The sequence below is a fragment of the Apodemus sylvaticus genome, chromosome 1 (genome assembly GCF_947179515.1).
Source record: "Apodemus sylvaticus chromosome 1, mApoSyl1.1, whole genome shotgun sequence".
NCBI classification, from domain to species: Eukaryota; Metazoa; Chordata; class Mammalia; order Rodentia; family Muridae; genus Apodemus; species Apodemus sylvaticus.
This window is the reverse complement of record NC_067472.1, coordinates 188,854,573-188,959,455: the sequence shown is the minus strand read 5'-3', so window position 1 is coordinate 188,959,455 and position 104,883 is coordinate 188,854,573. Positions and strand designations below refer to the sequence as shown.

Here is a 104,883-nt window from a genome sequence, read left to right as displayed (position 1 = left end):
CATTCCTGTGGTGTGGGCCAGAAGCTTCGTTCTGGCCTTTGTTCTGGCCCTCCTCCAATCCCATCTCGAGGAGTCTTTCTAGAATGATCCTGGTTCTTTGGTTCCCAGCTAGAGCAGGCCTGCACTCCTCTCCCTAGCCTCCTGGATGTAGCTCAGGTCACCTCTGAGCCTCCCCGAGCCCCAGTGCCATCACACGCCCTGAGCCTCCCTCCAGGGACCAGGCTGCCTCACTGTCTGTCCCCCTTGCTCTGTGGTGACCTCACCCTGCCTTCGGTGAGCCTTACTTGTGCGACCTCACTGCTGGTCAGGATGCTCTGCTGCTTTCCCTACGTAAGGGTCTTGCCTTCGCGTGTCCCCAAGCCTTCCCTGCCTCCCCACGCCTCGGTGTGCTCTGAAGGGATCCTTGCAGCTCCATTATGACCTAGGCTGCCCTCGAACTCCCCACTCCCACTCCCACGTATGGAGCCTGGGTCACTGCTCACTGTCACGCTTCTCTGCCTAGCAAGTTTAAGCTCATATTTTTAACACTTTTAAAATGACGTGTATGGCTATTTTGTCTGCATACATGTCTACTTACCATGTTTATACCTGGTACCCTTGGAGGCCCTGGGACTGGGGTTACAGTTGTGAACACCCACGTGGGTGCTGGGAATCGAACCTGGGTCCGAAGAGCAATTAGTGCTGTTAACCACTGGGCCATCTCGGCAGCTCTGTGCTCCTCTGTTTAAGGTCAAGGTCATCTCTTCTGTGAAATCATTGCACAGACCTCTTGAACCCTGTCCTGGCAGCCCCAAGGGCAGACTCTGGGTCTAAATTGTTTCGCTACACCCAGGGTCTGCCAGGGGCCAGGCTGCTGGGCTTTAATGGCGACCACAGGCGGTAGAACTGGCATACATATTAGGTGGCTTGGGTTGTGAGCAAAGCTAGTCAGGGTCCACATATCCTAATTCTCCCTTTCGCAGCAACTCGGGCTCAGTGCTGCCATCTGCTGGGAAAACACACTCCCTAGTTTTAAAAGGCCTAACTAATTAAATAACTTTTATTTACAAAAGGCAAAACCGACTAGCCTAGCCGCGGTCGGTCACAGCAGCAGCAGAAGGCAGTGGTGGAGTGCAGGTTCAGCTGTCTCGGTGACAGGTGTGTGTGTGCGCCGCCCTCCCCCAGGTTCAGCTTTTGGCCCCGTCCCTCCCCACTTACTGTCTCAAGTTAAGGCACAGCCCACTCCCGCCCGCCCAGCCCGACCGAGCGGCCTAGAGCCGTCTCGGAGCGCACTCATCACGGAAGCCCGCGCAGATGGGAGCAAGAGGTCTTTTAGTGCCGCCCCCCGCCGTCCCCAGCTCAGATCAGCGGTGCAGCAGGCGGGGTGAGGATCAGCCGGATGCGCTGCACGCACAACTCCGTGGCCTGCCGGGTCTCGCGACACAGGGCCGCCAGGCTCAGGAAGCCATGCGGCAGGTCCTCTACCACTTTCAGCGTCACGGGCTGGCCCAGGTCGCGCAGTCGCCGCGCGAACATAACCGAGTCATCCAGCATCGGGTCCAGAGCGCACGCCTAGAGAGTGTGGGGGTCGGGGTAGGAGGGGGGAAACACGAGGACACAGATGTGCAGGTTGACAGAGCCGGTGTGGGGGTGTGGGTAAGGGGAGTTGGGGAGGGAGTGGACAGAAAGAACGCGGTGGAGGTGATGGGAAGATAGGTGGTTAATTGAATCTCCGACCTTTACCCAATCCCGCCCATCTTTTCCACCTGCTCAACAAATTGGCACATGACCAGACTCCCTGGCCTGACTGGCTGCGTGGTCCTTGGCTAGCTCTTTCCCAGGTCGCCCACGTCCCAATCCCACTGCCCTCCAGCCGCACCCACCCTGCTGGCCTTGTTCTCACCACAATGTGCACAGGCGGCAGGGTCTTCAGCATGCTGTCAGGGGCCAGCAGAGGAGACATGAAGGGGTTCTTGACTATGGGTGACGAGTAGAGGGGCATGTGGAGGACACCTTGGCTTGAGCGCCGGGGGTGGAAACCCTCGGGGAAGGCCGCGCGCACACGGGGCACTCCGTCCATGGGGCTCACTTCATCTTTGGCTTCAGCCTCTTCCTGGGAATTCCCAGGCCGCAGAAAAAAGTTGACATCGGAGGGTGTGGAGGGGCCAAGTGTCTCCATTGACTGCGACATCTCGGGGCTGTCCGACGCCTCTGAGTTGCCCTTAAAGCTCAAGTCCTTTATAGTCAGCTTCTTCAGGGAATCTGTGCCCAGTAAACCCTCAGGCTGGGCCAGAGCTGCCTCAGACACACTCCTGCGCATAGACTCCGCGGGGCGCACAGACTCTATAGGAAGGGTAAAGACAGAGGCTGCCTGAGGCCAGAAGAGAAGCCTGGCTGCGAGTAGGGTGTGTGCATCCAGACCGCGGAGGTCCAGGACCAACGCCCGTCTGTCCAGGAGGGGGCTTTTCTGTATCCAGGGTTGCAATTCTAAGGCTTGGAGGTGGGGCTGTTACAGGGCAGGGTGTGCGGGTATTACGACTGGGAAGTGCAAATCAACTAACTTCTGAAAGCTTCCATTTTTTCCTCTGTATACATGTTATATAGTACTTAGCTTAAAGGTTACAAGAATATAAGAACTCAGGATTAGGGGGCTGCAGAGATGGCTCAGCGGTTAAGAGCACTGACTGCTCTTCTGAAGGCCCTGAGTTCAAATCCCAGCAACCACATGGTAGCTCACAACCATCTTAAAGAGATCTGACTTCCTCTTCTGAGGTGTCTGAAGACAGCCACAGTGTAGCTATGTCCCCAGGCTGGTAGGAAGGCAGCACAAGGGGCTGTAGCTGCCTCTGGGCTCCCCACAGCAGGAAGGTCAGCCAGCCTTTCTGACTACTTGACCAAAGGGTCTGAGGGAACCCACAGCTGAAAGGAGCTTCTGTTTACAGGCAGCTAACAAATCTCCAGGGCATGTTACTGTCATGGACCTGCTCTCCAAAATGACAGTCATGTCCCATTTTTATCTCTTTCCACTGAGAAACCAGGCAAGCAAGTGCCCGGATGATGTGTATGTCTGGATCCCTACGGTTCGCCATTTTAGGGATTATACGGTTTTATTTCTGTTGCCCAAATTGGGATCGTACTGCCTCAGGTGATGCACACACTCATAGCCACAACTTGCCTTTATCAATCTATGAGGGCAAAGTGCAGACCAACACAAGAGTAATCACTCAGGTGCTGCGTGACCCAGAGTCACCGCAACAGAACTGCAGACATAAGACACGGGATTCTAGTATCTTCTTAGAGCACCTGCGTGCCAGGAGTGTGTTGGCATTTGACACGAATGGGTGTAGTACTCCTCACTGTGACCCAGCAAGGTAGATACACACTTGTACCCTTTTTACAGAGGGACAAACTAAGGGTTATAGATGCTAATGTCTGTCCATTGACTGAGAAGCTGGACTGGAGTATGTGCCTTGAGGCCATCTTTCCCATAGAGAACCCCGCCCAAGGCTCAGTGGCCCTGGCCTCAAATCCAATTTCCGTTTAACTTGTGCATGTGTCTGCCTACCTGAAGATTCTAAAATAAAACACATGTTGTTGTCTTTTTGTGTGTATGTGTGAGTGTGTGGTCAGAGATCACCCTTGAGGTATTGTTCTTCACGGCACCGTCCACCTTGTTTTTTTCTTCCGCTTTTATTAATTCTTATTTGGTGTGTGGGTGTACATGTCTGGTGGGCAGAGGACAATTTCTAGGAAGGAGCAGCTTCTTGCCTTCCACCATGTGGGTCCTGGGGACTGAGCCACCTTCCTAGCCCCACCTTAGCTTTTGAGTCTTTCACTGACCTCAGGGCTCCCTGCTTTCGTCTAGACCGGTCCTCCAGCCAGTCCCAGGGACTCTCCTGCCTCTGCCTCCGTCAGAGCTGAGATTTTGATGTGACCACTACACCTGACTTTTATTTGGGCCTTGGGATCCAGACAGGTTCTCACACCTGCACAGCAGGGCTTGTTTCCCAGGCCATCTCCCCAGGCCCCTGAAGGGATGGGCTTATTGTTGAGACAGTGCTTCCCAGGGTGGCTTTGACCTACCTAGAACAGGAATTTGCTTTGCAGATCAAGCTGGCCCTGACCCTCAGAACTCTTTCTTCTGCTTCCCTAGTGATGGCCCTGAGACCTGAGAGGCTTTTTTTTTTTTTTTTTTTTTTTAAAGGCAATGTCCTGGAATTGTGAGATCGCTTGGGGAAGCAGAATTTCCATGATGTAACCTGCTGTGGAAAACTAAGGGATGGTTGTAGGCCCAAGGACAGAACCAGCCGAGTCTACGGTGCCTTGGCCAGGTGCCTGGAGCACGCTCTCACTTACCTGCGGTGGGCAGTGTGCTCTTTTGGGGCTTGCGTCCACTTAGCTCCAGGAAGGAGTTGAGCCATGAGGATGCGCCCAGGCGGAGGTCTCTGAGGAACAGGGAAGTGTCTCTCTGTACCAGCCCCATCACGCCCAGTGCCTTCTGGTCGGAGTCAAAATGGTCCTCTGCTTCTGTGCCTGCGAATGCATGTGGGAGGCCGGGCTGGTCTCTCTTCTAGGTGCAGTCCTGACACACAGACTTGGCGTATCTGGGGCATGCGGGCACTGAGCTGCCACACCGAGGGCATGGGCCTTACCTGAATAGGCACTGACGCACTTGGAGAGGACACTCAGCGGTAGCAGAGGGTCTATGAGGCTCATCAGACGAGAGGGAGAAGCAGCGGACTGCAGGGTGGTCACTGGGTAGGCGGCCATGATGCCATCTGGCACCCTCACGCCATAGGCTGCTGCCCGGAGGGACACAGTGATGCAGAGGTTGCCACCCGCACTGTCCCCCGCAAGGCATATCCGCTCTCCGGTTGAACCTAGTTGTTGGGAGAAGAGCCCAGTCACAGCCTGGCATGAGCGGGAGAACTGGGCCCTCAGGTGAGGTGTGCAATCCCAAGGTCAAGCAGAATGCCACTTCAGTTCCTGCGAGAGGCATGGATTTAGACCTGTGCGGTAGGTGGGCAGTGGTCAGAGGACAGAGACAAAGCGCCGGGGACCTGGGGAGTCTGGCAGGCTGCAGCAAGAGCAGGCGGTGGCAGAGAGGAGCTCAGGGCAGTTTTCCCAAGACAGGGACATCAGAGGTTAGGAAACCAAAGGTCAGAGTTTAGGCGGAATGGCCGCAGTCTGCTCTGTGCCTCGAGGTCCTCCTGGGATGTTGGCATTCCAAGAGGGAGGTAAGGACCTGGCAGATAGGTGGGCATGGGAGCCAGCAGACTGGCAGTGAGGAGAGCAGAAGGTGGGCAGCTCTGGGGTGGGGGGAGCAGGAGGGGAAGGGCTGGGATCAGAGAGCAGGAGGCAGAGATGACGTGGCCAAGATCCAGGCTGAGCAGCATTGGGGCTATTCTCAGCAGGGCCGCAGGGCTGAGCAGCATTGGGGCTATCCTCAGCAGGGCCGCAGAGCTGGGCAGCATTGGGGCTATCCTCAGCAGGGTGGCAGAGCTGAGCAGCATTGGGGCTAGCCTCAGCAGGGCCGCAGAGCTGAGCAGCATTGGGGCTAGCCTCAGCAGGGCGGCAGAGCTGAGCAGCATTGGGGCTAGCCTCAGCAGGGCCGCAGAGCTGAGCAGCATTGGGGCTAGCCTCAGCAGGGCGGCAGAGCTGAGCAGCATTGGGGCTAGCCTCAGCAGGGCGGCAGAGCTGAGCAGCATTGGGGCTATCCTCAGCAGGGCGGCAGAGCTGAGCAGCATTGGGGCTAGCCTCAGCAGGGCGGCAGAGCTGAGCAGCATTGGGGCTAGCCTCAGCAGGGCCGCAGAGCTGAGCAGCATTGGGGCTAGCCTCAGCAGGGCCGCAGAGGCGGCAGGAGGGAGGTGGGCTGGGGCCAGGGGCAGGTAGACATGAAGCTGAGGCTTGAGGACCTAGGGACTTAGTGCCTCTCCAGGACGGGATAGGGGTTGAAGAGGGGTGGCCAGGGTAAGGACGGGGAAAGAATCTGCGAAAGCAGGGACCTGGGTCTCACCAAGCAGATCACAGTGCTTGACAGCCCAGCAGTAGGCGAAAAAACACTCTTCCAGCGCTCGGGGGAAGGGAGCCTCCGGGGCCAGGGAGTAGTCGATGGAGATGATGGGGACTCCTAGCTCCTGGGCCCAGTTCTTGAGGTAGGGCTCATGGGATTTGGAGGTCTGGGCCACAAAGCCGCCACCATGGATGTGGATAACCAGGGCCCGTGAACGGGGTGCTTGGTGAGGCCGTGAGCGCAGCTCCAGGCGTGGGCCCTCAGTTTTTGCCAGGCTGTTGAGCATCTTGCTGTCCTGGTGGCGAGGAGGGATGGCGATCTGTCAGGGCTTTCTTCCTCCCACAAGTGAGCCCGGGGCTTCAGGGTGCTGGGGTGGGGCTTACCTGTCCCTCCCGCAGGTCATAGGAGATGAGCCTGGCTAGCACAGGCCCTGGTCCCGTGTGTGCCAGGGGAGGTGAGATGGTAACTGTGAGCTTGGGGTCGGAGGTCAGTGGCATCTCGAAGGCCTCAGGTGGCAAGCTAAGCAAGCGGCTTACCCTCACAGTGGTCGATGCCATGTTGGCCAGAGACTGGGGAGGAACAGAAAGGATGCTGGGTAGGGCTATGGGGGCACACACATACACTCCCCCCTCAGCCCAGCTTTTGCTTAATGTGCTGTTCCTGGGCCTGGGGCCCTGTAGTGAGCGCTGTGGCTTCACTGGATGTCTGGAAGCCAGTCTCCTTCTGTAACCATGCTGGGAGTTTGTCCTGGCTGTGTGCTCACCGACAGCACCTCGATCTCAGTGATGTTCCAGAAGGCTTTCCAGAAGTGCACATCCAGGTTCTGTATGATGCGTTCAAATTCAGCTCCCCGCAACTCTGGGTCTATGGCGAATCGGCCACCGGTAAAGAGGGAACTGGCAGTCACACCTGGGGGTCAGGGTGCGGGTGTCAAGGAGCCCTGGTGGCAGCCAGATTGCTCAGTTGGGTTAGGAAAGGAGGGGCAGGAGAGGGTGTAGGCAGGGTCCAGCTCCCACTCACTGAGGCCCGTCTCGTTGCGTTTGTAGTGTTCCCCGAAGGACACCAGCCCGATGGAGAGAGTCTGCAGGAACGGCCGGATGGCAGGTGTGAACTGTAAAGATATGCCTGTGTCATCCAACTACCCAGGAGAGGGGTGGGGATGGATGGGGCACGAGGTGGGGCAGAGACAGGAGTGGGCACATACGGTTAGTAAGCTCTGACTGGGCTGCGGTGTGCTGTGGGCCTAGTGTCCTCAAAGGAAGGGGACAATGCACAAATAAGGATGTGTGATATGTAAGGTCGAAATCAACTAATGATCTGAAGCATGGCACTAGGTGCGCGGGCTGCAGTGATGCCCATGGCCTGGGCTACCTGGCCAGGCCTGGGAGTCGGGACCTGAACGAGGAGGGGTATTCCCAGGAGAGGCCAGAGCGAGTGCAGAAGCGGATGCTGCAAGCGGGCAGCCAGGGGAAGTAGCAGGACTGAAGTGAGCACGGACGGGACATGATGTGGGCTACGGCTGAGTGAGCCAGGAACGAGGTGGGGGAGGTCCCCGAGCCAGAGAAGGCCTGGCCAGAGGGATGGATCTCATCTGAGCATTGGAGGGCTGTGAGCTGGGGACTAAGTGCATGCGGGATCTTCCTGAAGTCAGGGAAAACAGGGGTGAGGCAGACAGTCCGGGCTGGGTACAGGGAACTGAAAGCCAGAAATGGGGAAATGATCCAAGACAGGTACAAAGAACTTTGGCAGATTAGCCAAGGCCTAGGCAAGGGGCAGCCGGCTGTCAGGGAAGACTGGAGACATGACACATGACAGGTGGCAGACAGCGAACAGACAGGAGACTCAGCCACGGGAGGCCAAGGTGAGGAGTTAGAGCTCTTGTTCACTCAGTAAACACGGACAAGTCCTGCAGCGCACTAGGCTTTGGGGAGCAGGGACTGAGTAAGAGCTGAGATCTGGAGGCCTCTGCCTTCCTGGAAGTTGACGCTTTAGAGGGTGATGCTATCCTGCATTCTAGCAGATCTGGGTCCTCAGGAGCTGGCAGCTAGCCCAGGTTATGCTCTTGGCCAGGGACCCAGTAGGCCAAAGAGCACAGGAGCCGTGGTGGCTACAATACCGGTGTAGGCAGCCTGGAGTGCCTTTCTTTCCAACGCCGATGCCAGGACACGAAAGTAGGGAGATGGCTGGCTCTGCTGGGCTCATCGTTTCTTGTAGAATTCGTGTGGGAGAGGGAAAGGCCCAGAAAGAACTATGTTGTGTTGCTGAGGACCGGAGTGGTGGGCTCATCTCTCAGTGAAGGGAGAGGGAGGAAGCCGCTGGGATTCTTAGCAGGCTCCTTGGTACAGTTTGACATCGTTCCTCGGGGCTGCCTGGACAAGCGCTGACCCCAGACAGGGCCGGCTCCGGCCTCTGTTCTGATTTTAGTTTTCTATGGTCTGCAATTCCCTAGCCCCAATTTATTTATTTGTGTGTGTCTGTGTGTGTCTGTGTGTGTGTGTGTGTGTGTATGTTTGTTTGTGAAGCAGGGTCTTTCTATAGAGTCTTGGCTTGCCTGGTACATGTGATATAGCTTAGGCTAGCCTCTATCTTTAAATAATCCTTCTGTCTTTAACCTCTTGAGGGTACTGGGCTGTCTCACTTTCTGTGTGGTGACAGGTTCCATCTTTCTGAGGTGGTTTGGGATGGACAAAAGACAGAAGGTTCACAGCTTGGGTCAGAACCCAGGGAAGAGATCAGCCACAACCAGGTCTTCCCCAATGTCACCCTCTACAATGGGTGTGTTAACCCTGTCCTGAGGGCTGCCTGGAAATCATGTGATTTTTATAGCAGCTAAGCCCAGGTGCCAATCTGATATCAGTGAGATGGATGGCACCGTCTTCCTTCCGTTCCAGAGTCTCGGTGAAGATGGCAGGGAGTGCAGTCACACAGAGGAGACCTTTGAGATCAAGAACTGTGAACCCTCCTAGGGGCTCAAACTCAAAGGAACTTAGGGGACTACAAAAGAGTGAGCGGAGCACAGTTCTCGCCTGACATCCGTGAGGCTCTAAGTTCAATCCAAATGCTTGAAAAAGAAAAAGAACAAACCTCCCCACCCCGGGAGAGAAGCTCTGGCCTCGTGCGTGTCTGAGATCCTTTCTGTGGAGTTACCGCTCCGGCTCGCCTGTGACTTCTGAGACAAGGTCTCAGTAAGTCCCCAGGCTTCCCTTCAGCTCACTCGTAAGCTCAGCTGGGCCTTGAACTTGCGATCCTCCAGCCTCCGCTTCCTAAGTAGCTGATGATATGTACCTGCTGGGTTACCAGGCCCAGCTGGTGGGGAGGCTTCTGAGACATGGGAGCTCTAGTTATGAGTCGGGGGTTTGAGCCCCACAGAGTCCAGTTCTGAGTTCCTGCCAACTTTCCTTGCCAGTGTGTGGGCTGAGTCATGAATCTAGTAACGGTGATTACCGTGGACACTAACTACTTCAAGGACAGGTTACTGGCCACCGGTGCCTTCACCGTGAACCAAGGACGTGGGGCAACAACTCACCTGGAAGCCCAGGCAACGGCCGTAGAAGCAGCCTTTATGTAGCGTGACATACTCCTGCAGGAAGTCAGCGGTGAGGCCCTCATCACCCTCAAAGAAGAGGACTCCTGGTCGGTTGATGGTCAGCAGGCGCTGGGCGTAGTAGGCCAGAGCACGGAGCTGGGTGAGGGCGGCCAGGTAGGCCTCCAGCTCTGCTAGGTTGTGGCTGGCACGGAAGAAGATACTTCTGCGGTTAGAGGCCACATAGCGGGATTTGTGTAGTAGGTGTGCCAGGCAGCAGCGGGCTGTGTGCACCAAGCTACGGTATCCGTTGGCTGGTGTCTCTGTGTCCAGGTCAAAATGGTGCGCCACACCCAACAGCTGGCCGAGGGTTGGTTCCAGCCCCAGTGCCTGTTCCCGGACACCTGCAAAGACATTGGACAGCCGCCGTGCTGTCTCTCCTGGGCCCTGGCTTGAGAAGAAGGCCATATTGTCTTCTGCGAGTGTCACCAGCGACTGTGTCATTGTGCGTAAATCCATGCTGTGTGAGAACGCTGAGGCTGTGGGAAGATGGGAAGGTCTGTGGTTACCCTTTGCTGTTAGACCCAGGAGTACAGGTCCTTCCTCTTTCCCTAGGCCCCACCAAGTATCCAAACCTAGGACCATCCTTGCTGAGATCCGGGAGTCCAAAGCCGAGCCCCCTCTTTCCTCAGGTCTGTTCCAAGCCTCCGGGAGACGCAAGGGCCTTCCATAATCTTCTCGCTCTAGGGACTTCTCTCCTTGTCTTCTAGAAGCCTGTGCCTCGCCCTCTTTCTGCCTAGCAGCTGGGAGTCAGAGGCCTCAGGCAGAGCAGTCCCTGCCTACCTCTGCTCAGCAGTACAAACCCGCTGCCCGTGTCTTCTGCCCTCCTTCCTGGATCTGGGAGGCCAATGTCCTGAGCCCAAGAGGATCTGCGTCTCTGTCCCAGAAGCCGGCCCTCCCTCTTCCTTCTTCCTTCCAGGTATTCACGGGTGAACTCCTATCTTTGTTTACTGTCTTTGGACCCGTGCTTTGTGTTCTGGGAAATATGGGTGCTTGTGGCTCCCTTTCTTAAACCCACACATTCAAGTCCCATTCCCAGTCTCCTTCTCAGTCTGCTGGGGCTGCCCACAAGCCCTTCCCTTCTAACAGTGGCTGGGAACCTAAATCCCAAGCCAGCCTTGACTATCACCTAGGACTGCCCTCTACACCTAGCCCTGCTTCTGAGCCCCATCTATACCCGCCTTTCTGCACCAGGGACTCACTCCTGGTTACTTAAGCCTTCCCATAGAATCCCTTCCAAAATCCACCTCCCTCCTTGTTTTTCTGCAGGATTCCCTAAACCCAGCATCCCTTCTTTGGATGGTCTCCTGGCTTTCGGCTTTGTCCATCTGCCTTAGAGTACACGGTCACACTCTCCTGCCCAAAACAATTCAAATAGCTAATAAATATTAATCTCACTAGCCAAACCCATGCTACAGTTTAGTTCGCCCCGAAGACCCTGGATGCACTGGATCAGACATCTATTACAGGAGGGAAACTGGAAACTCCTCACTAGGAGCCAAGCTGTATGCATAATTACAGAGCCCACTTAATCACCCATTTCTAAGTCCAAAGTTCCTACATACGGAGCACTCCTCCTGGGACTCTTGAAGCTCAACTTCTATCTGTCCTTCAAAATCAGGGTCCATGCTTGGCTTCCCACATTCAGGGTCCTTTGTGATCTTCCTCCAGAGTCTCTTTAGGTGTTCCTGTTGTTTAGACTTTCATACCACATCTCGGATAAGTTGCCCTTGACACTTTGGTGGGGACATTACAACCTTCCTGAGTCATTTTTTCCCCTCTGGAAGTCTAGGGCCCTGCCTGGCTCCTGCAACCCTTTGTTTTCCTTAAAGACAGTGTCTCCTCTCCCTTCCAGGCCCTGGGTTCTGGCAGCAGCACCATTTCTGTGTCTTAGCTGGGCCTGCACTCACCCCTCCCTGGCCTCTTCCGACCGCAGAGCTCCCCAGGCTGGCACAGCAAGTCTGTGGCCAGTGCCAGTAGCAGCCTGGGGCGATAAACTGGGGGAGGGACCAGCCGGGTAGGGTGTGGCCACTGCTTCACCTCCCTCCAGAGAGAATAGTGAGGACCACGTGTTGTAAACAGAGCCCAGAATTCAACTCCTTGCCCCTCCCGCCTGCCTGACAGGCAGCTCAGCAGAGTCCTCCTGCTCTGGAGGGTCTTCCTGAGAGCCCTGGAGTCCTGCCCTCTCAGTCCCTCCTTGCTTAGCCCCGGGATCCTGCCCCGATCTTGCTCAGAGTCGGGTCTAGCCCCAGCTTCTCCTTCCTCAGATGCAGGGATCCAGTTCCAGGCTCCTTCCTTAGGACCCAGGAGTCCCAGGCTTTAGTCCTGAACACACTGTCCCCTCTCCCCCAGAAAGCTGTCCTCCCTTCTCCCCAAAGAGGATTCAGGGAGCCAGAGGCTCAGGGATGCCAATTCCCACCACCCCCAGACTGGCCCTGGCACAGATGTCTCCAGCTGTTAGGGAAAAGAAGTGGCAGCCCTCCCCCGGGAGTGCAAAGGCCAATTAAGGGCATTACCAAACTCAGCCGGGGCCTGAGTCACCTAGCCACAGGCCTACTGGGTGCTGTTCTCACATGCACATCCTTGGCTTACCCTAACGTCCGTCCGCAGCCCACCCTGCCCTGCCGACAGTCCAGTCGGCTCCATGTTACACAGGAGGAAAGCAGGGCACAGATACGTTTGCAGGGCCTTCCACAGGCTCCTCACCAGCCGGCTCTTTCTCACCCTCGGGCCTCCGCTCCCCGTGGTCCCTCCCTCACCTCTCCCCACTCTAAGGTCCACTCTCACTTACCCACTAAAGCTTATTTTGACCCTGGCATGTGCATACCTTTGTTTTTCTGTCTGTCTCCTCTAGGACACAGATGGGTTTCTGTGGAGGCATAAACCTCATAAAGTGGAGTAGGACTATTTAGGCAGAACACAACACTACAATAAAGGTCAGGTGTGTGGCCTTTGAAAGAGCCTGTGGTACATGAGGTGTGTGGCCTTTGAAAGAGCCTGTGGTACATGAGAGGCTGCGGGGTTCCAGCAGCACGCGGCTGGCTGTGGGTCAGTCCTCTGTCTCTGTCCCTGGACTGTCATCTTGATGAAGGGAGAGGGTGGCCCCACGGCCTCGCACACTAGCAAACATGTGAAGGGCAGAGGGCACGGAGTGGACTGAAGGCCAAAGGCAGTGGCTGGGAACTGGGGAGAGGGTTGCTCCTTCCCAGGTCCCGCACACAGACCGCGGAGCAGACCCTCGTTATGGTGGGATACCGGTCCAGGTTGGGTGATCCTAGGTTAGGTCTGAATTCCTCATCTGGAAACTGCTGAGCCATTCTGCCCACCCAAGGTGGGTGGGATGCTTCATGAGCCTTCCTCTTCCTCCTGGGAGCGGAGCCCGTGTGATGAGCATGCGCGGCGACTGAGCCGGAGCCCTGAGAGTGGAACCTGTGTGATGAGCATGCGCGGTGACTGAGCCCAAGCCACGAGGCGCTGCATGCGCAAGTCGGTTTGCTCCCTGGCCTCATTCAGCTTGGCCTCGCTGCTGTGGCGGGGTTGGGCTCCTGACCATGTAGCCTGCCACTACCCTAATACACCACATGATTTCCATATCATTACACCAAATGCTCATATTATTTGTTCTGTCTCCCCATGAGATTGCCTGGGCACCCCGAGTTCACAGTCTTCTCTGTTGTGTTCTGCTCTTAGCCCGTACATTTCCCACCTTCTAAGCCTAGCCTCACCCACTTGTCTCTCTGGATACCTTGTGTCTGTCACAGTTCACCCTGCCAGGACTGACTACCTTCCCACCCCTATGTGACATGTGGGGGACACGGGGTTGGCCATTTACTGTGGATGAAGAACGCTTTTGGAAGAACAAGTGGTTGGGATGAAGTGGCAGGGAAGGGTTGGGTCCCCCAAGCCCTTGTGACTTCAAGGCCCTGCTCTTTGCCCCATTCATGGTTCCCTGAAGACCGGGCTGGCTAGAGGCAGAAGGGAGGGGTACTGAGATTGCCAGAATCCCAGGCAGAGGGCACTGGGGTAAGGGCATACCCAGTGGGGCCATGGGCTAGCATGGCAGGAATGGGGCAAAGGTAGGGCAGGGGGGGCTGGCAGGGGGGAGGGGCCCAGCCCTTTGCCCTGGGAGTTCTCCCCACTTGGTGCTGGGAGTCAAATGTGGATAAGCTAGACAAATGCTCTGCCTCTGAACCACACTCCTGCCTTCTCCGGCCCTTTGCCCTGAGAAGCCACTTGTCAGCTATATCAGGCCTGGACTTTGGTTCCTGGGGATGTCCCAGGTCAATGTACCTTTGTGCTTCTTGACATGTCTGAAGATATGTGTGTTTGTATGTGTCATGACCTATGCGTGCTTGTTAGCCTGTGAGTATGTCTTATCTTGGATCTTCAGCTTGTATGAGATGTGTGCATGTTTTTATGACTCCGTATCCTGGGACTGGGGATGTACCTCCGTGGTGGAGTGCTGGCCTCGCTCCACTGGATTTGATCCCCAATACCATACAGACTGAGTGTGGGGTGAATATTTGTAATCCCAGCACTATGGTGGTGGAAACAAGAAGATCTTATGTTCAGAGCCATCTTGAGCTACATGGCGAGTTCGAAGCCAGCCTGGGATGTAAACATGATACCCTGCCTCTAAAACAGCAGCAAAACAATAAAAACAACAAGGATCTATGTACGTGTTCAGGTGTGTCGTGGTCTCCACGCAAGTTCGTGTGTGCTGAGCAGGACTCACTGTTGGCTCAGGCAGAGAGCTCAGCAGTCACACTGCCCACTCCCTCACCTATCCCTCCAGCGACATCCTAGGAGCCTGGAGACTCACAGGACAACCATCTCCACTACCTCCTCCTGGTCGTTCAAAGGCTTCGAGAGCCTCTGACTTAAGCCTGTTTCCTGCAGAGCATCCCGAGGATCTCTTGAAAGCGTGAAGCTGACCATGCCCTCCCAGCCCATCACGGCTTCTGCGCCTTCCTCCCAGATAAAGCTTCAGTCTTGGAAATGGTCTTCCAGCGCAACCTAGAGCCCACCCCGCCTGCCCCAGCTCCTCGCCTGCCCCAGCTCCCCACCTGCCCCAGCTTCCCAAGCGAGCCGCCTTGCTCCTACTGCTCTGCTCCCCCTGCCTCCCTTGCTTGGCAGCTGGTGCCTGCCCATCCGTCCATGTGTCTGATGTCATGTTGGAAAAGCTTCCCACAATCATTTTCTCGTTTTCGAAAGCGGGACACATTTTCTCATGTAACTCAAACTGGCTTCAGACTATATAGTCAAAAATGACTTTAAACTTCTTTCTGATCCTCCTGCCTCCACCTCCCCACTTCTGAATCATAAGCATGTGCCACGATGCCTACTTTGTGTGGTCCTGGAGACAGACCCCTTTGACACGCTGCACAAAGTACTCCAGTAACTGCACAAGGTACTCCAGTAGCTACATTCCTAGCTCCAGGACTTTTCCTTTTATCACATTGGTTTGTTTATGAAGTTTTGTAAATGGGTAAGAGAGGTTGAGACAGCTTCACTCTAGCCCCGACTGACCTGCAACTCACTATGTAGCCCAGGCTTGCTTTGAACTAATAATGGTGATCCTCCTGACTCAGGTTCCCAAGGGCTGGGATCAGAGCTGTGTGCCACACGTCTGGCAACAACTAAGTCTTATTAATGTCTGTGTCCTTAGCTCTACTGAGACTGTCCTGGTAGTTACAGAAAGACTAAGCCCAGCACCTCTACACATTGAATGTATGTCTGGGGATGGACTCTGTGACTGGAGCCTTTTAGACTCAGAATTAAGGTTGGGGCATACAACAACTGACAATTCCACACTCCCTGCTCCGAGAAGGCTGAAGGTGTCCATCTCTCTGCCTTCACGGGACAGGTAAAGGAAACCCAACAGCTCAGTGTCGTCATTTGGGAAATGGAGCGATCATAATAACAGCAGTCTCATCAAGTTCCTGGCAAGGTCAGGTGGATAAAGGACAATGAGCCAGTCAGGATACCCTTGGGGCAGGGGTGGGGTCTGATTCACGGGTCTGAGGCCTGGCACCAGGAAGGGCCGGAGGAAATGACAAACAATTCTCAGAGCTGTGAGCCTTGTGAGTATGCTGGCCTGGACCCTGTGCAAGGCGCCTTACTCAAGCAGATTCTTTCTGACTCCTCATGACACTAAGGGCAGCTTGGCCCCATGCCACACTTCTCGCGTTCCTTTACTTATCAATCTAATAAATACTTGACTGTCCATGTGTCGGGCATTCCCTGTAAACAAGGCAGACACAGCCCCACTCTTCCGGAGCTCAGTGTCTAGTAGAGCCTGACTGTAGACGTACACACCTCTCCTGGCTTACTGTGTGCCAAACAACACACATTTGAATCTGACAACAGCCCTTCAGATGCCTGTTTGGAGCTCAGGGGAAAAAAAAGAGAGAGAAAAGGGCCCTGCTTATTACTTCAAAGGTCATAGCAATTTGGGGAGATGGGTCTCGGTGATAAAGGTTCCAAATTACCTTAAAGCATAGTGTTCTGCTTTTTGTTGTGGGATAGGAGGTTTCAGGCTTCTGCTTGAGCTCCCACACTTGTCTACCAAAGGAGGTACGAGGAATGATGACTTTGGGGTTACTGGGGCTGGGGAGCCAGGCCAGGTTTTTTCTCTTTGCCTGCACAGGAACCTGTCCCTGGGACTGATAAAGGTACAAGGACTGCGGGTGGAGTTGCACGGTGGGGTGGGGTGCTGGCTCAGCTGTCACCAGGCCCCAGGTTTGGCGGTAAGCAGCACCTCAAGACAGACAAAACTCATAACTGAACCAGGACTTAATGCCTGCTCTGACTAAGCCATGCGACCCTCTGGTTCTGACATTGTATCTCTAGCCTTTTGGATCCAGGGAAGCTAGATGGTAATTCTCTCCTTTCTCTAAGGACGGTGTGAGATGCAAAGTCAACTTAAAAGCTCTCGTGTTTGGAAAGTCGCCCCAGTGCTGCTGGGTTGATGAAGGTCGATTGTCAAAGAGCAGATGGATGGACTGACTGAGAGAGTAAGAAGGGGCTCCAAGGGGCTCTTCCAGTTACCGGGTGTCCCTCCCGCCTACCTTTTGCATGCTTATATTTCTTCATTTGGAAGAAGCGGTTAAAAACCCTTCCACGTTATTCTTTTAAGAGGGCAGAAGACATGAAAATCGGGGCTTGAACTGAGGCCGAAAACACTAAGGGCACAGCTGTTGTTCTTGCTCAGAGAATAAGGACCCCTGCGAGAACCCTATTCCCACAGACTAGCATTTCGGACACTTCTCCCAAGACCGCACTGGGAGAGCCGGTAGTCCCTACGTCTCGGTGGGGCATTCTACTCTCACATCACCCCTCACGCAGGACGCAGTGGGTCAGTCCACGGATCTCTCCCCCTCGTGGAAGTGGGTCAGTCCCCCCAGTCCCCAGTCCCCCAGAGGACGTGCGGGATTTCTTCCAAGCTGCTACCGGCTCACCTTTGACCTTGCCTCTTCGCCACCGCCTGCGACTGCGGTTCCTCGATCCTTCTTTAGCCTGCTTGGAGGCCTGGGCCCCCACGGGCGCCGATTCCACGGCCGGCTCCATCAATTCTTTCCAGTCCTGGCGCGGGGCCCAATTCCAGCGATCAATTCCCTCTCTTAGAGTCAATCCTAGTTACACACCACCGCCAGGCCCCCAAACCAACCAATCCTGGACAGGCTCCTCGCTGAGCTCCGCCTTTAGTGGGTGGAGCTGAAGGTCTTGGCCCGCCCATTCGCTCAGGTTAAAGGGACCGCGCAGTGCACAGCAACGGCAAAAAAAGAAAAAAAAAAGCAACCCTGGAGGCGGCGAAAACTGTCCTCGCAGCAGGAATAGTGAGGAGTCGCGCTAGAGTCATCCCAACAGGGAATCCTCAGTCGTCTCGTGCAGGTGCTGACGCTCGCCATCCCATTCACCTTTCCTTCAACTTGTCCCGCCCACTTGCCCCAGGAGCCGGAAGAACGGGCGGGAGGGGGCGGGCAACCCAAGGCGTGGGCGGGGACCGACTTGGGGGCGGGGCCTCGCTTGCGAGCCGTTGGGGGAAGCCCCGCCTTTTCCTCCGCCCCCGTCACGTGTTCCTCCCTGCTGTTTTTTTTTTTTTTTTTTTTTTTTTTCCCAGACAGGATCCTATACTGTAGTTGAGGGTGGCCTTGACTTCTCCCTCGTAGTTCTTATTGCTCTGTTTCATGAGGTTTCTCTCCCTCGGCCCTGTCTTTTTCCCAAGAATCAAAGGGCTGCGGGGCGGGGAAGGGGGGAAGACAGCCACCCTGAGGCCTAGCAGCTTGCAGGAGTTCAAGTCGAGGGAGTCCACGTGCCCCGGAAAAGGCGGGAAACGGGAGGCGCGAGACCCGCGCGTGCGCACAGGGCTCACTGCGCTCCCCGATGCCTCTGGGTAGCCCATGCAGAACCCGGCTGCACTGGAGGATTAAGTTTCTTCTTGACAGAGCGAGCATCACTCTGTCCTCTGAAAAACCTCTCGGGCCTTCGGGGAGGTGAAAGACCATCTCCACCGACCTCCCCTCTGCTCCCTGCAGGACTGGGCTCTATGGCGTCCCCTGGCCTTGCTTCAGAGAGGCGGCAGGGAGAACCACCGCACCCCACCAGCACCTCACTGTTTGCATTCAGCCTTGACCTTGCCGCAGCCCTATCCAGGCCCCTCTCCCACCTTCTATACCCCATGAAACCTAGTCCTTCCATGGCGCCGAGGCCCTGTGTGGAAGCGCCTGGCAGAGGCTGCGGATGTCCCGGATGTTCAGACAGTCTACACCACACTTGCTTTTCCCTCCTCCTCCTCCTCCTCCTCCTGCTCCTCCTCTGCCTTCTCTTCCTCCTCCTCCTCCTTTCTTTTCCTTTTTCCTTTCCTTTTCCTTTCCTTTTTCCTTTCCTTTCCTTTTTCCTTTCCTTTCCTTCCCTTCCCTTCCCTTTCCATTCCTTTCCTTTTTCCTTTCCTTTTTCCTTTCCTTTCCTTTTTCCTTTCCTTTCCTTTTCCTTTCCTTTTACCTTTCCTTTTTCCTTTCCTTTCCTTTTTCCTTTCCTTTTTCCTTTCCTTTCCTTCCCTTCCCTTTCCTTTCCTTCCCCTTCCCTTTCCTTCCCTTTCCTTTCCATTCCATTCCTTTCCTTCACAAATGGATGCTGGGAAGAGGATGGTTTCTTTGACCTGATTCCCGAGTGAGAGCTTTTTCTGACTTCAAGTTGATTTCTTTCACATCTTTTGTAGGGGCCAGCCAGGTGTAAAGGGAGACAAACCTTGTTGTTACTCCCGTGTTTGCTGTTTCTAAGCTGCGGGGCCTTGTGTAAGATCCTTCATTTTTTTATGCTCAGCATCCCTTCTCTACAGACTGGGCGAGGGAGGAGGAGGAGGGGGAGGAGGAGGAGGAGGCCTTTATTTTACAAGACTCTTGAAAGATGACTTGAGTGTTATGATCCCAGAGACAGAAAATACTTAGCACAACTAAATGACTGACCCCGGAAGGCTCTAGGTGTCCAGGTTCAGACTCACCTGTGTCCCAGTAGTGTTTGTGTTTCTGGAGGATGGCTTTCTTCCCATGTGGTAATTTCCCGCCGTATCCTGACATCTTTTCAAAATCAGGTTTCTTTTTGGAGAGCAGTGGCATTTCCGGGATCACTGGCCCACAGCTTGGCTCTGGAGGATTTGACTTTGAGAATGAGCTCAGGTGTTTCTGTGTGTCAGACTCTGTAACACAGTCAAAAAATGTATTCCACTCTTGGGATGTCTGCTGGTTGGATAGCTCATGCAGTCTTGTTAAAAACCCTGACTCGGCCAAAGATCCCCGGTCAGATTTGGCTCCTGGGACAAGAGGTGTTTGCTGGGCTGTAGGGTCTGGCTGATCAGGTCTCTCTTGGGATGCCGAGTTAATTTGGGTAGGGGGTTTCTTGTCCAGCCCAGATACAGCCTGGGCTGTAGAAGCAGTCTCTACTTCTGTAGCCAGAGATGGTTCTCCTGGTCCAGATTTTGTCATCCCTACAAGTTCATCTCTGAGTTGTGGTTCCTTTTGAGTTGTATGCACTTTTCCCGCCCCAGGTCCATTATGGGAGGTGGCTTCCTGTTGATCCAAGTGCACTTCCTGGCTTGGGGATGATTGCTGTGGTGCAGGGAAGGCTGATGGGGTGAGACATTTCTGGAGCAGAGCAGTTTGTCGGGCTCCCTGTTCCTGCTGGAATCCCTCCTCTTGCTGGGCGGTGGGCTCGTTTGGGAGACGTTGTTTCTGTGGGGTACTCAGCTCCTGCAGCATCTTTGATCCTGGGTGGTCTGTGAAGGCTGTTTGTGGCCCAGGATCTGGCTTGATGATAGGTCTCTCCTGTGTGTCAGGTTTGCACTCTGGCCTAGGTACTGAGGTGGAACTTGGCTCCATAGTTGTTATCTCCCTTGTGAAAGAAATGGGTCTCCTAGGCTTCATCCTCCTGCCCCTACCCTCCAGGCTCCCCTCTTCACAGAGCTTTCATGATGGCACCTCCCTTTGGGCTCTGATCTCTTGTCCTGGCATTCCTGGTCTTCCTGTTTAGCTGGTCTGTGGGTTTGTCACTGCTGGTCCCCACTCCTGGCCGAGTGATCACTCCGTGCCTCTTACTTTGGGGAGGGATTAGGACTAGGAAGAGGCTCATGTGCCCAGTGCTGTCTTACAAGAAGGGAGTGGCCTGTCCTCTTGTGTCATAAATAGGGCCCCACCCCACTCACCACTCGGCTAAGAAGACCAGCGACCCTTCTCATAAGGCAAGTTTCTTAGTCTTCTGTTTTATCTGGGATGATTCTAGATGAGCTGGATGAGTGGTCCCTCAGAGATGGGAATCTCGTGTAGCCCAGGCTGGCCTCAAGCTACTAATCTTCCTGTCGTCATTTCCCAAATTCTGTGACCACAGGTGTGTACCACTATAGTTCAGTATTTCCCCCCTTCCTGACACCAGAGAAATACTTGAGGACTCTCTATGCTTTTAATAATAGTTTCCTTTTCATTCATTCTTACAACTTTGTTACCCGTTGAACTGTCTTAGATTGCTGCTCTGATCATTTCATACTCCTGCTAAAAAAGGAAACCAAACTAAACAAGGCAGAATCCATCCTGGTTTTTATAGGCTCAAAACCCCTTTGAATGGCAGCTGATAGCCTCCACACAGCCTTCTAGCCTTGACCTGGGTTTCTGCATTTATATCTCTTGTACTACACGAGAAACCCACAGAATGCAGTGATAATGATGGGGATGACGGTGGTGGTGGTGGTGATGATGATGTGAGGAATCATAAACACTGAAGGCTGTCTAGATGCTAAGAAACCACAATTTCTAAACCTTTATTGCTTCTAACCAGGCAGTATCTGATTCAGTGCTTTGCCTGCCTTTTATACCCCATATAGACCTTACACCTCCAAACAAGTGAAAGAACAGAGAAGGCCAAGGCGGGGGAAGTTCAGGGGAAGGGTTTAAATGAGCGGGGCTAAGGGTGACGTGTGAACTGACTGTGTAGTCAGACCCCACTGGATCGACACAACTGATAGCCGCTTCGTACATCTGTACATGTATGTATATATATATATATGCACTACGTATTTAATTATTTTCTTTGCTAGTTTTCTGATTGTATTTATGGTCAAGTGAGACCAACAGGAGGCAGAGGTTTCCTGCATTCTTGTAGGGTAAACCGAAGGCGTGAGAAAACAGTGGCACGTGCAGCCGCGCTAGAGGGCACAGTCAGGGACACGCTGTTGGGCAGTGTGCCCCGCGAAGTGCTTGGGGAGGATAGGGGTGGGGAGAACAAGAAGGGCTGCCGCCTCCTTCTCGCCAGGAGTCTAACGGGGAGCAGAGTTTCAGCACTATAAGGGCAGCGCAAAGCTTGCTAATTGACAGCGTTTGAGGAATTGCTGGCAGGCTCTGGAGGGTCTTCGTGACTTCCTGTGGTGCTTTTGGTGTCCTAAGGCACAAACAAAAGGGGGAACTAGCATTAAAAACTTAAAAATACTTTGCATTATTTTTATTTGTGTGTGCGACTTGTGTGAGAATGCATGAGGAGGTCAGAATAGAATTTCAGGTCCCCTGGAGCTTGAATTATAGGTGTTAGGGGCCATCTGACATATGTACTGGGAAACCAGCCTGCTCCTCAGATTTTATTTTATTTTATATTTTATTTTATTTTATTTTATTTTGGCTGTCCTGGAACTCATTCTGTAGACCTGTAGACCAGGCTATCCTCAAACTCAGAGATCCGCTTGCCTCTGCCTCCCATTGCAGAGATTAATGCATGGACTAGAGGAGTGTGCTGACTCTGGCTCCTCGGTCCACTGAAAGGGCAGTAACTGCTCTGACCTGTTGAGGTCTTTCTCCAGCTCCTTTAAAAACATTAATTTTTATGTAAACTGTAAAAATTATGAGATGTGACTGGCAGTGATAGCTCTGCCTGTAATCTCAGCACTCAGAAGGCAGAAGATGGTTTTTTTTTTTTTTTTAAGTTTGAGGTCCACGTAGGCTATAAAGTGAATTCCAAGCTACACAGAGAAACCCTGACTCAAAAAAACCAAAAAAAAAAAAAAAAAAAAAAAAAAACCAAAAAAGTGAATTCCAAGTCAGCCCAGGCTAGAATGAAAATCTGTCCAACAAGACAGGAATGGTGGCGCACACCTTTAACTCCAGTGCTCAGGAGGCAGAGGCAGGTGGATCTCTGTGAGTTCCAGGCCAGCCTAGTCTACAAAGTAAGTTCTAGGGCAACCAGGGCTACACAGAAGACCCTGTCTCAAGAAATCAAACCAACAAGAAAAGAAAAGAAAAGGAAAGGAAAGGAAAGGAAAGGAAAGGAAAGGAAAGGAAAGGAAAGGAAAGGAAAGGAAAGGAAAGGAAAGGAAAGGAAAGGAAAGGATCAAAAAACCAAACAAGGGACGAAGAGCTGGCTCATCAAGTAAAACCACTTGCCAACCTTATAACCTGAGTTCAGTCCCAGAGTCTGATATAACCGGAGGAGGAGACCATCCCACTGTGTTCTCTGACCTCCATACATGTGATGCTACATGTAAACACACACACACACATACACACGCACATGCACACGTGCACACACACTAAATGAAATATACTTTAAAAATTCCTGATGGTTTATTTGTGTGTGTGTGTGTGTATGCACATGTGTATGTAGGGTTGTATGCATGTGATAGGAATGTGGAGGTCAGAGGGTAACTTGCAGGAGTCTGTCCTCTTCTTCTGTCACGTGGGTCCCAGGGATTGAACGCAGGCTGTCATATTTGGCTACAAGCACCTTTACCTTCTGAGCCATCTTTCAGGCCTCTGGTTTAATTTTTGCATAAGATTTTAAAACAGACTGTAGAGCTAGAGAGATGGTTAAGAGCAGGAGGTTCCAGATTCAAACCACATGGTGGTTCAGAGCCATCTGTGAGTCCCGATAAGGAAATCTGATGCCCTCTTTGGATCTTTCAAGGTCCTATGTGTGTGTAGTGTACTTAAAATGAAAACAAACAAGTGCACATCTGGGTGACGGGTGAAGGGATCCACACGGATACTGGTGTCACCCCCAACCTTAGTGATCCCGTCACAGATGCCCTGCCTTTTACTTTGGCAAATGTTGCTGTCTGAGAATCTAGGAGTTTGAGTACAGCGTCTTAGTTCCAGAAGAAGTCAGTCCTGATGTTTTTGCCCTTTCAGTTTCCCACATGCTGACACTGAGTAGAGAGGGGCTGCTTGATGCAGCCTCCCTTCCACGCCTACTGACCTCATGGGACTGAGCGTGTTGAAGCAAGGCCATCCTTGAGACTTACTGTTTTTTTTCTCACTGCCCTTGACATGATCACAGGGACACTGCTTCCTTGGTGGCCCCAGCACTGCTGTGGGTTTTCTCTTTGGGACTCGCAGGAACCAATCTGTAACAACAGGCTGCTGCTTAGACAGGAAGGTATGTGTGAGGGGCAGGGCTTCTGAGCCTCTGGCGCCTCTTTCATACAGGCTGAGGAAAAGATCAACGGAACAACGGAGACTTCAAGCTGTGTGAACCCCAGGACTTATTGGTTTTGTGACTTTGGGGGCAGGGATTTGCTGTTCAGAAGGGGGCATTGGGATGTCCCTATGGAGACCAAGAACGGAAAAAATAAGGCCCAGGTGTCTTTAGTGCTGCATTGCTTCTGCTTCTGTCCTTTCTATAAGGAACATCAGGCTAAGATTGGGATCCAAGATGGTTTTGGAGGGCCAGGAAAAAGTAAAAACCCTTTGAGAAGGTAGTGCCCAGCACTACTAGGAATTTGGGGTGGGGGAGGGGCAGGCAGCTTGGGATCGGGTTAGCGCTTACTTAGCTCCTGTCTGACTCTCAGAGAAAGCAGGCACCAGGGCAGCTTCTGGTGAGATGCTGAGGTTAGCTCAGATAACATCTGTCCTGCTCTCAGAAGGGCTCAAGGGAGAAGAAGCTTACGGACGTGATGGCACCAACCCTGAGGGCAAGGCCGGATTACTGACCTTTGCATTCACATTCTTGGCCATCTTCCAAGAGCCACGGCCCAGGAGCCCGGTGTTGGTCCTCTTGGCTTCTGGCGACCCCTGTTGGAGGAAACACGTCTACGGTTACTTCCAGATGCTGTGAAGGGAAGGCTCTCTGCCCCTATCCTCCAGCATTGTCCTGCCCGGGTAGCTAGGTCGCCACACTCTGTGTCTTAGTGTGTCTGTCTGTCTGTCTGTCCTCCCTTTCCATTGCTGGGCTTATGGTACTCCAAAAGAGGAATACTGTAAATGGATAAAGAACGGAGACTTAAAATCTAGCCTAAAAGCTGGAGGGATGGCCCAGTGGTTGAAAGTACTTGCTGGTCTTGCGGAGAGAACCCAGACTGGATTCCCAGCTGTACCTGCGTGGTGGCTTGCATCGTCTCTGAGTCTAGATCCAGGGTACCCAGTGTGCTCTTCTTACCTCCAGAGACACTCACATGCAAAGCAAAAAAATAGATAAATCCTAAAGAAAAAAATCAGGCCAACTGACAGGCTTAACTGAGAGAGTGAAGAAAATGGCGTCTGAATCGAAGAGAAGACGCGATGTGGTCACTGAGACTGCAAACGCTCACTTTAAAACTCTGCTAACTCAGGTGAGATCAAGGAGCAGATGACTGTAAACCAAACTTCCCACCTGACCTCTAAGGTGCTGTGTTTGATTCTGCAATTCCAGCTAACTAGTAACAGGATGGATGGTGTTTGTTTGTGTTTGTTCCTTTGGGACAGACACATTGCATTCCGAGCATACAGTGTTGATCCTGCTGCCTCCGTCTATTTAAGACAAATACTTGCTGAGCAGCTCAGACTTACATTTACCTCCTGGCCTTAAATGAAATGAGCCCCCCGAATCTGCTTCCTGGGTAGCTGGCATTATTGATGATTACCACCAAGTTCACCCGTAAATATTTTTGTGACAACAAAAGATGAAGGTTTAAAGGCTGAGATATGGCTTAGCAGGGAAAGACAGGCGCCCGCTGCCGGGCTTGACAACCTGAGCCCCATCTTGGGGCTCATATGGTGGACACAGAATGTTGACCCCTGATGGTTGTCCACGGACATTCACACATTCCGTGTGAGACATGTGTACCCACCCACCAACCCACAAAAACATACCCAAATTAAATAAAGATACATACTCCACTATGTACATAGCAGCCCTATTTATAATAGCCAGAAGCTGGAAAGAACCCAGAAGACCCTCAACAGAGGACACAGAAAATGTGGTTTATATACACATTTTTCTGTTAGGATCAGTAATGACAGTGGATCAATGGGTACAGAAAATGTGGTTTATATACACAATGGAGTACTATTCAGCCATTAGAAACAATGAATTCATGAAATTCTTAGACAAATGGATGGAGCTGGAGAACATCATCCTAAGTGAGGTAACCCAGTCTCAAAAGAACACTCATGGTATGCACTCACTAATAAGTGGATATTAGCCTAGAAGCTTGGAATACCCAAGACACAATGCACATATCAAATGATGCCCAAGAAGAAGGAAGGAGTGTCCCCCAGTCCTGGAAAGGCTCAGTGCAGCAGTGTAGGGGAATACCAGGACAGGGAAGTGGGAAGGGGTGGATGAGGGAAGAGGGGGAGGGAAGAGGGCTTATGGAACTTTTGGGGAGGGAGGATCCAGGAAAGGGAAAAATCACTTGAAATGTAAATAAAATAATAATTTTATATAATAAAAATAATTAGATATAATACAAATCTTGTCATAGGGTTTCTATTGCTATAATTAAAAACCTACGGGCAAAGGCAGCTGTGGGAGGAAAGGGCTCATTTAATCTTACACCTCTTGGGTCATACTCCATCACTTCCTGGGGGAAGTCAGGGTACGAATTCAAGGTTGGAACCTGGAGGCAGGAGCCTCATGGCGGAAGGCCGCTCCCTGACTTGCTCAGTTTGCATGCTTGGACATCTCCGGACCATCTGCCTCGGGGGTCTCACCACCCTTAGTGAGCTGGGCCCTCCGTGTCAATCATTAATCAAGAAAATACCCCACAGTCTTTTTCTACAAGCTGGTCTTAAGGAGACATCTCAACAGACATTCCTTCTTTTTAGATGACCCTAGTTTGTGTCATCTAAAAACAAACAACCAGGACAAAACAATAAAAAGATGAAGGCCGATCGATGTGAGAATCCCAAGCTAGACCCAGGCCTACATGATACCACCCTCTGATATTAGTTGGCAATGTTTTTTGTTAGGATCAGTAACACAAGTTGGGGACGGGTTAAGTGGCGTGTGCTTGTCCGGCACGCATGATGCCCTGGACTTGACCCATAGCGCCATGAAAACCATCAAAGATGTCTCCATCTGTTCTTACTGTGTTTACTTTCCTTTTTTGTTTTGTTTTGTTTGCTTTTCAAGATAGGGTTTCTCTGTGTAGCCCTGGCCGACCTGGAACTTGCTCTGTAGACCAGACTGGCCTCAAACTCAGAGATCCACCTGCCTCTGACTCTCGAGTGCTGGGATTAAAGGTTTATGCCACTACCACCTGGCTTAAACTATTCTTTCTTAGACATAGGGTCTTTATATAGCGTGGGTTGCCCTTGAACTCCCAAGTCCCCAGCTTCTGCCTCTACCTGCCTAGCTCATTTTTTCGTTGGTTTTGGTTGGGAAAGTATCTTGCTATGTGGTCTACACTGCATGTGAACTTTCGCAGTCTCTCTAACACTGACTGCCCATTGCTGGGGTTACAGATGAGTACTAGGCTTGAATTATTCTTGTATAATTTATGACTTGAAATCTGTTATGTACTGAACTCTATCCTCCCGAATGAATGTATTGAAGATCTCACCTCTACTACCTCAGAATGGGCATATTTGGAGAATAGGGTTCTGAGAATAGTAATTAAGCCAAAATGAGGCTTTTGTGGTGTTCTCTAATACGAAAATTAGATTTCAACATACAAAAAAAGAAAAAGATCTTAAGGATACGTACACACAAAAGAGCAATCATGTGGCTGATAATTCAACAAGATGGGAAAAGATTGTGTCCCTTAAAACCTCTCTGTTGGGGGCTGAGGAGACCTGGCAGCAGTTAAGAGCACTTTCTGTTCTTGTAGAGGACCTGAGTTCAGAGCGGTTCATAACCTGCTGTAACTCCAGTTCCAGGGGTCCTGACTTTCTTCTGGCTTCTCACGTGGCACGCATACCTACACCTAGGCAAAGCCTTCATATACGTAAAATACAATAGGCTTTAAAAAACAAGCCTTTATGCTGTTGTTCCTAATCCTTAATATGACTGTGTTAGGGAGTGGGAGCTTTGTGGGGCACTTAGGTCATCAAGGTGGGACTCCCATGAAAGGGATTAGTGCCCTTGTGGACAGGGACCCCTGGGAATTAATCTCCAGTGTATGAGAATTGATTGTTACCTGAATTCAGTCCTGCTGAAACCATGATCTATGAGTCCTACTTTTGGAACTGTGGGAACTAAGTTCCCGCTATTGTTTCTAAGCCTTCTGGCCAACAGTGCTGCACTATGCTAATCCCAGCTAAGATGGCAGCCATCTGACTGCCAAAGAGAGAGAGAGAGACCTTAGAAGAGACCCAGACCTTCAGGTAGCTCAGTCTTGGATTTCCGGTCTCCAGAGATGTGAGAAAAACCCAATTTGTCCTCGAAGCCACCCAACTGTGGTATGTTGTTAGATATTCCTAGCAACTGCAAACAAAGCCTCCCTCCTTCGCCAGTTTCGGAGTCGCCGTTCAACATTGGTGGAGCTCCTGGCACCTGGCGGGCCTCTGCTAATTGTTTACTCAGTGGGTGGATGGGCAAGCCTTCAGAGGTTCAGGCCTCCTGTTTCGCAGATGTGTGCCCTTTCTGCCACACAGATGGGTGGCATTGCATCATTTCCCCAGTGCTGGTTTCCAGTGTTCTCATGTGCTGTTGAGTGCCACTAAAATAATTTAGATGGGCACAGCCCTTGCCTTCAAAATATTTTTCTAAGCTGGGCAGTGGTGGTGCACGCCTTTAATTCCAGCACTTGAGATTTCGAGGCCAGCCTGGTCTTCAGAGTGAGTTCCAGGACAGCCAGGGCTACACAGAGAAACCCTGTCTCAAAAAACCAACAAACAAACAAACAAGCAACCCTCCCAAAAAGAAAAAACAAAAAAGAAAAAATCTAGCATTTTCTCTTTGTGTGGCCTTTAGTACTTATTTCAGCGAAAATCCACAAATATTAAAGCCAGAGAAATGATTGTAGATGATTTAGGTTAAATCCCTAAATATAGAAGTTTTAGAATTGTAAATGATTGCATCTAGGTAAGTAGAGATTGTAATTTTAATTTGAAAGTACAACAAACTTCTTCTTCTTCTTCTTCTTCTTCTTCTTCTTCTTCTTCTTCTTCTTCTTCTTCATCATCATCATCATCAACATCATCAACATCATTTTTGCCTTGAGGCACGGTCTCATGAAGATTAGAAGAGTCTTGAACTCAGTTACAGAAGTGTTCATGACAATTTCCTGGTTCTTTACATGTTCGTTTTGCAAGTATGGGTGTTTTGCTTGCATGCATATCTGCGCACCACTGGTGTGTCTGGTGACACAGAAGGCACAGAAGGAACTAGAGTTGTAGACATTTGTTACCCACCTGGGATTTGGACCCAGGAACTCTGGAAGAACAGCCAGTGATTTCAACTACTGAGCCATCTCTCCAGCCCTTCCTGTTTTTCAAGATTTATTTCTATTTTTATGTGTGTAGTATATTGGCTCCTTGTGTGTTTGTCTACCATATGCATGCAGTGGCCAGAAGGAATCGGAGCCTTGGGGACTGGAGTCATACAGAGTCGGAGCCGTGGAGATGTTGGGAATTGAACCCTGGCTTCTCTGGAGGAACAGCCAAGGCTCCTAACACTGAGCCATCTCTCCTGCTGTGGTTTTCATTTCTTTTTAATTTACAGTTTTATTATTTGTTTATTCAGTGTGTGTGTGTGCATGTGTGTGTTTGTATGCTCTATGTGTGAGTGTGTGTGTGTATGCTCTATGAGTGTATGCATGTGTGTGTGCGTGTGTGTATGTGTGTGTGTATGATCTATGTGTGAGTGAGTGTGTGCGTGTGTATGTGCGTGTGTGTGCATGCGTGTGTGTTGTGTGTGTGTATGTGTGTGTACGTGCACTCGAGTGTGTGTGTGTGCATCTGTGTGTGCTCTATGTGTGAGTGTGAGTGTGTACGTGTGTATGTGCGTGTGTGTGCATGTGTGTGTGCATGTGTGCATGTGAGTGTGCATGTGTGTGCATGTGTGTGTGTGCTCTATGTGTGAGTGTGCATAGTGCATATGTAGAGATCAGAGGACAACTTCCTGGAGTCTGTTCTCCTTCCACGATGTGGCCCTGCGAATCAAAATCAGGTGCCAGTCTCGGCTAAACAAAGGTTTTTACCTGGTGAACCATCTGCCACCAACCCCTCCTTTTTTTCTCCCCCAAAGACAAGGTTTCTCTGTGTAACTCTGGCTATAGAACTAACTCTGTAGACCGGGCTGGTCTTGAACTCACAGAGATCTATGTGCCTGTGCCTCCTGAGCGTTAGGATTGAAGTTGTGTGCCGCTGCCACCTGGAAACTCTTTTTCTAATTAAAAAAAAATCCCTTTTTTTTTTCTTTTCATTTCTTTTTAATTTACAGTTTTATTATTTGTTTATTCAGTGTGTGTGTGTGCATGTGTGTGTTTGTATGCTCTATGTGTGAGTGTGTGTGTGTATGCTCTATGAGTGTATGCATGTGTGTGTGCGTGTGTGTATGTGTGTGTGTATGATCTATGTGTGAGTGAGTGTGTGCGTGTGTATGTGCGTGTGTGTGCATGCGTGTGTGTTGTGTGTGTGTATGTGTGTGTACGTGCACTCGAGTGTGTGTGTGTGCATCTGTGTGTGCTCTATGTGTGAGTGTGAGTGTGTACGTGTGTATGTGCGTGTGTGTGCATGTGTGTGTGCATGTGTGCATGTGAGTGTGCATGTGTGTGCATGTGTGTGTGTGCTCTATGTGTGAGTGTGCATAGTGCATATGTAGAGATCAGAGGACAACTTCCTGGAGTCTGTTCTCCTTCCACGATGTGGCCCTGCGAATCAAAATCAGGTGCCAGTCTCGGCTAAACAAAGGTTTTTACCTGGTGAACCATCTGCCACCAACCCCTCCTTTTTTTCTCCCCCAAAGACAAGGTTTCTCTGTGTAACTCTGGCTATAGAACTAACTCTGTAGACCGGGCTGGTCTTGAACTCACAGAGATCTATGTGCCTGTGCCTCCTGAGCGTTAGGATTGAAGTTGTGTGCCGCTGCCACCTGGAAACTCTTTTTCTAATTAAAAAAAAATCCCAGTTTTGATCATGGTCTTGTAGTAAAATGTAAATGAGGGTGATGGTGTTGCTCAGTGGTTAGGGTGCCTTCTGGCCTGGCCTGGCTACCTGGATTCAGCTCTAAGACCCACAAGATGGAAGGCAAGAACTAACTCCTAAAAGTTGGCCTCTGACCTACACACTTCATGCATCATGGACTCCCAATAAACAAACAAACGAACAAACAAACAAACAAAATACTTAAAAAGTTATTTGAAAAAATATATGAAGGATATAATGAAACTCTTTTCACAATGTTTTAAAAACATGAAAAATTAAAAGTCAAAAATAACAAAATACATTAGGTTAAAAATATTTATTTATGGGTTGGAGAGATAGCTCAGAGGTTAAGAGCACTGGCTACCCTTCCAGAGGTCCTGAGTTCAATTCCCAGTACCTACATGGTAGTTCACGACCATCTGTAATGAGATCCGGTGCCCTTTTCTGGTGTGCGGGGATGCATGAAGGCAGAACACTGTATATATATAATAAATAAGTCTTAAAATTCCCTGGAGCTAGTGTTACAGGCAGTAATGAGCTGCAAAATATATCTGCTGTGAACTAAACCCAGGTCCTATACAACAGCAGCCAGAGTTCTTAACTGCGGAGCCATCTCTCCAACCCGCATTACATTAGATTTTTGTGAGGACAAAATGAGATAACTGTATATTCATTATAGCACTTAAAACAGTGCCTGCAGCACAGGATTTACTAACACATGTCAGCTATTATAAATATATTAGAAATGGTAATAATCTATTATTATAAGTAATTTATTCCTAATATTAGTATATATTCTCATGTATTTCTTTTTCCCCTCTCTTTGAAATGTATATTGAATATAAACGTGTAAAGCATTAGGAAGTAAAGTAAGATAAGATTTAAAAAAAAATATGTGTTTGGGTGTTTTGTCTGCATGTATATCAGTACACCAAATTCATGCAGTACCCGTGGAGGCCATAAGAGGGCGTCAGATCCCTTGGAAGTGGACCTACAGACCTGGGTGATGAGAATCAAACCAAGGTCTTTTGGAAAAGCATCCAGGTCTTTCAACCACTGAGCAGGAGCACTCTAGCTTGTGAGAGAAATCTTATTTGAGAGCTGATTTGGAAATTATGTATAGGTCGTTTCCTCTGGCTACTAAATGGTTCAGATGTATGTGAACATTGTGAAACTTCTTGGCTAGAAAAGCTCTAGACCAACAGCCAGCCCATGTTGTTTGTGATGGCGCCATCTGGAGGCTCAAAGAAGTTAAGTGACTTAGCAAGTTTGAGTGGCAGAGGCAACAAGGTCTTGACTTCCATCATAGTGTAAGAATTTGGGGAGTCTAAATGTGGAGCGGAATGTAAATGCTGCTATAGAGCTCTGTTTATGAACTTGGGGTGGTCCCTGGCAGGGACATTTTATATATATATATATATATATATATATAATTAAGTCTTAAAATTCCCTGGAGCTAGTGTTACAGGCAGTTATGAGCTGCCATTTTTTACCTTTCTTAACTGGAGGTTTACCATTGGTGATTAGTGGCTAGAGGCCCACACAGCAGAGTTGTTCACCACCAAACTTAAGTAGTAAGATTGCTCCTGTAATCCCAGCTATTGGGAAGCTGGAGCAAGAACATCACAAATTTCAGACAGTCTGGGAAGTAATAAAGGTTGTGTATCAACCAAAATGGGGGCAGGCATGTGGTGACGGTGGCCGTGCACACCTTCAGTCCCAGCACTTGGGAGGCAGAAGCAGGCGGATATGTCTGAATTCAATGCCAACCTGGTCTACAGAGCAAGTTCCAGGACAGCCAGGATTACAGAGCCTGTACGTCTGCAACTGTAGCTGGAAATGTAACACAAGTGTACACACAGGCCATCCAAGATCCTCTTCCTTCACCCTCCCAACCTCTCCTAGAAAAGTCACAGCTTTTCTCAGAAAAATAAACAAGCAAACAACAGAGGCGTGGCTGTAACTCAGTCACACTGTTTGGCTAGCACGCATGGGGTTCTATATTTAATCACACACACACACACACACACACACACACACAGCAACAAGAAAAACATCACTATCACACCTTGGTGTACGAGTCACAGAAGTGAATCATTCAGAACTTAGAGACCCGAGCACTTAGCTAATATTTACCGAGTGCCGTGCGGGATAGTGTGAGGGTTCTGGAAACAATACATCAGTTTGTCCCACCAAGGTCATTAAGGTTACAGTCTGCAGGGCAGGAGAGGCAGAGGAGGTGCACTTTTAGAGTGTGAGACGGAGCACGATGTGCACAGTCCTGACTGAGCCGAGCACTGTCAGCATGGAGAGAGCAGGGCAGGGGGCAGTGGGAAGGTGTTAGCTTCTGAGCCAGGTGTGTGAGTGGAGTCGAGCTGGCGTGGACACACAGGACCTGCTGGGGGTCAGCAGTCTAGCTTGGTTGGAGCATAAGTGTGTCTTTGTGAGTGTTTGAAAGTAGACTGCATCCAGCTATCCCTCAATGGAGGAATGGATACAGAAAATGTGGTATATATACACAATGGAGTACTATTCAGCAATTAAAAACAATGAATTCATGAATTTTTTTTAGGCAAATGGATGGAACTAGAAAATTTCATCCTAACCGAGGTAACGCAATCACAAAAGAATACACATGGAATGCAATCACTGATAAGTGGATAATAATTAGCCCGGAAGCTCTGAATACTGAAGATACAATTAGCATATCAAATGATTCCCATGAAGAAGGAAGAAGAGGGCCCTGATCCTGGAAAGGCTTGATCCAGCATTGTAGGGGAGTACCAGGACAGAGAAAAGGGAGGGGGAAAGATAGGAGAATGGATGGAGAGAAGAGGATTTATGGGACATATGGGGGGGGGACTGGAAAAGAGGAAAGCTTTTGGAATGTAAACAAAGAATATAGAAAATAAATAAAAAATAAAATTAAATTAAAAAAAAAGAAAGTAGACTGCAAAGGCCGGAGTGACTAGAGCTGTGAGCCCATAGTGAGAGAGAGAGAGAGAGAGACGCCTTCCCTTCCAGAGCGGCCGGCCGCTATGGGCCCTAGGGACTGAAGAGCTCAGAGAACTTTCTCTACAAAGGAGAGAAGTTGGACATTTCCGCAGGCAATGAATTTAGGATCACATGGATGCTGCGTATGCCGCAGAGCACTTCACCCACAGGTAGCCCACGGGCTGAGGGGGATGGTGTTCTCAAGTCGAAAGGTACACGGGTAGAGATGATGTCGCTTCCGTGTGCGGCTGTTCTGTGAAGAGCTGGGGCACACTGGCTGTGGTGACAAAACTGGAACAGATTCAGAACCTCTGCCAGGTCTGCTTCTCAGGGGCACACTGTTCACCCGAGCCGTGTGACTAGCGTGTCTGTGTGACTACTGCCTGCTGGCCGGACTGGCCTGGTCTGGAGCATCAGTGGCTTACTAGGCAAACTCTAAAAATACAGGGCTCCTCATTTCTTTGCCTTCCACACAAGCCCCCCCCCCCCAGCTGAGCCCTGAGGCAATCTGGGACTTTTCTAGGAGGAGTTGGGAGGGTGAGGGAACTGGAACTTGCCTGGGCTGTGTGTACATTTGTGTGTGTGTTGTGGACCTTGCCTGGGCTGTGTGTACACTTGTGTGTGTGATGTGGACCTTGCCTGGGTGGTGTGTACACTTGTGTGTGTGTTTCTAGCTACAGTTGCAGGCATGTCGGTAATGTGTTTTAAAGTTTGCAGAGTCCTTTGGGATAGATAGGCTCCTTCCTTTTTGCTATTGAGGCTTCTGGTACCGAGAAAGACTCACTTAATGACCTCAACTCGTTGTTGCTGAAAGACCATTTTAATGCATTTGTTGTTGGGTTTCCCTGTTTCCTACCCCATTTCCTCCCCACAAAATCAAACTGATCTTTGGCGCGTGCATGGTGCAGCCAAGGTAGAAATGAATCTTGAGCCACGCATGGTGGCACACAGGATACCGAGGCAGGAAGAGCCCAAGCTTCTGGTCAGCCTGTGCATATCAAGGGCCTGTCTCAAGGGGGAGAGAGAAATAGAAGGGAGGACGGACAGGCGAGGTAAAGAGGAAGACAGGGAGCGGAGGAGAACTGAGAATATCGTTTCATCGTGTTTACCTGGATTTGGGCTGCTGGGGACCGTGACCGTGAGCATCACCGCCAGCAGCAGCAGGAAAGAAGAGGCTAGAAGCTTCATCCTGGCTGGCTGTGGTTTCTTAAAGACTGTGCGCACCGTCACCCGTTAGAGGCTTCTGAGTTCTTGTAACTGCTCAGATGGAGCAGTGTCTACAATTTAATCCCAGGCCACAGCACCCTTCACAAGTCAAGAGCAGGAAGGCGGTGCCGCCGGTCACGGTAGTACCAATCTGACCAGGTCTTTACAGGAATGTGGGAGGTGAAACTGGCCAAACAAAAGAAACCGCACTCCAGAGAGGGGACCAGGTGAAGGACCGCTTGGCAGCGTGCTTGTCTCCTCCCCCACCGTGGGGGGTTTCACGCTCTAAGCTCAAGCTCACCGGGATGGAGTTTCCTTGTACCTTTTGGCTGCTTATAGCAAAACTGAGACTCTGCAGTCTAGCCAAGAGAGGCTGACTGCTGCGTTTCCCTCCGTCCATCCACTTATGATCATCAGCAAAGCACCAGCGATGGAAGTGCTACGGCCTGGACCGTTGTCCTGTCCTCACACTGTTGACAGACCCCTCCAATTCCCTAACCACTCGCGGGGGAAGCAGAGTTCAGTTAAGAAGATGTTCACACATTGGGTGTGCTGCTGTGTGCCTGGAATTCCAGCACTGGGGACTGAAGAGGACATTGAGCTTGATGACAGAATCTTCTCTTTTCTCCTCTTTTCTTCTCTCCTGCCCTCCCCTCCCCTCCCCTCTCCTCCCCTCCCCTTCTCTCCTCTTCTCTCCTCTCTTTAACAAAGAAAGAAAAACACAGATGAATCGCTGGTGGCCGCTGGTGCCTGAGCTGATTGATGGTTTGACTGCAATCCCCACCTCTCACAGGGAGCAGAGAGAGCAGCACACCGTCCTCTGACCTCTAGACTCACTTGGTGCATGCGTGCTGCCCTCCCCCTGAGATAAAGAGCGGAGGGCTGTAGCTTGGTGCTAAGCACCATAAAAAACAAATAAAAACAGACCAGCAACAGCGCACAAACAAAATCAGAGGCAGTTCTCTTTGCCTCCAAACTCTTTCCTGGAGCAGTGGGGAAAACAGAGCCTCCTCTTGTCCATCAGGAAGTTGGCTATGGTTTAGTTGCTCCAGTCTACAGGACAAGGTGTGTGTGTGTGTGTGTGTGTGTGTGATCACCAGAGCTTCAGGTCCAGGAATATAGGAACTATAGGCAAAAAGGGATCCTTGAACTGTGTTGGTCCAGGTTGGTGGGGTTCTTGGCTCCAGCCTCTGGAAATGGCCAAGGCAAAAGGAGAAAGCTGATAATGCTCTCCTGGTCAACATGAACGGCAGCTGTGCCAGCCAGCTCACAAGGGAGGGGAGCTCTATGTCCGGAACTTGCAAGCAGTCTTAGAGCTGCTGATTCACGGCCGTCTGCCCTGTCGCTTTGGAGCCTGTGCTGAGATCCGTCCTGGGCCGAGTGCACAGTGGAGGGAACTGCTCACTTCATGCATCTAGGGAGCAAAGAAGACAGCAAGAAACATGGTCCTAACATTTCCTTTAAGGGCGTATGCCCCACCATGACATAACTGTTTCCTACCAAGCTCTGTCTCCTAAAGGTTCCTCTGACCTCCCAATAGACTAGCTACCAAGCCTTTCACTCATGGGCCTTTCGGAAGCACTGAAGATCCAAACTGTAACAATCTTGGAACATCAGCACTGAAATTGGTGTCTATTCCAGAGACTTTAAGAATGTGTCAAAGTGCCAGGCGGTAGTGGCACACGCCTTTAATTCCAGCACTGGGGAGGCAGAGGCATGCGGATTTCTGAGTTCGAGGCCAGCCTGGTCTACAGAGTGAGTTCCAGGACAGCCAGGGCTACACAGAGAAACCCTGTCTCAAAAAAAAAAAAAAAACAAAAACAAACAAACAAACAAAAAACAACAACAACAACCAAACAAAAACAACAACAAACAAACAAAGAATGTGTTAAAGAAATAGGGATTGATCAACGTAAACGTTGGGTGACATTTGTTGGGGCTGAAGGGACCATGAATAAGGAAGTCTTTCCCAGAAGCCTCCAGGAACGAGGGGCATATGAATCATTCCTCCAAAAGAAGTGAATTGATAATTTTTCCATTATTTATTAATTTCTTTACTTTATATCTTGATTGCAGCCCTGTCCTCCAGCTCCCCATCCCCCACCCCCCTTTCCCTTCTCCTCTGAGAAGGGGGAGGATCCCCCTGGGTATCACCCCACCCTGGCACATCAAGTCATTGCAGGACTAGGCTCATCCTCTCCCACTGAGGTCAGGCAAGATCGCTCAGTTAGGCCTGGAGAGGCGGCTCAGCGGGTAAGAGCACCGACTGCTCTTCCAAAGGTCTTGAGTTCAACTCCCAGCAACCACATGGTGGCTCACAACCATCCGTAATGGGATCTGACGCCCTCTTCTGGTGTGTTTGAAGACATCTACAATGTACTACATATAATAATAAATAAATCTTTGGGCTGGAGTGAGTGGGGCCGGAGTGAACAGAGGTCCTGAGTTCAATTCCCAGCAACCACATGATGGCTCATGACCATATACAGCTACAGTGTACTCATATACATAAAATAAATAAATACATCTTAAAAAAAGACAGCTCAGTTAAGGGAGCGGGATCCACAAGCAGGCAACGGATTCAGAGTCAGCCCCTGCTTCAGTTACTGGGGGAGGGGCCTGTATAAAAGACCAAGCTGCCCATCTACTGCCTATGTGCTGGAGACCTAGGTCCAGCCCACGCTTGTTCTTTGGTTGGTTCGTCAGTCTCTGGGAATCCCCAAGGGTCCAGGTTAGTTGGTCTGCTAGTGGTATTCCTCACCCTTCAGGTCCCTCAATCCTTCCCCAAACCCTTCCACAAGACTCCCCGAGCTCTAATGTTTGACTGTGGGTCTCTGCATCTGTTTCCATCTGCTGCTGTGTGGATCTCAGAGAGGGCAGTCACACCAGCTCCTGTCTGCAAGCATAGCAGAGTATCACGAATACTCTGAGCATCAGGGATTGGTGCTTGCCCGTGGGATGGGCTCAAGTTGGGCCTGTCATTGGTTGGCCATTCCCTCTGTCTCTGCACCATCTTTGTCCCTGCACACCTTATAGACAGGACACATTTTGGGTGGAAGATTTTGTGGGTGGGTTGCTGTCCTTATCCCTCGACTGGGAGTCCTGCCTGGCTCCAGGTGGTGGCCACTTCAGGCTCCTTATCCCCCACTGCTAGGAGTCTCAGCTAGAGTCACCCCCAGAGACTCCTTGGGGCCCTCTGTCCCAGGTCTCTGTCACATCCTAGAGCCACCCCCTGCCCGCCAGCTCTTCTCTCTCCCCAGCTCTCCCTACACCTGATTCCCTCCCCTCCCCCTCCCCATTCTCTCTCCCACCCAGTTCCCCCCCATCCATCCACCTCCATGTCTACTTTATTTTCCCTTCTGAGTAGGATTCAAGCATCTTCCCTTGGGCCCTTGCTATTTGGCTTCTTTGGGTCTGTGGGTGGTCGTGTGGTTATCCTGTACCTTATGCCTAATATCCACTTCACACCAAGCACATCCTTTTGGGTCTGGGTTCTCTCACTAAGGACGACATTTTCTAGTTCTAGCCATTTGCCTGCAAAATTCTTGTTGTCCTTGTTTTTAATAGCGGAATAGTATCCCATTGTGTAAATGAACCACATTTTCTTTATTCGTTCTTCAGTTGAGGGACATCCAGGTTGTTTCCAGTTTCTGGCTATTACAAATAAACCTACTATAAACATAGTTGAGGAAGTGTCTTGTGATGTGGTAGAATATCTTTTGGGTAAATGCCCAGGAGTGGGTCTGGAGGTAGAACTGCCAGGTTGATTTCCAGAGTGGTTGTACAAGTTTGTACTCCCACCAACAAAGGAGGAGTGTTTCCCTTGCTCCACATCCTCACTAGCATGAGCTCTCGCTTGAGTTTTTGATCTTAGCCATTCTGATAGGTGTAAGGTGGACTCTCAGAGTTGTTTTGATTTGGATAAAATGATTTTAAAAAATTAGAGTCTTAATCTGGAGCTCAGGTTAACCTTGAATTTGTAACACTTTTGTGTAACTTTAATTTTTTCAAAATGTATTTTTAATGATGGTTCTTAGACGCTTTAACCTCCTCTTTAGCCCAACAACCACCAGAGGTAGTGGAAAAGAAAGGATACAGGGGAAGTTAACTTGTTTAGAAAGGTTTTTTTTTGGAGCAACTTCCATCTGTGTTGTCTGGATATCAGCAGTTCAGTTCACAGGTGAGCAGCCAACAGCCTCGATCCACTGACAAACACCTCACGGGTACACCAGAGGTCCAGTTTGGTAGTCGGGTTAGCAACAGTGGTGACATGACCTAGCAGAGACAACCAGGCCTCAGCCTTGGGTGGAGTCAGCAGGAGGGCCAGCAGGGCAGCAGGAGAAGTTCCCTCTCTCAGGAAAGTGAAGATCACTGAAGACTCGAGACCCACAAGCTTTGCGTAGCTAGCTGTACCAGCAAGCCAAGTTCTGTCTCTGTCACTCCACGAAGTCCTATTTCTACCCGGCAAACATCACGTGTGTCCACATTAATGAAACATCAATGCTCACACGTTTGCCCCAGGAAGATACCATCCAACTAAGTTTCCAAAGAATCCCTAAGTTTCTACTTCACTTCTGCCTCCTGAGATTTTTAATCCTGTTTTGTCCTTTCTTTCTCTCCGTTGACTCATTAGCATGCTGGTTAGGTAGTTGTGTTAGGTAGTAAACGCTATCTTCAAATCGATAGCTCGGTCTCCGTCTGATCCTGCTAATGTGGTTTCTTTCTATAAAGTTCTAAAGTCAGTCAGAACTTTTTCAGGAGGCAGATGTGAAATCAAGGAACGACATATACTTCATAAACCTAGAGGTACAAATGCAGTCAACTTTCTAAGGTCGTGGAGGTTCACTGGGGACTGAAATGGTTAAAGTAAGTTGTTTTCATTTTGTTTTTCCAAGATTGGGTTTCTCTGTGTTCTAGAACTCACTGAAAAGATCAAGCTGGCTTTGAACTCAGGGATCTGCCTGCCTCTGCCTCCTGAGCGCTAGGATTGAAGGTGTGTGTCGCCACTGCCTGGATGGCTTTTTTTTTTTTTTTTTTACTTTTTAATTTAAAATTTTTTGAGATTTTTTTTTCTTTTTAGTTTATGTATGTGTTTTGCCTGTGTGTACCACACCATGCAGTGCCCGAGGAGGCCAGAAGAGGGCACTAGATCCCTTGGGATTGGAGTTACAGACATTGTGGGCCACCAAGTGGGTTCAGGGAATCAAATCCAGGCCCTCTGAAAAACAGCCAGGGCTCTTAACTAATCACCTGTTTCTCGAGAGTCCCATTGTTTTACGATATTTACTCTTTATTTATTTATATGTGTGTGTGTGCCCGTGTGTGCATGCCGTATTAGTAAAGCTGGAAGCCAAGGGAACTTCAGATCTTCAGGAGCCAGAGTTCCGAGAAGCTGTGAATGGCCCAAGGTGGGTTCTGGGAACGGAACTTGGGTCTTCTGGAAGGACAGCAAGCACTCTTAACCATGAAACCCCCTTTCTAACCCTGGAAGCTTTAAAAGACATTATAAATAATACCTTGACTCTGTGCCACTGTCATAAATAAATTTGAATTGACGCCTATGCAAATGAATGCAGTAGTGATACAATTACACACCTTTTTATAGTTTAGCTAACAATCGTTTAAAAAAATTTAAACTTTAGTTAGACTATGATGACATGGCTTACCCCCTCCTTCCCTCCTCCTTTTCCTTCTTTGTTACTTTGTTTCTGTTTGTGTTTTGACACAAGGTTTCACTCAGTAGTCCAGGCTAGCCTTGATTTGTGGGATCCTGCCTCAGCCTCCTGGGTACTGGGTGTATAGACACATATACCATCTTGTCAGGAAGCAGGACTAGAGCTGGTCTCTCGGGGGAGGTGGAGATTGGGCTGGTAGAAAGCAGGCAAGTGCGGAGGATGTGTGACAGTAGAGTTGATTTGATGGAGGGCTCGAGGGCTGTGAACTTCGCTTCTATGTTCTCTGAACTCACATATAGTGCCTGGCACCATGAAAGAACTCTGCAAATATTTGCTGGGATTGAGCAATAGCTTTCCAACCGCTTACCTTGGTCTGATAGGAGAAGTCAGCTTATTAAAGGAAAGACGAATCCTACTGATAGAGATGTGCTTGTGCAGAGCCTCGCTGAGGCTGACCCAGCCCAGCCTGTGTCGAGCCTCCTGCAGGGTCTTCAGCTCTCTGCAGGGTTCCTCCGTCTGCCGCTCCTACAGCCCCAGGCCCTGCCTGCTTGTCAGTTCCATCTGTCCGATTTTCTTTCTTAGACCTGGGAGAATGGGTACCATAGGTCAGGTCAGTCACTCAGGTGTGTTGATATAAAACACTCTTAAGACAAAGAGGATTTTGAGTTGGGTTCCTTCAGTGGCCTAAGGCTCCGGGGGGCAGGGAAAGGTCTGATTTTGATGCTCCAGTGTCCAGGGGATTGGGAGTTGACCGCCGGCTTGTGGTACGCAGTGAGCTCTTATAAAATGATTTTGTGTCTGCCCCTCCAACTCTTTCCAGAGACCTGCTCTGAAGGCCTGCGCTCTCCTGTCCCCTCTGTGGTCAAGCACGGAGACCAGAGTGGACACTGAATTCCAGCCAGAGCAGCAGAGGTCAGGACTGCCCGCATCCCTGCTGGGCCATGCTCCCAGAGAGACTGGAAGCTCACATCCGCCACAACTTCCTACCTGTGCTGTGGCCAGCCCTGTGGATTGATTTCACGGATCTTTTTAGTTTTCATCTCTTTTTTGGGGGGTGGGGTGGGACAAATCTCACATCATAGCTTAAACTAGTGGCTCTCAACTTCCCAATGACTCTTTAATTCAGTTCCTCAGGATGTGGTGACCCCCCTCCCCCAAACATAAAGTTATTTTATTGCTACCCCATAACTGTAACTTTGCTGTTAAGAACCGTAATGTAAATATCTTAGGTGACCCAGTGAAAGAGTGTTCTAATCTCCCCTCCTCCCAAAGGGGTTTCAACACAAAAATTGAGAACCTCTGGTTTGCAGGAGAGCGCAGGGCTTCTGAGTAGCCTCTGGAAAAAGATGGAGGGGCTCATGGTGGGCGATCTCAGGTACTGGCTAATTCCAGTGCTTGTTGGGACCATGGCCAGGATTGACGAGAAAGCGGGAGATGAAACAGCGCCACAGAGTGCAAGCGACCTGGGAAACCCTAGTTTATTCCCTGGCGCCTCAGGCAGGGCCAGATGTCTGTCAACCCCTGTCCTGATTTTTTTTTTTAAGATTTATTTATTTATTATATGTAAGTACACTGTAGCTGTCTTCAGACACTCCAGAAGAGGGCGTCAGATCTCGTTACGGATGGTTATGAGCCACCATGTGGTTGCTGCTGGGATTTGAACTCAGGACCTCTGGAAGAGCAGTTAGTGCTCTTAATCGCTGAGCCCCGTGTCCTGATGGTTTTAAGGGCTCCACTGTTAGTGCTTGGCGTGGAACCTAGGTTTTCCACGGACACCAAATCATTTGGGATCATACTTCTCTCGGGGTCAGCACCGTGACTCTTCAGCGAGGGTGTCATCACTAAACCTACTGACCTGAGGTTGATTGCTGAACTCACACGGTGAAGGACGAGAGCTGACTCTGCAGGTCGTCCTCTGACCTCCACAGGTGCATCCACACAACACATACAAACATAATAAAGAAAAAATTAGGGCTCATCTTAACCGTGACAGGGCTCTGTGACGTGCGCTGTGCTGTTTCTGACACCCACTTGCAGTTCCTGTGAGTGGTTGTGATTTGCTCCCCACACCTGTGAGTTGGCCTCACCCTTCCAATGAGAACAGTTAAGTAAGTTTTACCAGTCATGGCCACAAGGTGGCAGCACTTCCCCACTGGAGTTTCCTAGAGAGCAAGCCACGCAGGCTGTTATGATTAGAAAGAGATGCATTAGGTGACTAGGTCAACTGTGTCATCCTGTCTGTCCCCCACCCCCCCACACACACACACCACCACCACCACCCCGGCTCTCTGAAGAGTGACAGAATTGTGGCCAATGTGAAACACTTGCATCTAGATTGGAAGACACTGTAGAGAAGGTAACAGGCAAGGCTGTTGTTTAAACACAGTTCTGATATTTCTGAAAGCCCTCTCCCTCCCTCTTCCCTCCCTGCTTCTGTCCCTCCTTCTCTCTCCCCCTCCCAGCATGCCTGTCCCTTTGCTGCTCTGGCCTTGTTGCCTAGGCTGGCCCTGAACACATCTACCCGCTGCTAGAATTTGGAAACACATCACTGCTGGGTGGTGATGGGTCGCAGTACATAACAAGACTTTAGGGGTGAATTTACATTGCTCCCGATTTGCTTTGTGGATTTGAAGTGAGGAGGGACTCTGGAGGGAGGATCTAACCTGTCTGGTGTAGCTATGACTTTAACCTACCACACGACCTCACTGTGTAGCTCTGGCTGGCCTGGACCTCTCTATTGTAGCTCCCAGAGGTCATCGCCTCTGCCTCTGCAGCGCTGTGATGAAAGCAGTCCTCACTTGCCCCCTCCGACGTCCGGCTCTGCTCATAAGTGCCCCCCCCCCCACTCCTCCACCTCATGGCTTCACTGTCATTTCCAGCAGCGTCTCTTGTTCAGAAGCCAGAACTCTTGTCTCCAGCTTTGGCTTAAGGTATCATTTGACCACACCCGGACCCTAAACCTTCAGAGGTTTCTTTGGCAACCACAGGTCTCCTTCAAGCGCGCCTGCCTGGTTTCTGAGACCCTTCAACACAGCCGCTTTAGCAAGCTTGCCTAACTTCTGGTTTCTCAACCTCATCCTTCTGTCAGGGTTGTCACTGTTTCCTAAACTGGGTTCACTACTCTTTCTTGACAGTGGTAATGTCGGCTCTAGAGTTAGACAAGCCAGTTTGTAACTCCAAGGGTACTACCAACCTTGGGAAATCACTTTACTTTCTGAGGACCAGCATCCTCTGTTGAAGCAACTTTATGTGTCGGTTAAAATGAACAACAGAGTCGGGCGGTGGTGGCGCACGCCTGTAATCCCAGCACTCTGGGAGGCAGGGGCAGGTGGATTTCTGAGTTCGAGGCCAGCCTGGTCTACAGAGTGAGTTCCAGGACAGCCAGGGCTACACAGAGAAACCCTGTCTCGAAAAACAAAACAAACAAACAAATAAACAAAACAAAAAACAAATGGGAAAAAAATCAGACTAGTTTCTTGAGAACTGCTGAATGAGACTCCACGGCAGTAACCAGCACCGGGCTCCTCTGGCTTTTGTCTCCCCTGTCTCCGTGGTCCTACTGTTCCGGTGTCCAATCCCAAACCCGCCTCTCTCAGGAAACACGTCAGACATTCCTGACCCGGCGACCCTACTCCTTTGTTCATTATTTCACCCGTGTCGTAGCAAGCATCCAGCATGCCAGCTTGAGAGCCTCTGTATCAATGGGGGAGGGGGATGGAGTTGATTTTCTTTTCAGTCTTTTGTGGGAATTGCGAGTTATCTCTAATGCTGCAACAGTTCCTTCTGCAATCAAGAGTCAGATTCCGGTGGCTTTGTACCTCAGGGGTCACTTTCCTCGGGGCCCTTCCTCTGTGTGCTTTGAGATATTCCGTCTTTGGGAACAACTGATGAAAACATTTAAGTTATTATCACTTAAAGGCTTTTTGTTTTGGGGGTTTTTGTTGTTGTTGTTGTTGTTGTTTTTGTTTTTTGTTTTTTTTCAAGACAGGGTTTCTCTGTATAGCCTTGGCTGTCCTGGAACTGGAACTTACTCTGTAGACCAGGCTGGCCTCGAACTCAGAAATCTTCCTGCCTCTGCCTCCCAGAGTGCTGGGATTACAGGAGTGTGCCACCACACCCGGCTCAAAGTTTTCTTTTTTCTTTTTTAAGCTGGGCATGATGGTGCAAGACTTTAATTCTAGCGTTTGGGAGGTAGAGGCAAGTGGATCTTTGTGAGTTTGTGGTGAGCCAGGGCTACACAGTGAGTGAGACCCTTTGTTAAAACATTAAAAAAAATATTTTGTGTCTGTACATAAATGCAGATGTCTAAGGAGGCCAGAGGCATCAGACCCACTGGAGGGGGAATTATAGGCAATCGTGAGCCACCAGATGCAGATGCTGGGGACTGAACACAGGTCCTCTGCAAGAGCAGCAAGTGCACTTAACTGCCCAACTATCTCTCTAGACCTGGTGACATTTGTAAGTGAGACTCTGATCAACGCTTTAAGGAAATTGGGCACAGTAAGGACATAGGCCCCATGAGAATTGCTTCAGCAGCTAGCGCTGGGAGGTGAGCACACTTTCCTATTTTGTAAATTTGTAACCGAGTCCTTATCCTCTTGCTTCAGAAGACATTGAGGACAACACAAAACTGGCGCTCAAACAGCGCAGGTTGCTCAAGGGAGGCCCCGGGTCCCTGGCCTGGCTCCTTTGGATTTTGCTTTCAACCCTAGTCAGAAGTATCTTGGTCTATGAAGTCGGATTTTTGCAACACGAATTGTGTTTCCCACCACTGGCTGTTACAGCCACCGCGTGCTGTGCACCTTATGAAGTGTGGCATAGAGGTCCCTGAGCCTGGAGCAGGAGGTGGGGCTTCCGTATGGTCCGAGTTCTCTTCCTGTCAGTCAGATGCTTGTTCACTAATTGCTCTCCCAGTCAGGGGAATTTTGGCGTTCCTCCAGCCACGGCTTCCCACCGAAGTCCACGCTTAGTTACATCTGCTTTAGTTGGCTATGCTCTGTGAAGAGAGGCCACAGAATGGCTTCCATGCCCCTTTCCAGGATTCTAATTTTCACTGCTGGTTTTCAGTCCTGCGTGTTTGTTAGGATCTGAGACATTTGACCACCTGCCAGGGATTGCCCCAGACTCTGAGGGAGTCTCATTGGATCATTCTGGGGTCCCCGGGCACGGGCTGGGTCCCCAGGTGGAAGGAGAGAGCTGCCTCCTCCAAGCTGTTTTCCAACCTCCACTCGCTGCTGTGGTTCGCTGGCCCCTCCCAGGAAATAAAGTGAAATAAGTGAAATAAAACAATGTTTCCAAGGAATATAGTCATTGTATAGCGAGGAAACATCAGTCCGGGGCTCCCCCAGCACTGTGAAGGGCCCTGTGGCCCTGCCCTCCTCACAAGCTGACCTAGGGAGACACAGTGTCACTCTCTAAATAAGGGGCACACCTTGAACTCAACAGTGGAGAAATATTAGGTGAGCCCAAATTGAGGGCTATTACATCACTACCACCACCAAACCAAAAACCAGATGGCTAATATGCTTCAAAAAAATGTTAAGGTCAGCCAGGTATGGGGGTAGCATGGAGGAGCCAGGGGTACAAGGCTCCCAAATTCCAGACCAGCTTAAACCGCGCCTCCAGCAGAAGTGAAACTAAACTGTTAAGCAGGGTATAGTGGCTCAGGTCTACGACCCCAGAACTTGTGAGGAAGTGATGTTAGGAGTTCCAGGTCCACCCTAGGATTGTGTAGCAAATTGGAAAGGAGGTTGGGTTAAAGGAGACCTGGTATAAATCGCCTCCACCTCCCACCTGCAACAACCAGAAAACCTAACCCTGCAAAAACCAACTATCTTAATGAACCCCAGACCTCATAAACTAGCAAAGTTTAGCTGGGCAACTTCCAAGAACAGTTAGCTACTTAGGGAGTTCCAGGCCAGGCTGAACTACAGAATGAGACCTTGCCTTAAAAACAAACCAAATCAAAATGTTATGCAACAACTCTACCAACTTAGGGAAGACTAAGGTGATCAAAGGTAAGCTCAGAGGTAGAACACTTCGCCAGCGTGTGCTGCACCTTGGGTTCAATCACCAGGACTGTGAAACCAAAACTCAAAGAAAAACAGAAATACCCACTACTAGAAATAACCTTAAAAGAGACAAAACAGTTAAATACGATATAGAACCTTAGGTTGTAGCCTGGCTCAGTAAAAGGTGGGGGTGGCCCACGCCTTTGATCCCAGGACTGAGGAGACAGAGGCAGGCAGATCTCTGTGAGTTCCAGGCCAGCCTGATGTAATAGGGAGTTTCTAGCAAAAGCTACACAGAGACACACTGTCGAAGGAGAAGAAGAAGAAGAAGAAGAAGAAGAAGAAGAAGAAGAAGAAGAAGAAGAAGAAGAAGAAGAGGAGGAGGAGGAGGAGGAGGAGGAGGAGGAGGAGGAGGAGGAGGAGGAGGAGGAGGAGGAGGAGGAGGAGGAGGAGGACGAGGAGGAGGAGGAAGAGGAGGAGGACGACGAGGACGAGGAGGACGACGAGGACGACGAGGACGAGGAAGATTAGGAGGAGGAGGATGATGAGGAGGACAAGGAGGAGGATGAGGAGGACGAGGATGAGGATGAGGATGAGGAGGACGAGGAGATGAAGAAGGAGGAGGAGGAGGAGGAAGAAAAGAAAAGGAAAAAAGCCTCCAGTAGCCAGCCGGGTGGTGATGGTGCACGCCTGTAATCCCAGCACTCTGGGAGGCAGAGGCAGGCGGATTTCTGCGTTCGAGGCCAGCCTGGTCTACAGAGTGAGTTCCACACAGAGAAACCCTGTCTCAAAAAAAAAAACCAAATCCAAAAAACCAAAAAACAAACAAACAAACAAACAAACAAACAAACCAAAAAGCCTCCAGATCATTCTAATATTTTATCGAAGTTAAGAACCACTTACTTAAATTTAAACTTGCTTAATAATCCTTTAAAAAGTTAACTTTTTATTTTCTGAAGATCCTATTTATCCACATTTCCAGCTATTCCTGTAATCTATAGATGGAGTTGAGACTCCTTAGGGTACCATTCACAGTCCCTCAGCATGGCCCTCTGCTCCTTGGTCTGCAGTGAGTCCTGGCCCACATTTTATGTCCTGAAGGATCCCTGCCTTGCTGCTCAGCCTCCCAAATTTTTCATCTGTAGCCTTGTTTCCGGTCCTGTCTTAGGGTTGAAGTTTAGTGTGACCATTTCCATTAGAATCGTCTTTGAGTTCTGGTCAGTGCAGTGGTGTGGAGAGGAATCAGGAGCTTCAGGTTCAGAGATATTTGAATCCAGGCTGGCTGTGGGGCATGCTCTGGAAGGCAGAAACAGATGGGTCTCTATTAGCTCAAGGCCAGCCTAGTCTATATTGTGAATTTCAGGCTAGCCAGGGCTACATAATGAAACTCTGTTCAAAACACAGAAAGAAATTCCTGAATATGTAGATGTGTATGTAAAGGCAGGATCCACCTGCAGGTTCTGAGATAACTCTGTGATGATGAGAGAGACAGAAAGGTCGTGGTACTAGAGTCCTTCCTCCACGTTATTGTAGCTCAGTGGTCCCTTAAGGCATTTTGTAGGTTGTTGCTTGCGGTTTCATGGTTAACCTTGTATCAGTTTCCTGCATGGCCTTTGATATTTCTTTTGTGCTCTCTCTCATTCCCCAAACAGCAGACGTTTTAGAATGGAAAGGAATGCTTGGGACTTTAAGGAACCCTTCCAGCTGAGGTTTTTCCTCTTTCCTCAAATATAACTTAGCAAACAAGTGACCTACTGCAAGGAAAATATAACCCAACCTTGGGAGAAGGGAGGGGTGTCAGTTCCTAGGGCCAGAGGGCCCACCTCTGCTGAGACAACATGACAGCATCATTTCTAGGAAGTATAACTCCTTAATTGTTCTTAAACCCTGCGCCCTATGTAGCAACTGGTCCATGGTGTGTGTATGTAAGTGAGTCAGCTCTCTCATGAATCCTTCCTGACTCCTCCACTCCTCAGGTCTGTGAAAACGAGGCCAAGGGGACGGGTGAGAAGGAAGTCAGATGCCAGCAGGCACGGAAAGGGACAGGCGGGGTTGCCATTGTTCAAGGCCAGAGGCGCAGGCTTTGGAGTCTCCACCTCTTTGGGATCGGTCCAGGAACTCTCCCGGTTTTCTACTTCCTTATTGCATTTCTTCTTGGCACGTCCCTTTTATGGCCCGAAAGAGGCTGTGCAAACAGTTCGCAGGTCTGTCAGTGTGTGACTTCATATGTAGTCAGAGACTCTGGTCCTGCGTTTTCCTAAGAAAGTAATGATTGGTAAACGGCAGGTTACGGAAGTGCCTTGAAATTGAGCTAGGCGGTAAGGAAGCAGGCTCTCCTGTGAAGACGGAAGAGAAAACAGCTTACGTTGGCTCTGTCCAATCTGAAAGAAGAGGGGGGAGGTCAAAAGTCACTCTGGAAGATGGATTTTGTTTGGGAGATCTCAGAAAAGTTTAAGACACCTTTTGCCCAGATTGAGTGAAGATGAAGTTGCATACTGGAGTTGGTCCATATTGGGCGCGTTGCTAACGCCATTGTCCTTGACTTTTTAGGTTGTAGAAATGGGCACGATTGTGGACTCTTTGGAGAGGATAGCAGCTTCACGCAAAGCCTTGGATAGCGAGCGCATGTAGTGTGTGCTGAGTGAGCAGTTGTCATCATGGGAGCAGGCAAAGGGGGTAGCCTGGGTGTCAGGGTTCGGACGGTTCGGTTGTTCGCCTCAGGGGCTGGCAGGGAAGCTAGAGGTGAAATGGTCCAGGGAGGTACACATTCCAGGTCTCACCAGGTAGTTCTAGGAAAATACCTTTGCTCCAAAGGAGTTCTTGAGGGATGAGGAGACAGTTGTAATCTCCTAGAGGTCTAGGCAAGAACTCTGAAATTATACATGTTTGTCAAGCCTTGATCCAGGTCTCAGGGAGATTCTGAGATCCCCGTGAAGACCGTTCATCTGACTAAGACAATTCCTTATTAGAAGGCCAGAGTCACCACCCCTCATCTTTGTCCTGTCCTCACTTGTAATGTGTAAAGAGAAGGACTGAAGAAGGTCCGAGGAGGAAATGCGCAGATTTGGGGCTGGTATATGTGAGATGGGGGAACATGTGTTTTATTTAAACATAAGAGAACTTCTTAAAGCTGGGTCTCCCCATATAAACCCGATGGGGACCCTGAGATGATGGCAGACCCCTGGTGAAACGCTGAGGCGGAGGCACAACAGGAGGCAGCACACGCCGGCTTGTCACTTAAGACAAAGACCTGGGGTTGAGATCCAGATGGCGAGAGAGAGGACAGGGCTGCAAAGATGCTTCTGGGGGGTCACCCAGGCGGGCGCTGTCACGGCTCCCCTCTCTTTCCGTCGCTTTCTTACTCCTGTGCTGTACATGAGAGATGGGGTAGGTGAAGGAGATCGAGGCTCTGCCCAGGCTCATCCGGCCAGAGCTATGATGTCTTACTTCACAGGCTGTCCTGCTTCTCTACGGAAAGGCAAAAAGGGAGAGCAGGGTGAGTTTATGTCTCTGGTGATGCAGGTTCAGGAAGGGTACTTGCGTTGAGTCGGATAGTGACTGCACTGCCCAGTGTCCACATCCCATTGGAACCCGGGGACACTTTATCTGCTTGAAGGACATTGCAGGTGCAATGAGGTCAGCCCTTTGGGACAGAGCTCTCTGGACATCTGAGTGGTCCAGAGACGCTAAGAGGGCCCTGGAGCAGTAACGTCAGGCAGCGTTACAGTCAGCTCTCAATCTCCAAAAGGAGTTTTTATCCTGCTGACGCCTTGGTTTTGACATAGAGCCTTTTTGAAGTGCGATCTCCAGAACTGTAAGAACTGGGGAGCCAATGCCCGCAGGCTTGAGTTCCACAAGTTTGCAGATTGGCCTTCAGAGAAGGATGGAAAGGGAGAGCCAAAAGGTTGGCCGGCAAGTCGGTTTGGGCCACAGGCGGAGAGGAGCGTGTGGGAACAGCTGTCTCCCCTCTCGTTGCGTGTTCAGTGTCCGTGATGTCGTGGGGATGTGTTCAGTGCACCCCGGGACATCCGGCAGGCCTCCGAGAGACCTCTTTGGAGCATAGGGATGGGACGGAAGGGCCTGAGGAGGTGATGGCAGCTAGGTAAAGAGTAAAGGCGTGGAGGGGAGGCCTTTGTCCTTAGCATCAGGGAGAGCTCTTGTTAATGTAGTCCATCCTATGATTGAGCGAAAGAACATCTCGTGGTTTTTTTGTCAGATGAACTGACATGTTATGGTAATTTGGAAATCAATGTCCAGTGGTTTCTGGGCCTGGCGGCATGGAGTGAATGTCTGAAACCCTTGCTTGAGGCTCAGCCTGACTCCTGCATTGCTGAGCTGGGCAGGCCCAGTCTGCAGCAGTGCCTCACGCGTTGCTGAGGGATGGGCTTGCGGCTCGGCTGCCTGGCTCGGGGTTGGTTCTTTGTTTCCTTTCTCTGGCATGCAGGGCCCTGTTAAAGGGCTTTCTCTAAGCGCCTCCTAAGGGCGCACCCCGTCCAGTTCCTCGATGCTTCATTGACTCCTCTGTCCTCCAGGAAACCACACCTTCTTTCCCCAGTCCTCCTAGATCCTGAGAGACTCACAAAGCCATATGGGGCACTCTGTGAGGGGGAAATAAACCCCAATCAAACAAAACCCCCCGGTAGTGGGTGGGGGTGGGGCAGATGAGTAGGGCTCTGTTCTTAGAGGACCCAGCACCTTTCCTCCCCTCCACCTGTCTCCACCCTAATAGTTCAGGGCTAAGCCCTCAGCGCTGGGCACAAAGAAACTGGTTTCCTAGCTCCCTGCTATGGTTTGGTCGCACCCACAGAGACAATAGGCCTATTTTTTTCAGTAGTCAAAAACCCTTGTGTCTGGCCCCTGAAACTGCCCCTGAAGGAGTGCCAGAGCTCCCTTCTTCCTGTTCTGTTTCTTTTTAGGCCAGCTCAGTGTGCGGGGCTGGGCTTGTGTGTGTGTGTGTGGGGGGGGAAGGGATGGGAGTCCCTGTCGCCATCCAGCTAAAGGGAAAGCTTGTGGGAATCCCAGACAGATGTGCACAGGAGAGTCCTTCAGGCTCTTAGTGGGTGAAGCAGGCCAGAACCCAGCCCAACCGCGTTCTGACCCTGAACAAGTAGACTTGCCTCTTCAGGCCTTAGCTGTGACTTCTGAAAAATGAGACTAAAGATGTATTCTGGACCCAGGGCTTGGATGCTATTCAGTGTTACTTGTCCTTCAGTGAAGTGTGCATGTCTTCCTGAACGTCCTGGGGGATTCCTCCTCAGACAGTGTCAGCGGGCTGCCCGAGGGGGCTCCTTTGAGGACAGGTCTCATTCTGGACCTCTTAGATGGGGACCATGGAAATTCTGATTCCCACCATAGAGGAGTTTGGACTCTTATGGGTGGGGGGCTCTAGGAAGGAAGTGACCTGGTGATGTGGTTTTTCTGGACATTTTTGGTAGCCGTGTTCCTCAGCGAGGCCATTTCAGAGACTCAGCTCTCAGTCAGGAGGATGAGAAGGCATAAAGCACAGGGAAGGCTGAGGGCCATGAGGGGAGTGGCAGGTCTTTGTGAGTGAAGAAGGAAGAGGAGGTGCCAGGGAAGGGGCTGAAGGCGGCTCTGAGCTATGTCTGCTTTGTGCTCTGGGGTGGATCGAGCGAGGGTGAGGGTTGGGTAGCTGGGGACTGCGGGGCTGCACTGAGCGTGCAGCTGTGTTTGATGAGGATCTATGGGTTAGCTACCCATGGGGCTGCCCAGGCAGCCAGGATACTGAGATTCCAGAAGAATCAGGAAGAGAAGCTCGAGCGCAGAGGCTGTCTGGGTTTATGGGAATTGCAGGCCCAGCCTCCGTCACAATGCACGCAGCGTTGTGCCTCGTCCTCAACTGCTTCTGTGACAATTTAGAGTGATTTTTCAGGACTATGACCAGATACTCTTAGCTTGGCGTCACTTATAACTTACCAGGAAGTCTTGAGAAGCAGGGAGAGGAAGGGAGGGAGGGGGAGGCGCTCTAGAGGAAGATAACAGGAAAGGTGGGCAGATGAAAATACACACCATAAAAATTTCAACGTTCTTTATAAATCATAAAAAGTCCAGTGTAAATATAAAAGTTCTGCCGAGAACACAGTGCCCATGGGTCGGGGCCAGGATGGGTGTGGCTAGTAGGACAAAGGAAAGTCCCCAGAAGGACGGTGCTGCTGCTACGCTACGACCAACCAACCGACCGACCAACCAACCGACAGGGAGGTCCTGGTGCTGGCTGTAGGGCTTCCTCCCTCCCTCCTGGGATGGCTCCCAGATTCACGTTACTGTGCTAACCAGTCAACAAGCATCCCGTGCACAGCACATGCCTGCTGGACAGTGCCCCGCACCTCATGATCTCGTGTGTCCCTCCCAGCGGCAGATGGGCATTTGAATGGCTTCATTTTATAGGGGAGGGGACCAAGGGTCATTTGCTGAGGCCTCGCAGTTTATGTGTTCTAGCCAGAACCTGAAGTTAGGCTGTCTGGGTGCCATAATCTCTCAACAGTTCTATATGGTTTGAAAATTCTATATTTAATTGCTTTAAGGTAGGATAGGTGGGGTGCAATGTGGTTCAGCAAGTGAGTGTGTGTGTGAGTGTGTGTGTGTCTGTGTGTGTGAATTGTGTGTCTGTGTGTGTGAGTGTGTGTGTGTGTGCGTGTGTGTGCACATGCCGCCTGTTGGCAGCAGGAAGGCTGTGGGGAGTGGATGAGGTAGGACTTCTCCAAACATGGGCCTCATAGAAGCGATGGGATAGTGCAAACGTTGAGATCTGTGGGTATTGCCTTGCAGCAGCTGAAAGGGCCCCTCAAATGCTGCAGTCTGAGACCCGATTAACTGCTTGGCTGGGCTGGAGAAGGCAGGCGGTGCCTTCTGGGCTATTTAGGTCTCCTTCCTATGCAAAACCACCAAGAGGGCCAGCGCTCTTTCTGTCTGGGCTCCTGCAGGTGTCAGGAGGACCGAGTGGGTGACCTGCAGGCTCTTTGACATGGCGGCTCCCATTTTTATTTCTCTCTCAGTCTTCGTCTGACTCTCCCCTCCCCTCCCCGCTGCACTCTCTCCTGCCCACTCCCCCTTTAGGGGCAGTTTCACTTCTCTGCTGCTTCCGTGGGGGGCCTTACCATCTGTGAGTGGAACAGATGTGGGGAGGGACAGGAACCTTCCTCGGCTTGGTTCAGAGGTAGGCTCCAGCGGCTCCTCTCCGTGGCTCGGCCCAGGTGTGGAAGGCACATGACACTGCCGAGAGCAGTGGGTGGGGAACAGTGACATTGCCACCAGAGATGCTGTCAGGGCAGCCACAGGCCGTGTTCCCAAGGTCCCTGGACAAGCAGTACAGAAGAGCAGGGGCGGCCAGGCATCTTTCTCCTGCTCTCCCGTCCATGAGCAGTTTGGAGGACAAGGAAGTTTTATTCCCTGCCTTGGCTGAGGACATTATTTAAGCATGTCTGGGGTGTTTATATATTCTTGCTTTAGGGGATCCAGAAGTCGAGGGACCCCTGACTCCGTGTCAGCGTCAGCGCGGCTCTGCCAGTTTCATTTGCCGCCCTAACACAGTCGCTCACCCTGTAGAAATGGTCGGGTCTGGGATCTGCTGGAGCGAACCCTTCCTGTCCCGTTCTGATCTCTAGCTCACATTTTTGGGTTAGTTGCGTGTAGGCAAGGGTAGGTGAGTGCCGCTCCATTGAGTGTTGCTTCCGTGACCCGGGCAGACTGAGTCCTGTTCATATCTGTGCTTCTCTGAACAGCTCTGTCTCAGTGACCTGAAAATGACCCTTCTGGTGTGCTGATGTCTCTAGAGGTGGGTGGGGCTGCTGACCCTGAGAAAGGAAGTTACGTTGGAAGATTGCTGTCCCCCCCCCCCCAACTGTTTGGACTCCTGATGTTTGCTGCACACGTGACTTGCCTTTCTGAGCTTGGACTTCCCCACAGCCCATCAGTTTCTAGACTGGACTGTGATTGCTTTTTAAGTTCTTGGCTATTTTTTGCCTGTGAACCTCCCCCCAACCCCTAAAGAAGCACCGGGAGATTGCTCTCACAGCCTCTGTGGCACGGTTAACATTTTTCTTTCCCATGGAGTTCAGTAAGAGATCCCAAGCTCCCTGCAGCGTCCACTCCCACTGACAATGGCCGCTGTGCTCTTGGGGTTGATTACTGTTTTGGGGGGAGCACTCATAGCAAGCACGTGAACCCACACAGCATCCCAAAGCCTTCTGCATCACAGCCACTTAGGAGTGTGAGGTGTGTGTCTGGGTGTGTGCTTGTTGGCCAGGCTGTGGGTGGGGCCGGTGGTGGTAGAGGTGGGGATAAAATGATCCAGGAGCTCTTTCTACATTTTTTTGGTGCAACTTCCTGGTAATTTGCAGGTGCCAGAGGCTGAGGTTCAAGTTTTCCTTAATCCAAACGGAAATCTACTTCGTTTCTCCTTGGGCATGTACTGTGATAAGCACCAGGAAGGTGGAGTTGAAGTACCCAAAACCTTCCTGAACACTCCGAAATCTCAGAACTGGGGACTGACCAGATCTCACCGCGTCTGGGTCGGGAGTAGGTAGGAGAGGACTGACAGACACAGACGGAAGATTGGACAGCAGAGAAGGAGTCGGTTGCACGTGTGCTTTGTTTCTGTGTGGTTCATATTTACACGCACCGTGTTTTCTTTTCTTTTTTCTTTTTTCTTTTTTTTTTGAGACAGTGTTTCTTTGTGAGGTCTTGGCTGTCCTGGGATTCTCTCTGTAGGCCAGGTTGGCCTTGAATTCACAGAGATCCACTTGCCTCTGCCTCCCCAGGGTTGGGATTAAAGGCATGCGCCACCACCATCAAGCGTCAAGCACAGACATACCCACCTTAAAGGAATAGCTTTACCTGGGGCTGGAGCTAGGACTCGGCGATGCCCCTTTCCCTTCTCCTCCCTTTCCTCTTGTGTCTTTGGTGCTGGAGGTTGCGCCCATGGCCTGACATATGTTAAGCATTTTGCTCAGTTGTTGAGCTTCTTGCAGCCCCTACTCTGTCCTCTCATAGACTTTTGAGATCTGAGTCTTGGTCATAAAAGAAAAGCAAACTCAACTCACTCCCCGGTGAGCTCAGATGGAGACTGGGCCGTCAAACTAGGCTCAGCACTGAGAGCATCCACAGCGCCTGCTCTTTATACAGAGTGACCCATGGTGTGGCATTCACAGTTCTGTTGTCCCCATCACCATCTTTACCACACCAGTCTGAGTATCACCATTGTGTGGACATCTGTACACATTTTATTAGGAGTCAGATTTTTCACTTCTATGCCCTGCTTTAATAGGTTTATTCAAAAAAATAAATATGTAAAACTCTGTGGGTAAGGGAAGAGTTGAGAGTGGTGAGTATGTCTGTGATTCCAGTGCTCAGGAGGCTGAGGCAGGAGCATCCTCACTGAGGGCCAGCCTGAGCTGCACAGACCCTGTTTCAAACAGGCAGAGTTCCGCTGATACTTGTCTTACCCATACCACGAAGCAGGTGCCAAATCTTCAAATGAAACAAGCCTCTTGTCTCCAGGAGATAATTGTTCTTCTTGTCTGTTTTCTTTGTGTGCATTCGTTTTCATGGTACATGTGTGTTGAGGTCCCGAACCCATGTACATGTATGAGTCTGCGTGTGGGGACCATAGGCCAACCATGGTGTGTTCCTTACAGGCTTTCCATCTTAGTTTTTGAGACAAGGCCCCTGAATGCCGTGGAGCTCATGGGTCCAGCTAAGCTGGCTACCCAGCAAGCCCCAGGTCTTCTCGTCTCTGGTTTCCCAGCACTGAGACAGACAAGCGCTCTCCCTCATTCATTCGTTCGTTTGTCTTTACGTGAACACTGGGGACTACACTCGGGTCCTCATGCTTGCAGATCTGCATGAACCACTGCCCTAACCTCTCGTCCGTCTCGGCCCTGTGCGGCCTGCTCGCTAGGGATTCTAGTTCTTATTTGCTAGGTCTTTGGGAGCCCTCAGAACCAGAGATGGGCTCAGACTGTGCAGCAGAGGGCAGCTGAGAGTGGGACAAGGAGGGTGGTGGTGACATTTTCTGACCCTCCTCTCAAGAGTGCAGTGACCTTGGGAAGCCAGGAGTCTGGGCTCCTTAGGAAGGGCTGTGACGGAGCCGGGGAAGAGTGATGTCCAAGACGCCCCTCAGCTCGTCCCTCAAGTCCTCGGTATAGAAGAATCCGGCCTTGCCAGAGGCGGTGGCCACCACATGCCTTTAATTCCAGCAGTTGGGAGGTAGGTCTCTACTAGTTCAAGGCAGGCCTGGTCTCCATAGAAAGTTCTAACCACGGGTTAGATCTCTGAGACTGTCAAAAAAAAAGAATTTTATTTTTTATTATAGTTTGTGTGTGTGTGTGTGTGTGTGAGTGTGTGAGTGTGAGTGTGTGTGTGTGTGATAATGCAAATGTGGAGGTCAGAGGACAACTTCTAGGAGCCATCTCATTAACCCTTTTTAGCAGGGGGGCCAACAAGATGGCTCAGTGAATAAGGTGCTTGTTGCCAAGTCTGATGACCTGATCTGATCCCTGAGACTCATGAGGAAAAAGAGAACTGACTCCTGTAAGTTCATGGACTGCGGCATAAATACAAACATACATACATACACACACACACAGACACAGACAAAGTTAATAACTAATAATATATAAAAACCGCATGCGCAGGGGAATGTCACTAATGGGGAAATATAGAGCTGTTCGGACCTCGAAAAGGGTTTTCTATGAAGCTGCCACCTCTTTACCTTCTTTGAGCTTGCATGACGGGTGGTTGTTCAGGGTGGGGAAAGATTTGTGAGAGGCGGCCTAGTGCCAACCAGGGTTTCAACTGATGCCCTGACACTAAGCCCTCTCTACCACACCCAGATGCCAAGAAGTATAGCTGGAGATTTTTCCTCCTTGTGGCTTTATAACGCTGTTTGGTGACTTCATCCTTCTTTTTACTTCCTTAGATACTTATTTAGTCAGCTGTCCCTTAGGTAAAATGAAGAAGGGTGGGGTGAGCAAAAACTTCCTGGTTCTCATATTCTTGTGCTGGTTGTGGGCCCTTCCTATTCCCGTGTCTCCAGGGTGGTCCAGGAAATTAGTTCTGACCCATGTCCATCGTGACCCTTTGACCTTAATTGCTCCTGAGTAAGGCTTGGCCTGGGGACAGTAGGGATTCCGGGTGCTGGGTGTTACGGGCTTTTAGAGTCAGGCGCACTGCACTTGGATTTAGTCCCATTTAGGATTTTATTAGCTGTGGACAGTTTGCATGCGCTCTCCCAGCCTCAGTTCCAGTCTCTGTGACGATGTGGAGGAGGTCTGATAGCTGACTGGTGGCAAACACTTGACACTCACCGAATGAAGCCTCAGCATCTCCAGACGCCCGCTGGTGCCATTTTCCATGTAGAAAAGCTGTGGTCACCGTGGCGATAGATCATGAATGTCAGAGTTGGGGTAATGGTGGGCCCAGCCCACCCGAGAGCCTGCGTCTCTAACTACTCCGGTAGTGTAACCCGTGGCAGTGTCATAAGGAGTAACAGAGAGAGAGAGAGAAAGCACCAGGTCCAGAGCTTCTGAAGCAGCAGTCACTCATTAATGGTAGTATTACCACCAGGGAAGAGAGGCGTGTCTTCCCGAAGTGCTTGGCTCTGACCTTGTGTGTGGAAGATGTTGCCCAGAGACAGAGTGAGGTGGGGGTGAGACGAATCTTTCCACTAGCCTGGGCTTTGTAAGGTATCAGGGTTTCTCCTAACCCTGTTCTGTCGGACAGGCTTATTGGTGAACATCTTGATCCCAAAGTTGCCTGACAGGTCCTGAAAGGAAAACATGGGCCACTGTGACTGAGCCAGCGGCCCTAGGGAGGGGCTCCAACTCCAAACCAGTTGCTCAAGAACCTTCCCAGAAAGATTCTGGCCTTTTACCCCCTAATGTCTTTCTGCTTTGCTTAGGGGCGAGATAATCCCGTAGGGATGACCGGCGCACAGTGGGGCTGCTATTTGAAGGGTCGGAAGGGCTAAGGGCGGAGGAGGGGACACTGCAGGGAGGAGGGGCAGGCCCACACGCTGGGTTCAGAGGAAGCTGGCATTAAGGCAGCTTGTTTCCTTTGCATGTGTGCTTTGGCTTTCTGCCCTGCGGGTGAACAGGGTGCCCAGCGACCCATCTGACACCGCTGCCCAATCCACGGCACTGACGGATTACGGCTAACCCGACTCCGATCGCTCACCCCTCCCCCCTTCAGCCTTGAGACCTCGGCAGTCTTCTCACCTTTTCTGAGCCTCCGTTTTCTCCCTTGGGAGGAATTTGTAAGGATCAAGTGCGATGAGAGGCCCAAAACTCCTAGTGTGGCATCTTCCATACCACAGTGCCCAGGGAACACCTACAGTCCCAGGCTGGAGCAGATACAAGCGACAATCCCTTCACTTTAGGGGGTTCTGACCTAGAAAGGGCGAAACTAGCATGTCAAGCAGAGTCCACCCGACTTTATGACCAAGTGACCAATGCTCACGTGTAAAAGCCAGACAAGCACTCCAGGGTGTCTGAACGAGGCCAGCATGTAGGGTGAGGTCAGCTTACAAAGGGCTTATGCCGTGCTAAGGCGCTTGGGGTCAAAAGGTTATTTTAATTTTTAAAATTATTTATTCTTATTTTATGCACATTGGTGTTCTGCCTGCTTGTGAGTGTGAGGGTGTCAGATCCTCTGGAACTGGGACTACAGACCTTTGGGAGTTGACTCATGGGTGCTGGGAATTGAACCTGGGTCCTTGGGAAGAGCATCCAGAGCTCTTAACCTCTAAGCCATCTCCAGCCCCAGGTTTTCAGAGGGAGGATGACCATGATTTGGTGACTTATTCTGACACTCAGTTATAAAGTAAGAAGTTTGAGTTGTGTGGTGTGGAGAGGATTTCCATGCTGATAAAATCTTGATTATAAAATACAGGATTTTTTTTTTTCAAGTCAAAATCTTACTATAAAGCCCTGGTGGGCCTGGGCTAGGTATACATAAGTCCTATGTATACCAGGCTGCCCCAGGCTGACAGAGGTCCTCCTGCCTGTCTGTCAGCGTTGGAACGTCAAGGCATGCACCACCATGTTCAGCCACAAACATGGGAATTTTTATCTTACTAATAAAGAATGAATTTGAGAGGGAAGATGGAGGTAGAGGTAGCATTTAAGAGCCGTGGCATTCTGTTTTCTGTTGTAAGAGAGCTCGACACGTGTGCAAGGGAGGCTGTGATCTGATATTTCGCTTATCAGCTTGAATTGTGTAATATAGCTTCCCAGGGGACATGACCTGGGGGCATCTGGAGAGATGGGGACATTAGTGAACTGTTTAGGAAAGGGGTAGTTTTTATTATTGTTTTACTTGTGGGGTTTAAAACCAAATATTTAGCCATGCAGCTCAAGCCTTTAATCCCAGCACTTGAGAGGTAGACGCAGGCGGATTTCTGAGTTCGAGGCCAGCCTGGTCTACAGAGGGAGTTCCAGGACAGCCAGGGCTACACAGAGAAACCCTGTCTCGAAAAACCAACCAACCAACCAAACAAACAAACAAACCAACCAAGTATTTAATATTTTCATTAAATTGTTTCAGTACAATTTCAAACAAATGCCAACCGGAGACAATGTCCAAAAACTGTGAAGAAGCAAGTTTCCAGACAAGGAAAGAGGCGACCATCTTCATTCCAGACACAGTACTTCCGTCCATAGTGGCTCCAGTCAGCCAGCCTTGTCCAGGTTATCGACCAATGACCACATCATCAGTTTTCAGGGTGCTCCACAGTTTCAGTTCCTAGGGTCAGAGCACTGACTGACACCAACAGAGATTGAACAACTGTTTCCTCCAAAAACGTTGGCGGTCCCAGCCTGTCGGACAGTAAGGCCTCTGGTTTTTCCTCCTTGGGCGTGGCGGTTTCTTAGTTCTTTTTACTGTAGAAATGGGATTCAGGCCAGCATTTTCAGCTAGTGTAGATGGAACGACTTCTACAGCGTCTGCGAGAGCACGGTAGGATTGCATATCAGTAGGTAACTCCATGCTGGAGAGTGCTCAGTCGGGCTGAGGGCCAGCACTACGCCTGGAGCACTACTCCCACCATAAGAGCTCCCTTCTTACTAAGCATCGGATGACACCGGACGGCGTCTTGAGTGGAGCACTCAGCTTCCTCCATCATCAGTTTGTTAGACCCACGGATGGCAGTTGTAACTGCTCTGCCTGGGCTTGTACAACCTGTGGACCTTGAATAGTTTTCCAGACTCATTTAAAACGACTTCCACTGCTAACTCGGCAGAGTCCCGCAGGCAGCAGTGAACTGGTCAGTGTGCGCAACCTGTTTGGTTCCAGTCTCACAGAAGAATTCAGTGCCTTCTCTTTCAATGTCCTTAACCACCATAATCTTGTCTTATTCAGAAAATTCAATGCAAGGTCACTAAGTGCTCCTCTTAGGATAGACCTCTGTATGAGAAGGACATCACATCCTGTTTCCTTAGTATGCTTCACCACATTTAAACTATAGGCTCCCTCTTCTCGAAGCACTCGATCCATCTGGGCATAATCAGTGTATTAGTTTGGGTTCTCTAGAGTCACAGAATGTATGGATAGTCTTTATATAGTTAGGGAATTTGTCAATGACTTACAGTCTATAGTCCAACTCCCCAACAATGATCAGCAGCAGCTGTGGATGGAAGTCCAAGGATCTAGCAGTTTCTCAGTCCCACAAAGCAAGCAGGCAAGGAAGAGTGAGAGAGAATCTTCCTTTTTCCAATGTCCTTATATATCTCCAGCAGAGGGTGTAGCCCAGATTAAAGGCTGTAGGTCTCCAGCAGAGGGTGTGGCCCGGATTAAAGGTGTGTGCATCCATGCCTTTAATCCCAAATGATCTTGAACTCGGAGATCTCCTTGTTTTAGACACTATGCTTCAAGGTCTCCATGCCAAGATCCAGGTCAGAAACTTATATCTCTGAGCCTCCAAACTAGGATCATAGGTGAGCCTTCCAATTCTAGACTGTAGTTCATTCCAGATATAGTCAAGTTGACAACCAGGAACAGCCACTACAATCAGGTACTGCGATTTGATTATCCATATCTATTTTAGGAGCAGATAAGCAAAACGGAATAAGCCCAATCTTAGACTCTTCAACTCCGGTTATGCCAGAATTTGCCACTTTCTGCGTGAGATCAAGGCCCCCTACAAGCTCACAGTCATCTGTTGTCCCTCCGAGCCTCTTGACTCTTTCAGTATCTCTAAGATCTGCAGTGGTGGCTGTGATTGGGCCGATGGCTTCCATCACCGCATTGACATTTGCTGGAGAGAGCAGACTTGAATACTGACTGAGAGACAACCTTTGACTCCGGTTAGCGGCTGCGCTATTTAACAAAGTTTCTCTGTTGCTCAGTTGCACAGGTCAAGACATGTAATAAGGATTTCAAGACCCTTTCCAAAGCTTTCTGGAATGACTCAGAAGTGATGGTTGGTTTCTGCAGAAGTTTGGTGCAGGAATCTAAAAGGGAGTCTGCAATGATGACGACCGGCGTGGCGCCATCCCCTGCTTCTGGGACTTGAGCTTTAGACGGTTCCACCAGCATTCTGGCCGTTGGGTGCAATACTTGCATTTGCTTCAGAATGGTGGCACCGTCCTTTGTAACGGCCACATTGCCTTTTCCGTCTTGATCCATTTTGTCCATTCCTTTAGGTCCAAGGCTTCTTCTAATGGCATCAGCAACCGCTTTGGCAGCGGAAATGTTGCTGGAGTGGATCTGGGCCGGCTTGTTGCAGTCCTGGTAAGCGCCTTTTCCGCAGCTGTTGGGTCCTGCCGTGGGCATTACGCTTAGGGTGATGGAAATTAGAAACAAAAAACGAAGTTAAGACCTCATAGAATCCACGGCCCAGGCATAAGGCAGGCCAGGGGCAAACCCTGACAAGCTGGGGCCTTCTCAAGGTTGTTAGAATAGCAGGATGGTCCTCCCAAGGTCGTTAAGACATTCCAGAAACTAGCCAGACAGAAAAGATAAAAAGTAGCCTAAACAACCTCCACTGAGTCATGGGCCATCTGGGCTCCCTCCCTACAACCTTTCTTTTCTCCTGAAGTTTAACTAGGCCCTCTGCTAACAAGATAAGTCTCCCACTCCCCTACATTCTACTCTCCTACACTGCTGACTCAGGTACTACCCGCTGATGTAATTGTATGCCAATTACTCCCTCAATGTATGAATTGACTAATTATGTAAAGAGCGGAAACCCCCTTGCCTTTTCCCATATAAACCCCTAGCTTTTGAGCCTCGGTGCGGACCGCTTTGTCTCTTGCACGTGTAGGTCCGGAGCTCCGCAATTAAACTGCCTCGTGATGCAATAAAAACATTGCATCAAGCCGGTCTCTCGAGTTTCCTTGGGTGTGCCCCCGATCTGAGACTCGAGTGGGGCCTCCCCGTTCGGGGGTCCTACAAGGGAAGCTACGTTCTCCTGCAAGGCGACCTTGGTGGTGTTTGCACAGGCTCAGGAGGACCAATGGACACAGATCCCAGCCTTCTGTGGAGTAACGGTCTCCCTGGCGCCCCCTCCAAGAACCTTCCAGAAAGCGACTTCCGGAGAGAAGCTGTTTTTATTTCTCTCCCCCGCTCTCTCCATATATATGTGTGTGTGTGTGTGTGTGTACATATATGTGTGTATATATGTATATATGTGTGTGTCTACATACATACACACACACATATATGTATGAATGCTTTGCCTGCATGTGTACCGTGTGTACGCTTGGTGCCCTTGGAGATCAGAAGGACACAGTGGATCCCTTGGAACCGGAGTTAGAGATGGCTGTGAGCCGCCATGTGGGCACTGGGACCTGAGCTTGGAACCTCTGTGAGAGCAGCCAGCGTGTTTAACCGCCGGGCCATCTCCCCAGCTCCAGGAAAGGAGTGGCTATTGGATGAACTCCAGTTTTACATCATTCTTGTTTTTCAGTTGTCCAAAAGGGCAAAGAGAACTGTGGCCTCTTACTGCTTCTCTGGAGATACAGGATTTGTCGATGGCTCGTGAATATGAGGTGTTATCCAGACAGGTCCCCCAATCCTAGGCTCACAGAATGAATCGTTGTAAGTAGCTGTGGTCACAGCTTCATGCCCCTGGCTGCAAATTCTTCTTGTAATTTCCCAACTTGCAAAATCATCTCGCAAGAATGATCTGATTCTTACCAGAGTCTTTGAAGGTGACAAGGCAAATGCTCGTCTGGGAAAGGAGAAGTTGTCTTTCTGAGTCCTCCGAATGGAGCGTTCCCGTGAGCGTCGTTAGGGTCCTTCCTCCCAGTGAGGAGGCGGTGCTCACTCCTACCATCAGCTCAGGGGCTCTGGGGACGGAAGTCCATGGAAGGCGGACGGACAGACAGATGGCCAAGAAAGAGTGTGATTTTGCAGATGGTTTATTATGGAAAATTACAAAGCAGGAAAAAATATCTTAAGGCTTCCATTTCTTCTCAAGAATCATTTTAAGATGGTGGGACTACAGTGTGGAGATTAACATGATATATATATATAAAATGATGTGGCCTCTAGAGGTTTTCTCTAGATTGTGAGCTTTTGTTTATCTTTTTTAACTGAAAATTTAAGACATCATACAGCAACATGGCAGTGGTGGCACACGCCTTTAATCCCAGCACTTGGGAGGCAGAGGCAGGTGGATCTCTGAGTTCGAGGCCAGCCTGGTCTACAGAGTGAGTTCCAGGACAGCCAGGGCTACACAGAGAAGCCGGGCTGTGGAAACCAACAACAAAGACATCGCACAGAGTGACGGGCTCATCATGGGCTCTATGTGTTGGTGTCACCGGGCTTCATTCTAACTTGCTCCTGTTCTTCAGCCCCCTCCCCCACCTGGCTGCTTCCTGTCCTCCCCAGCCCCCTCCCCCACCTGGCTGCTTCCTGTCCTCCCCAGACCCCTCCCCCACCTGGCTGCTTCCTGTCCTCCCCAACCCCCTCCCCCACCTGGCTTCTTCCTGTCCTCCCCAGCCCCCTCCCCCACCTGGCTGCTCCCTTCCCTCCCCAGCCCCCTCCCCCACCTGGCTGCTTCCTGTCCTCCCCCAGCCCCCTCCCCCACCTGGCTTCTCCCTTCCCTCCCCCAGTCCCTCCCCCACCTGGCTTCTCCCTTCCCTCCCCCAGCCCCTCCCCACCTGGCTGCTCCCTTCCCTCCCCCAGTCCCTCCCCCACCTGGCTTCTCCCTTCCCTCCCCCAGCCCCCCTTCTGCTTTCTTACTTGGATGCTCTCACTTCCTTTATTTCTCTCCCTTAAGCTCTCTTCCTCCTGATCTCCCGATTTGGTGAACCTCTCTCTAGCTTACACACGCACCATTTTAGATCTGGGCTCTGCACGTGACAGATGGCTTGCGACATCTGTCTTTCTGAGTCTGGCTCTTTTTCCTGTGAATATCATCATCTCATTTTTCTTCATGGCTGAATAATGTTCCATTGTGCGGATGCACCACAGTTTCTTTATCTGTGCATCTGTTGAAGGGCGTTTCGGTTGTTTCCATGTCCTGGCTACTGTGACAGCACAGCAGCAATCATAGATGCGCCTGCGGCTCAGCTGACTGGAGTCTTGCAGGCAAAAGGTCAAGAGTGGGATAGCTCTGTCACAGGGCGGGATAGCTCTGTCACAGGGCACCCTGCTTTAGCTTTTCAAAACATCGTTATCCTGATGTACAAACGGTGTGCCGGTCTACACTCCTGAGTCCCCTTTCCCACATCCTCCCCAGGAGGATACACTGCTGTCCTTAGCTTTGCTGACGACGGCCTTTCTGTCACGGAAGACGGACTCTCAAAGCAGTGTTCCTGACCACTCACCCCGTGGCCTGTGGCTAAGGATGTTGAGCGCCTTTTCAGGAATTATTTTGCCATTCATATTTTTTTCTTTCTGAAAATTGGAGAATTGTCTATTCATATCTTTAGCTCACTTATTGATAGGGTAATTTTTGGTGTGTTTAATCAGCCTCTCTCTCTCTCTCTCTCTCTCTCTCAGATGGGGTGATACTATTTATACTGTGCCCTTTAATCAACTGTAGCTCAGGCTGGCTTCAAATCTACTGGGTCAAGGATAACCTCAAACTTCTGATCTTCTTGGCCCTGACTTCCAAGTATTGGAACCTCAGCCGTGCACGAACCATGCTGAGCTCTGGGTGCTGCGGATTCCCACACTCTAAGCGAGAACTCTGCCGGCTGAGCTGCTGCTCCAGGCCCCACAGTTGTTTACGCGTGTCAGTTTCTTGTGTGAAGTTGGCAAAATGAGTTCCCTCTTCCTCTGAAGTTTCCCGCTCACTCTGCTGGTGGTTTTCTTTGCAGGACATTGCTGTTGTATTTCAAGCAATCCCATTTGCCAGGTTTGGAGATTTTAAAAAATGTTATTTAAACCTCTTTTCATCATCATTATTATACATGTACAGGTGTTTCACCTGCTTGTATCTCGGTACACCATGTGTGTAGTGTCCTTAGAGGCCAGAAGTGAATCTTGGATTCTCTGGAACTGGAGTTACAGGCAGCTGTGAGCCGCCATGTGGCTGCTGGGAGCTGAACCTGGGTCCTCAGGAAGAGAAGGCTCTGAACTGCTGAGCCGTCTTCCCAGCCCAACAACATTCTTCTGTAAGACTTCACACAGCCCTGTCCAGTTTCTCCAGCCGGGATGTAGACACTCCTTTTCTTTGACCATTAACTACAGGGGTGTCCTCCGAGTCTTTTGACGTCTGCTTGTTTTGAGACAGGGTCTTGCTGTGCAGCTCAGGCTGACCTCAAGTTTGTCATCCTCCTGCCTCAGTCTCCTGAGTATTGATATTATAACTGTGAGACAGCATACCCGTGGTCTTCGACTTCTCAGCAATACTGCTCTGCATAGCACACAGTGAATGACACAGGTGGGGATTGGCCACATGCCGGGCATCACCAGTGTGTGTGTGTGTGTGTGTGTGTGTGTGTGTGTGTGTGTTTGTGTCTGCAAGTCCTGCATCAGACCCACACCCAGCCTGGTGTCCTGCCATTTGTGTTTGCTTCGCTGAGGGAATTGGGGCACGCCGCAGCCGTCGCATGCCCAGAGAGCTGCTGGCAGCTACGGGATGCTGGGGTAGGAGGCCACACTGGCTCTGTGAGTGAGATAGAGTCATCAGGTCAGCCACAAGAGTTTCAGATTCTGCACTGGTGTGGTGGCCTCTGCCTAGGATCCCAGCATGCTCAGCGGGGAAGCTGGAGCATTGCCTCCAGCTCCAGGTAAGCCTGGGCCACAGAGCAGGACTTCCTCTTGAAGTCCAAACCGAACACAATGAGAGAGAGTGGTGGGGCCTGTCTGTCGTCTCTGCACTTGGGAAGCAGAGGCAGAAAGGCCGTGAGTTCAAGGTCACCCTTAGCCTCGAAGACACTTGGACTATGGGAGCCCCTGAATCAGAAACAGTTTCAGAATTTGGAGTTTGGTTGACAGTCTGGGTTGTTTCCAGTTTTCCCTCTGATAAGTGTCGCTGTGATGGACATGAGATTGTCTTAGATTTCTGTCTCATTTCTAATAATTTTCCCCAAGGCTATGATTGAAAGCTATCAAGTCATTTGCTGGATAGTTACCTACTCTTTCTAGGATAATTTCCAGCCATTCCCCAAATTTGTTAAAATGACTTAAATTCCCATTGATAGAGGGGAAGAGAAAGGGTTTAAAGTGGGCAATGAGGTGGCTATTGTTTCAGTAAGGGCGAGTGTAATGGATATCATGTGTGTGTGTGTGTGTGTGTGTGTGTGTGTGTTATAAGGGTAAGTGTAATGGATATCGTGTGTGTGTGTGTGTGTCTGTGTATGTATGTCTCTGTGTGTATGTGTGTGGTGTGTATGTTTCTGTGTGTATGTGTGTGTGTGTCTGTGTGTCTGTGTGTGTAGTAAGGGTAAGTGTAATGGATATCAAGTGTATATGTGTGTGTGTAGTGTGTGTGTCTGTGTGTGTGTCTGTGTATGTGTGTATGTGTCTGTGTGTGTGGTGTGTGTGTCTGTGTGTCTATGCATGCACATATGTGTACACACATGGTGCTGCAATGCACGTGGGGTCTCTCAGGAACCAGGCAAGCACTCTGGCACTGAGCTGCATCCCCAGCCCACGACAAGCAAGACCTTGGAAAGACAGAACTTGTTTTGGAGCCTGGTCCAGATGCTGTCTTCAGTGGAGAACAGTAAGATCCTTCCAGGCAATGGAGCTCACTGTTTAAGCGCTGACCTAGAGTGTGAAAGGCCCTGGGCTTCATTCCTTACACCTAAAAATAGGAGGAGATGGAGGCGGAGGGAAGAAAAGGCTCCCTGAAGGCGGGGCTGGCTCTGACAAAGGTAAATGTAGCTCAGGTTTAGCTCCTGCCGGGTTGTGAGTTGTGCTCCTCTGCCTGGCAGCTCTCTGGATCCCTGAATGAAAGGCGCGCGTGCACACACACACACACACACACACACACACACACACACACTAGCTTATTTTTAAATTATTCTGTCTAGCTCAATGGCTGGGCAGTTCTAGTTCCCTGCCTGCTACCCCAGGCCCCATGGGCAAGCGTCCAGTGGCCACTTATCCGAATCCTTACAAGGCTCTCTCTCTCTCCTGTAGCTCTAAGTCTGATCCATCTCCCACCGTATCATGGCGATCCTCCGTCTCCTCCCTCTGTGTCCTAGCCTGCATAGCTCTAAGGGCCCCGCCCTGTCTCCCTTTACCCAGCCATTGACTGCTGGCGTCTTTATTTATTGATCAAAAACCAACTGGGGACGATTTGGCTGCCTCTGGTGGGAAGGTTTCTTGTGGGGCAAAGTTTTCCAGGGTGGGGATTAGTGGGATTTCATATCCTGAGTATTGGGTGAACTCAGGGATTGGTGGGTTTTCCAGCCTGCGCGTCTGGAGGGGCTGGGTCCAGCCGTTAGCAGCTTTTACAAAATTAGGATTCTATAGTTTTTACTCCTGTTAAGTTTTAGCCTTAAAATTATAATTTTTGAACTGAAGCTCTCTTAGTATCAAAATAAAACGAGATCCTTGAGCCCATAGAGAGACTGGGAATTTTATAAAATCATAATGCAGTCTGCAGAGAGATTGGGAGCCTTATTTTCCATGTCCTTTCCTAGTACACCATCACAGAATACCACAGTGTCATGTGTGACTCTTTATCCAAATAGCTGGAGCTTAGTGAAGGTGGCAAAGACCGAGATACCAGACGCACATCTTCAAGTCGGTTACTATGAACCTAAGTAGGCTTTATTTACCAAATGTATTTCATTCATTAAACATGTTTTTTTCTTTTTCTTTTTTCTTTTTCTTTTCTTTTCTTTTCTTTTCTTTCTTTCTTTTCTTTTCTTTCTTTCTTTCTTTCTTTCTTTCTTTCTTTCTTTCTTTCTCTCTCTCTCTCTCTCTCTCTCTCTCTCTCTCTTTCTTTCTTTCTTTCTTTCTTTCTTTCTTTCTTTCTCTCTTTCTTTCTTTTTTTTTTTTTCGAGACAGGGTTTCTCTGTGTAACCCTGGCTGTCCTGGAACTCACTCTGTAGACCAGGCTGGCCTCGAACTCAGAAATCAGACTGCCTCTGCCTCCCAAGTGCTGGGATTAAAGGCGTGTGCCACCACCACCTGGCATATACATGTTGTTTGTAATCTAAAAACTTTAGGATAAAAATCATCATATAGAAATCCATCCTAATCTAAAGTATCTCAGAGACCCGTCGCCTCCTTAGTCTCCAAATGAGGTAAAAAGAGTTGATTTTAAGTTTTAATAAACATGCAAGAGCAAATTAAGATTACCTGTGTATAGGTTTGTTTTATTTAACTATTAATCCTTTTGTTACAAGTTTTAGGTGAACTTGTTTTTGCTTGAAATTTTACATGTCTCTCTTCCCACCTCCAGTAGTCTTACACATCCTGAGAGAGAGTTTGCATTTCAGCAAGAACTTTGAAATCTCCGAGGCCTGGAATGCAACAACTTTGCTTTGTAAATAAGAACCAAGAGAGAGGGCACCAAAGAGCTAGACATCTGCGATTTCAGTCAGCCATCTCAGTTTTTATATACATTTTTTGATTAAATAATTAAAGAACATGAGAAATGACAGTAACAAAGAAATGTACCATTTATTGTGTGAAATGTTTCCTAAGGGGATGTTAGATAGTATCCAGAGACTTTACCCACTTGTTGCAGAGGTAGAGTCCCTCCTGATTTTTAGTATTTAGCCTGTATACCCTAGACCTTCCAGAAAACTTTGAGGCCTATTGCAATTAGGGCTGACTAGTGAGGAGGAGTGACTGAAGGCCCAGTGCACCTGCCCATTGTGTTCTTTGAAGTAATTCTAACTTTTAACGAGTCCAGCTTAGGTTATTTTAAACAGGGATGTCTGGAGTTACTGATAGATTTGTGGGGTTTTTTGTTTTGTTTTGTTTCTCTGTTTTTTCAGTAGAAGTTTTCTCTGTGTAGCCCTGGCTGTCCTGAACTCACTCCGTAGACCAGGCTGGCCTCGAACTTACAGAGATCTGCCTGCCTCTGCCTCCTGAGTGCTTGGACCAAAGGCCTGTGCCACCATTGCTTGGCTATTATAGAGAAATTTTAAATGGTTTGTTTGTGTCTGCAAATGGAGGCCGATGTCCTAAAAAGCTCAGTATTTTTTCTTAGTTTCATTAAGTTGCAGAATAATATAAGTGTCTATAACCTAGAGACAATTAAACAGAAAACTATAAAAACCAGACATCTACAGGAACTCAGAAAATATTGACATCATGTTCTTTATGTTTTGTTGTCTTTTCTTGGGCCATTTTGTTTTCTCTCTTGGTCCTAGAGTCAGATGACCTTCTCTACGGCTCCTGGGAAAAGACCATGGACTCATTGCAACTATAGTTAAAGATTTATTGATTAGCTGCTTGCGGAATGAACAACCTGCCAAATTCGAGATTGCCATGAGAAAGGGGTGGAGGGAGGGATTTTTAAAGGGGGAAACCAACGAGAAGGCTTTTTGCATCTACACAAGCAAGCGAGCGCTGGCCTGCTCTGCCAAGCTAAGTGGTGAGCGCAACTCAGAACAATCTCTGGGTGTCTGCATAAGCAACTCACAAAAGCCAAAAATTCATTTAGTCATATCACAAGTAGATAGCCATTGTAGGGTGAGGATCACAGAGTCAGGGTTCCTGGGAACTCATCTTCCCGGGGCTGGGGTCACAGACAGCTAATGGGTTCCAAGATGGATGCCTGGTGTAAAATGGAGTGTCTTTAGGCATCACAATACAAGTGAAGAGTTGTCAACTAAGGAGCAAAGCTGGAGCGTTCTGTGTGGGGTAAGGAAGGAGTGAGGGTCTTCTTGTCAAGGAGGGACACTATCGCTTCTGTGTCTGCCCATTTCCCCTCCCACCCTTCTGCTCTGAACCAAACAGTTACCTAGGAAAGCTTTCACTGGGGATGTGGCCTCCTCAAGCTCCCGTCAATGTTCCAGTCAAATGTCCCATCAATGTTCCCGTCAATGTCCCGTCAATGTTTCCGTCAAATGTCCCGTCAAATTCTTCCTCGGTCCTATATAAAATTAGCATAAGGAAATCAACATAATAAAGTATGGTGTATATGAGGGTTCCCATCAGATTCCTTTCACACATACACCTTACCCAGGTAAATGTGGGTATCCAGTCAGGCAGTGGTGGCGCACGCCTTTAATCCCAGCACTCAAGAGGCAGAAGCGGGCAGATTTCTGAGTTCAAGGCCAGCCTGGTCTATAGAGTGAGTTCCAGGACATCCAGGGCTACACAGAGAAACCCTGTCTCAAAAAAAAAATGTGGATATCCTAAAATAGTTTCCTAGGAATAAATGTATCTAATAATATATTTGTAATTTTTATTATGAATGTAATTTTTTTATTACATTTGTTTACTTATATAGAGAGATCAGAGGACAGACAATTCCCCCAGAGTTGATTCTTTTCCTTTACCATGTAAGTCCCAGGGATCAAACTCAGGTCAGACCTGGTGGCAAGTGCTCTTATTCTATGAGCCACCAGGCAGACCTTGTCCATCTGTTTAAATTCCCCTGTCAGTATCCGTATTGGTTTGTACATGCTTGAAAACCGTCACAGTATCCGAAGTATTTGATCACCAATCACGTAGGCTTACCGGTCTGAGACCTATATATAATAAAGCCAGTTTCATTGATTCAGATCATGCCTGGGTGCCTAATATTTCATATTTATTGGTCTTGATTTCGGTGCTGTGGCTCCACACATGGGGGAACTCTGAGTTCCTTCTGGGCTCTAGCTGTGAGACACTGCTTTCACCACACATAGCCCAGACTGTGAGGAAGTCTGCTTTGCTTCATGAGACTTTGACCTTTAAACAAATCATGCCCAGGCTGCCTTTTGGGGACAGTCTCTCCAGAATCCAGTTCTGCTTTGTGAACCTCTTCTGCCACCTTTTCCACAGCAGAGGGCTCCTCAACGCCAGAGCCGAGAGTGTAGCCTGACTTATCTTGTCAGTGATAACTTGGGGGAAATGAGTAGAGGGAATTTCTGAGAGGTCTGAGTTTCCTTCTGTGGCCGGGCAGTTAGTTAATCATCTCCCAATAATCCCTCTGCCTGGGAGCCCGGGGTCATGTTCCATGCTCGGTCTAGAGTCCCGGGCCACAGAGGATGTCGTAACAGAGGAATCTTTTTTTTTTCCCTTCATCTCTAACGCCCAGCAGCCTTTTGTTTTGTTTCTTCCTGCTGTCAGGCTCTGGGTGCTTCTGTCTCTCCATCTCTAGTCTCGGAGTGAAAGTGAGAGTGTCTATCAGCAGGGCGAAAGCAGCCCCGCCGTTCGTAAAGGAAACTTTCACGGAAGGCTGCCCCTACCTCGCTCATTGTACTCCCCCCTCTCCCCCCACCATTTCTCAACCCCAGAGTACCACAACATGGGGTCGCCTGGCAACCCAGGTATGTGTTCAGGGTTTCCTGAGGCCTGAAGCTCCACAGCCTGGCTATGGAGCTGGTGACATCTCCTGAATGTGTGTGGGGCCAGTGGTCTACAAGTATGGCCGCTCTTCAGGCTTTATTGACTTGAGTTGTCTTTTAATGGTCTCTCTGTGTGAGTTTATGTGCACCACATGTGTGCAGGTGCCTGCAGGGTCCAGAAGAGGGCATCGCATCCATGGAACGGCTCTCTGACCCCCACGTGTAGTGGGTGGCATGCACCCTCCCCTTCAATAAAGTTTTCCTTAAAAAGGTGGTTTCTACAAGTTTTTGGCTTAACAAAATGGAAATATGTAACAAACGAATGAGCTGAGGTTTTCAGAAAGTGTTTCTTTTCTGGGGTAGAAATGCCACTAGCATCGTTGATAAATAACATTGATTATCTACCAACTATCCTCCAAGCGTTTGCACAGTGATTAACTCCTTGTCTTTTGACACCATCCACCTTAAGTAGAAACTGCTGTGGTTCCTGCTTCATATAAAGAATCCGGGGAGCAGAGACATACTGAACTTGCCAGGTCTCCCAGAGCTGGGGACTCTGGAGCAGGAATCCAGCATGGGTGGGCCGGCTCAGCAACCTGTGCCCTTAACCAACATGGCTGCAAATATGTCATGCAAAGGGCGGAAGTGACGCCATCTCTGCACATTCCTATCTGCACTTTGGCCTGGGATGCTCTGTGTAAAGGCGTGGTCAAAGGGAGACTGCATGCTCTCTTCTGCTCCACCTGTCCAGGTCACGGGGAGGCTTGCCTAGCTCAGGACTTTTGTTTGTTGGGATGTCTGTTTTGTCAGCTTCTAGAGAGCAGGGACTTGTATTGGGAAGGTCGAGGAGTTCTAAACGAGTCAACATCCGCATCTCAGGCCGAGCGCATGTGCTCATCTGTACTGTCTCTGCAGTTCCCCAAGCAAATCTAGAGGTTTCAGAAAAATATTTTACTTATGAATTTATGAATTATGCGTGTGGATGTTTTCCTGTGTGTGCATCTGGGTATCCGGTGCATGCTTGATGCCTGGAAGAGGCTATCAGGTTCCTCGGAACTGGAGTCGCAGATGACTGAGCCTCTGTGTGGGGCTGGGAACTCGGGCGCTCTGCAAGGGCAGCCCCTGCTCTCAGCCACTGAGGCTGGCGCTCTCTTCCCTCCTCTTTTCTTTCTGGAGAGTATCTGCCAGCTGGTCTGGAACACTTCCATAGACCAGGCTGGGTTGAGCTCACAGAGACCTCCTGTCCCTCCTTTCTTCCTAAGCTCCTAGCCTCCCTCCCTCCCTCCCTCCCTCTCTCATTCCCTCCCTCCTTCCCTCTGTTTCTCTTTCATTTTTATTGAGACTGGATCTCTCTTTGACCTTGGAACTCACCAATTCCCCTAGACTGACTAGTCAGTGAGACTCTGGAATTTGACTTTCCTTCTCCCGGTAGTGAGGTATTACAGCCACAATGTCCAGGTTGTTGTTGTTATCATTATTGTTGTTGTTATCATCATTATGATGACGATGATGATCAGATTCAGGTCCTTACACTCGCCTGAGCGGTGGGTCCTTCAGATCTGCCTGTCTCCCCCACCCCCACCCCCACCCACTGGGGTACAGGTGCATGCTGCCGTGGGTGGCTCTTGTGTGGGTGCAGGGATCTTAACTCTGGTCCTCAGTGCCTCATGGGAGGTGTGTTAGAAACTGAGCTGCCTGTGTCTAATTGTGTTTGAATGTTGTACAATGTATCAAAACATCATATTGTAACTCCATTAATCTATACAGTTTTATATCTTTGTATCAATTAAAAATGAATTTCCTTTAAAAGAGCCCATGAGTGAGAAAGGGAAGCTGATGGGGGAGGCTGTTCTATAGGGAGGGGTTGGAGGAAAGAAAAGGAAGAGAGAAATTATTTAATTATATGTTGGGTTTTAAAAATTGCAAAATTTTACTTAAAATATTTACTAAAGGAAGATGAAAGTAAGCAGCAAAATTTGCTGAAACTTTATGTCACATGCTTGTACACCCATGCAATTGTATGTATATCCATGCACTTAATGTGCACACATGCAATCATGTGCACACATGAACTCGCTTTTACACATGTGCACTTGTATGTACAAACATGTACCTGTATGTATGCAAGCTTTATGTTTTTTAAGTGTGCAGGTTCTTTTGTTTGTCTTTGTTTGTTTGTTTGTTTTTTGAGACAGTGTCTTGCCTCTGGCTGTCTTGGTTTCCACTATGTAGATCAGAATGGCCTGGTACTTGTGGCAATCCTCCTGCATCAGCCTCTCAAATACTGGGACCACAGATCCATACCATTACCTGCAGCTTTGTGGAACTGTGGCATGACAACAGGGCAGAGCAGCAGTCTCCTGTCTCAAATTACATCATACTCACATGTTTGAGTCCCTTTGCCCCATGTTTTGCAGATCAGGACTCTGTAGGAGCTTCAAAGCAGGGTGCTAGGCTACACAGAGTCCTCGGCTGGCTCCTCTGCCCCGCAACCAGAACGCTATTCAGATACCACCTATGTCTATGATTACAGTATCTTGTAGTAATCAGGATTTGGAAGTTGTATTTATGGTTATAAGTCAGTTGGTTTTGATTAATCAAGAAGAGATCATCTATGAGGATATAACCTACTAGACTTTTCAAAAGCAGGGAGTTTTCACTAGCTCGTGTAGGGTGGAGTGGGGCGGGGCGGGGTGGGGCGGGGTGGGGGATGGGATGTTAGAGACATAGGAGGGAACTTTCCTTTGCTTAAATGGAGGCGGTCATAGGCCAAGTAAGACCTTAGTGGGTCTCCCCCTATCGTCAGGGCAAAGTCTCCCTCAATCTGTCACTGCAGGGAACTGAACCAGTGAAGTAACAAGTGTTCTCGAAGCATCTTCTCGTGGTCCTGCAGTGCTGACTGTGTAGCTCAGTGGACAGCGGCTCAGGGCCTCACATGCCGGGGACTCTGAGTTCGATCCCCACCTAAGATGAGGTGCTGAGGTGCACAGGCCTGTGATCCTCCTATTCCAGAGGTGGAGGCTGGATGAGGAGGTCAGGCTCGCCCAGTGTCTAAATAATGAAGGAAACTCTGATCTAAATAGGACAGTTTATCACACAGCAGTAGAATGTGGGCTTTGGTGCTTTGTATGTGAAAGGTTGAATTAGGTGCATATTTCATCTCTAAAAGCTGAGATGGCTGGAGAGATGGCTTAGCTGTTAAATGTACAGGTCCATGCTGCTCTTCAAGAGGACTTCAGTTCTGTGGGCCCACGTCAAGTAGCTCACAGTGGCCTGTTACTACAGCCAGAGAGATGGCGACATCTGACCTCTGAGGGTACCTGCACTCATCGGCATATACCCTTCCTCTGTATGTGTGTGTGTGTGTGTGTGTGTGTGTGTATGTGTGTATGTATATATGCATGCATGCATGTATGTATGCCTGTATGTATGTGTGTATGAGTGTGTGTATGTATATGTGTATATGTGTATGTGTGTATGTATGTATATATATGTATATGTATATGCATGTGTGTGTAAGTATGTATGTGTGTGTATATGTGTGTGTATGTATGTATGTGTGTGTGAGTGTGTGTGTATGTGTGTGTATATGTGTGTATGTGTGTATGTGTATGTGTGTGTATGTATGTGTATGTGTGTGTATGTGTGTGAGTGTGTGTGTGTGTATATGTGTGTATATGTGTGTGTATGTGTGTATGTGTGTGTATGTGTGTGTATGTGTGTATGTGTGTATATGTGTGTATGTGTGTATGTGTGTATGTGTGTGTATGTGTGTGTGTATGTGTGTATGTGTGTGTTTGTGTGTGTATATGTGTGTGTGTGTATGTGTGTGTGTGTGTGTGTAGAGAAGCATGGAGACAGCTCATCAGGCTCAGCAGTTGAACACACTTGCCGCCAAGCCCCACGACCTACCCCAGGGGGTTCCTGGAACCCACAAGGCAGAAGAAGAGAACAGAGTCTCACATGTTGCCCTCTGACCTCCACATTAATGCTATGATACATGCGCCCCTCCCCGTATATACACATGTATATAAAGAAAAAATTGAGATAAAGTTAAAATCCGTGGACATGTTCGGGCCGTCACTGTTCTGTGGTACAGGTCTCCCTCTCCGAGCTCCTGCCTGTGAAGCGTGTATCCTCTCTGGACAACTCTCAGTCCACACACTTTTCCCTTTTGACATAAGGGTCTCGCTTTGTCGCCTATGCTGGTCTCAGACCCTTGGCTCCGGTGATCCTCCCGCAGCCTCCTCCCCGCTGACCGGCAGGCACAGGCTGCCCCAACTTACAACCTGAGTTTTGGTAAGTGTGTGACGCCGCTTGAATTATGATGTGACTCTCAGATCTCCTTGAATCCTTCTGCAGTCTATCCCACCTTCAAGTGTCAATTGTTTTAAAAATTATTAAAATCTTGTGTGTATGTGAGTGTTTTGTCTGCGTGCTTACCCGTGAGTCACTTGTGTGCCTTGGTGTCCAAGGAGGCTGGATGAGGTGTTGGATCTCCTGGAACTGGAATTATAGACAGTTGTGAGCTGTCGTGTGGGCGTTGGGAATGGAAAGTGGGTCCTCTGGAAGAGCAGCCAGTGCTATTTACCTGAGCCATCTTTCTAGCCCCCAAGTGTGAATTCATTTTTTTTTTTTTTTTTTTTTTTTTTGGTTTTGGTTTTTTGGATTTGTTTTTTCCGAGACAGGGTTTCTCTGTGTAGCCCTGGCTGTCCTGGAGCTCACTCTGGAGACCAGGCTGGCCTCGAACTCAGAAATCCTCCTGCCTCTGCCTCCCAAGTGCTGGGATTACAGGCGTGCGCCACCACCGCCTGGCCCAAGTGTGAATTCTTATCACTGTTAATTAGAATCCTCTACTCCCCACAGTGTAAATGTTCTTTGTGCGCCTGACTTACTGTGACTAGCACACTATTGCCAGATTTCATCTTTTCTTAAAATATTTATTTCAGTTATTCTCTAGCACTGTAGTTACAGGTGGTTGTGTATAACTTTAATTTTTTCAAATCCTATTTTTAGTGATGGTTCTTAAACACTTTAACCTTCCTGATAGCCCACCACCCACCAGAGTTAGTGGAAAAGAAAGGATACAGAGGAAATGGACCCATTTAGAAAGGTTCTTTGGAGCAACTCCCGTCTGTGTTGTCTGGAAATTGAGAGTTCAGTTCACAGGTCAGCAGCAGCAGCTCGATCCACTCAAAGAACACTTCACGGATATCAGCAGTCCAGTTCAGTAGAGTCAGGACAGCAACAGCGGTGACACGACCTAGCAGAGACAGCCAGGCCTCAGCCTCAGCTCCAGGCAGCAGGAGGGACCAGGAGGGACTCCAGAAGTTCTCTGCTGTGCCTCTCTCAGGGAAGCGAAGATCAGCAGACACGAGACCCACATGCATTGCACAGCTAGCTCTACCAGCAAGCCAAGCTCTGTCTCCACCACTCCGTGGAGTCCTATTTTTACCCCCAAACATCACGCGTCCCCCCTGTGCCTCGCCTCAGCATCCAATCAGCCCGAGTCCTTGGAAGCGGCAACAAACTGCAACACACCACCAGAAGTTTTTTGGTGTGTTTCTCTCTATGGAATCTCAGCAAATGCAGCTCAACTATGTATGCCATGTAATCATGTGTACTCATGTGTACACATGGACCAATACATGCATGTCATTAGCAAAGAATCCTTCATCACGTGTCCTTTCCTGTGTCTGCTTCAGTGAAACGTTCCTTTGCAAGTCTGCCTTAGCCTTTCACACTTGTGTCCATGCTAAGGAAATGTTCCTTCACGTGTTTGCCCCAGCAAAACACCAGCCAACTGACTTTCCAAAGAACCCTTAAGTTTCCACTTCGGTTGTGAGCCAACGAACATGTGTGCTGGGAACTAAACGTGGCCCTTTGCCAGAGCAGCTAAGTCTTCTTAACCGTGGACCCTTTGCAGCATCTCCACATCTTCCGTTTATTGAGATGGGATGTTGCTTTGTTTAGGATGGCTTAGATCTTCTGGGCTCAAGTACTCAGGTATGTGTGACAGCACCCAGCAAGTGTCGCACATTTCACATCACACATAGTTATCTGTTTAACGGTAGGTTAGTATTTTATCCTGTGGACACATGATGTTTGTTCAGTTTATCTGATGATGGATTTAAAAATAAATTGGTTACAAATTATAATGCTATGAACATTCATAGACAACTCTTTGTATATCTATTTATTTATTTATTTATTTATTTGGATAAATATCTTGGAATGAGATGGCTGGGTTGAAGAAGTGTTTGACTTAATGGGAATGTATCTAACTGTCTTCTAGAGAGGTTATACCAGTGTAGGTCTTCACGGCGCTGTGAGCATGCCGTGCATCTAATCTCACAAGCATGAGTGTGCAGCGTCTAATCTCACAGGACCGTGAGCGTGGCCATCATTCCCTTGCTCACAACACTTGGTAGCATCAGTCTTTCAGTTTGTCAACAGTTCCTCCTGAGGACCTTTCTGTTTGCACCTTGAAGAACAGCTCGTGCCCGTCATGCCTGTTGCATTGAGTGCACATGCATGTTACACCCCTTGCACTGAGTGCACACACATGTTCTGCCTGTTGCATTGAGTGCACTCTCACCCTCTAATCTTCTCCATCTCTGTGCTTCAGGTTACTGCTTCCAGATGTTCGGTGGTTGTGAGAATCACTTGGGAGTTTTCCCAAATATTCAAGTCCCATGAACATATTACCTCTTCTTTTCCAGGAGTGGAGTATAGATTTATGCATGTTGAAAAAAAATACCATGAACATAGTGGAGCATGCTGGGGAATCCTCTGGGTATATGCCCAGGAGAGGTATAGCAGGGTTCTCCGGAAGTGTCATGTCCAGTTTTCTTAGTGATTTCCATAGTAATTTCCACTGATTTCCATAGTGGTTGTACCATCTTACAATCCCACCAGCAGTGAAGGAGTGTTCCTCTTTCTCCACATCCTCTCCAACGCCTGCTGTCTCCTGAGTTTTTAACCTTAGCCATTCTGACTGGTGTGAGGTGAAATCTCAGGGTTGTTTTGATCTGCATTTCCCTAATGACTAATGATGTTGAGCACTTCTTAAGGTGCTTCTCAGCCATCTGAATTTCTTCAGGTGAAAATTCTTTGTTAGGATCTGTACCCCACTTTTTAATAGGTTATTTGGTTCCCTGGGGTCTAACTTCTTGAGTTCTTTGTATATATTGGATATTAGCCCTTTATCGGATGTAGAGTTGGTGAAGATCTTTTCCCAATTTGTTGGTTGCCGTTTTGTCCTTATATCCCTCGATGGAGGAATGGATACAGAAAATGTGGCATATATACACAATGGAGTACTATTCAGCAATTAAAAACAATGAATTCATGAATTTTTTAGGCAAATGGTTAGAACTGGAAAATATCATCCTAAGCGAGGTAACACAATCACAAAAGAATACACATGGAATGCAATCATTGATAAGTGGATATTAATTAGCCCTGAAGCTCTGAATATTGAAGATACAATTGGCATATCAAATCATTCCCATGAAGAAGGAAGAAGAGGGCCCTAATCCTGGAAAGGCTTGATCCAGCATTGTAGGGGAGTATCAGGACAGAGAAAAGGGAGGGGGAAAGATAGGAGAATGGATGGAGAGAAGAGGACTTATTGGACATATGGGGAGGGGGGAACTGGGAGAGGGGAAAGCTTTTGGAATGTAAACAAAGAATATAGAAAATAAAAATATAAAAAAAAGAATATCGATGCAAAAGTCCTCAATAAAATTCTTGCCAACTGAAAAAAAAAAAAACCTAAATGATGTACAACCCTAGCTAAAAGCCATGGCCCAGCTTCTACCTACTCAACATGGGAGCCTCCATGTTGAACCATGTCAGTGGGAGGGTGGGAGGAGAATCACCTAGGAGACAAGGTGGGAGGAGCTTGCAGCAGCTGGTCACACCTATCCATGCTCAGGAAGCAGAGAGTGACATCACTCATAGCCTCTCTCCACCTGCACAGGGAGGGGCCCTCACAAGGAAGTTGACACTTCCCATGTCAAGTTGTTTAACCAAAACATTCCTCACCAACATTTGTATAGGTTAGCCTGATTTAGGTGTCCCAGGTGTGCCCGGAGGCTTGTCTCCTAGGTGATTCTCAGTTCTCCCACGGTGACAGTGCACACTAACCACCAGTTTAAAAATGACCAATGTCCGCCTTCCCTTCCAGAACAGTTAAGCTGGGATTTGTGAATAGGGCCTGAGCACTTTTAACAGGTTTCTCTATGATTCTAGCATGCAGCCATATTTTCTGTTTTCCACTGGATTTCTCTGTATACCCCTTCGGTGCTAGCGACCAAACAGAGCCTTGCTCTCCCGGGCAAGTGCTTTGTCTCTGGGCTGTATCCTCGGCTCTCTCTCTCTCTCTTTCTCTCTCTCTCTCTCTCTCTCTCTCTCTCTCTCTCTCTCTCTCTCTCTCTCTCTCTCTCTCTCTCTGCAGTTGTCCCTTTCAATTTTTGTATAACTGTTATTTTCTGTGTCTTCTGTCTTAGGGATTTATGTTCCCTAGAGTAAGGGACCCATCTTCTCATTTCTATATCTTTCATGAATATATAAGTTGGCCATCAGGAAGACACTGACAACCACACACAGTTTGTGTCCTGCCTGAATCTATCGTCCTCCCTTGAAAGCTCTATGTGGGATGACTTATGACGAAGGGTGTGGGTAACCACAGTGGAGAAATCGTGCTGATTGGCATTTTGGACACAGCCCTGGGACTAAGATTTATATGTGTCCATAGACCAGAGGGATGGGGGTGTAGGGGACACAGCTGATGAGAATCAAGGAATTATTTGAGGGGGCAATGAGGAAGTGAAAATGTACTTGACATACAACATATATGTGAAAATGTACTTGACATACAACATATATGTGGTTGGAAAACTATATTAGGGGACCCACTCTGATGCTCCTGCCTTTAATTCCAACCCTTGGGAGGCAGAAGCAGGCGGATCTTTGTGAGTTTACGGGAAGGCTGGTCTGCAGATGGAGTTCCAGGTCAGCCAGGGCTATACAGGGAGACTCTGTTTAAAAAACAGACAGCTCTGAACACACACATAAAATAAACGTAAAACAAAGAAATCACTGTGCTGAGGTGCATGATCCTTTTTAAATGGATATTTATTTGGAGGCAGGAGCCATGACCTCCAGGAAGAGGAGGGAGCGTTTGAAATCCACGCAGCAGCCATCGGCGGACATCTTTGGACCTGAGCGGAGGCTGGGATAAGGGGTCACCCAGGCATCCGAGGACTGCCTGGTGTTAGGGCAATAATATGTTGTTGGTGGGGGATGGCGTAGCATCTCAGATTGTGGTCTGTGAGGATGGGAAACCCAAGAGTGCGGGTAGCATCCCTTTGACCCCATCGCTGACCAGACAGTGAGTCTGTGCTGTCTCCGGCGTCTCGTCTCGGGTGTGGGAACACGGGATGGGGAGGGGCAGGCCGCGGATGCATTTCCATGGCTTGCAAATGAAGGGCATGGGATGATAGAGTGACTCTCGACGGAACTGATGCGTGCAACTTCTTCGGGTCAGAGGTTTAAGAGGACAGACGGGAAGCAGTAACAAGAAGGGGCAGGAGGTGCTGGAGAGAGTTCAAGTTGAAGGCTGCATTATGAGCCGCTGAAGCCACTTGGGTCTTCCACCACAGTAAACAACTCCTCAGACCCTAGTGGCTCCGGCCATTCTCAGTGGAAGGCAGTGATGCAGCCGTCAGCTCCCAAGCACGTCCACATGACCCCTCACACCGAACTCTCTGCAGCGCCTCCTGTCTCCTTCTCGTTACTATTCTGTGTTCGTATCGTATCATAGAGCATGTGTCTGGCACATGCAAGACGCTGGCTTCCATCCAAAGCGTGGCGAAACCAGAAACAAAGAGAAAAACCCATAAAGTGGTATCCGTGATATATAATAAATTTTTTTATTATGAACATAGAGACAATTTACAAATGACTCAGATTTGGCTTTAGCCAGGCAAAATTAAATAATCCAGTATTGTGTGGGTGAAGCAAAATATACACAGATTATGTTAGGGTTGGAAATCCCTGAAAGAAATCCCTGAGTAGGAGAACTAAACAGTTCTCTCAGAAGCCTGCTAGGCATGAGGCCAAACACTTGATATCTAATATAACCTTTGCTTGACAGGCACAGAGGGTGTGCCTTTGAGCAGAGGTTCCTGAGACTACATTTGCCTTTCCTCCTGCTGCTGGCATCATCTCTGGTTCCCTGGTGGAAAAGGCAGATCAGAGGCTACAGAAAGGTCAGGCAGGGCAGGGTAAGAGGACCCTGCTAACTGTCCATTTCCGGTGGAGCACTGTTTCACGGGAAGTGCAGAGCATTCCAGGCTGTAAACAATGCTACTGTCGGTATTCCCTTCAGGGCACAAGTCACGTGAACCACACAGACAGCAGCAGAGGCCAAGGCTTCCTGAGAGTGCAGGGCAGACAGTGTACAGGTAGCCAGGCTTGAGGCCTGTGCTGCGATCTCAGCAGGTGCGATACTGCAGAAGGCATTGTGGGATTGAAACCTGCGCAGGCTACATGCTGAAACTCTGTCTCAAAAGAAGGGGAAAAAGTCAAAAAGAAAAGAAAAGGGAAACAAAGGCAGAGACACTGCAGAAGGGCAGCTGGAGGCCGGTCCCAGACTTCCAGAAGCTGAGTTGGGTCTTTCTTTGGTGTGGATGGGAAAAGCTTGCTATTATTTTATTTTTTGAAGCTGAGGACAGTTTTGTTAGAGTTTAAAAGAAACACAAGAAGGCAGACAAGCTGGAGATCTCAGAGGAAGATTGTCCAGGGTCTGGCCACTATCTGAGAGACAAGGTAAGAACATGGAAAATGGAAAAGCCAGGCTTTTCTTGACTAATTCAGAAAAGTAGGAGGCTTATCCTGGCCCGTGACAGTGGCCCCGCAAGGGACTGCCTTGCTGCTCGTGTATTGACTTCTGGTTTGGAAGTCATGATCAAAAGGGCTTGAGGAGCCAAGGGAGAAAGAAATTTAGTGGCCCTAAGGCAAATTGATCAGCTTACACAGTAAGAGGCAAGTCAGTAGCTACAAATTTCAAATAGTGGATTGTCTCAGAAAGAAGAAAACCCCAATACCTCCAAATATGGCTTCTTGTAAAATAATTTCAACACTCTACAAAGCGTATCTGTCTTCTCCTTTTTTCAAATTCCAGATGTTGGTCAACCCAAGGTCACCAGCGCTGCTTTTCTGAGCCCCTTCCTGGTAGGTGTTAGAGATGTTGTCTCATCTTCTGCGTCCCACTTAGCAATTGCTTAAGGCTGCTGCCCAAGAGCGCTCTGAGTGGGTTTTCTGGGGAAAGGCTCACAGGAAGGCTCAGGTGTGAAGACCAAGGTTCAGAGACTAATGCCACAGGTGGGTGAGTGTGACGGCTGTCAGGTGTGACGGCTGTCAGGTGTGTTGGCTGTCAGGTGTGTCGGCTGTCAGGTGTGTCGGCTGTCAGGTGTGTCGGCTGTCAGGTGTGTTGGTTGCCCAGGGAACCACTGCATGGAGGACTGATCTTCCCACGTGTGGTGGCTTCACTTCAGCCTTTGCAAAGATGGGACTGGTTGTTTCCTGCTTCTGTTTTGTTTTGCTTTGTTTATTTTTTTTTGGCATAAGCACTTAGGTGACCTCTAAGGTTTATGGAAATTCAAGTCAGACTCTGACAGGGCAGGCCTTGGTGTTGGAAGAGGCATGAATATGTTACGAATAGGTCAATTTAAAACAATCTGGGTCAGCAAAGTGAAGGGGCAGCCAGTCTTGGCACCTCTCTCTCAGCCACATTTTAATGCCTAGAAGGGTTAAGTTTTCTGTGGGCTCCAGGATCCACCTTTTCTTCTATTGACACTGAAGGAGTCAATAGAGTGTGTGTGTGTGTGTGTGTGTGTGCAGAGACCCTCCAGTGAGGAACAGATTCTGGGAATGCAGCAGTGGTGCAGCCACCAGGACAGACGGACAGACTATGCTCACTTCTTTTTGACTTCTGAATAGAGTGTTTCTGTGGCTTTTGGAGACAGAGGGGCTGAGGCTGGCTGACTGGGTTGCTGGGAGTTGAAGTTCAGGACAGTGTATGCGACGTCATCCACCTGAAAGTATGAGAGTCAATCAGTGACATCAGCACCACAGGCCCTAGTCTCCCCTTGCTGGTGATCGAGCGCCCCTGTACCGTGGCCTCTGTGCAAGGGGGGCTGTGGGAGGGGCTCCTGTCACTCATGGTCTGACGTCCAGATGGGTTACAGAGCAATGCTGAAGGGCAGCCAGATGTGTGTGAGGGTGTGCACCGTCCCACTGCCCTTGCCCTTTGCGGGGACCGTGACAGCAAAGTGTGTGTGTGTGGGGGGGGCAGGTTTGTGTGCTCACTGTGGGTGGGTTCCAGCTGTAAACATTCACACTGTGAAAGTGTCCTTATGACCTAAAGCACTCTTGGGTCTACCGGTGTATGGGTGTACACTGTTGAAAGGCTTAAATGATACAATCTTGGTTAACCTGTTATAAACTGAAGGACCAGGGTCTCAGACCCACTAGAGTGGCAGCCATCCTCTGACGTCAGAGGGGGAACGACGTGCTGCTGTGTGTGGTGCTGTGCACGCACCGACTTGTTTCATTCCTCGGTCTCTTTCTGAGGTAGAGCAGAATGCCCCTGGCCTAGGTGACAAAGCTTGAGCATCGCAGACTTCAAGTTCCTTGCACGGTGGAGATGCACCACACACACTCATATCAGTTAGACTCATGGGACTCACTGATTAATCTGTCTTTGCTCTGCAGCATGGAGGGGTATAGACCCAAACTGGATCTCCCAGTTGTGTCTCCAAGAACACCTCATTCTTAGTTTACTGTGGTAAGCACACCCTTGTGGTAAGCACACACATCCCGGCACATGAAAGGCTAAGGCAACAGGACGGCCACAAGTTCAAGGCCACCCTTGGTCACATAGTTCAAAGGTTGCCAAGGCTACACGGTGAGACTCTGTCTCACCAAACAAAGAAACCAAAACAGTTCAGATACCCTGCTTTCCTCAGAGACATTTTCCTCAGAGCACAAACAGCCAGCGAAAGCAGCAAAGCTTACCTTGTTAGGAGAATTGTCAGAAGGAGCCAGATCTAGGGAAGCAAGAGAGAGTTATCAGTGCATATGAATAAGGCTTCATGATTTTTACCAGGTGGAGGGGGCCGGAGGGTGGGGAGGGCCTTTGTCAGTTCAGGAATTAGCTCCCTCCCACCCCCAGAGTCTGGTCCAGGCCCATTGCATTAGTGTCAGAGGAGGAACAGGATAGAGCCCTCTGTTTACCCAGTTCACAAGATGCCCAGAATCGATTCTCAGCAGCATGCCCCACTGGCAAGGAGGAACATAGAGGCCACGGCACCCAGATAACCCACAAAACCATGAAAGTTATCCCAAGGTAGAATTCCCACATTTTTAATAGAGGCAGGGAAGACGGCATTAGGTTGGCTCCTGGACACGTGACTTCTTTCCGGCCTACCTGCCTAGGTGGGATGAGCCCTTCTCCGGGGCTCTCTCTTGGCATTCTTGTGTAGCTAGGAAGGGTATGATTGGTGGGAGCCCTGACACTGGAGGTAGAGATCCCTTCCGTAAAAACTCTGAAAGGAAGGCATGGTCTACGACCCCAGGGCCCCCTGGCAGAGCAGGATACGTGGTAGAACACCGGTTCTCACCACGTGGTTGGCTTTACTTACTGTGGCTGGAGGCTGAGGGTTTGTGCTCTGTGAGATCTCGCTGGTCACTTCCCCTAAATAAATATCAGACACTGGTGACTACTATTCCCACACACGGGGACTTTGCTCCTGGAGTTGGGGAGGGCGCAGCGGACAGCTTATTCCGGGGAGTTCCTTGGCGTCAGTGACGCCCCATCACACAGTCTTGGCACTCTGCCTTCCCTCCTGGTGTCTCAGTGCTCAGTCTAATCGTGATCCCTGCCAGCGTGTTCTTCCCTCCTTGCAGGATTCTGACTTAGCTCTCCTTTGCCCCCGGGTGCCATGACCACACCCAGGGCTGGCGCTTCACTGTCCGTGAACTGTTTGCCCAGGCTGTGGCTTCTTAGGTGCCCCTGCACCTGCCCTACAAGTCCTGGTCGGCTTACCGCAGGTGGTTCTAGCTCTCTTGTTTCTACTTGTGTTCTTGACCAAGAGGACCTTAATGCTTCTTCTTCATCCTAGGATCTCTTGTCAACCTGCCCCCTGTCCCTCCTGCTACTGCTTCAGTCAGCAGGCCACGCTATCTGCATAGTCTGGTGCTTCTTGGAGTCCCTCCCTTCTCTGTCTTCTTGGACCTTGGTTTCCTGACTGGAGGATAGAAGGACATCATTGAATCTGTTCTCTAGGTGGGTGGGAGTGGATACCAAGAAACAGAGGCGTTCAGGGACCAGCCCACAGGAGCCGTGCTGAGAAGCAGAGGTTTAGGAAAGGAGAGAAAGGGGCCCAGCTCAGGCGGAGGGAGCGAGGTCCTTGCCCATGCCCAAGCATGACACTAAGGCTTGGAGAAAACAAAAAAGGAAAGACCGTCCTACCCGCCAGTCTTCCTGGAATAGAGGAAATATATCAGAGCTGCTATGAGAGCCACCCCAGCCACAGATCCGATCACGATGCCAGCAATGGCACCCCCTGAGAGGCCGGAATCTCCTGGCGTTGGGTCAGCTGTCAGAGAAAAAAAAAAAAAAGACAAGAAGGAAGGAAGTGAGAGTCTTTTCCAGTGTCGTGTCCTGGAGAATTGACAGCATGACATTATTTCTGTGCGCCCTTTTGGGAGATATATTTTCTGTGGGAAGGTTGACTGGGTGAGTTGGCATGCGAAGCCCTTAGCAGATGCCCCTTCCCCTCACCCCGTGTGCGAGGTTGGTTCTCCCTCTTCCTTCCAATCCCCCAATTCCATCAATTTTATCCTGGCAGACACCTGCGGGAGTGTGAGACAGGATGATCGCTCTTGTGTATGTTCAAACGTCCAGTGTTACTGTGGCTCCATCCGTTCCCCCAGATGGAGCCATCAGAATGTGGCGATCACAATGAAGAGGACAAAGCGGAGACGGAACGTGACGCACCGGAAGTTCAAAATGATTGACATCGGCAGCCTTTTCCCAGATTAGCTTGGGAAAAAGAGGTGGCTATCACTGAAACTTGAGATCTTACCATCCACTCTTCAGAATACTAAGAAAATACTAAGAGCACTCGATAATTATATGCTAGCAGCTGGGTGGCCTAGATGCAACAAACAAATCCCTAGACTCCTGGACTCTGCAGAAACGGAAGCATGAAGAAACATAAAATCGAACAGATGTACAACCAATAAGACTGGATTAGTAAACAAAAAAAAAGTTGACAAAATTTCACAGCCTTTAATGACAAAACCGCGGGTCTAGCTCAGTGTCACAAAGGCCACACACATGGAAATGCAGAGCCAATATAGTACTCAGTGGGGACACTGACAGCTTTCCCTCTAAGATCAGGCAGAACAGGGAATGCTGCTGTGATCATCTCTGTTCAAAAGATTCTTGGGAGCCCTACGCTCCCATTAGTCTAGACAATGACATAGAAGTACCCAGTTATAAAGCAGCAAAAGAGATGTCTGTAGAAGACACAAACTTGTTTGTAGAAGATCCTTAACATTCTACAGAACGTCCTCAGAACTGAATTAGTAGAAACCAGCAAACTGTTGGCTAACAAAAGGGAGATACCCCAGGGAGCTGCATTGCTGTATATTAATATTGACCACGGAACAGCTAGAGTTCCCTTTCTTTCCCTGGCAGTTCTAGAGATTGAACCTAGGGTCTCATGCAACAGTTCTGCCACTGAGTAATAGTCCCAGCCTTGAGAGTGAACTATCTGGAAGGAAATTAAGGAAGTAGTTTATTTAGAACAAATGCTTAGAATCAACTTCGCCAGAGAGATAAAAGACTCGCCCTACCAAATACTGCTGGCAGAGATGATGATACGAGACAAGAAATGAAAGACGCCAGGTTCCATGGGCTGGAAGATGTAATCTCGATATTAGTATTGTGTCATTACTGGAGACTGACCCCAGGGCCTGTGCATAGTAAGCCAATGCTCTCCCACTGAGATATATTCCAAGCTCTGCCTTTTAGCTTTTATTTTGAGACAGGGTGGCCTGGAACTAGCTGTTAGGCACTCTTAGTTGGTACTTCTGCCTTAGCTTCTTCAGTGACTGGTATTACAGTCATGAGCCAGACTGTCTGACAGATTTAAAAAAAATAGATGATGATATTACTGAAGTAGTCTATCAGTTCTATGCACATTGGATTAAAATCCCAGTGACATTTTATACAGCAATAGAAAAAATCTATTCTAGCTGTCCTAGAACTCACTATATAGCCTAAACTGGCCTCAAACTCTTGGAGATCCACCTTTCTCTGTCTCCTGAGATCTGGGGTTAGAGGGAAGGGCCATCACACCTAACCTTAAGAGTATCTTGAAAAGGAAGGACAGAACTGTGTGGACATCCTTCATGATTTCATAATTATAGTACAATCAGTTTGAGCTTATCCCTGACTGGTTCACATATAAACGAGACTCAGACTTCAGTTAATTTTTTTTGGCTTTGACAATTACTATGGGGTCACCTCTGATCTACTCTGCTGCTGCTGGCCTGTCTACCTCCACAGCGGTGTACCCCAAGTACTAGCTGTTTCTCCTGGTCATGGGCACACTGTCCATCTCCCCCTCATGCTCCCCAACCCCCATCTCTCTTTCTGTAACCAGGTCACTCCAAGCCCACCCACCTCTAATCCCTCCAGTAACTGGCTGTAGCCGATTTGCTGTGTATTGGAAAGCTGAGTGTGCGCCCCCAAGACCTGGTTGCCCCAGAGACCAGAGAGTCTGCAAGTAGATGCAGGCAGAGCTATGCGACCATACCGGACCATACCGCCAAGTTATTTTTGACTGGTAAATAAAGACGCCAAGAGACAATAACTGGGCAGACAAGACATAGGCGGGTTTTAGGGTTCCTGCCTAGGGCATCCAGGGAGAACAGAGAGAGGAGGTAGGGAGGGAGGGAAGAGGAATAGGAGTGGGGAAGGAGGATGAAGGTGAGGAGAAAAAAGTCACCACGGGGCAGGAGTGAAGAAAGCACGGCCCTGAGGGCTGGCCAGTGGGAGGTAGGAGTTTCATTGATGAACATCTATTGATAGGAAATAGATTTGAGTAGCCTAGAGGGTAGAGATCTGCTCAGCTCTAGTACAGATTAAGGCTTATTATAAATAATAAAAGTTGTGTGCCTTTTAGCTGAAAACTGAATGATCAAAGGTGGAGTAGAAACTCCAGATTTGGATTAAAAATTTCTACAACATTTATTTTAGTACAAATCTGCAATAACCAAATTGCCTGACCTAAGGCAGACATATAGAGTAGTGAAACAGAGCAGGCAGCAGCTTAGAACTACTCATGTACACGGGCTGGTGACTTAATCAAAGCTTAGCTGGTGCATGATAAATGGGCACATAAGGGGCACAGTTTACTCTTTGCACATAGAATGTGCTGTCAGATCCGAGAGGACGGCGTATCTATCACTTCATTTGTCATTTTTTAACGTTATGAACATTCATCTCTGCGCGCTATTTTGAAAGACAGAGTCAACTGGTGTAAAACAGAGGTGTTCTGTTGAGTTACAGAATTTGGGAAGCATTCTTGCTGTCCAACTGTATACCTGGGACCAGACGAGTTTTGATCAGACCGATAAGATTGGCCAGTGATAGAAGGATAATCGTTTAAACAAGGGATGCTGGGAAATGGAATATCCAGGGGGAAAAGAGTGGTTTTAAGCCCTCACCTAACATCATATAAAAGTCATGTCTAACTGTATCAAAGACCTTAATCTTAGAGCCAAACACCATACAACTTTTAGAAAACAGGATGAAAGTTTCCTGAAATTGGATTTGGCATGGTTTCTCTGTCATGATGCCAGATGCATAGGCCACAATAAAAATAGATAAAAATTGAAAAATGTTTGTGCATCCGAGGATGTTATCAGTCCTATAGCCCAGCAGGTCTCTGTGGCATTTTTCACAATAATTAAGGCATGGACAGTAAATGTCTATCGGTGGGTGGATGAGTAAAGAAAATGTGAATGTATATTCACATAGTGGCGCTGTTAAACCTTTAGAAGGAGGCCGCTCTGTCCATGTGATTCTATGAAAGAACCTAGAGGACACGGCGCTGGGTGGGACAGGCCTCACACAGGAAAACGCCACCCCATGGTCTCATCATGATCTCGACACTGTCTGTGGAAGCAGAGAGAGAGGACTTTGTGGAGCAGGAGGGAATGGGGAGTCGCTGGTCAAGGTACAGGGTTTAAGACAGACCAGAAGGTTAAGTTTGAGAGGTACGACACATCAGGGGAATTATAGTCTGCCATAATGTAATTGCAAAGAAACAAACAACAACAACAAAAAAACAAATTTCAAATGTTTTAGCATAAAAAATGATAAAGGAAGTAACGGATGTGTTAATCATCTTAGTTTAATCATTCCAAACTGTATCTAGATATTATTTCTCCTTAATGTATTCAATTATTATGCCAATTCAAAAACTATTACTAATAATAAACAAAGGCATTTGTCAGGGAAATGAAAAGTCCACTTCCTGAATAGCAGAAAATACTTGTAAATAAAACATCTGACAAGAGGTTAATATTCAGAATGTGTAAGAAACTCCAATGCTAGTAGAAAAACAAAAACAAAAACAAAAAAACCAAACATCCCAACTTAAAAACAAAGAAACACTTGAATAGTTTCCAAAAAGGTGTGTAAACGGTAAATGGTCAATAAACACATAAAAGATGCTCCATTTCATTTCTCAATCATTACCAGAAGGGGAACCAAAATTACAATAAAATACCACCTTCCTTGTCTTACAAAGTTTTGGAACTTTGGAGTATTGGAACATTTAGGGAAATTGGAGATCTTGGACAATCATGAGACACTGCATTGTGGCACCTCAAAAAAAATGTAAAGAATTGTACCCAACTCGTTTGACATGTGGGATTGTAGAGGGTGGAATTGATTCACAAGAAGTTTTGGAAATGGACAATGGATGTGGTGACAGAGCAATCTGATCAGATTTTATGCCACCGAACTGTTTTAGAATCCTACTCCCCACTGCCACACGTAAACAAATGTGTAAACTAATTTGGGCAGGTGAAGTGGCTTAGCAGGAGCCTAGTTTGTTGCCCAGCCTGACCCACCCGAGGTCATTACCCAGTCTCCCACACACTGTCCTCTGACCTCTGCTCACTGGCGAGGAACATACGCGCAAACAAAGTGAATTAATGCAAATGATAAAAAGAAACTCTGTACAGGTCCTTTCTACCTATGGATTTTACATTTCTGAATCTAACGAACCTCGGAGCTAAACTATTCAGGAAAAAAAATGACTACAGCAAAAAAATGTCTGGTTTCCTGCTGTCCTTGATGATTAAGACTAGTGTCTGTGTAGTGTTTGTACAGTGTATTGGGAATAATCTGAAGGTTTGAGTGTGTGTGTGGGGTGTGCACAGTCACTGGAGTGTTTTACTAGATCCTAAGGGTTGTGTGTCTGACTCAGACACTAAACACCTTGCATTTCCTTTTCCTATATTGACATCTATTGCTGTTGCTATAATTGACAGGGTCTCAATGTAACCCGGGTGGGCCTTGTAAAACTATTCCCCCTGCTTTGTTCTCCCTCTCCCTCCTCTCTCTCTCTCTCTCTCTCTCTCTCTCTCTCTCTCTCTCTCCATTCAGGGTCATACCATGTAGCCTACAGTTCCAGGCTAACCTGGACCTTGCTGTGTAGACAAGGCTGGTTGGGAACTCCTAGAGGTCCAGGGTCTGTGCCTCTGTGTACTGGGATTAAAGGTGTCCTGCTTAGCCTACTTTGGGTTTTATGGTGAATGGACTCGCATCCATCACCATGGTGGCTGTGCTTGTGTCTTGAGCTGTATTTTTCTCCTTGTAACTTGTACCCGTTTTGTACACCCTTGATACATTGCACCCACCGTCAACACAGTGGAGTTGGAAGGGTGGAGCGGTCACTCACCTATTACTTCCAGCTGGATTGGGTTGCTTATCTTGAAGCTGACTGGATTGGAGATCTCACATTGATACACCCCGGCATCTCCCTTCCTAATAGGGTGTATTGTGAGGGTGCTGTTGTCCTGGGACAGTGTCATCCTCTCCATGAGCTGCAGACTCTGGTGATTGAAGAGCCAACGGATGGAGATTCCAGTGTCATTTGAGAGGCAGGTCAGGGTCACAGAGCCCATTTCTTTGACTGTGGTGTTGGTGACTTGGATGGAAGGCGGAGTCACTTCCTCTGTGGACAAACAGAAGAGGGGATCAGATGAGCGTCCTTCATCCTTAGAGATCTCAACCAGCCCACAGAATGAAATGGCCCCCTGTAAGGTTACATGTTTGGGTTCGAGGTAAGATCTGTAAGGAGAGAGATGTAAATTCCTCCTTCCCAGATCACCCACAGTGACGCTTGACTCAGGATATTGTATAGATATCCTGATATTGTATAGATATTTGTATAGATCCCTCTCCAGGAACCTCTTCATCCCATAGGTCCAGAAACCTCACCAGGGGCAATGTTTTGCCCATTGATAATTTTGTGCAAACTCTTTCAGTGAGTGTGGTGTCAAGTACCTCGGTTATAAAGTAGCTTTCTATTTTGTAGATAATTTGTCATGGCCCAGTTAATCTTAAAGATGTCAAAGCCCAGACCTCAGGACTGGTCTAGAAATTCCAGACTAAAGAATGTCCTTGCCCCATGGGTATGGAGCAAATACTACCGTGAAGACGTGAATGGTCACAGTGTTAACAACAGCTTGCTGCTCTAATGCTCACTACAGATTTCTTTTATAGACAAGGGCTCACTGGACAGCCCTGGACAGCCTGGGACTCACTCTGTAGCCCAGTCTGGCCTTAAACTGAGACCCACCTGCTTCAGCCTCCTGAGTGCTGGGATTAGAGGTGTGTGCCACCACACATGGACCTTACCACAGAGGTCTCTTTTCTTGTCCATTCCTCTACACAGAAACTCAACATGAAGGCCCTGTTCGGCAAGCCAGCGTCCTTCACTGTTCCCAGGGATCACCGTGTACTGGCGTCCAGGGCTCACACAGTCGGACCTTTCGAGCCAGGACACAGTTCGGAGGCAACTGCCCCAAAGTTCACTTTTTCGCTTTTCTAGTCTTTGGGAACAAGCAACTTCCCACAGACTCTTTGATGTCCATCAGTGACCTTTATTTCACTTTGGCTTTTTGTTTGTCTGTCTGTCTGTTTGTTGTTTCCTTTATGAGGCAGGACCTCACTATGTAGACCAGGCTGGCCTCATAAATCTCCACCTGCCCCTCCCTTCTTAGTGCTGGGATTAGAGGTGTACACCACCATACTCTGACTGCATTTATTTTTTTAAACCTTGAGAAGAATAAGTAAAAAAAAGCACCACCACATCACCAGTGACATGGTTCACCCCGACCCAGAAGAGGGCTCCCAGGTCATCTCCTGTAGCCCAGTCTTCCCATCCCACCACTCAGCGATATGGGAACAGATCTGGGAGCAGAGCTCAGAGCTGCTGGTCCCCATCTGAGAGGATTTTTTCTCCTCTCACTTGGAGAAAATGAATGTGAGCATAGTTCAAAGCCCTGAGTGTTCCTTCTAGGTCACGGAGATCATAAAAAGAAAATGGGAGTGAAGGAAGGCACGGGTTAGTGACAGAAGGAAATCTCCCTCCGGTGGGTGGGGTGTCCCTTACACTGCCTGAGGCTTTTCAAGGCTGGAAGAACCTCCTCAATTCCAAGCTCAGTCCCAGATCAGCCAGGAGAAACAGAAAGGAGCTAGATACAAGGATGGAGGAAGAAGCTCTGGGGAGGATTGCAGTTTGCTTGTTCCCATAGAAACAGGATGGAAATCAAGTTGTTTTGCATCTTCCCAGAACACCAAAAGACTCCACTCCAAGCCTAGTGCTGATATGTCAGAGATCCACTTACCAAGGACTGTAACGTTCGTGTCTGTGCTCCTACTGAGGCCAGTGACAGAGTTATTGACGAAGCAGGTATAGGTTCCACTATGGTTAGTAGTGATGTTGGGGATAAAAAGTTCTTGGGAGGATGCCTGGGGCTTCTCATTGGTAAGCCAAAAGTACTGTGCAGGTGGGTTAGAGGCTGCGTGGCAGGAGAGGCTGAGGTTTGACCCTGGAGTCAAATAAATATCTGAGGGGGATATAATCGGGGTGTCCGGACCATCTGGAGCAAACAGAATAAAGCCACATATGACGTCAGCAGAGGGAAGGGGGAAATCCTGGCCTACAGAAGGCTACGGGATCTGTGCTACAACCTCAGTGAAGCAGGTCCCAGCCAGAGCCGGGGTCAGGTTAGTAGAGAGTACTCATGTAGCGTGCATGAGCCCTGATCCATCACCAACACAGAGAGAACAGCCCCACCGGACACTCAAGTGTTCACTGAGCCGTGTCCAAGATGTCCCCTGTGTCTCCATCACCATGAGACTCTCTAGACAGGAGTAATCCATCCAGCCCAATCCAGCTCAGTGCTGGGCCTGGCTTCATGTGCTTGGGCGAGGTCAGTACACCACGGCCCACCTAGATATCTATGCGGCAGGTCTATCGTGAACCCCGGAGCGACCGTGTGTCCTGGCTCTAGCTCTCTGTATTCAGACAGTTGTAGCAACGATGGGAAAGGAGCTACTCACAGGTGATGTTCAGGTAGAACGGGTCACTTCGGTTGGCACTCACTAGGTTCCAGGTTTCACACTCATAGGGTCCCGTGTCATTCCTCGTGACATTGATTAAAATGAGAGTCCTGTTGCTATCAGACATCATCAGCCTGTCACCTTCTGAGAGGCTTTCCCCATTTCTGCTCCACTGGTAGGATGCATCATTAGCATAAGATTCACACGTTAAGGACACCGAGTCCTCACCCTCCACAGGATTGGAGTTGTTGCTTGTGATGTTGGGCTTTGGTAATGGGGCTGTGCAGATAATAGAGAGAACATTGCCCTGTGTGGTACCTCTGACCCTTACAACGGTCGGTCTCTTTCAACCCGTGCTGGTCTCTTATCTCCCTGACAAGTCAGATCCTTAAAGAACCAGGCAGGAGGCAAACTGTAGGCAGATGGAGTGTCTGAGTCCTCCGAGATGATGGGGCCTCCTGTCCTGCATATGGGAGACGCAAGGGCTTTCTCATGAGTAAATCCAGCTGCAGTTTTGTGATGGGCAGATTCAAGGCTCAGAATCAGAGACCTCCTTTTATCTCCTGGTGCTCCCTGACTGTTGTATGCCCAGAGACACAATGTGTCACTCCCTCCAGCTGCCAGGACCCCTGCTGCTCTGTGGAGACAAGTGCCCTCCAAGCCTTTGCTGTTCGGGGCTGTCCTACAGATAGGCAGCGATGAGAGTCCCCATTGAGCTCCCTGAGAAACCTCACAGCCTGTCAGGCATCTCACACAAGAGCCCTGGATCTGCCTGGCATTCCAGGTGGGCTGGGCTACAAGGCAGGCCATACTTGTTGGGTGTTTGATGTTGACTGACATGAAAAAGAGATTCCCTGAAAAGAGAAACCCAAATCCAGGACTATCTCCTAAGGTCTCCAGAGTGTGGAGGCTGGAGGTGTGGCTCTGGACATAAACCCAGGGCCTGTGTGACCCTGACTCGGTGACTGTATTTCCTGCCTCAGTTTCCCTATAACAGTCCACCTGGTAAATGAACATTGCCATGCCTGCGAATTATCCTTCCTGAGGAACAAACATGTGAGGTTCCACAAACCAGAGTCTCTTTCTATTTGCTGCAGGCAATGATCCCCGGTCTGGACACTGCAGAGCAAGGAGCCGCCACTGTTTCACCGTCTCCTCCTATCGTTTTAGGGCTCTTGCCCTTCCCGTGAAGTCTCACAGGAGCAGGAGAGCAGTTGGCTGCTTGTCTTCCAGCCCTCTCCACCTCTGCTGAGCACACTGGGCCTCAGAAGGAGACGCCCAGGTGACCTACCTCAGACAAGGCTCTAGTGTAGAATGCCTACAGGCTACAGCCTGCCATCAATCATTGTCCCTGTCAGCTCTAAGAAGAGTTCAAATTACAACCCAGTCTCAAAACTTCCCAGGGTTGCTGGAGTCCAGGATGGGACACAGGTTTGGAACAAACCTCCCGGTGCTCACCGCTCTGTGAGCATCTCATGGTTTCCTCAGAGAGGCCCTGCTCACGAGTCCTGATGCGTCTTTTTCAAGGCCACATTCAGGGTAAGCATCCTAAGCTACTGGGCAGGGTCTGACATCCTCGGACTGAGTCACCCCACAGTCTCTTCCATGAGAGAGTGGGTCCCCGTGAGGCTTCACAGTTTATTGCTGTGTCTCTCCACTGTGTGTATCCTGTACTAAGTCCTCCAACCACAATGTGGGGAACACAACAGAGTCCTCTAGTGTTGACAGTTCTGTGTGTGAAGTAGGATTAGCTCTACCGTCAACCCGGAGGTTACAGAGAATTACTTACCATGTACAGAAAATTGCACACGCGGATAGCTATGATTGTAGTCTGGATCTATTATATCTAATGTGTAGACTCCCTCATCATTCTTGGTGACACTTTGGATGAACAGGGATCCATTGGTGTATATTGTCTCTCTGCCACTGGATGCAGGCCCCATAGTGATCCGATTAGTTTGTGTTACAAATCTCCCAATTTCATTGTTAACATCTGTAGTGGTGGTTCCCTTGTACCAGTAAAAGACTTGGAATGTCTGTGGCAGATTGTGCACAAGTAGAAGGACGTCCTTCCCTTCAGCAACAGCGGGAGGCACAGCTTCAATGGTGACTTGGGCAGTGGTGGGAAGGCTCCAGGAGGTTAAAAGTGAGGCTAGGAGGGAAGAGAAAAAGATCTATCAACATTAGGACCTGTGCACACACTCTCAGCCTTGCTGAGCTTGTGTCCTATTGGCTGGCGGCCAGCAGCATCTCCTCCATTCCTCGCCAGCGCGGCCTCTTTCCACTGTAGGAAACGGTCTACAGGGGCGTTCACACTGCTCACCGCTCACGGCCCTCAGATCCCTGCTCACACTCAGAATCTCTGCTGAGTGTAGGCTATCTTCTCTGTCCTCCTCTAAGGACCCTGTGTCTTCATTTTCTGTCTCTTCTCTGCTTTGTTTCTTCTGAAGTGCTTGTCAACCCGACCCCACCTAGATGTCCTCGCCGGCCTGTCTTTCTGCCCAATAGAGCTAGGGCTTTGTCAGCAGGACTAGTTTGATTTCAGATTAACCCCCGCTGCCTGGAACAGGCTCACATACACGCGTGCAAATCAGTGTTCCACAGCCTAGGGTTTATTTGCAAACCTCTCAGGGTAGTATGCAATGATTATGTTTACTTGCCACAGTTTGGCTTTTACATGGAGAGTCACCCTGACAGAGTTGTGGACTTCAGTCTTCAGGATATCCTGGCCAGAGCTGATAAAGTTAACAACAGAGGAGAACTGAGTTTCTCCTCACCACTTGCCAATTCACATTCACCGAGTTTCCTGTCGCTGTCAGGCTTCTAGCAGAAGCCCGATGTCCCTTCTCAGGTTCTGTCCTCTCCCAGAAGACCCCATCCAGTCTCTGAGCGCCCAGCTCTCTTCGCCCACGGAGTGTCTCCTTACCTGTGAGCAGCAGTCCCCTCCAGGGAATCTGCCCTCTGTGGCGATGTGCTGAGGCCAGCTCCATAGTCTGCTACTCGCTAGCTTCTTCTCTGGGGAAGAGATTTGCTCCAGCACTGCTGCCAAGCCTGCCTGCCCTGGTGTCCGCCCTGCTTTTCTTAGCAGAGCTGAGTCTCCTCCCAGAGGAGGGCACCTCCCAGAGTCACGTGGGCTGGGGGTGGAGCCTGCGACTCTGACAATGCTGTTCTTCAGTGCTGGCCTCCCATCCCTCTGTTCCTCTCTTTCCTGTCAGTGTTCTAGAACATGCTTTGAGCAGCCAGGCTGAGAAGTGCCCTGTGCCCTGGCCTTGGGCTCTCAGCAGCAGTAGGAGTTCCTGCACTTCCTATAGCCTAGAGTGACACAAAACCCCAGGGGAGCCCTGAGAGCCCCGTGTCCTCAAGGCTCAGGGAAGGTGGGGTTTACTCCTGGCAGGAAGTGGCAGAGTTACCTCTAGGGTTGGGAAAGGCCTAGCTGACTGATGACCGGGTAGGTCTGATCCATCGTCACTGGTGACACCAGTCAGGTGTCTGATCCTAGGATACAAGTTGTCTCAGGAGGTTCATATCCACGTTCAGCAGGACGTGACCTGTGTGTCCTGGAAAGAGGACTGTGTGCTGCTTCTGCCTGTGGAGGGCTCCAGGGAGACCGCCCCAGCTTCCTGTGCTGGGGAATGTGATTCAGGTCTGCCCATGTCCTCCCTGACCTTCCCGGGACACATATGTTCTCCTTGGTGATCACCCTGGGATCTCCCGTCTCTCGCCATTGAGGTCGGAAGGGACTACATCTGGTGTCCTTGCAGAATGGGGCTCTCAGAGAACAGGAAAGAGCCAGCAGGACAGAGTCTGGTTACTGAGGGAACGGGCTCCAGGTCAGAACTGGGATGGAAACCAGGCTGCAGGAGAGGGTCAAGCCTCAGGGGTTTTTCTGTTGATAATGTGGTCCAATTCCGCCCCCTGGCGTTGATGAGGAGACCTGAAGCTCATGTCCCAGCTGCCCTAAGGGTGATAACCAGGCGCCAAGGCTGTGGTGAAGCTGAGTGCTAAGGTTCCCAGGACAGGTCCCAGGTGTGTAGATCCTTTGTGGATCCCCTCAGCTTTTTGCTAGAGACTATTATAGCAGCGAAGTGAGACTCGCCGCCATTTTGATCTGCAGTTGAAGATGACGAATGATTTTGAACCCCCTGTGACTTTGAACCACCTGTCCCGTGTGCCTAGTAGCTTATTTGTACTTCTAGAACTTTGCTCTCTCTAAAATTGTTTTATTCTGACTTTTAAATATTAAATCAAAGTACATTCATTCACGGAACAGTAATATATTTTAGAACTGGAACGTTAAAAAAAAAAACCCACAAGCTTCTCAGTGTCTATAATTCCTGGTGTGTTAGTGTTTGAGATTCAGTTGCAGTAAGTCAGTATTGCTTGGAATTTTAAAAAAATCATAATTGTGACTTTTTAAGCACACTTCTGAGTGTCTTCACTTTCTATAATTTTTCTAGCTGAAATTCTTTTGTTTACTATATGAAGTTTTTTATTTTATGAAAATTTTGAGATCTAAAAACCAAGTCTTATCTAAAATTGAGGAAAATCAAGTTCAGAATTTTTCACACCAAGTAACTCATCTCATCGCCCCATCTCCTCATATTACTCTATAATTAATTAATTAATAGCTGAATTCTTGTGTAAAAAATAATGTGCCTAACTGGGCGGTGGTGGCTCACACCTTTAATCCCAACACTTGGGAGGCAGAGGCAGGCAGATTTCTGAGTTCTAGGCCAACCTGGTCTACAGAGTGAGTTCCAGCACAGCCAGGGCTACACAGAGAAACTGTCTCAAAACAAAAACAAACACAAAAACAAAAACAAAAAAGAAAAGAATAATTTGCCCTAATAATGTTGGTGGTACTTACAAGAACTACACTGTACAGGAACATTCAAATGATGAAAAAACAGAACTTCAAATCCCATCCTCCCAGTAAGGTAGCAGCCTGTCATGGAGTCCCATGTAGACCCTGCTTGCTAAGGACCTGTTTTACGTCAAAGCTGGTTACACAGGAGAGAGCATTCAAAGGACCCTCACAAAGTACAGCATGTGTGTGAGATCATTAGGGAGTGTTTGTCTCTTTAAATTTACCTCATCTTTGTCAGGTGGTGGTGCACACCTTTACCCCAGCACTCTGGAGGCAGAGGCAGACAAATCTCTGTGAGTTCGAGGCCAGCCTGGTCTACAGAGTGAGTTCCAGGACAGCCAGGGCTACACAGAGAAACCCTGTCTTAACCAAACCAAATGAAACCCCATCATGTTCTCCTTCCTAAATGTTGTTCCATATGTCCACACACTTAATTACATGTGTGCACACATACATTAGAGCTAGGATCCACATACAAGAAAGGACATATGGGTTTTTTTCTTCCTGAGATCAAATGGTCTCACTTAACACGATACATTCTAAGTCTTTCCACGGCCCTGTAAGTTTTGTGATTCGCCTTTCTGTAGAGACAAACAGTATTTCACTTTGTATGTGTGGTAGACTTGCATTGTGCATTCATCTGTTGATGGAAATCTAGGTTGGTCCATTTCCTTGCTCTATGGGATGGAGCAGCCGTAATCATGGGGGTGCAGATATCTCAACAGTAGGGTACAGGTTCTCTGGGTATATGTCCAGTGAAATAGCTGAGTTATATGGTATTGCTAATTCTTTGAGTGACTTCCACATAGCTTTGTATTAATTTGCACACCCACTAGCAACAAATAAGTGTTTCTCTTCCCCCACATTCTCTCTGTAGGCGTAATGTTATTGCACATTGTGTAAAGATTATCCTTGTATAATGCTGGATTCTGTGCTGGTTACCCCGTGGCTGGTTACCATCCTTATTGTAGCTCCTGCTTCAGTGTTGTATAAGCATTGGTCCCCATTTATTCTCTGATTTGTCAATAAAAGATGATCAGCGAATGACTGAGCAGGGGAGATAGAATAGGACTGGACTTCCTCTCAGCCAGGGGAGGACATGTGCTCTCTGAAGGCATATAAAAAGGATTCGACGGATGGTGGTGGTGGCTGAGCTTGGCCTGCTCTTAGCTGTACAGTGCTTGTTGGTCTTGTGTCTTCACTGATCATCGCTTCTGAGAGAGGCGCAGCTGGGAACTTTTCCAGGTGTTCCTGTTGTCCCTGATCCCTCCTGCTGTCTTGTGCCAAGGCTGAGGCCTGGCTGTCTCTGCTATGTAGTGCCACTGCTGCTGATCCCTGTCTGCTATGCCGACTCTACTGAGCTGGGCTGCTGGGGTGCCCATGAAGTGCTGTGAGTAGATCGAGCTACCGACTCCTGTGAACTGAACTGATGATTTCCTGACAATGCAGATGGGATTTGCTCCTAAGAACCATTTCTAAACAGGCCCACTTCCCCCATACCATTTCTTTTCCACTCCCTCTGGTGGGTGGTGGGCTACAAGGGAGGTTAAAGCATTTAAGAACCATCACTAAAAGTAGACATTGAAGAAATTAAAGTTACAATATTTCTTGTATGTACATGAAATTTATTATTGTTCTATATATGCTTGTGTGTGTATGTGCGTGCATGCATGCATGCGTGTGCGTGTGTGTGCGCGCGCATGCACGTGCGTGTATGTGTGTGTGCGTGTGCATGCATGCATGCATGTGTGTGCATGTGCACACCCCACAGTGTGCAGAAGTTTCAAGAATTGATTCTCTTCTTCCTTATTTCCATGAATTCTGGAGACTAATTTCAGGTCTCCAGGCTTGCCTGTATCTTTTTCTGTGTTACACACTGTTTAGTTAGGTTTTGTTACATGAGCATAGTTACTATAATATAGGCAATGAAACACTAGAGAAAGTGAATTCACATCCCATAGTAGTCACTAGTTGCCAATGGACTCTCAGGAATGGGTGTGGCCTCTCAAGCCCCTGTCTGCTCCGCTGTGTGCTATTTGTGGGCCAGGCTTACCCCGGTCTTGTGCTGCTCTGATTTCATGAGTTCACGGCCACTTCATGCAAAAGACACCATTTTACCTCACCCCTCCCACCCTCCAAGTCTCACACTATTTAATCTCCCATGATGTTGCCTGAGCCAGGGAGTAGGTTACAGAGAAGCTGTTTGTGGTCAGACTCTAGTCATTTGTTCTCCCACTAGCCACCCTGTGTCTTCTTGTCCCGAGGGCTCCTCAGACACACGGAGTCACAACTGTCATCATACCTGCCACTTGCATACCTGGGTAGGGCCATCGTCACCATCTCCTGACCTTAGGAGGCTTGTCAGGTGACAGCATGCTGCCCTGCGCTTGCACAATTAGGATCTCGCGTGATGGGGGAGGGCATAGACTTCCCGGGGCCCAGCTATCTGAAGCCCCACGTCCTGCAAGCAGAGAGGATGTGAGCTGAGCGGACCCTCTTGCAGGGGGGTCAGGGTCCTCAGTTCTGAGAGCATCAGGGGTAACAGAGCATCTACTTAGTGGAGCATTGAGAGCATTTTAGAGGTGAGCAAACAGGGAAGATTGAGGAGGCTCAATTTCCACAGGAAGAAAGCAATAGCAGTTGAGGTCGTCTCTCCCAGTAGTGACAGAGGTCCTTGCTGCTCCGGGAAAGCGCGAGTCCACACTGGAGTGATTATTTGAGATGACATTGTTATTTGTTAGAAAGCTGGGCCCCAGGTTCTGAGCAGGCATGTTCATTATTCTGCTTTGGTGTGTATGTGTACACACACAGCGTGTGCATGTGTGCATGTGTGCGTGTGTGCATGTGCATTTGCTGGCTACTGGGTAGAAGTTTGCAGCGTGGCTTTCGTCCCCTCGGTGCCTCTAGTCTTGTCATTGGCTCTGTTTAGAACTCTCTTCTTAGATACTAAACCACTCACCCCTCAGGATATTTGGTTTTGGGTTTTGTTTGTGTGTGTGTGTGTGTGTGTGTGTGTGTGTGTGTGTGTGTGTGTGTGTTTTGGTTTGGTTTGGTTTGGTTTTTTCCAGCCGGTGTTTCTCTGTGTTGCCCTGGTTGTCCTGGAACTCACTTTGTAGACCAGGCTGGCTTCGAACTCAGAAATCCTCCTGCCTCTGCCTCCCAAGTGCTAGGATTAAAGGCATGTGCCACCACTGCCTGGCAACCCCTCAGGATCTTCAGGGCCCTGCTCACACCAATGTTTGAGTCGAACATCGGGTCAGAGAACACCACCTTCCTTGGCCTTGTCATCTAGAGAGAGACTTTTGGTATTTTATCCTGAACTCTTCACACCATGGTTCTGGTCAACCCCTGACCTCACCCTCTAGATGTCCTTCCTGTTCTTTCTTCCTGTCCACTAGAACTCTGGCTTTGTGAGGGGAGCACTAGTCTGATCGTCATCAAAGCTACGGGCTGCACCGGGCTCAGACACCTGTGGGTGAATGAATGAGTGTGGTTCCGCGTTCTGTCTCACTGCTGGGGTGTTAGTTTCAGACGCAACTCAGAACACTAGACTGCACTTCACCCTCCACCGCCACCGTCAGGTGTTGGGCTTGCGGGAAGCACTGATACCCCACTCAGGGGGTGGGAAAACACAGCCTGAGATGGGGACCCTGGCCCAAGTGAGAAACAGCACAGCTGAGGCTGAAGAGTCAGGGGTTCCCGATCTCCTGGGCATCCAGACCCCACTGCAAACCACTGGAATCCTAGGGGCTTGCAGGCCTGTGATGAGGTTGGGCTGGATGTGGGCGGTGGTGGAAATGGGGAACTCCGGCTTAGTCAGTGCTCTTAACCGCTGAGCCATCTCTCCAGCCACATGGTACCACAATTTTTGCTGGGTCTGTTTTGTACTAATTGATGAACTCACATTTTTCCTTTCAGCGTCAATTTGGAAGCCTTTCTACATAGGTCTTTAATTTCTTACTCTGTGTGCTAAAAAAAAAAAAAAAAAAAAAATGCATTCTAAGATATTATCTTTTCTCTGCCTAAGAATTCCTGTGGGAGAATGAATAGAAGGCAAAAAACTAGACGACTTTTAAACTTGCCAGTACATTTGGTGCCCAGCCTGGGGCATGTTATACACACCTTTAAAGTCCACATTAGACAAGAGTTCCGGGTAGAAAGCAGAGAAGGCAGAGACCCCGCAGAGCTATGAGGCCGCAGGCCACTTGCTGCAGCCAGGGGCTGGGAGAGCCCACACCCAGCTGCCGCTGGGCGGGATAGCGCCTGGGATACAGCGCTGTGCCAGCTATGACCCTCCTGCTGCACGCTCGGGGCTGTGGGTGACAGTCCAGCTCGGCACGGAGTTAGGCTGACGGCTGGCATCTTGCTCCCATAGGAGAGATACAGAGTGCCCTGCGTGCTGCAAAGGGAGGAATCCGGCACCCGAATGCAGAAGGGACTCCTGCTCTGCACACAGCCGCGGTTACCTAGCAACTACAGTTTCTCAAAAGCCAGTTGCCCAGGGCTTGTAGAACAGAGCTCTCGAGGTGCAGCAAGATGTCCGGCAGAGAAGAACAATAATACCCGCAGAGAGGCTGCAACAGCCACCACCACCAAACCCTGGCTTTTCTACTGGCGCCTGTGGGGGCGGGGAGATGTCCTATCTAGGTGTAGGCCGGAGGCTGATGGAGCTGCTCTCTCGGGTCAAAAGCCTGGAGGGTGGGGGTGGGGCAGCAAAAGCAGCCTGTTAAGACCCCAGCTGAGGGCACTCATCTTAGCCTGACTCAGGCTGGCCAGAGGAGATAACACCAAGATCTGACAACTTCCCAGAGCGGAAATGCCTCTCGTCTGTGAGCTGAGATAGAACCAAGCACAACACAGCATCTGAGCTGAACCACAAACACACACTGAGAAAAGACACACAGAAGAAATCCAAATCCAGTGCTTTTGTGCTGAAAACTAAAGGGACGAAGTAGAAAACATCATAATTAGATATAAATACTTGGAAATTTATAATTAAAAATAAACACACGGATGAAAGGAAGAAAGATGAAAGACACAATGATACAGAGATTTGGGGCTTCAAATAGTGCCATTTTAGGGGGCTTCGGGATGGAGACAAAGGGATGACTTGGCTGAGATAGACATATTGTC

At 49.2% G+C, this 104,883-nt stretch overlaps 3 protein-coding genes and 1 pseudogene across 10 annotated transcripts; all 4 read right to left on the bottom strand.

The window, feature by feature from the left end:
- Positions 1-1,025: 1,025 nt before the first annotated feature.
- Positions 1,026-19,996, bottom strand: Lipe (lipase E, hormone sensitive type). Of its 4 annotated transcripts, none has more exons than XM_052168822.1 (10): positions 19,078-19,996; positions 9,519-10,054; positions 7,013-7,103; positions 6,756-6,901; positions 6,376-6,561; positions 5,996-6,287; positions 4,632-4,859; positions 4,336-4,512; positions 1,883-2,322; positions 1,026-1,551 (listed from the first exon to the last, which is right to left on the bottom strand). In XM_052168822.1, the coding sequence occupies exons 1-10, from the start codon at positions 19,994-19,996 to the stop codon at positions 1,339-1,341; spliced, it is 3,228 nt and encodes a 1,075-aa protein (XP_052024782.1). In that variant the 3' UTR covers positions 1,026-1,338. The 4 variants fall into 4 exon arrangements, with proteins under 4 accessions (XP_052024782.1, XP_052024787.1, XP_052024796.1 ...); XM_052168827.1 differs by lacking the exon at positions 19,078-19,996 and adding an exon at positions 17,036-17,506; XM_052168836.1 differs by lacking the exon at positions 19,078-19,996 and adding an exon at positions 11,486-11,550.
- A 1,406-nt stretch (positions 19,997-21,402) lies between these two features.
- Cxcl17 (C-X-C motif chemokine ligand 17) lies at positions 21,403-34,576 on the bottom strand. Its single transcript, XM_052157567.1, has 4 exons — positions 34,498-34,576; positions 24,038-24,118; positions 23,350-23,451; positions 21,403-21,500 (listed from the first exon to the last, which is right to left on the bottom strand). Exons 1-4 carry the CDS (start codon positions 34,574-34,576, stop codon positions 21,403-21,405), a joined length of 360 nt encoding a protein of 119 aa, XP_052013527.1.
- Positions 34,577-59,813: 25,237 nt separating this feature from the next.
- On the bottom strand, positions 59,814-63,527 carry LOC127683078 (T-complex protein 1 subunit delta-like; annotated as a pseudogene).
- An 18,537-nt stretch (positions 63,528-82,064) lies between these two features.
- Ceacam1 (CEA cell adhesion molecule 1) lies at positions 82,065-97,990 on the bottom strand. Of its 5 annotated transcripts, XM_052168799.1 has the most exons (9): positions 97,810-97,989; positions 96,673-97,035; positions 94,884-95,162; positions 94,166-94,420; positions 92,212-92,487; positions 86,697-86,823; positions 85,867-85,919; positions 85,241-85,272; positions 82,065-84,258 (listed from the first exon to the last, which is right to left on the bottom strand). In XM_052168799.1, exons 1-9 carry the CDS (start codon positions 97,871-97,873, stop codon positions 84,139-84,141), a joined length of 1,569 nt encoding a protein of 522 aa, XP_052024759.1. In that variant the 5' UTR covers positions 97,874-97,989; the 3' UTR covers positions 82,065-84,138. The 5 variants fall into 5 exon arrangements, with proteins under 5 accessions (XP_052024759.1, XP_052024769.1, XP_052024765.1 ...); XM_052168805.1 differs by lacking the exon at positions 85,867-85,919 and having other exon boundaries at positions 84,163-84,258; XM_052168819.1 differs by lacking the exon at positions 86,697-86,823 and having other exon boundaries at positions 84,231-84,258; positions 97,810-97,990.
- Positions 97,991-104,883: the final 6,893 nt, after the last annotated feature.

Excerpts from the sequence above, each read along its gene's own strand:
- Ceacam1 (XM_052168799.1), bottom strand. The coding sequence starts at position 97,873 with ATGGAGCTGGCCTCAGCACATCGCCACAGAGGGCAGATTCCCTGGAGG. Across the intron at positions 97,036-97,809 it reads GAGGGGACTGCTGCTCACAG|CCTCACTTTTAACCTCCTGG; the intron begins GTAAGGAGACAC and ends CTTCCCTCCTAG. Across the intron at positions 92,488-94,165 it reads CACGAACGTTACAGTCCTTG|AGGAAGTGACTCCGCCTTCC; the intron begins GTAAGTGGATCT and ends GTTTGTCCACAG.
- Lipe (XM_052168822.1), bottom strand. The coding sequence starts at position 19,996 with ATGAAGCCTAGGAGACCCATTTCTTTCACAAGGGAGATAACAACTATG. Across the intron at positions 6,288-6,375 it reads ATGACCTGCGGGAGGGACAG|GACAGCAAGATGCTCAACAG; the intron begins GTAAGCCCCACC and ends CCTCGCCACCAG. Across the intron at positions 1,552-1,882 it reads TGCCGCCTGTGCACATTGTG|GCGTGCGCTCTGGACCCGAT; the intron begins GTGAGAACAAGG and ends CACACTCTCTAG.
- Cxcl17 (XM_052157567.1), bottom strand. The coding sequence starts at position 34,576 with ATGAAGCTTCTAGCCTCTTCTTTCCTGCTGCTGCTGGCGGTGATGCTC. Across the intron at positions 24,119-34,497 it reads CCCCAGCAGCCCAAATCCAG|GGGTCGCCAGAAGCCAAGAG; the intron begins GTAAACACGATG and ends TTCCTCCAACAG. Across the intron at positions 23,452-24,037 it reads CCAAGAATGTGAATGCAAAG|ATTGGTTCCTGCGAGTCCCA; the intron begins GTCAGTAATCCG and ends CTGTTGTTACAG.